Genomic DNA, 144,179 nt, shown 5'->3' with positions numbered 1-144,179 from the left:
CTCACACTGAATAAACAGTGACTCCGTACAGTTACACAGTGAGTGACCTCACCCTGGATAAACAGTGACTTTGTACAGTTACACAGTGAGTGACCCTCACCCTGAATAAACAGTGACTCTGTACAGTTACACAGTGAGTGACCCTCACCCTGAATAAACAGTGACTCCGTACAGTTACACAGTGAGTGACCCTCACCCTGAATAAACTTTGACTCTGTACAGTTACACAGTGAGTGACCCTCACCCTGAATAAACGGACTCTGTACAGTTACACAGTGAGTGACCCTCACCCTGAATAAACAGATACTCTGTACAGTTACACAGTGAGTGACCCTCAACCTGAATAAACAGTGACTCTGTACAGTTACACAGTGATTGACCATCACCCTGAATAAACAGAGACTCTGTCCAGTTACAGTGAGTGGCCCTCACCCTGAATAAACTTTGACTCTGTACAGTTACACAGTGAGTGACCCTCACCCTGAATAAACAGTGACTCCGTACAGTTACACAGTGAGTGACCTCACCCTGGATAAACAGTGACTTTGTACAGTTACACAGTGAGTGACCCTCACCCTGAATAAACAGTGACTCTGTACAGTTACACAGTGAGTGACCCTCACCCTGAATAAACAGTGACTCCGTACAGTTACACAGTGAGTGACCCTCACCCTGGATAAACAGTGACTCTGTACAGTTACACAGTGAGTGACCCTCACCCTGAATAAACAGAGACTCTGTACAGTTACACAGTGAGTGACCCTCACCCTGAATAAACAGAGACTCTGTACAGTTACACAGTGAGTGACCCTCACCCTGAATAAACAGTGACTCTGTACAGTTACACAGTGAGTGACCCTCACCCTGGATAAACAGTGACTCTGTACAGTTACACAATGAGTGACCCTCACCCTGAATAAACGGTGACTCTGTCCAGTTAAGCAGTGAGTGACCCTCACCCTGAATAAACAGTGACTCTGTACAGTTACACAGTGAGTGACCCTCACCTGAATAAACAGTGACTCTGTACAGTTACACAGTGAGTGATCCTCACCCTGAATAAACAGTGACTCTGTACAATTACACTGTGAGTGACCCTCACCCTGAATAAACAGTGACTCTGTCCAGTTACACAGTGAGTGACCCTCACCCTGAATAAACAGTGACTCTGTACACTTACACTGTGAGTGACCCTTACCCTGAATAAACAGTGACTCTGTCCAGTTACACAGTGAGTGACCCTCACCCTGAATAAACAGTGACTGTGTCCACTTACACAGTGAGTGACCCTTACCCTGAATAAACAGTGACTCTGTCCAGTTAAGCAGTGAGTGACCCTCACCCTGAATTAACAGAGACTCTGTCCAGTTACACAGTGAGTGACCCTCACCCTGAATAAACAGTGACTCTGTCCAGTAAAGCAGTGAGTGACCCTCACCCTGAATAAACAGTGACTCTGTCCAGTTACACAGTGAGTGACCCTCACCCTGAATAAACAGTGACTCTGTCCAGTTAAGCAGTGAGTGACCCTCACCCTGAATAAACAGAGACTCTGTACAATTACACAGTGAGTGACCCTCACCCTGAATAAACAGTGACTCTGTCCAGTTAAGCAGTGAGTGACCCTCACCCTGAATAAACAGTGACTCTGTCCAGTTACACAGTGAGTGACCCTCACCCTGAATAAACAGTGACTCTGTCCAGTTAAGCAGTGAGTGACCCTCACCCTGAATAAACAGTGACTCTGTCCAGTTAAGCAGTGAGTGACCCTCACCCTGAATAAACAGAGACACTGTACAATTACACAGTGAGTGACCCTCACCCTGAATAAACAGTGACTCTGTACAGTCACACAGCGAGTGACCCTCACCCTGAATAAACAGTGACTCTGTCCAGTTAAGCAGTGAGTGACCCTCACCCTGAATAAACAGTGAATCTGTACAATTTCACTGTGAGTGACCCTCACCCTGAATAAACGGTGACTCTGCAGTTACACAGCGAGTGACCCTCACCCTGAATAAACGGTGACTCTGCAGTTAGACAGTGAGTGACACTCACCCTGAATAAACAGTGACTCTGTACAGTTACACAGTGAGTGACCCTCACCCTGAATAAACAACTACTCTGTACAATTACACAGTGAGTGACCCTCACCCTGAATAAACAGTGACTCTGTACAATTACACAGTGAGTGACCCTCACCCTGAATAAACAGTGACTCTGTCCAGTTACGCAGTGAGTGACCCTCACCCTGAATAAACAGTGACTCTGTACAGTTACACAGTGAGTGACCATCACCCTGAATAAACAGTGACTCTGTACAGTTACACAGTGAGTGACCATCACCCTGAATAAACAGTGACTCTGTCCAGTTACACAGTGAGTGACCCTCACCCTGAATAAACAGTGACTCTGTCCAGTTACGCAGTGAGTGACCCTCACCCTGAATAAACAGTGACTCTGTACAGTTACACAGTGAGTGACCATCACCCTGAATAAACAGAGACTCTGTCCAGTTACACAGTGAGTGACCCTCACCCTGAATAAACAGAGACTCTGTACAGTTACACAGTGAGTGACCCTCAACCTGAATAAACAGTGACTCTGTACAGTTACACAGTGAGTGACCATCACCCTGAATAAACAGAGACTCTGTCCAGTTACAGTGAGTGGCCCTCACCCTGAATAAACGTTGACTCTGTACAGTTACACAGTGAGTGACCCTCACCCTGAATAAACGGTGACTCTGTACAGTTACACAGTGAGTGACCCTCACCCTGGATAAACAGTGACTCTGTACAGTTACACAGTGAGTGACCCTCACCCTGAATAAACAGTGATGCTGTACAGTTACACAGTGAGTGACCCTCACCCTGAATAAACAGTGACTCCGTACAGTTACACAGAGAGTGACCCTCACCCTGAATAAACAGTGACTCTGTACAGTTACACAGTGAGTGACCCTCACCCTGAATAAACAGTTACTCTGTCCAATTACGCAGTGAGTGACCCTCACCCTGAATAAACAGTTACTCTGTCCAATTACGCAGTGAGTGACCCTCACCCTGAATGAACCGTGACTCTGCAGTAACACAGCGAGTGACCCTCACCCTGAATAAACAGAGACTCTGCGCAGTTACACAGTGAGTGACCTCACCCTTAATAAACAGTGACTCTGTACAGTTACACAGTGAGTGACCCTCACCCTGAATAAACAGTGACACTGCACAGTTACACAGTGAGTGACCCTCACCCTGAATAAACAGTGACTCTGTACAGTTACACAGTGAGTGACCTCACCCTGAATAAACAGTGACTCTGTACAGTTACACAACAGTGAACCTCACCCTGAATAAACAGTGACTCTGTCCACTTACACATTGAGTGACCATTACCCTGAATAAACAGTGACTCTGTACAGTTACACAGTGAGTGACCCTCACCCTGAATAAACAGTGACTCTGTCCAATTACACAGTGAGTGACCCTCACCCTGAATAAACAGTGACGCTGTACAGTTGCACAGTGAGTGACCCTCACCCTGAATAAACAGTGACTCTGCAGTTACAAAGTGAGTGACCCTCACCCTGAATAAACAGTGACGCTGTACAGTTGCACAGTGAGTGACCCTCACCCTGAATAAACAGTGACTCTGCAGTTACACAGTGAGTGACCCTCACCCTGAATAAACAGTGACTCTGTACAGTTACACAGTGAGTGACCTTCACCCTGAATAAACAGTGACTCTGTACAGTTACACAGTGAGTGAACCTCACCCTGAATTAACAGTGACTCTGTACAGTTACACAGTGAGTGACCTCACCCTGAATAAACAGTGACTCTGTACAGTTACACATTGAGTGACCATTACCCTGAATAAACAGTGACTGTGTCCACTTACACAGTGAGTGACCCTTACCCTGAATAAACAGTGACTCTGTCCAGTTAAGCAGTGAGTGACCCTCACCCTGAATAAACAGTGACTCTGTACAGTTAAGCAGTGAGTGACCCTCACCCTGAATAAACAGTGACTCTGTCCAGTTACACTGTGAGTGACCCTCACACTGAATAAACGGTGACTCTGCAGTTACACAGCGAGTGACCCTCACCCTGAATAAACAGTGACTCTGTCCAGTTACACAGTGAGTGACCCTCACCCTGAATAAACAGTGACTCTGTCCAGTTACACAGTGAGTGACCCTCACCCTGAATAAACAGTGACTCTGTACAATTACACAGTGAGTGACCCTCACCCTGAATAAACAGTGACTCTGTACTATTACACAGTGAGTGACCCTCACCCTGAATAAACAGTGACTCTGTCCAGTTACGCAGTGAGTGACCCTCACCCTGAATAAACAGTGACTCTGTACAGTTACACAGTGAGTGACCCTCAACCTGAATAATCAGTGACTCTGTACAGTTACTCAGTGAGTGACCATCACCCTGAATAAACAGAGACTCTGTCCAGTTACAGTGAGTGGCCCTCACCCTGAATAAACAGAGACACTGTACAATTACACAGTGAGTGACCCTCACCCTGAATAAACAGTGACTCTGTACAGTCACACAGCGAGTGACCCTCACCCTGAATAAACAGTGACTCTGTCCAGTTAAGCAGTGAGTGACCCTCACCCTGAATAAACAGTGAATCTGTACAATTTCACTGTGAGTGACCCTCACCCTGAATAAACGGTGACTCTGCAGTTACACAGCGAGTGACCCTCACCCTGAATAAACGGTGACTCTGCAGTTTGACAGTGAGTGACCCTCACCCTGAATAAACAGTGACTCTGTACAGTTACACAGTGAGTGACCCTCAACCTGAATAATCAGTGACTCTGTACAGTTACACAGTGAGTGATCCTCACCCTGAATAAACAGTGACTCTGTACAGTTACACAGTGAGTGGCCCTCACCCTGAATAAACAGAGACACTGTACAATTACACAGTGAGTGACCCTCACCCTGAATAAACAGTGACTCTGTACAGTCACACAGCGAGTGACCCTCACCCTGAATAAACAGTGACTCTGTCCAGTTAAGCAGTGAGTGACCCTCACCCTGAATAAACAGTGAATCTGTACAATTTCACTGTGAGTGACCCTCACCCTGAATAAACGGTGACTCTGCAGTTACACAGCGAGTGACCCTCACCCTGAATAAACGGTGACTCTGCAGTTTGACAGTGAGTGACCCTCACCCTGAATAAACAGTGACTCTGTACAGTTACACAGTGAGTGACCCTCAACCTGAATAATCAGTGACTCTGTACAGTTACACAGTGAGTGACCCTCACCCTGAATAAACAACTACTCTGCACAATTCCACAGTGAGTGACCCTCACCCTGAATAAACAGTGACTCTGTACAATTACACAGTGAGTGACCCTCACCCTGAATAAACAGTGACTCTGTCCAGTTACGCAGTGAGTGACCCTCACCCTGAATAAACAGTGACTCTGTACAGTTACACAGTGAGTGACCCTCAACCTGAATAAACAGTGACTCTGTACAGTTACACAGTGAGTGACCATCACCCTGAATAAACAGTGACTCTGTACAGTTACACAGTGAGTGACCATCACCCTGAATAAACAGAGACTCTGTCCAGTTACAGTGAGTGGCCCTCACCCTGAATAAACGTTGACTCTGGACAGTTACACAGTGAGTGTCCCTCAACCTGAATAAACAGTGACTCTGTACAGTTACACAGTGAGTGACCATCACCCTGAATAAACAGAGACTCTGTCCAGTTACAGTGAGTGACCCTCACCCTGAATAAACGTTGACTCTGTACAGTTACACAGTGAGTGACCCTCACCCTGAATAAACGGTGACTCTGTACAGTTACACAGTGAGTGATCCTCACCCTGGATAAACAGTGTCTCTGTACAGTTACACAGTGAGTGACCCTCACCCTGAATAAACAGTGACTCTGTACAATTACACAGTGAGTGACCCTCACCCTGAATAAACAGTGACTCTGTCCAGTTACGCAGTGAGTGTCCCTCACCCTGAATAAACAGTGACTCTGTACAGTTACACAGTGAGTGACCCTCACCCTGAATAAACAGTGACTCTGTACAGTTACACAGTGAGTGACCCTCAACCTGAATAAAAAGAGACTCTGTCCAGTTACAGTGAGTGGCCCTCACCCTGAATAAACGTTGACTCTGGACAGTTACACAGTGAGTGACCCTCACCCTGAATAAACAGTGACTCTGTCCAGTTACGCAGTGAGTGACCCTCACCCTGAATAAACAGTGACTCTGTACAGTTACACAGTGAGTGACCCTCAACCTGATTAAACAGTGACTCTGTACAGTTACACAGTGAGTGACCCTCACCCTGAATAAACAGAGACTCTGTCCAGTTACAGTGAGTGGCCCTCACCCTGAATAAACAGTGACTCTGTCCAGTTACGCAGTGAGTGACCCTCACCCTGAATAAACAGTGACACTGTACAATTACACAGTGAGTGACCCTCACCCTGAATAAACAGTGACTCTGTACAGTCACACAGCGAGTGACCCTCACCCTGAATAAACAGTGACTCTGTCCAGTTAAGCAGTGAGTGACCCTCACCCTGAATAAACAGTGAATCTGTACAATTTCACTGTGAGTGACCCTCACCCTGAATAAACGGTGACTCTGTACAGTTACACAGCGAGTGACCCTCACCCTGAATAAACGGTGACTCTGCAGTTAGACAGTGAGTGACACTCACCCTGAATAAACAGTGACTCTGTACAGTTACACAGTGAGTGACCCTCACCCTGAATAAACAACTACTCTGCACAATTACACAGTGAGTGACCCTCACCCTGAATAAACAGTGACTCTGTACAATTACACAGTGAGTGACCCTCACCCTGAATAAACAGTGACTCTGTCCAGTTACGCAGTGAGTGACCCTCACCCTGAATAAACAGTGACTCTGTACAGTTACACAGTGAGTGACCCTCACCCTGAATAAACAGTGACTCTGTCCAGTTACACAGTGAGTGACCCTCAACCTGAATAAACAGTGACTCTGTACAGTTACACAGTGAGTGACCATCACCCTGAATAAACAGTGACTCCGTACAGTTACACAGAGAGTGACCCTCACCCTGAATAAACAGTGACTCTGTACAGTTACACAGTGAGTGACCATCACCCTGAATAAACAGAGACTCTGTCCAGTTACAGTGAGTGGCCCTCACCCTGAATAAACGTTGACTCTGTACAGTTACACTGTGAGTGATCCTCACCCTGAATAAACGTTAACTCTGGACAGTTACACAGTGAGTGACCCTCAACCTGAATAAACAGTGACTCTGTACAGTTACACAGTGAGTGACCATCACCCTGAATAAACAGAGACTCTGTCCAGTTACAGTGAGTGGCCCTCACCCTGAATAAACGTTGACTCTGTACAGTTACACAGTGAGTGACCCTCACCCTGAATAAACGGTGACTCTGTACAGTTACACAGTGAGTGATCCTCACCCTGGATAAACAGTGACTCTGTACAGTTACACAGTGAGTGACCCTCACCCTGAATAAACAGTGATGCTGTACAGTTACACAGTGAGTGACCCTCACCCTGAATAAACAGTGACTCCGTACAGTTACACAGAGAGTGACCCTCACCCTGAATAAACAGTGACTCTGTACAGTTACACAGTGAGTGACCCTCACCCTGAATAAACAGTGACTCTGTACAGTTACACAGTGAGTGAACCTCAGCCTGAATAAACAGTTACTCTGTACAGTTACACAGTGAGTGACCCTCACCCTGAATAAACAGAGACTCTGCGCAGTTACGCAGTGAGTGACCCTCACCCTGAATAAACAGTTACTCTGTACAGTTACACAGTGAGTGACCCTCACCCTGAATAAACAGAGACTCTGCGCAGTTACGCAGTGAGTGACCCTCACCCTGAATAAACAGTTACTCTGTCCAATTACGCAGTGAGTGACCCTCACCCTGAATGAACCGTGACTCTGCAGTAACACAGCGAGTGACCCTCACCCTGAATAAACAGTGATGCTGTACAGTTACACAGTGAGTGACCCTCACCCTGAATAAACAGTGACTCCGTACAGTTACACAGAGAGTGACCCTCACCCTGAATAAACAGTGACTCTGTACAGTTACACAGTGAGTGACCCTCACCCTGAATAAACAGTGACTCTGTACAGTTACACAGTGAGTGACCCTCACCCTGAATAAACAGTGACTCTGTACAGTTACACAGTGAGTGACCCTCACCCTGAATAAACAGTTACTCTGTACAGTTACACAGTGAGTGACCCTCACCCTGAATAAACAGAGACTCTGCGCAGTTACGCAGTGAGTGACCCTCACCCTGAATAAACAGTTACTCTGTACAGTTACACAGTGAGTGACCCTCACCCTGAATAAACAGAGACTCTGCGCAGTTACACAGTGAGTGACCTCACCCTTAATAAACAGTGACTCTGTACAGTTACACAGTGAGTGACCTCACCCTGAATAAACAGTGACTCTGTACAGTTACACAATGAGTGACACTCACCCTGAATAAACAGTGACTCTGTCCACTTACACATTGAGTGACCATTACCCTGAATAAACAGTGACTCTGTACAGTTACACAGTGAGTGACCCTCACCCTGAATAAACAGTGACTCTGTCCAATTACACAGTGAGTGACCCTCACCCTGAATAAACAGTGACGCTGTACAGTTGCACAGTGTGTGACCCTCACCCTGAATAAACAGTGACTCTGCAGTTACACAGTGAGTGACCCTCACCCTGAATAAACAGTGACGCTGTACAGTTGCACAGTGAGTGACCCTCACCCTGAATAAACAGTGACTCTGCAGTTACACAGTGAGTGACCCTCACCCTGAATAAACAGTGACTCTGTACAGTTACACAGTGAGTGAACCTCACCCTGAATAAACAGTGACTCTGTACAGTTACACAGTGAGTGACCTTCACCCTGAATAAACAGTGACTCTGTACAGTTACACAGTGAGTGACCTCACCCTGAATAAACAGTGACTCTGTACAGTTACACATTGAGTGACCATTACCCTGAATAAACAGTGACTGTGTCCACTTACACAGTGAGTGACCCTCACACTGAATAAACGGTGACTCTGCAGTTACACAGCGAGTGACCCTCACCCTGAATAAACAGTGACTCTGTCCAGTTACACAGTGAGTGACCCTCACCCTGAATAAACAGTGACTCTGTCCAGTTACACAGTGAGTGACCCTCACCCTGAATAAACAGTGACTCTGTACAATTACACAGTGAGTGACCCTCACCCTGAATAAACAGTGACTCTGTACTATTACACAGTGAGTGACCCTCACCCTGAATAAACAGTGACTCTGTCCAGTTACGCAGTGAGTGACCCTCACCCTGAATAAACAGTGACTCTGTACAGTTACACAGTGAGTGACCCTCAACCTGAATAAACAGTGACTCTGTACAGTTACACAGTGAGTGACCATCACCCTGAATAAACAGTGACTCTGTACAGTTACACAGTGAGTGACCCTCACCCTGAATAAACAGAGACTCTGTCCAGTTACAGTGAGTGACCCTCACCCTGAATAAACAGTGACTCTGTCCAGTTACGCAGTGAGTGACCCTCACCCTGAATAAACAGTGACTCTGTACAGTTACACAGTGAGTGACCCTCAACCTGAATAAACAGTGACTCTGTACAGTTACACAGTGAGTGACCATCACCCTGAATAAAAAGTGACTCTGTACAGTTACACAGCGAGTGACCCTCACCCTGAATAAACGTTGACTCTGGACAGTTACACAGTGAGTTCCCTCACCCTGAATAAACAGAGACTCTGTACAGTTACACAGTGAGTGACCCTCACCCTGAATAAACAGTGACTCTGTACAGTTACACAGTGAGTGACCCTCACCCTGAATAAACAGTGACTCTGTCCAGTTACAGTGAGTGGCCCTCACCCTGAATAAACGTTGACTCTGTACAGTTACACAGCGAGTGACCCTCACCCTGGATAAACAGTGACTCTGTACAGTTACACAGTGAGTGACCCTCACCCTGAATAAACAGTGATGCTGTACAGTTACACAGTGAGTGAACCTCAGCTTGAATAAACGGTGACTCTGTACAGTTACACAGTGAGTGACCCTCACCCTGGATAAACAGTGACTCTGTACAGTTACACAGTGAGTGACCCTCACCCTGAATAAACAGTGATGCTGTACAGTTACACAGTGAGTGAACCTCAGCCTGAATAAACAGTTACTCTGTCCAATTACGCAGTGAGTGAGGCTCACCCTGAATAAATGGTGACTCTGTACAGTTACACAGTGAGTGATCCTCACCCTGAATAAACAGTTACTCTGTACAGTTACACAGCGAGTGACCCTCACCCTGGATAAACAGTGACTCTGTACAGTTACACAGTGAGTGACCCTCACCCTGAATAAACAGTGATGTGTACAGTTACACAGTGAGTGACCCTCACCCTGAATAAACAGTGATGCTGTACAGTTACACAGTGAGTGAACCTCAGCCTGAATAAACAGTTACTCTGTCCAATTACACAGTGAGTGATACTCACCCTGAATAAATGGTGACTGTGTACAGTTACACAGTGAGTGATCCTCACCCTGAATAAACAGTTACTCTGTACAGTTACACAGTGAGTGATCCTCACCCTGAATAAACAGAGACTCTGCGCAGTTACGCAGTGAGTGACCCTCACCCTGAATAAACAGTTACTCTGTCCAATTACGCAGTGAGTGACCCTCACCCTGAATGAACAGAGACTCTGCGCAGTTACACAGTGAGTGACCTCACCCTTAATAAACAGTGACTCTGTACAGTTACACAGTGAGTGACCCTCACCCTGAATAAACAGTGACACTGCACAGTTACACAGTGAGTGACCCTCACCCTGAATAAACAGTGACTCTGTCCACTTACACACTGAGTGACCATTACCCTGAATAAACAGTGACTCTGTACAGTTACACAGTGAGTGACCCTCACCCTGAATAAACAGTGACTCTGCAGTAACACAGCGAGTGACCCTCACCCTTAATAAACAGTGACTCTGTACAGTTACACAGTGAGTGACCCTCACCCTGAATAAACAGTGACACTGCACAGTTACACTTTGAGTGACCCTCACCCTGAATAAACAGTGACTCTGTACAGTTACACAGTGAGTGACCTCACCCTGAATAAACAGTGACTCTGTACAGTTACACAACAGTGACCCTCACCCTGAATAAACAGTGACTCTGTCCACTTACACACTGAGTGACCATTACCCTGAATAAACAGTGACTCTGTCCAATTACACAGTGAGTGACCCTCACCCTGAATAAACAGTGACGCTGTACAGTTGCACAGTGAGTGACCCTCACCCTGAATAAACAGTGACTCTGCAGTTACACAGTGAGTGACCCTCACCCTGAATAAACAGTGACGCTGTACAGTTGCACAGTGAGTGACCCTCACCCTGAATAAACAGTGACTCTGCAGTTACACAGTGAGTGACCCTCACCCTGAATAAACAGTGACTCTGTACAGTTACACAGTGAGTGAACCTCACCCTGAATAAACAGTGACTCTGTACAGTTACACAGTGAGTGACCTTCACCCTGAATAAACAGTGACTCTGTACAGTTACACAGTGAGTGAACCTCACCCTGAATAAACAGTGACTCTGTACAGTTACACAGTGAGTGACCTCACCCTGAATAAACAGTGACTCTGTACAGTTACACATTGAGTGACCATTACCCTGAATAAACAGTGACTCTGTACACTTACACAGTGAGTGACCCTTACCCTGAATAAACAGTGACTCTGTCCAGTTAAGCAGTGAGTGACCCTCACCCTGAATAAACAGTGACTCTGTACAGTTAAGCAGTGAGTGACCCTCACCCTGAATAAACAGTGACTCTGTCCAGTTACACTGTGAGTGACCCTCACACTGAATAAACGGTGACTCTGCAGTTACACAGCGAGTGACCCTCACCCTGAATAAACAGTGACTCTGTCCAGTTACACAGTGAGTGACCCTCACCCTGAATAAACAGTGACTCTGTCCAGTTACACAGTGAGTGACCCTCACCCTGAATAAACAGTGACTCTGTACAATTACACAGTGAGTGACCCTCACCCTGAATAAACAGTGACTCTGTACTATTACACAGTGAGTGACCCTCACCCTGAATAAACAGTGACTCTGTCCAGTTACGCAGTGAGTGACCCTCACCCTGAATAAACAGTGACTCTGTACAGTTACACAGTGAGTGACCCTCACCCTGAATAAACGGTGACTCTGAACAGTTACACAGTGAGTGACCCTCAACCTGAATAAACAGTGACTCTGTACAGTTACTCAGTGAGTGACCATCACCCTGAATAAACAGAGACTCTGTCCAGTTACAGTGAGTGGCCCTCACCCTGAATAAACTTTGACTCTGTACAGTTACACAGTGAGTGACCCTCACCCTGAATAAACGGTGACTCTGTACAGTTACACAGTGAGTGACCCTCACCCTGAATAAACAGTGACTCCGTACAGTTACACAGTGAGTGACCCTCACCCTGGATAAACAGAGACTCTGTCCAGTTACAGTGAGTGGCCCTCACCCTGAATAAACTTTGACTCTGTACAGTTACACAGTGAGTGACCCTCACCCTGAATAAACGGTGACTCTGTACAGTTACACAGTGAGTGACCCTCACCCTGAATAAACAGTGACTCCGTACAGTTACACAGTGAGTGACCCTCACCCTGGATAAACAGTGATGCTGTACAGTTACACAGTGAGTGACCCTCACCCTGAATAAACAGTGACTCTGCACAGTTACACAGTGAGTGACCCTCACCCTGAATAAACAGTGATGCTGTACAGTTACACAGTGAGTGACCCTCACCCTGAATAAACAGTGACTCCGTACAGTTACACAGTGAGTGACCCTCACCCTGGATAAACAGTGCCTCTGTACAGTTACACAGTGAGTGACCCTCACCCTGGATAAACAGTGACTCTGCACAGTTACACAGTGAGTGACCCTCACCCTGAATAAACAGTGATGCTGTACAGTTACACAGTGAGTGACCCTCACCCTGAATAAACAGTGACTCCGTACAGTTACACAGTGAGTGACCCTCACCCTGGATAAACAGTGCCTCTGTACAGTTACACAGTGAGTGACCCTCACCCTGAATAAACGGTGACTCTGTCCAGTTAAGCAGTGAGTGACCCTCACCCTGACTAAACATTGACTCTGTACAGTTACACAGTGAGTGACCCTCACCCTGAATAAACGGTGACTCTGTCCAGTTAAGCAGTGAGTGACCCTCACCTTGAATAAACAATGACTCTGTCCAGTTACACAGTGAGTGACCCTCACCCTGAATAAACAGTGACTCTGTACACTTACACTGTGAGTGACCCTCACCCTGAATAAACAGTGACTGTGTCCACTTACACAGTGAGTGACCCTTACCCTGAATAAACAGTGACTCTGTCCAGTTACACAGTGAGTGACCCTCACCCTGAATAAACAGTGACTGTGTCCACTTACACAGTGAGTGACCCTTACCCTGAATAAACAGTGACTCTGTCCAGTTAAGCAGTGAGTGACCCTCACCCTGAATAAACAGAGACTCTGTACAATTACACAGTGAGTGACCCTCACCCTGAATAAACAGTGACTCTGTCCAGTTAAGCAGTGAGTGACCCTCACCCTGAATAAACAGTGACTCTGTCCAGTTACACAGTGAGTGACCCTCACCCTGAATAAACAGTGACTCTGTCCAGTTAAGCAGTGAGTGACCCTCACCCTGAATAAACAGAGACTCTGTACAATTACACAGTGAGTGACCCTCACCCTGAATAAACAGTGACTCTGTCCAGTTAAGCAGTGAGTGACCCTCACCCTGAATAAACAGTGACTCTGTACAATTACACAGTGAGTGACCCTCACCCTGAATAAACAGTGACTATGTCCAGTTACACAGTGAGTGACCCTCACCCTGAATAAACAGTGACTCTGTCCAGTTAAGCAGTGAGTGTCCCTCACCCTGAATAAACAGAGACTCTGTACAGTTACACAATGAGTGACCCTCACCCTGAATAAACGGTGATTCTGACCAGTTAAGCAGTGAGTGACCCTCACCCTGAATAAACGGTGACTCTGTACAGTTACACTGTGAGTGACCCTCACCCTGAATAAACAGTGACTATGTCCAGTAACACAGTGAGTGACCCTCACCCTGAATAAACAGTGACTCTGTCCAGTTACACAGTGAGTGACCCTCACCCTGAATAAACAGTGACTCTGTACAGTTACACTGTGAGTGACCCTCACCCTGAATAAACAGTGACTCTGTACAGTTACACTGTGAGTGACCCTCACCCTGAATAAACAGTGACTCTGTACAGTTACACAGTGAGTGACCCTCACCCTGAATAAACAGTGACTCTGTCCAGTTACACAGTGAGTGACCCTCACCCTGAATAAACAGTGACTCTGTACAGTCACACAGCGAGTGACCCTCACCCTGAATAAACAGTGACTCTGTCCAGTTAAGCAGTGAGTGACCCTCACCCTGAATAAACAGTGAATCTGTACAATTTCACTGTGAGTGACCCTCACCCTGAATAAACGTTGACTCTGTGCAGTTACACAGTGAGTGACCCTCACCCTGAATAAACGTTGACTCTGTGCAGTTACACAGTGAGTGACCCTCAACCTGAATAAACAGTGACTCTGTCCAGTTACAGTGAGTGGCCCTCACCCTGAATAAACGTTGACTCTGTACAGTTACACAGTGAGTGACCCTCACCCTGAATAAACGGTGACTCTGTACAGTTACACAGTGACTGACCCTCACCCTGAATAAACAGTGACTCTGTACAATTTCACTGTGAGTGACCCTCACCCTGAATAAACAGTGACTCTGCAGTTACACAGCGAGTGACACTCACCCTGAATAAACAGTGACTCTGTACAATTACACTGTGAGTGACCCTCACCCTGAATAAACAGTGACCCTGTACAGTTACACAGTGAGTGATCCTCACCCTGAATAAACAGTGACTCTGTCCAGTTACACAGTGAGTGACCCTCACCCTGAATAAACAGTGACCCTGTACAGTTACACAGTGAGTGACCCTCACCCTGAATAAACAGTGACTCTGTACAGTTACACAGTCAGTGACCATCACCCTGAATAAACAGTGACTCTGTCCAGTTACACAGTGAGTGACCCTCACCCTGAATAAACAGTGACTCTGTACAATTTCACTGTGAGTGACCCTCACCCTGAATAAACGGTGACTCTGCAGTTACACAGCGAGTGACACTCACCCTGAATAAACAGTGACTCTGTCCAGTTAAGCAGTGAGTGACCCTCACCCTGAATAAACAGTGACTCTGTCCAGTAACACAGTGAGTGACCCTCACCCTGGATAAACAGAGACTCTGTCCAGTTACAGTGAGTGACCCTCACCCTGAATAAACAGTGACTCCGTACAGTTACACAGTGAGTGACCCTCACCCTGGATAAACAGTGACTCTGTACAGTTACACAGTGAGTGACCCTCACCCTGAATAAACAGTGACTCTGTCCAGTTAAGCAGTGAGTGACCCTCACCCTGAATAAACAGTGACTCTGTCCAGTAACACAGTGAGTGACCCTCACCCTGAATAAACAGTGACTCTGTCCAGTTAAGCAGTGAGTGACCCTCACCCTGAATAAACAGAGACTCTGTACAGTTACACAATGAGTGACCCTCACCCTGAATAAACGGTGACTCTGTCCAGTAACACAGTGAGTGACCCTCACCCTGAATAAACAGTGACTCTGTCCAGTTAAGCAGTGAGTGACCCTCACCCTGAATAAACAGAGACTCTGTACAGTTACACAATGAGTGACCCTCACCCTGAATAAACGGTGACTCTGTCCAGTGAAGCAGTGAGTGACCCTCACCCTGAATAAACAGTGACTCTGTCCAGTTACGAAGTGAGTGACCCTCACCCTGAATAAACAGTGACTCTGGACAGTTACACAGTGAGTGACCCTCACCCTGAATAAACGGTGACTCTGTACAGTTACACAGTGAGTGACCCTCACCCTGAATAAACAGTGACTCTGTACAATTTCACTGTGAGTGACCCTCACCCTGAATAAACAGTGACTCTGCAGTTACACAGCGAGTGACACTCACCCTGAATAAACAGTGACTCTGTACAGTTACACAGTGAGTGATCCTCACCCTGAATAAACAGTGACTCTGCAGTTACACAGCGAGTGACACTCACCCTGAATATAGAGTGACTCTGTACAATTACACAGTGAGTGATCCTCACCCTGAATAAACAGTGACTCTGTCCAGTTACACAGTGAGTGACCCTCACCCTGAATAAACAGTGACCCTGTACAGTTACACAGTGAGTGACCCTCACCCTGAATAAACAGTGACTCTGTACAGTTACACAGTGAGTGACCCTCACCCTGAATAAACAGTGACTCTGTCCAGTTACACAGTGAGTGACCCTCACCCTGAATAAACAGTGACTCTGTACAATTTCACTGTGAGTGACCCTCACCCTGAATAAACGGTGACTCTGCAGTTACACAGCGAGTGACACTCACCCTGAATAAACAGTGACTCTGTCCAGTTAAGCAGTGAGTGACCCTCACCCTGAATAAACAGTGACTCTGTCCAGTAACACAGTGAGTGACCCTCACCCTGGATAAACAGAGACTCTGTCCAGTTACAGTGAGTGACCCTCACCCTGAATAAACAGTGACTCCGTACAGTTACACAGTGAGTGACCCTCACCCTGGATAAACAGTGACTCTGTACAGTTACACAGTGAGTGACCCTCACCCTGAATAAACGGTGACTCTGTCCAGTTAAGCAGTGAGTGACCCTCACCCTGAATAAACGGTGACTCTGTCCAGTTATGCAGTGAGTGACCCTCACCCTGAATAAACAGTGACTCTGTACAATTACACTGTGAGTGACCCTCACCCTGAATAAACAGTGACTCTGTCCAGTTACGAAGTGAGTGACCCTCACCCTGAATAAACAGTGACTCTGGACAGTTACACAGTGAGTGACCCTCACCCTGAATAAACGGTGACTCTGTACAGTTACACAGTGAGTGACCCTCACCCTGAATAAACAGTGACTCTGTACAGTTACACAGTGAGTGATCATCACCCTGAATAAACAGAGACTCTGTACTGTTACACAGTGAGTGACCCTCACCCTGAATAAACAGAGACTCTGTACAGTTACACGGTGAGTGACCCTCAACCTGAATAAACGGTGACTCTGTACAGTTACACAGTGAGTGACCCTCACCCTGAATAAACAGAGACTCTGTACAGTTACACAGTGAGTGACCATCACCCTGAATAAACAGAGACTCTGTCCAGTTACAGTGAGTGACCCTCACCCTGAATAAACAGTGACTCCGTACAGTTACACAGTGAGTGACCCTCACCCTGGATAAACAGTGACTCTGTACAGTTACACAGTGAGTGACCCTCACCCTGAATAAACAGTGACTCTGTACAGTTACACAGTGAGTGACCCTCACCCTGAATAAACAGTGACTCTGTACAGTTACACAGTGAGTGACCCTCACCCTGAATAAACAGAGACTCTGCGCAGTTACGAAGTGAGTGACGCTCACCCTGAATAAACAGTGACTCTGTACAGTTACACAGTGAGTGACCCTCACCCTGAATAAACAGTGACTCTGTACAGTTACACAGTGAGTGACCCTCACCCTGAATAAAAAGTTACTCTGTCCAATTACGCAGTGAGTGACCCTCACCCTGAATAAACAGTGACTCTGTACAGTTACACAGTGAGTGAACCTCACCCTGAATAAACAGTGACTCTGTACAGTTACACAGTGAGTGACCCTCACCCTGAATAAACAGTGACTCTGTACAGTTACACAGTGAGTGAACCTCACCCTGAATAAACAGTGACTCTGTACAGTTACACAGTGAGTGACCCTCACCCTGAATAAACAGTGACTCTGTACAGTTACACAACAGTGACCCTCACCCTGAATAAACAGTGACTCTGTCCACTTACACATTGAGTGACCATTACCCTGAATAAACAGTGACTGTGTCCACTTACACAGTGAGTGACCCTTACCCTGAATAAACAGTGACTCTGTCCAGTTACACAGTGAGTGACCCTCACCCTGAATAAACAGTGACTCTGTACAGTTACACAACAGTGACCCTCACCCTGAATAAACAGTGACTCTGTCCACTTACACATTGAGTGACCATTACCCTGAATAAACAGTGACTGTGTCCACTTACACAGTGAGTGACCCTCACCCTGAATAAACAGAGACTCTGTCCAGTTACACAGTGAGTGACCCTCACCCTGAATAAACAGTGACTCTGTACAGTTACACAATGAGTGACCCTTACCCTGAATAAACAGTGACTCTGTCCAGTTACACAGTGAGTGACCCTCACCCTGAATAAACAGAGACTCTGTACAATTACACAGTGAGTGACCCTCACCCTGAATAAACAGTGACTCTGTCCAGTTAAGCAGTGAGTGACCCTCACCCTGAATAAACAGTGACTCTGTCCAGTTACACAGTGAGTGACCCTCACCCTGAATAAACAGTGCCTCTGTCCAGTTAAGCAGTGAGTGACCCTCACCCTGAATAAACAGAGACTCTGTACAATTACACAGTGAGTGACCCTCACCCTGAATAAACAGTGACTCTGTCCAGTTAAGCAGTGAGTGACCCTCACCCTGAATAAACAGAGACTCTGTACAATTACACAGTGAGTGACCCTCACCCTGAATAAACAGTGACTCTTTCCAGTTACACAGTGTGTGACCGTCACCCTGAATAAACAGTGAATCTGTCCAGTTAAGCTGTGAGTGACCCTCACCCTGAATAAACGGTGACTCTGTACAGTTACACCGTGAGTGACCCTCACCCTGAATAAACAGTGACTCTGTCCAGTTACACAGTGAGTGACCCTCACCCTGAATAAACAGTGACTCTGTCCAGTTAAGCAGTGAGTGACCCTCACCCTGAATAAACGGTGACTCTGTACAGTTACACTGTGAGTGACCCTCACCCTGAATAAACAGTGACTCTGTCCAGTTACACAGTGAGTGATCCTCACCCTGAATAAACAGTGACTCTGTCCAGTTACACAGTGAGTGACCCTCACCCTGAATAAACAGTGACTCTGTCCAGTTAAGCAGTGAGTGACCCTCACCCTGAATAAACAGTGACTCTGTCCAGTTACACAGTGAGTGACCCTCACCCTGAATAAACAGTGACTCTGTACAATTTCACTGTGAGTGACCCTCACCCTGAATAAACGGTGACTCTGCAGTTACACAGCGAGTGACCCTCACCCTGAATAAACAGTGACTCTGCAGTTACACAGCGAGTGACACTCACCCTGAATAAACAGTGACTCTGTACAATTACACTGTGAGTGACCCTCACCCTGAATAAACAGTGATCCTGTACAGTTACACAGTGAGTGATCCTCACCCTGAATAAACAGTGACTCTGCAGTTACACAGCGAGTGACACTCACCCTGAATAAACAGTGACTCTGTCCAGTTAAGCAGTGAGTGACCCTCACCCTGAATAAACAGTGACTCTGTCCAGTAACACAGTGAGTGACCCTCACCCTGGATAAACAGAGACTCTGTCCAGTTACAGTGAGTGACCCTCACCCTGAATAAACAGTGACTCCGTACAGTTACACAGTGAGTGACCCTCACCCTGGATAAACAGTGACTCTGTACAGTTACACAGTGAGTGACCCTCACCCTGAATAAACAGTGACTCTGTCCAGTTAAGCAGTGAGTGACCCTCACCCTGAATAAACAGTGACTCTGTCCAGTAACACAGTGAGTGACCCTCACCCTGAATAAACAGTGACTCTGTCCAGTTAAGCAGTGAGTGACCCTCACCCTGAATAAACAGAGACTCTGTACAGTTACAAAATGAGTGACCCTCACCCTGAATAAACGGTGACTCTGTCCAGTTAAGCAGTGAGTGACCCTCACCCTGAATAAACGGTGACTCTGTCCAGTTATGCAGTGAGTGACCCTCACCCTGAATAAACAGTGACTCTGTACAATTACACTGTGAGTGACCCTCACCCTGAATAAACAGTGACTCTGTCCAGTTACACAGTGAGTGACCCTCACCCTGAATAAACAGTGACTCTGTACAATTTCACTGTGAGTGACCCTCACCCTGAATAAACGGTGACTCTGCAGTTACACAGCGAGTGACCCTCACCCTGAATAAACAGTGACTCTGTACAATTACACTGTGAGTGACCCTCACCCTGAATAAACAGTGACTCTGTACAGTTACACAGTGAGTGACCCTCACCCTGAATAAACAGTGACTCTGTACAATTACACTGTGAGTGACCCTCACCCTGAATAAACAGTGACTCTGTACAGTTACACAGTGAGTGACCCTCACCCTGAATAAACGGTGACTCTGTACAGTTACACAGTGAGTGACCCTCACCCTGAATAAACAGTGACTCTGTCCAGTTAAGCAGTGAGTGACCCTCACCCTGAATAAACAGTGACTCTGTCCAGTTACACAGTGAGTGACCCTCACCCTGAATAAACAGTGACTCTGTACAATTTCACTGTGAGTGACCCTCACCCTGAAAAAACGGTGACTCTGTACAGTTAAGCAGTGAGTGACCCTCACCCTGAATAAACAGTGACTCTGTACAGTTACACAGTGAGTGACCCTCACCCTGAATAAACAGTGACTCTGTACAGATACACAGTGAGTGATCCTCACCCTGAATAAACAGTTACTCTGTCCAGTTACACAGTGAGTGACCCTCACCCTGAATAAACAGTGACTCTGTCCAGTTAAGCAGTGAGTGACCCTCACCCTGAATAAACAGTGACTCTGTCCAGTTACACAGTGAGTGACCCTCACCCTGAATAAACAGTGACTCTGTACAATTTCACTGTGAGTGACCCTCACCCTGAAAAAACGGTGACTCTGTACAGTTACACAGTGAGTGACCCTCACCCTGAATAAACAGTGACTCTGCAGTTACACAGCGAGTGACACTCACCCTGAATAAACAGTGACTCTGTACAATTACACTGTGAGTGACCCTCACCCTGAATAAACAGTGACTCTGTACAGTTACACAGTGAGTGACCCTCACCCTGAATAAACAGTGACTCTGTACAGTTACACAGTGAGTGACCCTCACCCTGAATAAACAGTGACTCTGTACAGTTACACAGTGAGTGATCCTCACCCTGAATAAACAGTGACTCTGTACAGTTACACAGTGAGTGACACTCACCCTGAATAAACAGTGACTCTGTCCAGTTAAGCAGTGAGTGACCCTCACCCTGAATAAACAGTGACTCTGTCCAGTAACACAGTGAGTGTCCCTCACCCTGGATAAACAGAGACGCTGTCCAGTTAGAGTGAGTGACCCTCACCCTGAATAAACAGTGACTCCGTACAGTTACACAGTGAGTGACCCTCACCCTGGATAAACAGTGACTCTGTACAGTTACACAGTGAGTGACCCTCACCCTGAATAAACAGTGACTCTGTCCAGTTAAGCAGTGAGTGACCCTCACCCTGAATAAACGGTGACTCTGTCCAGTTAAGCAGTGAGTGACCCTCACCCTGAATAAACGGTGACTCTGTCCAGTTATGCAGTGAGTGACCCTCACCCTGAATAAACAGTGACTCTGTACAATTACACTGTGAGTGACCCTCACCCTGAATAAACAGTGACTCTGTCCAGTTACACAGTGAGTGGCCCTCACCCTGAATAAACAGTGACTCTGTACAATTTCACTGTGAGTGACCCTCACCCTGAATAAACGGTGACTCTGCAGTTACACAGCGAGTGACCCTCACGCTGAATAAACAGTGACTCTGTACAATTACACTGTGAGTGACCCTCACCCTGAATAAACAGTGACTCTGTCCAGTTACGAAGTGAGTGACCCTCACCCTGAATAAACAGTGACTCTGGACAGTTACACAGTGAGTGACCCTCACCCTGAATAAACGGTGACTCTGTACAGTTACACAGTGAGTGACCCTCACCCTGAATAAACAGAGACTCTGTACAGTTACACAGTGAGTGACCATCACCCTGAATAAACAGAGACTCTGTACAGTTACACAGTGAGTGACCCTCACCCTGGATAAACAGTGACTCTGTACAGTTACACAGTGAGTGACCATCACCCTGAATAAACAGAGACTCTGTACAGTTACACAGTGAGTGACCCTCACCCTGAATAAACGGTGACTCTGTACAGTTACACAGTGAGTGACCCTCACCCTGAATAAACAGAGACTCTGTACAGTTACACAGTGAGTGACCATCACCCTGAATAAACAGAGACTCTGTACAGTTACACAGTGAGTGACCCTCACCCTGAATAAACGGTGACTCTGTACAGTTACACAGTGAGTGACCCTCACCCTGAATAAACGGTGACTCTGTACAGTTACACAGTGAGTGACCCTCACCCTGAATAAACAGAGACTCTGTACAGTTACACAGTGAGTGACCCTCACCCTGAATAAACGGTGACTCTGTACAGTTACACAGTGAGTGACCCTCACCCTGAATAAACAGAGACTCTGTACAGTTACACAGTGAGTGACCCTCACCCTGAATAAACGGTGACTCTGTACAGTTACACAGTGAGTGACCCTCACCCTGAATAAACAGAGACTCTGTACAGTTACACAGTGAGTGACCCTCACCCTGAATAAACAGAGACTCTGTACAGTTACACAGTGAGTGACCCTCACCCTGAATAAACGGTGACTCTGTACAGTTACACAGTGAGTGACCCTCACCCTGAATAAACAGAGACTCTGTACAGTTACACAGTGAGTGACCATCACCCTGAATAAACAGAGACTCTGTACAGTTACACAGTGAGTGACCCTCACCCTGAATAAACGGTGACTCTGTACAGTTACACAGTGAGTGACCCTCACCCTGAATAAACAGAGACTCTGTACAGTTACACAGTGAGTGACCATCACCCTGAATAAACAGAGACTCTGTCCAGTTACAGTGAGTGACCCTCACCCTGAATAAACAGTGACTCCCTACAGTTACACAGTGAGTGACCCTCACCCTGGATAAACAGTGACTCTGTACAGTTACACAGTGAGTGACCCTCACCCTGAATAAACAGTGATGCTGTACAGTTACACAGTGTGTGACACTCACCCTGAATAAACAGTGACTCCGTACAGTTACACAGTGAGTGACCCTCACCCTGGATAAACAGTGACTCTGTCCAGTTAAGCAGTGAGTGACCCTCACCCTGAATAAACAGTGACTCTGTCCAGTTACACAGTGAGTGACCCTCACCTGGAATAAACAGTGACTCTGTCCAGTTAAGCAGTGAGTGACCCTCACCCTGAATAAACAGTGACTCTGTCCAGTTACGCAGTGAGTGACACTCACCCTGACTAAACAGTGACTCTGTCCAGTTACACAGTGAGTGACCCTCACCTGGAATAAACAGTGACTCTGTCCAGTTAAGCAGTGAGTGACCCTCACCCTGAATAAACAGTGACTCTGTCCAGTTACACAGCGAGTCACCCTCACCCTGAATAGACAGTGACTCGGTACAATTACACAGTGAGTGACCCTCACCCTGAATAAACAGTGACTCTGTACAGTGACACAGTGAGTGACCCTCACCCTGTATAAACAGTGACTCTGTACAGTTACACAGTGAGTGACCCTCACCCTGAATAAACAGTGACTCTGTACAGTGACACAGTGAGTGACCCTCACCCTGAATAAACAGTGACTCTGTACAGTTACACAGTGAGTGACCTCACCCTGAATAAACAGTGACTCTGTACAGTTACGCAGTGAGTGACCCTCACCCTGAATAAACTGTGACTCTGTCCAGTTAAGCAGTGAGTGACCCTCACCCTGAATAAACAGTGACTCTGTCCAGTTACACAGTGAGTGACCCTCATCCTGAAGAAACAGTGACTCTGTCCAGGTACGCAGTGAGTGACCCTCACCCTGAATAAACAGTGACTCTGTCCAGTTACACAGTGAGTGACCCTCATCCTGAAGAAACAGTGACTCTGTACAATTTCACTGTGAGTGACCCTCACCCTGAATAAACAGTGACTCTGTACAATTACACTGTGAGTGACCCTCACCCTGAATAAACAGTGACTCTGGACTGTTAAGCAGTGAGTGACCCTCACCCTGAATAAACAGTGACTCTGTACAATTACACAGTGAGTGACCCTCACCCTGAATAAACTGAGACTCTGTACAGTTACAGTGAGTGACCCTCACCCTGAATAAACAGTGACTCTGTCCAGTTAAGCAGTGAGTGACCCTCACCCTGAATAAACTGAGACTCTGTACAGTTACAGTGAGTGACCCTCACCCTGAATAAACAGTGACTCTGTCCAGTTACGAAGTGAGTGACCCTCATACTGAATAAACAGTGACTCTGTACAATTGCACAGTGAGTGACCCTCACCCTGAATAAACAGTGACTCTGTACAATTACACAGTGAGTGACCCTCACCCTGAATAAACTGAGACTCTGTACAGTTACAGTGAGTGACCCTCACCCTGAATAAACAGTGACTCTGTCCAGTTACGAAGTGAGTGACCCTCATACTGAATAAACAGTGACTCTGTACAATTGCACAGTGAGTGAACCTCACCCTGAATAAACGGTGACTCTGTACAGTTACACAGTGAGTGACCCTCACCCTGAATAAACAGTGACTCCGTACAGGTACACAGTGAGTGACCCTCACCCTGGATAAACAGTGACTCTGTACAGTTACACAGTGATTGACCCTCACCCTGAATAAACAGTGATGCTGTACAGTTACACAGTGAGTGACCCTCACCCTGAATAAACAGTGACTCTGTCCAGTTACACAGTGAGTGACCCTCACCCTGAATAAACAGTGACTCTGTCCAGTTAAGCAGTGAGTGACCATCACCCTGAATAAACGGTGACTCTGTACAGTTACACAGTGAGTGACCCTCACCCTGAATAAACGGTGACTCTGTACAGTTACACAGTGATTGACCCTCACCCTGAATAAACAGTGATGCTGTACAGTTACACAGTGAGTGACCCTTACCCTGAATAAACAGTGACTCTGTACAATTGCACAGTGAGTGACCCTCACCCTGAATAAACGGTGACTCTGTACAGTTACACAGTGAGTGACCCTCACCCTGAATAAACAGTGACTCTGTACAATTGCACAGTGAGTGACCCTCACCCTGAATAAACGGTGACTCTGTACAGTTACACAGTGAGTGACCCTCACCCTGAATAAACAGTGACTCCGTACAGTTACACAGTGAGTGACCCTCACCCTGGATAAACAGTGACTCTGTACAGTTACACAGTGAGTGACCCTTACCCTGAATAAACAGTGATGCTGTACAGTTACACAGTGAGTGAACCTCACCCTGAATAAACAGTGACTCCGTACAGTTACACAGTGAGTGACCCTCACCCTGGATAAACAGTGACTCTGTACAGTTACACAGTGAGTGACCCTCACCCTGAATAAACAGTGACTCCGTACAGTTACACAGTGAGTGACCCTCACCCTGGATAAACAGTGACTCTGTACAGTTACACAGTGAGTGACCCTCACCCTGAATAAACAGTGATTCTGTACAGTTACACAGTGAGTGACCCTCACCCTGAATAGACAGTGACTCTGTACAGTTACACAGTGAGTGACCCTCACCCTGAATAAACAGAGACTCTGCGCAGTTACGCAGTGAGTGACCCTCACCCTGAATAAATGGTGACTCTGTCCAATTACACAGTGAGTGACCCTCACCCTGAATAAACAGTGACTCTGCACAGTTACACAGTGAGTGACCCTCACCCTGAATAAACAGTGACTCTGCACAGTTACACAGTGAGTGACCCTCACCCTGAATAAACAGTGACTCTGTACAGTTACACAGTGAGTGACCCTCACCCTGAATAAACGGTGACTCTGTACAGTTACACAGAGAGTGACCCTCACCCTGAATAAACAGAGACTCTGTCCAGTTACAGTGAGTGGCCCTCACCCTGAATAAACAGTGACTCTGCACAGTTACACAGTGAGTGACCCTCACCCTGAATAAACAGTGACTCTGTCCAGTTACACAGTGAGTGACCCTCACCCTGAATAAACGGTGACTCTGTACAGTTACACAGAGAGTGACCCTCACCCTGAATAAACAGAGACTCTGTCCAGTTACAGTGAGTGGCCCTCACCCTGAATAAACAGTGACTCTGTACAGTTACACAGTGAGTGACCCTCACCCTGAATAAACGTTGACTCTGTACAGTTACACAGTGAGTGACCCTCACCCTGAATAAACAGTGACTCTGTACAATTGCACAGTGAGTGACCCTCACCCTGAATAAACGGTGACTCTGTACAGTTACACAGTGAGTGACCCTCACCCTGAATAAACAGTGACTCTGTACAATTGCACAGTGAGTGACCCTCACCCTGAATAAACGGTGACTCTGTACAGTTACACAGTGAGTGACCCTCACCCTGAATAAACAGTGACTCTGTACAGTTACACAGTGAGTGACCCTCACCCTGAATAAACAGTGACTCCGTACAGTTACACAGTGAGCGACCCTCACCCTGGATAAACAGTGACTCTGTACAGTTACACAGTGAGTGACCCTTACCCTGAATAAACAGTGATGCTGTACAGTTACACAGTGAGTGACCCTCACCCTGAATAAACAGTGACTCCGTACAGTTACACAGTGAGTGACCCTCACCCTGGATAAACAGTGACTCTGTACAGTTACACAGTGAGTGACCCTTACCCTGAATAAACAGTGATGCTGTACAGTTACACAGTGAGTGACCCTCACCCTGAATAAACAGTGACTCCGTACAGTTACACAGTGAGTGACCCTCACCCTGAATAAACAGTGACTCCGTACAGTTACACAGTGAGTGACCCTCACCCTGAATAAACAGTGACTCCGTACAGTTACACAGTGAGTGACCCTCACCCTGAATAAACAGTGACTCCGTACAGTTACACAGTGAGTGACCCTCACCCTGAATAAACAGTGACTCCGTACAGTTACACAGTGAGTGACCCTCACCCTGAATAAACAGTGATTCTGTACAGTTACACAGTGAGTGACCCTCACCCTGAATAGACAGTGACTCTGTACAGTTACACAGTGAGTGACCCTCACCCTGAATAAACAGAGACTCTGCGCAGTTACGCAGTGAGTGACCCTCACCCTGAATAAATGGTGACTCTGTCCAATTACACAGTGAGTGACCCTCACCCTGAATAAACAGTGACTCTGCACAGTTACACAGTGAGTGACCCTCACCCTGAATAAACAGTGACTCTGCACAGTTACACAGTGAGTGAACCTCACCCTGAATAAACAGTGACTCTGCACAATTACACAGTGAGTGACCCTCACCCTGAATAAACAGTGATGCTGTACAGTTGCACAGTGTGTGACCCTGACCCTGAATAAACAGTGACTCTGCAGTTACACAGCGAGTGACCCTCACCCTGAATAAACAGTGACTCTGCACAGTTACACAGTGAGTGACCCTCACCCTGAATAAACAGTGACTCTGTACAGTTACACAGTGAGTGAACCTCACCCTGAATAAACAGTGACTCTGTCCAGTTACACAGTGAGTGAACCTCACCTTGAATAAACAGTGACTCTGTACAGTTACACAGTGAGTGAACCTCACCCTGAATAAACAGTGACTCTGTACAGTTACACAGTGAGTGAACCTCACCCTGAATAAACAGTGACTCTGTCCAGTTACACAGTGAGTGAACCTCACCTTGAATAAACAGTGACTCTGTACAGTTACACAGTGAGTGAACCTCACCCTGAATAAACAGTGACTCTGTACAGTTACACAGCTAGTGACCCTCACCCTGAATAGACAGTGACTCTGTACAGTTACACAGTGAGTGAACCTCACCCTGAATAAACAGTGACTCTGTCCAGTTACACAGTGAGTGAACCTCACCTTGAATAAACAGTGACTCTGTACAGTTACACAGTGAGTGAACCTCACCCTGAATAAACAGTGACTCTGTACAGTTGCACAGTGAGTGAACCTCACCCTGAATAAACAGTGACTCTGTCCAGTTACACAGTGAGTGAACCTCACCCTGAATAAACAGTGACTCTGTACAGTTGCACAGCTAGTGACCCTCACCCTGAATAAACAGTGACTCTGTACAGTTACACAGTGAGTGACCCTCACCCTGAATAAACAGTGACTCTGTACAGTGACACAGTGAGTGTCCCTCACCCTGAATAAACAGTGACTCTGTACAGTTGCACAGTGAGTGATCCTCACCCTGAATAAACAGTGACTCTGTACAGTTACACAGCGAGTGACCCTCACCCTGAATAGACAGTGACTCGGTACAGTTACACAGCGAGTGACCCTCACCCTGAATAGACAGTGACTCGGTACAGTTACACAGTGAGTGACCCTCACCCTGAATAGACAGTGACTCGGTACAGTTACACAGTGAGTGACCCTCACCCTGAATAAACAGTGACTCTGTACAGTGACACAGTGAGTGTCCCTCACCCTGAATAAACAGTGACTCTGTACAGTTACACAGTGAGTGATCCTCACCCTGAATAAACAGTGACTCTGTACAGTTACGCAGTGAGTGACCCTCACCCGGAATAAACAGTGACTCTGTACAGTTACACAGTGAGTGACCCTCACCCTGAATAAACAGTGAATCTGTACAGTTACACAGTGAGTGACCCTCACCCTGAATAAACAGTGACTCTGTACAGTTACACAACAGTGACCCTCACCCTGAATAAACAGTGACTATGTACAGTTACACAGTGAGTGATCCTCACCCTGAATAAACAGTGACTCTGCACAGTTACACAGTGAGTGACCCTCACCCTGAATAAACAGTGACTCTGTCCAGTTACACAGTGAGTGACCCTCACCCTGAATAAACGGTGACTCTGTACAGTTACACAGAGAGTGACCCTCACCCTGAATAAACAGAGACTCTGTCCAGTTACAGTGAGTGGCCCTCACCCTGAATAAACGTTGACTCTGTACAGTTACACAGTGAGTGACCCTCACCCTGAATAAACAGTGACTCTGTACAATTGCACAGTGAGTGACCCTCACCCTGAATAAACGGTGACTCTGTACAGTTACACAGTGAGTGACCCTCACCCTGAATAAACAGTGACTCCGTACAGTTACACAGTGAGTGACCCTCACCCTGGATAAACAGTGACTCTGTACAGTTACACAGTGAGTGACCCTTACCCTGAATAAACAGTGATGCTGTACAGTTACACAGTGAGTGACCCTCACCCTGAATAAACAGTGACTCCGTACAGTTACACAGTGAGTGACCCTCACCCTGGATAAACAGTGACTCTGTACAGTTACACAGTGAGTGACCCTTACCCTGAATAAACAGTGATGCTGTACAGTTACACAGTGAGTGACCCTCACCCTGAATAAACAGTGACTCCGTACAGTTACACAGTGAGTGACCCTCACCCTGAATAAACAGTGACTCCGTACAGTTACACAGTGAGTGACCCTCACCCTGAATAAACAGTGACTCCGTACAGTTACACAGTGAGTGACCCTCACCCTGAATAAACAGTGACTCCGTACAGTTACACAGTGAGTGACCCTCACCCTGAATAAACAGTGACTCCGTACAGTTACACAGTGAGTGACCCTCACCCTGAATAAACAGTGATTCTGTACAGTTACACAGTGAGTGACCCTCACCCTGAATAGACAGTGACTCTGTACAGTTACACAGTGAGTGACCCTCACCCTGAATAAACAGAGACTCTGCGCAGTTACGCAGTGAGTGACCCTCACCCTGAATAAATGGTGACTCTGTCCAATTACACAGTGAGTGACCCTCACCCTGAATAAACAGTGACTCTGCACAGTTACACAGTGAGTGACCCTCACCCTGAATAAACAGTGACTCTGCACAGTTACACAGTGAGTGAACCTCACCCTGAATAAACAGTGACTCTGCACAATTACACAGTGAGTGACCCTCACCCTGAATAAACAGTGATGCTGTACAGTTGCACAGTGTGTGACCCTGACCCTGAATAAACAGTGACTCTGCAGTTACACAGCGAGTGACCCTCACCCTGAATAAACAGTGACTCTGCACAGTTACACAGTGAGTGACCCTCACCCTGAATAAACAGTGACTCTGTACAGTTACACAGTGAGTGAACCTCACCCTGAATAAACAGTGACTCTGTCCAGTTACACAGTGAGTGAACCTCACCTTGAATAAACAGTGACTCTGTACAGTTACACAGTGAGTGAACCTCACCCTGAATAAACAGTGACTCTGTCCAGTTACACAGTGAGTGAACCTCACCTTGAATAAACAGTGACTCTGTACAGTTACACAGTGAGTGAACCTCACCCTGAATAAACAGTGACTCTGTACAGTTACACAGCTAGTGACCCTCACCCTGAATAGACAGTGACTCTGTACAGTTACACAGTGAGTGAACCTCACCCTGAATAAACAGTGACTCTGTCCAGTTACACAGTGAGTGAACCTCACCTTGAATAAACAGTGACTCTGTACAGTTACACAGTGAGTGAACCTCACCCTGAATAAACAGTGACTCTGTACAGTTGCACAGTGAGTGAACCTCACCCTGAATAAACAGTGACTCTGTCCAGTTACACAGTGAGTGACCCTCACCCTGAATAAACAGTGACTCGGTACAGTTACACAGTGAGTGACCCTCACCCTGAATAAACAGTGACTCTGTACAGTGACACAGTGAGTGTCCCTCACCCTGAATAAACAGTGACTCTGTACAGTTGCACAGTGAGTGATCCTCACCCTGAATAAACAGTGACTCTGTACAGTTACACAGCGAGTGACCCTCACCCTGAATAGACAGTGACTCGGTACAGTTACACAGCGAGTGACCCTCACCCTGAATAGACAGTGACTCGGTACAGTTACACAGTGAGTGACCCTCACCCTGAATAGACAGTGACTCGGTACAGTTACACAGTGAGTGACCCTCACCCTGAATAAACAGTGACTCTGTACAGTGACACAGTGAGTGTCCCTCACCCTGAATAAACAGTGACTCTGTACAGTTACACAGTGAGTGATCCTCACCCTGAATAAACAGTGACTCTGTACAGTTACGCAGTGAGTGACCCTCACCCGGAATAAACAGTGACTCTGTACAGTTACACAGTGAGTGACCCTCACCCTGAATAAACAGTGAATCTGTACAGTTACACAGTGAGTGACCCTCACCCTGAATAAACAGTGACTCTGTACAGTTACACAACAGTGACCCTCACCCTGAATAAACAGTGACTATGTACAGTTACACAGTGAGTGATCCTCACCCTGAATAAACAGTGACTCTGTACAGTTACACAGTGAGTGACCCTCACCCTGAATAAACAGTGAATCTGTACAGTTACACAGTGAGTGATCCTCACCCTGAATAAACAGTGACTCTGTACAGTTACACAGTGAGTGACCCTCACCCTGAATAAACAGTGAATCTGTACAGTTACACAGTGAGTGACCCTCACCCTGAATAAACAGTGACTCTGTACAGTTACACAGTGAGTGACCCTCACCCTGAATAAACAGTGACTCCGTACAGTTACACAGTGAGTGACCCTCACCCTGAATAAATAGTGAATCTGTACAGTTACACAGTGAGTGACCCTCACCCTGAATAAACATTGACTCTGTACAATTACACAGTGAGTGACCCTCACCCTGAATAAACAGTGACTCTGTACAGTTACACAGTGAGTGACCCTCACCCTGAATAAACAGTGAATCTGTGCAGTTACACAGTGAGTGACCCTCACCCTGAATAAACAGTGACTCTGTACAGTTACACAGTGAGTGACCCTCACCCTGAATAAACAGTGAATCTGTGCAGTTACACAGTGAGTGACCCTCACCCTGAATAAACAGTGACTCTGTACAGTTACACAGTGAGTGACCCTCACCCTGAATAAACAGTGAATCTGTACAGTTACACAGTGAGTGACCCTCACCCTGAATAAATGGTGACTCTGTACAGTTACACAGTGAGTGACCCTCACCCTGAATAAACAGTGACTCTGCAATTACGCAGCGAGTGACCCTCACCCTGAATAAACAGTGACTCTGCACAGTTACACAGCGAGTGACCCTCACCCTGAATAAACAGTGACTCTGCACAGTTACACAGTGAGTGGCCCTCACCCTGAATAAACAGTGACTCTGTCCAGTTACACAGTGAGTGACCTCACCCTGAATAAACAGTGACTCTGGACAGTTACACAGTGAGTGACCTCACCCTGAATAAAAGTGACTCTGTCCAGTTACACGGTTAGTGACCTCACCCTGAATAAACTGTGACTCTGTACAGTTACACAACAGTGACCCTCACCCTGAATAGACAGTGACTCTGTACAGTTACACAGTGAGTGATCCTCACCCTGAATAAACAGTGACTCTGTACAGTTACACAGTGAGTGACCCTCACCCTGAATAAATAGTGAATCTGTACAGTTACACAGTGAGTGACCCTCACCCTGAATAAACAGTGAATCTGTACAGTTACACAGTGAGTGATCCTCACCCTGAATAAACAGTGACTCTGTACACTTACACAGTGAGTGACCCTCACCCTGAATAAACAGTGACTCTGTACAGTTACACTGTGAGTGACCCTCACCCTGAATAAACAGTGAATCTGTACAGTTACACAGTGAGTGACCCTCACCCTGAATAAACAGTGACTCTGTACAGTTATACAGTGAGTGACCCTCACCCTGAATAAACAGTGAATCTGTACAGTTACACAGTGAGTGACCCTCACCCTGAATAAACAGTGACTCTGTACAGTTACACAGTGAGTGACCCTTACCCTGAATAAACAGTGAATCTGTACAGTTACACAGTGAGTGACCCTCACCCTGAATAAACAGTGACTCTGCACAGTTACACAGTGAGTGACCCTCACCCTGAATAAACAGTGACTCCGTCCACTTACTCAGTGAGTGACCCTCACCCTGAATAAACAGTGAATCTGTACAGTTACACAGTGAGAGACCCTCACCCTGAATAAACAGTGACTCTGTACAGTTACACAGTGAGTGACCCTCACCCTGAATAAACAGAGACTCTGTACAGTTACACAGTGAGTGACCCTCAACCTGAATAAACAGAGACTCTGTACAGTTACACAGTGAGTGACCCTCACCCTGAATAAACAGTGACTCTGTACAGTTACACAGTGAGTGACCCTCACCCTGAATAAACAGTGACTCTGTACAATTACACAGTGAGTGACCCTCACCCTGAATAAACAGTGACTCTGTACAGTTACACAGTGAGTGACCCTCACCCTGAATAAACGGTGACTCTGTACAGTTACACAGTGAGTGACCCTCACCCTGAATAAACAGTGACTCTGTACAGTTACACAGTGAGTGACCCTCACCCTGAATAAACAGTGAATCTGTACAGTTACACAGTGAGTGACCCTCACCCTGAATAAACAGTGACTCTGTACAGTTACACAACAGTGACCCTCACCCTGAATAAACAGTGACTATGTACAGTTACACAGTGAGTGATCCTCACCCTGAATAAACAGTGACTCTGTACAGTTACACAGTGAGTGACCCTCACCCTGAATAAACAGTGAATCTGTACAGTTACACAGTGAGTGATCCTCACCCTGAATAAACAGTGACTCTGTACAGTTACACAGTGAGTGACCCTCACCCTGAATAAACAGTGAATCTGTACAGTTACACAGTGAGTGACCCTCACCCTGAATAAACAGTGACTCTGTACAGTTACACAGTGAGTGACCCTCACCCTGAATAAACAGTGACTCCGTACAGTTACACAGTGAGTGACCCTCACCCTGAATAAATAGTGAATCTGTACAGTTACACAGTGAGTGACCCTCACCCTGAATAAACATTGACTCTGTACAATTACACAGTGAGTGACCCTCACCCTGAATAAACAGTGACTCTGTACAGTTACACAGTGAGTGACCCTCACCCTGAATAAACAGTGAATCTGTGCAGTTACACAGTGAGTGACCCTCACCCTGAATAAACAGTGACTCTGTACAGTTACACAGTGAGTGACCCTCACCCTGAATAAACAGTGAATCTGTGCAGTTACACAGTGAGTGACCCTCACCCTGAATAAACAGTGACTCTGTACAGTTACACAGTGAGTGACCCTCACCCTGAATAAACAGTGAATCTGTACAGTTACACAGTGAGTGACCCTCACCCTGAATAAATGGTGACTCTGTACAGTTACACAGTGAGTGACCCTCACCCTGAATAAACAGTGACTCTGCAATTACGCAGCGAGTGACCCTCACCCTGAATAAACAGTGACTCTGCACAGTTACACAGCGAGTGACCCTCACCCTGAATAAACAGTGACTCTGCACAGTTACACAGTGAGTGGCCCTCACCCTGAATAAACAGTGACTCTGTCCAGTTACACAGTGAGTGACCTCACCCTGAATAAACAGTGACTCTGGACAGTTACACAGTGAGTGACCTCACCCTGAATAAAAGTGACTCTGTCCAGTTACACAGTGAGTGACCTCACCCTGAATAAACAGTGACTCTGTCCAGTTACACGGTTAGTGACCTCACCCTGAATAAACAGTGACTCTGTACAGTTACACAACAGTGACCCTCACCCTGAATAGACAGTGACTCTGTACAGTTACACAACAGTGACCCTCACCCTGAATAGACAGTGACTCTGTACAGTTACACAGTGAGTGATCCTCACCCTGAATAAACAGTGACTCTGTACAGTTACACAGTGAGTGACCCTTACCCTGAATAAACAGTGACTCTGTACAGTTACACAGTGAGTGACCCTCACCCTGAATAAACATTGACTCTGTACAGTTACACAGTGAGTGACCCTCACCCTGAATAAACAGTGACTCTGTGCAGTTACACAGTGAGTGACCTCACCCTGAATAAACAGTGACTCTGTACAGGTACGCAGTGAGTGACCCTCACAGTGAATAAACAGTGACTCTGTACAGATAGGCAGTGAGTGACCCTCACCCTGAATAAATAGTGAATCTGTACAGTTACACAGTGAGTGACCCTCACCCTGAATAAACAGTGAATCTGTACAGTTACACAGTGAGTGATCCTCACCCTGAATAAACAGTGACTCTGTACACTTACACAGTGAGTGACCCTCACCCTGAATAAACAGTGACTCTGTACAGTTACACTGTGAGTGACCCTCACCCTGAATAAACAGTGAATCTGTACAGTTACACAGTGAGTGACCCTCACCCTGAATAAACAGTGACTCTGTACAGTTATACAGTGAGTGACCCTCACCCTGAATAAACAGTGAATCTGTACAGTTACACAGTGAGTGACCCTCACCCTGAATAAACAGTGACTCTGTACAGTTACACAGTGAGTGACCCTTACCCTGAATAAACAGTGAATCTGTACAGTTACACAGTGAGTGACCCTCACCCTGAATAAACAGTGACTCTGCACAGTTGCACAGTGAGTGACCCTCACCCTGAATAAACAGTGACTCCGTCCACTTACTCAGTGAGTGACCCTCACCCTGAATAAACAGTGAATCTGTACAGTTACACAGTGAGAGACCCTCACCCTGAATAAACAGTGACTCTGTACAGTTACGCAGTGAGTGACCCTAACCCTGAATAAACAGAGACTCTGTACAGTTACACAGTGAGTGACCCTCACCCTGAATAAACAGTGAATCTGTACAGTTACACAGTGAGTGACCCTCACCCTGAATAAACAGTGACTCTGTACAGTTACACAGTGAGTGACCCTCACCCTGAATAAACAGTGACTCCGTACAGTTACACAGTGAGTGACCCTCACCCTGAATAAATAGTGAATCTGTACAGTTACACAGTGAGTGACCCTCACCTGAATAAACATTGACTCTGTACAATTACACAGTGAGTGACCCTCACCCTGAATAAACAGTGACTCTGTACAGTTACACAGTGAGTGACCCTCACCCTGAATAAACAGTGAATCTGTGCAGTTACACAGTGAGTGACCCTCACCCTGAATAAACAGTGACTCTGTACAGTTACACAGTGAGTGACCCTCACCCTGAATAAACAGTGAATCTGTGCAGTTACACAGTGAGTGACCCTCACCCTGAATAAACAGTGACTCTGTACAGTTACACAGTGAGTGACCCTCACCCTGAATAAACAGTGAATCTGTACAGTTACACAGTGAGTGACCCTCACCCTGAATAAATGGTGACTCTGTACAGTTACACAGTGAGTGACCCTCACCCTGAATAAACAGTGACTCTGCAATTACGCAGCGAGTGACCCTCACCCTGAATAAACAGTGACTCTGCACAGTTACACAGCGAGTGACCCTCACCCTGAATAAACAGTGACTCTGCACAGTTACACAGTGAGTGGCCCTCACCCTGAATAAACAGTGACTCTGTCCAGTTACACAGTGAGTGACCTCACCCTGAATAAACAGTGACTCTGGACAGTTACACAGTGAGTGACCTCACCCTGAATAAAAGTGACTCTGTCCAGTTACACAGTGAGTGACCTCACCCTGAATAAACAGTGACTCTGTCCAGTTACACGGTTAGTGACCTCACCCTGAATAAACAGTGACTCTGTACAGTTACACAACAGTGACCCTCACCCTGAATAGACAGTGACTCTGTACAGTTACACAACAGTGACCCTCACCCTGAATAGACAGTGACTCTGTACAGTTACACAGTGAGTGATCCTCACCCTGAATAAACAGTGACTCTGTACAGTTACACAGTGAGTGACCCTTACCCTGAATAAACAGTGACTCTGTACAGTTACACAGTGAGTGACCCTCACCCTGAATAAACATTGACTCTGTACAGTTACACAGTGAGTGACCCTCACCCTGAATAAACAGTGACTCTGTGCAGTTACACAGTGAGTGACCTCACCCTGAATAAACAGTGACTCTGTACAGGTACGCAGTGAGTGACCCTCACAGTGAATAAACAGTGACTCTGTACAGATAGGCAGTGAGTGACCCTCACCCTGAATAAATAGTGAATCTGTACAGTTACACAGTGAGTGACCCTCACCCTGAATAAACAGTGAATCTGTACAGTTACACAGTGAGTGATCCTCACCCTGAATAAACAGTGACTCTGTACACTTACACAGTGAGTGACCCTCACCCTGAATAAACAGTGACTCTGTACAGTTACACTGTGAGTGACCCTCACCCTGAATAAACAGTGAATCTGTACAGTTACACAGTGAGTGACCCTCACCCTGAATAAACAGTGACTCTGTACAGTTATACAGTGAGTGACCCTCACCCTGAATAAACAGTGAATCTGTACAGTTACACAGTGAGTGACCCTCACCCTGAATAAACAGTGACTCTGTACAGTTACACAGTGAGTGACCCTTACCCTGAATAAACAGTGAATCTGTACAGTTACACAGTGAGTGACCCTCACCCTGAATAAACAGTGACTCTGCACAGTTACACAGTGAGTGACCCTCACCCTGAATAAACAGTGACTCCGTCCACTTACTCAGTGAGTGACCCTCACCCTGAATAAACAGTGAATCTGTACAGTTACACAGTGAGAGAGCCTCACCCTGAATAAACAGTGACTCTGTACAGTTACGCAGTGAGTGACCCTCACCCTGAATAAACAGAGACTCTGTACAGTTACACAGTGAGTGACCCTCAACCTGAATAAACAGAGACTCTGTACAGTTACACAGTGAGTGACCCTCACCCTGAATAAACAGTGACTCTGTACAGTTACACAGTGAGTGACCCTCACCCTGAATAAACAGTGACTCTGTACAATTACACAGTGAGTGACCCTCACCCTGAATAAACAGTGACTCTGTACAGTTACACAGTGAGTGACCCTCACCCTGAATAAACGGTGACTCTGTACAGTTACACAGTGAGTGACCCTCACCCTGAATAAACAGTGACTCTGTACAGTTACACAGTGAGTGACCCTCACCCTGAATAAACAGTGACTCTGCAATTACGCAGCGAGTGACCCTCACCCTGAATAAACAGAGACTCTGTACAGTTACACAGTGAGTGACCTCACCCTGAATAAACAGTGACTCTGTACAGTTACACAGTGAGTGACCTCACCCTGAATAAACAGTGACTCTGTACAGTTACACAGTGAGTGAACCTCACCCTGAATAAACAGTGACTCTGTACAGTTACACAACAGTGACCCTCACCCTGAATAAACAGTGAATCTGTAAAGTTACACAGTGAGTGACCCTCACCCTGAATAAACAGTGACTCTGTACAGTTACACAGTGAGTGACCCTCACCCTGAATAAACAGTGACTCTGTACAGTTACACAGTGTGTGACCCTCACCCTGAATAAACAGTGACTCTGTACAGTTACACAGTGAGTGACCCTCACGCTGAATAAACAGTGAATCTGTACAGTTACACAGTGAGTGACCCTCACCCTGAATAAACAGTGACTCTGTACAGTTACACAGTGTGTGACCCTCACCCTGAATAAAACGTGACTCTGTACAGTTACACAGTGAGTGACCCTCACCCTGAATAAACAGTGACTCTGTACAGTTACACAGTGAGTGACCCTCACCCTGAATAAACAGTGACTCTGTACAGTTACACAGTGTGTGACCCTCACCCTGAATAAACAGTGACTCTGTACAGTTACACAGAGAGTGACCCTCACCCTGAATAAACAGTGACTCTGTACAGTTACACAGAGAGTGACCCTCACCCTGAATAAACAGTGACTCTGCACAGTTACACAGTGAGTGACCCTCACCCTGAATAAACATTGACTCTGTACAGTTACACAGTGAGTGACCCTCACCCTGAATAAACAGTGACTCTGTACAGTTACACAGTGAGTGACCCTCACCCTGAATAAACAGTGACTCTGTACAGTTACACAGTGAGTGACCCTCATCCTGAATAATCATTGACTCTGTACAATGACACAGTGAGTGACCCTCACCCTGAATAAACAGTGACTCTGTACAGTTACACAGTGAGTGACCCTCACCCTGAATAAACATTGACTCTGTACAGTTACACAGTGAGTGACCCTCACCCTGAATAAACAGTGACTCTGTACAGTTACACAGTGAGTGACCCTCACCCTGAATAAACAGTGACTCCGTCCACTTACTAAGTGAGTGACCCTCACCCTGAATAAACAGTGAATCTGTACAGTTACACTGTGAGTGACCCTCACCCTGAATAAAGAGTGACTCTGTACAGTTACACAGTGAGTGACCCTCACCCTGAATAAAGAGTCACTTTGTACAGTTACACTGTGAGTGACCCTCACCCTGAATAAACAGTGACTCTGTACAGTTACACAGTGAGTGACCCTCACCCTGAATAAAGAGTGACTCTGTACAATTACACTTTGAGTGATCATCACCCTGAATAAACAGTGACTCTGTCCAGTTACACAGTGAGTGACCCTCACCCTGAATAAACAGTGACTCTGTACAATTACACTGTGAGTGACCCTCACCCTGAATAAAGAGTGACTCTGTACAGTTACACAGTGAGTGACCCTCACCCTGAATTAACAGTGACTCAGTCCAGTTACACAGTGAGTGACCCTCACCCTGAATAAACGTTGACTCTGTACAGTTACACAGTGAGTGACCCTCACCCTGAATAACGAGTGACTCTGTACCGTTACACAGTGAGTGACCCTTACCCTGAATAAACAGTGACTCTGTACAGTTACGCAGTGAGTGACCCTCACCCTGAATAAACAGTGACTCTGTACAGTTACACAGTGAGTGACCCTCACCCTGAATATAGAGTGACTCTGTACAGTTACACAGTGAGTGACCCTTACCCTGAATAAGCATTGAATCTGTCCACTTACACAGTGAGTGACCCTTACCCTGAATAAGCATTGAGTCTGTCTACTTACACAGTGAGTGACCCTTACCCTGAATAAACAGTGAATCTGTACAGTTTCACAGTGAGTGACCCTCACCCTGAATAAAGAGTGACTCTGTCCACTTACACAGTGAGTGACCCTTACTCTGAATAAACATTGAATCTGTCCAGTTACACAGTGAGTTACCCTCACCCTGGATAAACAGTTACTCTGTCCAGTTATGCAGTGAGTGACTCTCACCCTGAATAAACAGTGACTCTGTGCAGTTGCACAGTGAGTGACCCTCACCCTGAATAAACAGTGACTCTGTACAGTTACACAGTGAGTGACCCTCACCCTGAATAAACAGTGACTCTGTACAGTTACACAGTGAGTGACCCTCACCCTGAATAAACAGTTACTCTGTCCAGTTAAGCAGTGAGTGACCCTCACCCTGAATAAACTGTGACTCTGTCCAGTTATGCGGTGAGTGACCCTCATCCTGAATAAACAGTGACTCTGTACAATGACACTGTGAGTGACCCTCACCCTGAACAAACAGTGACTCTGTACAGTTACACAGTGAGTGACCCTCACCCTGAATAAACAGTGACTCTGTACAGTTACACAGTGAGTGACCCTCACCCTGAATAAACAGTGACTCTGTACAGTTACACAGTGAGTGACCCTCACCCTGAATAAACAGTGACTCTGTACAGTTACACAGTGAGTGACCCTTACCCTGAATAAACAGTGAATCTGTCCAGTTACACAGTGAGTGACCCTCACCCTGAATAATGAGTGACTCTGTCCACTTACACAGTGAGTGACCCTCACACTGAATAAACAGTGACTCTGCACAGTTACACAGTGAGTGGCCCTCACCCTGAATAATGAGTGACTCTGTCCACTTACACAGTGAGTGACCCTCACCCTGAATAAACAGTGACTCTGCACAGTTACACAGTGAGTGACCCTCATCCTGAATAAACAGTGACTCTGTCCAGTTATGCGGTGAGTGACCCTCACCCTGAATAAACTGTGACTCTGTACTGTTACACAGTGAGTGACCCTCACCCTGAATAAACAGTGACTCTGTACAGTTACACAGTGAGTGACCCTCACCCTGAATAAACAGTGACTCTGTACAGTTACACAGTGAGTGACCCTCACCCTGAATAATGAGTGACTCTGTCCACTTACACAGTGAGTGACCCTTACCCTGAATAAACATTGAATCTGTCCACTTACACAGTGAGTGACCCTTACCCTGAATAAAGAGTGACTCTGTCCACTTACACAGTGAGTGACCCTCACCCTGAATAAACAGTGAATCTGTACAGTTACACATTGAGTGACCCTCACCCTGAATAAACAGTGACTCTGCACAATTACACAGTGAGTGACCCTCACCCTGAATAAACAGTTACTCTGTCCAGTTATGCACTGAGTGACCCTCACCCTGAATAAACAGTGACTCTGTACAGTTACACAGTGAGTGACCCTCACCCTGAATAAACAGTGACTCTGTACAGTTGCACAGTGAGTGACCCTCACCCTGAATAAACATTGACTCTGTACAGTTACACAGTGAGTGACCCTCACCCTGAATAAACATTGACTCTGTACAGTTACACAGTGAGTGACACTCACCATGAATAAACATTGACTCTGTCCAGTTACACAGTGAGTGACCCTCACCCTGAATAAACAGTTACTCTGTCCAGTTAAGCAGTGAGTGACCCTCACCCTGAATAAACAGTGACTCTGTACAGTTATGCGGTGAGTGACCCTCACCCTGAATAAACAGTGACTCTGTACAATTACACTGTGAGTGACCCTCACCCTGAATAAACAGTGACTCTGTACAATTACACTGTGAGTGACCCTCACCCTGAATAAACAGTGACTCTGTACAGTTACACAGTGAGTGACCCTCACCCTGAATAAACAGTGACTCTGTACAGTTACACAGTGAGTGACCCTCACCCTGAATAAACAGTGACTCTGTCCGGTTACGCAGTGAGTGACCCTCACCCTGAATAAACAGTGACTCTGTACAGTTACACAGTGAGTGACCCTCACCCTGAATAAACGGTAACCCTGTCCAGTTCCAAAGTGAGTGACCCTCACCCTGAATAAGGAGTTATTCTGTACAGTTACACAGTGAGTGACCCTCACCCTGAATAAACAGTGACTCTGTACAGTTACACAGTGAGTGACCCTCACCCTGAATAAAGAGTGACTCTGTCCACTTTCACAGTGAGTGACCCTTACCCTGAATAAACATTGACTCTGTCCAGTTACACAGTGAGTGACCCTCACCCTGAATAAACATTGACTCTGTACAGTTACACAGTGAGTGACCCTCACCATGAATAAACATTGACTCTGTGCAGTTACACAGTGAGTGACCCTCACCCTGAATAAACATTGACTCTGTACAGTTACACAGTGAGTGACCCTCACCATGAATAAACATTGACTCTGTCCACTTACACAGTGAGTGACCCTTACCCTGAATAAACATTGACTCTGTCCAGTTACACAGTGAGTGACCCTCACCCTGAATAAATGGTGACTCTGTGCAGTTACACAGTGAGTGACCCTCACCCTGAATAAACAGTTACTCTGTCCAGTTAAGCAGTGAGTGACCCTCACCCTGAATAAACAGTGACTCTGTATAGTTACACAGTGAGTGACCCTCACCCTGAATAAACAGTTACTCTGTCCAGTTAAGTTGTGAGTGACCCTCACCCTGAATAAACAGTGACTCTGTACAGTTACACAGTGAGTGACCCTCACCCTGAATAAACATTGACTCTGTACAGTTACACAGTGAGTGACCCTCACCATGAATAAACATTGACTCTGTCCACTTACACAGTGAGTGACCCTTACCCTGAATAAACATTGACTCTGTCCAGTTACACAGTGAGTGACCCTCACCCTGAATAAATGGTGACTCTGTGCAGTTACACAGTGAGTGACCCTCACCCTGAATAAACAGTTACTCTGTCCAGTTAAGCAGTGAGTGACCCTCACCCTGAATAAACAGTGACTCTGTATAGTTACACAGTGAGTGACCCTCACCCTGAATAAACAGTTACTCTGTCCAGTTAAGTTGTGAGTGACCCTCACCCTGAATAAACAGTGACTTTGTCCAGTTATGCAGTGAGTGACCTCACCCTGAATAAACAGTGACTCTGTACAGTTACACAGTGAGTGACCCTCACCATGAATAAACATTGACTCTGTGCAGTTACACAATGAGTGACCCTCACCCTGAATAAAGAGTGACTCTGTCCACTTTCACAGTGAGTGACCCTTACCATGAATAAACATTGACTCTGTGCAGTTACACAGTGAGTGACCCTCACCCTGAATAAAGAGTGACTCTGTCCACTTACACAGTGAGTGACCCTTACCCTGAATAAACAGTGACTCTGTACAGTTACACAGTGAGTGACCCTCACCCTGAATAAAGAGTGACTCTGTCCACTTTCACAGTGAGTGACCCTTACCCTGAATAAACATTGACTCTGTCCAGTTACACATTGAGTGACCCTCACCCTGAATAAACATTGACTCTGTACAGTTACACAGTGAGTGACCCTCACCATGAATAAACATTGACTCTGTGCAGTTACACAGTGAGTGACCCTCACCCTGAATAAACATTGACTCTGTACAGTTACACAGTGAGTGACCCTCACCATGAATAAACATTGACTCTGTCCACTTACACAGTGAGTGACCCTCACCCTGAATAAACATTGACTCTGTCCAGTTACACAGTGAGTGACCCTCACCCTGAATAAATGGTGACTCTGTGCAGTTACACAGTGAGTGACCCTCACCCTGAATAAACAGTTACTCTGTCCAGTTAAGCAGTGAGTGACCCTCACCCTGAATAAACAGTGACTCTGTATAGTTACACAGTGAGTGACCCTCACCCTGAATAAACAGTTACTCTGTCCAGTTAAGTTGTGAGTGACCCTCACCCTGAATAAACAGTGACTCTGTACATTTACACAGTGAGTGACCCTCACCCTGAATAAACATTGACTCTGTCCAGTTACACAGTGAGTGACCCTCACCCTGAATAAATGGTGACTCTGTGCAGTTACACAGTGAGTGACCCTCACCCTGAATAAACAGTTACTCTGTCCAGTTAAGCAGTGAGTGACCCTCACCCTGAATAAACAGTGACTCTGTATAGTTACACTGTGAGTGACCCTCACCCTGAATAAACAGTGACTTTGTCCAGTTATGCAGTGAGTGACCTCACCCTGAATAAACAGTGACTCTGTACAGTTACACAGTGAGTGACCCTCACCATGAATAAACATTGACTCTGTGCAGTTACACAATGAGTGACCCTCACCCTGAATAAAGAGTGACTCTGTCCACTTTCACAGTGAGTGACCCTTACCATGAATAAACATTGACTCTGTGCAGTTACACAGTGAGTGACCCTCACCCTGAATAAAGAGTGACTCTGTCCACTTACACAGTGAGTGACCCTTACCCTGAATAAACATTGACTCTGTCCAGTTACACAGTGAGTGACCCTCACCCTGAATAAATGGTGACTCTGTGCAGTTACACAGTGAGTGACCCTCACCCTGAATAAACAGTTACTCTGTCCAGTTAAGCAGTGAGTGACCCTCATCCTGAATAAACAGTGACTCTGTCCGGTTACGCTGTGAGTGACCCTCACCCTAAATAAACAGTGACTCTGTACATTTACAAAGTGAGTGACCCTCACCCTGAATAAACAGTGACTCTGTACAGTTACACAGTGAGTGACCCTCACCCTGAATAAACAGTGACTCTGTACAGTTACAAAGTGAGTGACCCTCACCCTGAATAAACAGTGACTCTGTACAGTTACACAGTGAGTGAACCTCACCCTGAATAAACAGTGACTCTGTACAGTTACACAGTGAGTGAACCTCACCCTGAATAAACAGTGACTCTGTACACTTACACAGTGAGTGAACCTCACCCTTAATAAGGAGTTATTCTGTACAGTTACAAAGTGAGTGACCCTCACCCGGAATAAACGGTGAATCTGTACAGTTACACCTTGAGTGACCCTCACCCTGAATAAACGGTGACTCTGTCCAGTTACACAGTGAGTGTCCCTTACCCTGAATAAACAGTGACTTTGTACAGTTACACAGTGAGTGTCCCTATCCCTGAATAGTGACTCTGTCCAGTGAAGCAGGGAGTGACCCTCTCTCTGCTGAATGAACAGAGCAGTATGTATTGCGATCCAGTTTCGATGAAGGGTCACTGACCCGAAACTTTCACTCTCTTTCTCTTTCCACAGATGCTGCCAGCCCTGCTGAGTGATTCCAGCATTTCTTGTTTTTATTTCAGATTTCCAGCATCCGCAGTATTTTGCTTTTATATTATTATGTATTGGGTTTTGTGCTTTGTGCATTATTTCCTGTGTGTGGTGAGTTTGAGGGTGAAATGCAGTTTAGCTTTTGTGGTACTTTCTGCAGCCCAAGATTGTGGCAGCAATTGACCAATAGCAACACTGGATTGCAGGCCTCAGTCTGTCTATTATGAATCTGCTTGAAAGCCTTTCAGGGTCAATCGTGGTTTATGTTTCTCTCTGTTGCCGAACTGCCATGTTTTCCCAGAAAGTATTTTCTTTTTGCACTAGGTTCGTAATCTCCCTGAAACTGCCAATATGTAACTATCTAAAACACTGCCTCTTTCGTCAAAGCCAGTTTCAAACATATGAAATGTCGAAAATTTGGCCTTTTGTACCTCAGGTTCAGACTTTGGGCATCATTATCAGAAACATATCAATTGAAACTATTTGTTGAAGTATCTAGCGATAATTATGTAAATCGCTATTAGCCAAATTTGAGGTAAGTGAAGTGTCCTGTGCAGCTTGTGCACCTCATGTCCTGGTTACTGTGTGAGATGTAACAGGAATGCTCCCTGCCTGTGAATGGGTTAACACCTCCTCGTTGTGTTTCTGGATCCCTCACACTTTCTGGCTTGTAAGCTGAGAACTGTCAGTTCGTACACATGAGTCACAGCATGTGCTCCATGCCAACTGGCACAGTGGTGAGATGGGAAGGGCTGTCACAATGATGAAAAGCTATGGATTCAGCCCAATTGCAGGAACTGTGCGTGTACTGGTGCAAATCAGCAGGGTGTGAAAAATAATTTCAGTTTTGCAGATTCAGACCAGCCTGGTTTGAATACACTGCCGCTATGTTGAATCTGATGGCTGCTCTAGTAAGACTACACAGTGACCAGAAGCAGACCTTTCATTTCCAGCAGAGTCTGTCTGTCTTACTTCCTCACTGACACCTCACCTGTGTTTCCAGCAACATTGGATAAAAAGGAGCAACTCACAGCCCGTGTCACCTCATGCTCATTGGTGTGGAATTGGAGCCACATACAGGACGGCAGGCTTCCTTCCCTAAAGGACATTAGTGAAGGTTTTTACATCATTCCAACACTTTCATGGTCATTTTTAATAATAAAAACTTGTTTGTGTTTCATATGTTTCATAGCAGATTGATCAGGACATGGCTGGGCAGTGAATCAGTAACAAGGAGCACAGGCTGAGGATAATCATTGATTCATGAATCATAGAATCTTACAGTATACAAGAGGGCCACTCGGTCCATTGTGTCTGCTGACTCTTTGAATGAGATATTCATTTAGTCCCAATTTCCATTATTTTCCCCATTGCCCTGAAAAGCTTCTCTTTCATATATTTTTCCAAATCCTTATTGTTGAACCTGCTTCCACCGTCCTTTGTGGCAGCGCATTCCAGATCACAACAACTCATTGCATCAACAATGTTTCCACGTGTCGACTCTGCTTCTTTTGCCAAACACCTAAAATCTATGTCCTCTAGTTACCCACTCTATCTGTGTCCTCTAGTTACCCACTCTATCTGTGCTCCTCTAGTTACCCACTCCATCTGTGTCCTCTAGTTACCCACTCGATCAGTGTCCTCTAGTTACCCACTCTATCTGTGTCCTCTAGTTACCCACTCTATCTGTGTCCTCTGGTTACCCACTCTATCTGTGCCCTCTGGTTACCCACTCTATCCGTTTCCTCTGGTTACCCACTCTATCTGTGCCCTCTAGTTACCCACTCTATCTGTGTCCTCTGGTTACCCACTCGATCTGTGCCCTCTAGTTACCCACTCTATCTGTGTCCTCTAGTTACCCACTCTATCTGTGTCCTCTAGTTACCCACTCTATCTGTGTCCTCTAGTTACCCACTCTATCTGTGTCCTCTGGTTACCCACTCTATCTGTGCCCTCTGGTTACCCACTCTATCCGTTTCCTCTGGTTACCCACTCTATCTGTGCCCTCTAGTTACCCACTCTATCTGTGTCCTCTGGTTACCCACTCTATCTGTGCTCCTCTAGTTACCCACTCTATCTGTGTCCTCTAGTTACCCACTCTATCTGTGTCCTCTAGTTACCCACTCTATCTGTGTCCTCTAGTTACCCACTCTATCTGTGCCCTCTAGTTACCCACTCTATCTGTTTCCTCTAGTTACCCACTCTATCTGTGCCCTCTAGTTACCCACTCTATCTGTTTCCTCCAGTTACCCACTCTATCTGTGTCCTCTAGTTACCCACTCTATCTGTGTCCTCAAGTTACCCACTCTATCTGTGTCCTCTAGTTACCCACTCTATCTGTGTCCGATAGTTACCCACTCTATCTGTGCCCTCCAGTTACCCACTCTATCTGTGTCCTCTAGTTACCCAATCTATCTGTGTCCTCAAGTTACCCACTCTATCTGTGTCCTCTAGTTACCCACTCTATCTGTGTCCTCTAGTTACCCACTCTATCTGTGCCCTCCAGTTACCCACTCTATCTGTGTCCTCTAGTTACCCACTCTATCTGTGTCCTCTAGTTACCCACTCTATCTGTGCCCTCTAGTTACCCACTCTATCTGTGCCCTCTAGTTACCCACTCTATCTGTTTCCTCTAGTTACCCACTCTATCTGTGCCCTCTAGTTACCCACTCTATCTGTGTCCTCTAGTTACCCACTCTATCTGTGTCCTCCGGTTACCCACTCTATCTGTCCTCTAGTTACCCACTCCATCTGTGCCCTCTAGTTACCCACTCTATCTGTGCCCTCTAGTTACCCACTCTATCTGTGTCCTCTAGTTACCCACTCTATCTGTGTCCTCTAGTTACCCACTCTATCTGTGTCCTCTAGTTACCCACTCTATCTGTGTCCTCTGGTTACCCACTATATCTGTGTCCTCTAGTTACCCACTCTATCTGTGTCCTCCAGTTACCCACTCTATCTGTGCCCTCTAGTTACCCACTCTATCTGTTTCCTCTGGTTACCCACTCTATCTGTGTCCTCTAGTTAACCACTCTATCTGTTTCCTCTAGTTACCCACTCTATCTGTGTCCTCTAGTTACCCACTCTATCTGTTTCCTCTGGTTACCCACTCGATCTGTGTCCTCTAGTTACCCACTCTATCTGTTTCCTCTGGTTACCCACTCGATCTGTGTCCTCTAGTTACCCACTCTATCTGTTTCCTCTGGTTACCCACTCTATCTGTGCCCTCCGGTTACCCACTCTATCTGTGTCCTCCGGTTACCCACTCTACCTGTGCCCTCCGGTTACCCACTCTACCTGTGTCCTCCGGTTACCCACTCTATCTGTGTCCTCCGGTTACCCACTCTATCTGTGTCCTCCGGTTACCCACGCTATCTGTTTCCTCTGGTTACCCACTCTATCTGTTTCCTCTGGTTACCCACTCTATCTGTATCCTCTGGTTACCCACTCTATCTGTGCCCTCTAGTTACCCACTCTATCTGTGTCCTCTAGTTACCCACTCTATCTGTGTCCTCTGGTTACCCACTCTATCTGTGCCCTCTGGTTACCCACTCTATCTGTGCCCTCTAGTTACCCACTCTATCTGTGTCCTCTAGTTACCCACTCTATCTGTGTCCTCTGGTTACCCACTCTATCTGTGTCCTCTAGTTACCCACTCTATCTGTGTCCTCCAGTTACCCACTCTATCTGTGCCCTCTAGTTACCCACTCTATCTGTTTCCTCTGGTTACCCACTCTATCTGTGTTCTCTAGTTAACCACTCTATCTGTTTCCTCTAGTTACCCACTCTATCTGTGTCCTCTAGTTACCCACTCTATCTGTTTCCTCTGGTTACCCACTCGATCTGTGTCCTCTAGTTACCCACTCTATCTGTTTCCTCTGGTTACCCACTCGATCTGTGTCCTCTAGTTACCCACTCTATCTGTTTCCTCTGGTTACCCACTCTATCTGTGCCCTCCGGTTACCCACTCTATCTGTGTCCTCCGGTTACCCACTCTACCTGTGCCCTCCGGTTACCCACTCTACCTGTGTCCTCCGGTTACCCACTTTATCTGTGTCCTCCGGTTACCCACTCTATCTGTGTCCTCCGGTTACCCACGCTATCTGTTTCCTCTGGTTACCCACTCTATCTGTTTCCTCTGGTTACCCACTCTATCTGTGTCCTCTAGTTACCCACTCTATCTGTGTCCTCTAGTTACCCACTCTATCTGTGCCCTCTAGTTACCCACTCTATCTGTGTCCTCTAGTTACCCACTCTATCTGTGTCCTCTAGTTACCCACTCTATCTGTGTCCTCTGGTTACCCACTCTATCTGTGCCCTCTGGTTACCCACTCTATCTGTTTCCTCTGGTTACCCACTCTATCTGTGCCCTCTAGTTACCCACTCTATCTGTGTCCTCTGGTTACCCACTCTATCTGTGCCCTCTAGTTACCCACTCTATCTGTGTCCTCTGGTTACCTACTCTATCTGTGCCCTCTAGTTACCCACTCTATCTGTGTCCTCTAGTTACCCACTCTATCTGTGTCCTCTAGTTACCCACTCTATCTGTGCCCTCTAGTTACCCACTCTATCTGTGTCCTCTAGTTACCCACTCTATCTGTGTCCTCTAGTTACCCACTCTATCTGTGTCCTCCGGTTACCCACTCTATCTGTGTCCTCCAGTTACCCACTCTATCTGTGTCCTCCGGTTACCCAATCTATCTGTGTCCTCTAGTTACCCACTCTATCTGTGTCCTCTAGTTACCCACTCTATCTGTGTCCTCTAGTTACCCACTCTATCTGTTTCCTCTGGTTACCCACTCGATCTGTGTCCTCTAGTTACCCACTCTATCTGTTTCCTCTGGTTACCCACTCGATCTGTGTCCTCTAGTTACCCACTCTATCTGTTTCCTCTAGTTACCCACTCTATCTGTGTCCTCTGGTTACCCACTATATCTGTGCCCTCTTGTTACCCACTCAATCTGTGCCCTCTAGTTACCCACTCTATCTGTATCCTCTGGTTACCCACTCTATCTGTGCCCTCTAGTTACCCACTCTATCTGTGTCCTCTAGTTACCCACTCTATCTGTGTCCTCTGGTTACCCACTCTATCTGTGCCCTCTAGTTACCCACTCTATCTGTGTCCTCTAGTTACCCACTCTATCTGTGTCCTCTAGTTACCCACTCTATCTGTGTCCTCTGGTTACCCACTCTATCTGTGTCCTCTAGTTACCCACTCTATCTGTGTCCTCCAGTTACCCACTCTATCTGTGCCCTCTAGTTACCCACTCTATCTGTTTCCTCTGGTTACCCACTCTATCTGTGTCCTCTAGTTAACCACTCTATCTGTTTCCTCTAGTTACCCACTCTATCTGTGTCCTCTAGTTACCCACTCTATCTGTTTCCTCTGGTTACCCACTCGATCTGTGTCCTCTAGTTACCCACTCTATCTGTTTCCTCTGGTTACCCACTCGATCTGTGATCTAGTTACCCACTCTATCTGTTTCCTCTGGTTACCCACTCTATCTGTGCCCTCCGGTTACCCACTCTATCTGTGTCCTCCGGTTACCCACTCTACCTGTGCCCTCCGGTTACCCACTCTACCTGTGTCCTCCGGTTACCCACTCTATCTGTGTCCTCCGGTTACCCACTCTATCTGTGTCCTCCGGTTACCCACGCTATCTGTTTCCTCTGGTTACCCACTCTATCTGTTTCCTCTGGTTACCCACTCTATCTGTATCCTCTGGTTACCCACTCTATCTGTGCCCTCTAGTTACCCACTCTATCTGTGTCCTCTAGTTACCCACTCTATCTGTGTCCTCTGGTTACCCACTCTATCTGTGCCCTCTAGTTACCCACTCTATCTGTGTCCTCTAGTTACCCACTCTATCTGTGTCCTCTAGTTACCCACTCTATCTGTGTCCTCTGGTTACCCACTCTATCTGTGTCCTCTAGTTACCCACTCTATCTGTGTCCTCCAGTTACCCACTCTATCTGTGCCCTCTAGTTACCCACTCTATCTGTTTCCTCTGGTTACCCACTCTATCTGTGTCCTCTAGTTAACCACTCTATCTGTTTCCTCTAGTTACCCACTCTATCTGTGTCCTCTAGTTACCCACTCTATCTGTTTCCTCTGGTTACCCACTCGATCTGTGTCCTCTAGTTACCCACTCTATCTGTTTCCTCTGGTTACCCACTCGATCTGTGTCCTCTCGTTACCCACTCTATCTGTTTCCTCTGGTTACCCACTCTATCTGTGCCCTCCGGTTACCCACTCTATCTGTGTCCTCCGGTTACCCACTCTACCTGTGTCCTCCGGTTACCCAATCTATCTGTGCCCTCTAGTTACCCACTCTATCTGTGTCCTCTGGTTACCCACTCTATCTGTGCCCTCTAGTTACCCACTCTATCTGTGTCCTCTGGTTACCCACTCTATCTGTGCCCTCTAGTTACCCACTCTATCTGTGTCCTCTGGTTACCCACTCTATCTGTGTCCTCTGGTTACCCACTCTATCTGTGCCCTCTAGTTACCCACTCTATCTGTGTCCTCTGGTTACCTACTCTATCTGTGCCCTCTAGTTACCCACTCTATCTGTGTCCTCTAGTTACCCACTCTATCTGTGTCCTCTAGTTACCCACTCTATCTGTGCCCTCTAGTTACCCACTCTATCTGTGTCCTCTAGTTACCCACTCTATCTGTGTCCTCTAGTTACCCACTCTATCTGTGTCCTCCGGTTACCCACACTATCTGGGTCCTCCAGTTACCCACTCTATCTGTGTCCTCCGGTTACCCAATCTATCTGTGTCCTCTAGTTATCCACTCTATCTGTGTCCTCCAGTTACCCACTCTATCTGTGCCCTCCAGTTACCCACTCTATCTGTGCCCTCCAGTTACCCACTCTATCTGTGTCCTCTAGTTACCCACTCTATCTGTGTCCTCTAGTTACCCACTCTATCTGTTTCCTCTGGTTACCCACTCGATCTGTGTCCTCTAGTTACCCACTCTATCTGTTTCCTCTGGTTACCCACTCGATCTGTGTCCTCTAGTTACCCACTCTATCTGTTTCCTCTGGTTACCCACTCTATCTGTGCCCTCTGGTTACCCACTCTATCTGTGTCCTCCGGTTACCCATTCTATCTGTGTCCTCCGGTTACCCACTCTATCTGTGCCCTCTGGTTACCCACTCTATCTGTGTCCTCTGGTTACCCACTCTATCTGTGTCCTCCGGTTACCCACTCTATCTGTTTCCTCTGGTTACCCACTCTATCTGTTTCCTCTGGTTACCCACTCTATCTGTGCCCTCTAGTTACCCACTCTATCTGTTTCCTCTGGTTACCCACTCTATCTGTGCCCTCTAGTTACCCAATCTATCTGTGTCCTCAAGTTACCCACTCTATCTGTGTCCTCTAGTTACCCACTCTATCTGTGTCCTCCGGTTACCCACTCTATCTGTGTCCTCCGGTTACCCACTCTATCTGTGTCCTCTAGTTACCCACTCTATCTGTGCCCTCTAGTTACCCACTCTATCTGTGCCCTCTAGTTACCCACCCTATCTGTGCCCTCTAGTTACCCACTCTATCTGTGCCCTCTAGTTACCCACTCTATCTGTGCCCTTTAGTTACCCACCCTATCTGTGCCCTCTAGTTACCCACTCTATCTGTGCCCTCTAGTTACCCACTCTATCTGTGGCCTCTAGTTACCCACCCTATCTGTGCCCTCTAGTTACCCACTCTATCTGTGCCCTCTAGTTACCCACTCTATCTGTGCCCTCTGGTTACCCACTCTATCTGTGCCCTTTAGTCACCCACCCTATCTGTGCCCTCTGGTTACCCACTCTATCTGTGCCCTTTAGTTACCCACTCTATCTGTGCCCTCTGGTTACCCACTCTATCTGTGCCCTCTAGTTACCCACTCTATCTGTGCCCTCTAGTTACCCACTCTATCTGTGGCCTCTAGTTACCCACTCTATCTGTGCCCTTTAGTTACCCACTCTATCTGTGCCCTCTGGTTACCCACTCTATCTGTGCCCTCTAGTTACCCACTCTATCTGTGCCCTCTAGTTACCCACTCTATCTGTGGCCTCTAGTTACCCACCCTATCTGTGCCCTCTAGTTACCTACTCTATCTGTGCCCTCTAGTTACCCACTCTGTCTGTGCCCTCTGGTTACCCACTCTATCTGTGCCCTCTAGTTACCCACTCTGTCTGTGCCCTCTAGTTACCCACTTTGTCTGTGCCCTCTGGTTACCCACTCTATCTGTGCCCTCTAGTTACCCACTCTGTCTGTGCCCTCTGGTTACCCACTCTATCTGTGCCCTCTAGTTACCCACTCTGTCTGTGCCCTCTAGTTACCCACTCTGTCTGTGCCCTCTAGTTACCCACTCTGTCTGTGCCCTCTGGTTACCCACTCTATCTGTGCCCTCTAGTTACCCACTCTGTCTGTGCCCTCTGGTTACCCACTCTATCTGTGTCCTCTAGTTACCCACTCTATCTGTGCCCTCTGGTTACCCACTCTATCTGTGCCCTCTAGTTACCCACTCTATCTGTGCCCTCTAGTTACCCACTCTGTCTGTGCCCTCTGGTTACCCACTCTATCTGTGTCCTCTAGTTACCCACTCTATCTGTGCCCTCTGGTTACCCACTCTGTCTGTGCCCTCTGGTTACCCACTCTATCTGTGCCCTCTAGTTACCCACTCTATCTGTGCCCTCTAGTTACCCACTCTGTCTGTGCCCTCTGGTTACCCACTCTTCTGCACTGGAAACAGTTTCTCCTTATTTACTCTATCAAAACCCTTTGTAATTTTTAATGCCTCGATTAAATCTCTTCTTAACCTTGTCTACTGTAGGAGATCAATCCCAGCTTCTCCAGTCTCTCCAAGTAACTGAAGTCCCTCATCCCTGGGACCATTCCAACAAATAAAAGGAAAATAAAAGTAAAATACTGCAGGTGCTGGAAATCGGAAATAAAAACAAAAAGTGCTGGAAGTACTCAGCAGGTCCGGCAGCATCTGTGGAGAGGGAAGCAGAGTTAACGTTTCAATTCACTGACCTTTCATCGGAACCATTCCAGTAAATCTCCTTCCTAAAGTGTGGTGGCCAGAATTGGACACAATATTCCAGGTGAGGTCTAACCAGTTTTTTTAAAGGGTTAGCATAACATCCTGGCTTTTGTGTTATATTCCTCTATTTATAAAGCCAAGAATCCATGTGCTTTTTTAACAGTCTTCTCAACTTGTCCTGCCACCTTCAAAGATTTGTGTATGTTTACCCCAGGTGTCTCTGTCTCAACACCCACTTTAAAATTGTACCCTTTAGTTAATGTTGTCTCTCCTCATTCTTCTGACCAAATTACATCAGTAACAAGGGGACAGACGAGGTTTATCAACTGAGAGAATGAAGGCTGAAGTTAGAAGAAATATTTTCACATGGAGGGTTATTAGAATCGAGAATGATTTACCACAAGATGCTGCTGAGGCAGAGGCTGGAATAACAACCACTTGTATTTCTATAGCGTCTTTAATGTAGTGAAATGTTCCAAGGTACTTCACAGACAAAGTTTGATACTGAGCCACAAAACATGATATTAGGTCAGGTGACCAAAAGCTTGGTCAAAGAGGTTGGTTTTAAGAAGCGTCATAAAGGAGAGACAGGTGGAGAGGTGGAGAGATGGAGAGAGGAGGAGAGATGGAGAGGTTTAGGGAGGGAATTCCAGAGCTTAGGGCCCAGGCAGCTGAAGGCACGGCTGCTATTGGTGGAGTGATTAAAATTAGAAATGCACAAGAGACCAGAATTGGATGAGCGCAGAGATCTGTAGAGCTCGAGCAGATGACAGAGATAGGGAGGGTGATGTCTTGTAGTGATTTGCAAACAAGGATGAGAATTTGAAAACTGAGGCATTGTTATGTGAGGAGGCATTGCAGGTCAGTAAGCAGAGGGATGATGGGTGAACAGGACTTGGTGTGAGTTAGGATACAGGCAACAGAGTCTTATATTTGTTCAAGTTCATGATGAGCATCATTTACAGGGATAAAACAGAAAATGCCAGAAATACTCAGCAGATCTGGCAGCATCTGTGGAGAGAGAAACTGAGTTAATGTTTCAGGTCAGTGACCCTTCATTAGAACTGATGTTGCATTGTGTTGGATTATATGCCCTTCTCCTTCTCTTTGGCCTCCTTATCTCGAGAGACAATGGATACGCGCCTGGAGGTGGTCAGTGGTGTGTGGAGCAGTGCCTGGAGTGGCTATAAAGGCCAATTCTAGAGTGACAGGCTCTTCCACAGGTGCTGCAGAGAAATTTGTTTGTCGGGGCTGTTACACAGTTGGCTCTCCCCTTGCGCCTCTGTCTTTTTTCCTGCCAACTACTAAGTCTCTTCGACTCACCACACTTTAGCCCCGTCTCTATTCTGTGTTTAAGTGTGAGAGAATGAGTGTGAGTGTGTTTGTGTGCTTTTTCATTTGTTCATGGGATGTGGGCGTCACTGGCCAGGCCAGCATTTATTGCCCATCCCTAATTGCCATTGAGAAGGTGGTGGTGAGCTGCCTTCTTGAACCACTGCAGTCCATGTGGGGTAGGTACACCCACAGTGCTGTTAGGAAGGGAGTTCCAGGAATTTGACCCAGTGACAGTGAAGGAACGGCGATAGAGTTCCAAGTCAGGATGGTGTGTGACTTGGAGGGGAACTTGCAGGTGGTGGTGTTCTCATGCATCTGCTGCCCTTGTCCTTCTAGTTGGTAGAAGTCGCAGGTTCAGAAGGTGCTGTCTAAGGAGCCTTGGTGAGTTGCTGCAGTGCATCTTGTCGATGGTACACACTGCTGCCACTGTGCATCGGTGGTGGAGGGAGTGAATGTTTGTAGATGGGGTGCCAATCAAGCGGGCTGCTTTGTCCTGGATGGTGTCGAGCTTCTTGAGGCTTTAGGGAGTCAGGAGGTGAGCCTTCAACAACCACAACCATCTTCCTTTATACTCAGTATGACTCCAACTAGTGGAGGGTTTTCTCCCTGATTCCCATTGACTCCAGTTTTGCTCGGGCTCCTTGATGCCATACTCGGTCAAATGCTGCCTTGATATCAAGGGCAGTCACTCTCACCTCACCTCTTGAGTTCAGCTCTTTTGTTCATGTTTGGACCAAGGCTGTAATGAGGTCAGGAGCTGTATGTGTGTGTGTGAAAGTGAATGTGTATGAGTGTGTATATGAGTGAATGAGTGAGTGTTTGTGAGTCAGTGTGTGTGAGAGTGAGAGTGTGTGTGAGTGAGAGAGAGAATGCGAGTGTGAGTGTGTGTGATTGTGTGAGTGTGAGTGCGAGTGCGAGTGCGAGTGCGAGTGTGAGTAAGAGAAAGCATGTGTGTGTGTGAGAGAGAGAGAGAGAATGCGAGTGCGAGAGTGTGTGTGTGATTGTGAGAGTGTGAGTGTGTGTGTGAGTATGAGAGTGAGTGTGTGTGTGTGTGTGAGTCTGTAAGTGTGGTGAGTTTGTGTTTGTAAGTGTGAGAGTGAGACAGTGAGTGTGAGAGTATGAGTGAGAGTGTGAGTGAGTGTGAGAGTGTGTGTGAGAGTGAGTGCGTGAGAGCGAGTGTTTCTGTGAATGCGAATGTGTGACAGTGTGTGTATAAGAGTGAGTATGTGTGTGAGAGTGAGAGTGAGTGCATGTATGAGAGTAAGAGTGTGAGAGCGAGTGTTAGTGTGCGTGAGAGTGAGAGTAAGTGTGATAGTTTTAGTGGGTGCTTGTGTGTGTGTGAGAGCGAGTGTGTGAGTGTGTGTTTGTGCATGTGAGAGTGTGAGTGTGCGCATGTGAGTGAGTGGGTGTGAGAGTGAGTGTGTAAGAGAGAGACAGAGCAAGAGTGTGAGCGTGTGTGAGTGTGAGAAATTGTGAGTGTCTAGGTGAGTGTGAGTGTTAGTGTGAGTGTGTGTATGTGAGAGTGTGTGTGTGTGAGAGAGTGAGTGTGAGTGCGTGAGTGTGAGTGTAAGAGGGAGTGTTTGTGTGATAGTGTAAGAAAGAGTGTGTGTGAGTGTGAATGTGTGTGTGTGTGTGTGTGTGTGAGTGTGAATGTGTGTGTGGGTGTGAGAGTGTGTGGGTGTGAGACAGTGAGTCTGTGTGTGAGAGTGAGTGTGTGTGAGAGTGAGTGTGTGTGTGAGTATGTTTGAGAGTGAGAGTAAGTGCATGAGATTGTGTGTGTAAGAGTGTGAGAGTGCAATTGGGAGTGTATGAGAGTGAGTGAGAGTGAGAGTGTGTATGAGTGTGAGAGTGTGTGTGAGAGAGTGTGAGGGTGGGTGTGTGTGTGAGAGTGAGTGTGTGTGAGAGTGAGTGTGTGTGTATGTTTGAGAGTGAGTGTGAGTGCATGAGATTGTGTGTGTAAGAGTGTGAGAGTGCGATTGGGAGTGTATGAGAATGAGTGAGAGTGTGTATGAGTGTGAGAGTGTGTGTGTTTGAGAGTGTGTGTGTGAGTGTGGATGTGTGTGTTAGTGTGTGAGTGAGTGTGAGAGTGAGTGTGTGTGTGTGAGAGTGTGTGTGTGAGGTGTGAGAGAATACGTGTGTGTGAGAGAGAGTGTGTGAGCATGTGAAAATGTGAGTGAGTGTGTGTGTATGTTTGAGAGTTAGTGTGAGTGCATGAGATTGAGTGTGTAAGAGTGTGAGAGTGCGATTGGGAGTGTATGAGAATGAGTGAGAGTGTGTATGAGTGTGAGAGTGTGTGTGTTTGAGAGTGTGTGTGTGAGAGTGTGAATGTATGTGTTAGTGTGTGAGTGAGTGTGAGAGTGAGTGTGTGTGTGTGTGTGTGAGAGTGTGTGTGTGAGGTATGAGAGAATAAGTGTGCATGAGAGAGAGTGTGTGAGGATGTGAAAATGTGAGTGAGTGTGTGTGTGTGTGAGAGAGTGAATGTGAGTGTGTATGAGAGTGTGAGTGAGTGTGTGTGTGAGAGAGTGAGTGTGAGTGTGTGAGTGTGAGTGTAAGAGGGAGTGTGTGCGCGATAGTGTAAGAAAGCGTGTGTGCGAGTGTGTGAGTGTGTGTGTGTGTGAGAGTGTGTGGGTGTGAGACAGTGAGTCTGTGTGTGAGAGTGAGTGTGTGTGTGAGTATGTGTGAGAGTGAGCGAGTGCATGTCTGAGAGTAAGTGTGAGTGCATGAGATTGTGTGTGTAAGAGTATGAGAGTGTGATTGGGAGTGTATGAGAGTGAGTGAGAGTGAGAGTGTGTATGAGTGTGAGAGTGTGTGTGTGAGAGAGTGTGAGTGTATGTGTAAGTGTGTATGCACATGAGAGTGAGTTGTGAGTGTGAGTGTGCGTGTAAGAGGGAGTGTGTGTGTGATAGTGTAAGAAAGAGTGTGTGTGTGAGTGTGTGTGTGTGAGTGTGAGTGTGTGGGTGTGGGAGTGTGTGGGCATGAGACAGTGAGTCTGTGTGTGAGAGTGAGTGTGTGTGTGAGTATGTGTGAGAGTGAGTGAGTGCGTGTCTGAGAGTGAGTGTGAGTGCATGAGATTGTGTGTGTAAGAGTATGAGAGTGTGATTGGGAGTGTATGAGAGTGAGTGAGAGTGAGAGTGTGTATGAGTGTGAGAGTGTGTGTGTGAGAGAGTGTGAGTGTATGTGTAAGTGTGTATGCACATGAGAGTGAGTTGTGAGTGTGAGTGTGCGTGTAAGAGGGAGAGTGTGTTTGATAGTGTAAGAAAGAGTGTGTGTGATAGTGTAAGAAAGAGTGTGTGTGTGAGTGTGTGTGTGTGAGTGTGAGTGTGTGGGTGTGGGAGTGTGTGGGCATGAGACAGTGAGTCTGTGTGTGAGAGTGAGTGTGTGTGTGAGTATGTGTGAGAGTGAGTGAGTGCGTGTCTGAGAGTGAGTGTGAGTGCATGAGATTGTGTGTGTAAGAGTGTGAGAGTGCAATTGGGAGTGTATGAGAGTGAGCGAGAGTGAGAGTGTGTATGAGTGTGAGTGTGTGTGTGTTTGAGAGTGTGTGTGTGTGTGAGAGTGAGTGTGAGAGTGAGAGTTGTTCATGAGCGTGAGAGTGAGTGTGTGTGTGAGAGTGTGAGTGTGGGAGTAAGAGTGAGTGAGTGTATGTGAGTGTGTGTGTTTGTGAGTGTGTGGCTGAGTGTGAGGGAGTGTGTGTGTGTGGGAGTGAGAGTGAATATGAGTGAATATGTGTGTGAGAGTGAATGTGTGAGTGTGTGTGAGAGTGTGAGTGTGAGTATATGTGAGAATGAATGTGAGAGTGAGAGTTTGTACAAGTCTGAGTGTGAGAGAGTGAGTGTCTGTATGTGAGTTTGGGAGTGTATGTGAGAATGTGTATGTGAGGTGTCAGAGAGTGAGTCTGTGTGTCAGAGTGAGTGAGTGCATTTATGAGAGTGAGTGTGTGAGTGTGAGTGCATGAGAGTGTATGTAAGAGCATGAGACTGCAATTGGGAGTGCGTGAGAATGAGTGTGAGAGTGACTGTGTGTGTCAGAGTGTGTGTGAGATTGAAAGTTGTTCATGAGTGTGAGAGTGAGTGTGTGTGTGAGAGTGTGAGTGTGAAAGTAAGAGTGAGTGAGTGTATGTGAGTGTGTGTATTTGTGAGTGTGTGGCTGAGTGTGAGGGAGTGTGTGTGTGTGGGAGTGAGAGTGTGTGTGTGTGAGAGAGTGAATGTGAGTTAATATGTGTGTGAGAGTGAATGTGTGAGTGTGTGTGAGAGATTGAGTGTGTGTGAGTGTGAGAGAGTGTGTGTGGCTGTAAGTGTGAGTGTGAGTGTGTGTGTGTGAGAGTGAGTGTGAGAGTGAGTGTGTATATGTGAGAGTGTATATGTGAGTTGTGAGAGAGTGAGTCTGTGTGTCAGAGTGTGAGTGGGTGTGAGTGTGTTAAAATGTGTGAGAGTGTGTGTGTGAGAGAGAGTGAATGTGAGTGTGTGAGAGTGTGAGTATGAGAGTGTGTGTGAGAGAGTGTGAGTGTATGTGTAAGTGTGTGTGAGTGCATATGCATGTGAGAGTGAGTGTGTGAGTGTGTGTGTGTGTGTTAGTGTGTGAGAGTGAGTGTGAGTGTGAGAGTGTGTGTGTGTGTATGTGAGTGTGTGAGTGTGAGAGTGCAAGAGTGTGTGGGTGTGTGTGAGTGTGAGAGTGTGTGTGTGAGAGTGTGCGTGAGTGTGTATGTGAGAAAGTGTGAGTGTGTGCGAGAGAGTGAGTGTGTGTGAGGTGTGAGAGAATAAGTGTGTGTGAGAGAGAGAGTGTGTGAGGGTGTGAAAATGTGAGTGAGTGTGTGTGTGAGAGAGAGTGAATGTGAGTGTGTTTGAGAGTGTAAGTGAGTGTGTGTGTGAGAGAGTGAGTGTGAGTGTGTGAGTGTGAGTGTAAGAGGGAGTGTGTATGTGATAGTGTAAGAAAGAGTGAGAGTGTGAGTGTGTGTGTGTGTGTGTGAGTGTCAGTGTGTGAGTGTGTGTTGGTGTGAGAGTGTGTTGGTGTGAGAGTGTGTGGGCGTGAGACAGTGAGTGTGTGTGTGAGTATGTGTGAGAGTGAGTGAGTGCGTGTCTGAGAGTGAGTGTGAGTGCATGAGATTGTGTGTGTAAGAGTGTGAGAGTGCAATTGGGAGTGTATGAGAGTGAGCGAGAGAGAGTGTGTATGAGTGTGAGAGTGTGTGTGTGTGTGAGAGTGTGTTTGTGCGTGAGAGTGAGTGTGAGAGTGAGAGTTGTTCATGAGTGTGTGAGTGAGTGTGTGTGTGAGAGTGTGAGTGTGGGAGTAAGAGTGAGTGAGTGTATTTGTGAGTGTGTGGCTGAGTGTGAGGGAGTGTGTGTGTGTGGGAGTGAGAGAGTGTGTGTGTGAGAGAGAGTGAATGTGAGTAAATATGTGTGTGAGAGTGAATGTGTGAGTGTGTGTGAGAATGTGAGTGTGCGTCTGTGTGAGTGTGTGAGTGTGGGAGTGTGTGAGAGAGTGTGTGTGTGAGTGTTTGTGTGTGTGAGAGAGAGTGAGTCTGTGTGTGAGAGTGAGTGTGTGTGCGAGTGTGAGAGTGACTGTGTGTGAGAGTGTGTGTGAATGTGACTGTGAGTGAGTGTGAGAGTGAGTGTGAGAGAGAGGTGTGTGTATGTGAGTGTGGGAGTGTGTGAGAGAGTGTGAGTGTGAGTGTGTGTGTGTGAGAGAGAGTGTTTATGTGAGGTGTGAGAGAGTGAGTCTGTGTGTGAGAGTGAGTGTGTGTGAGAGTGAGTGAGTGCGTCTCTGAGAGTGAGTGTGTGAGTGCATGAGAGTGTGTGTGTAAGAGCGTGAGAGTGCGATTGGGAATGTGTGAGAATGAGTGTGAGTGAGAGTGTGTACAAGTGTGTGAGTGACTGTGTGTGAGAGTGTGTGTGTGTGATCATGTTAAAATGTGAGTAAGTGAGTGTATGTGAGAAAGTGAATGTGAGAGTGTGTGTGAGTGTGAGAGAGTGTGTGTGTCTAACTAATAAGTAGAGTAACTAAACCAGAGGGAGGAGATTACTATATTTAGACAGCATTTAATATTTATAGTAGGAATCTAGCAGTAGGGACCATATAGTTATAACAATTTAGTAAGGATTTAATAAGTATTTATTTTTATTTATTAATTAGTGCTAGAAATGTCAGTTAGAGGGGTGAAGTGCTTCACCTGTGAGATGTGGGAAGTCCGTGAAGCTTCCAGCGTTCCGGACGACTACATCTGCAGGAAGTGTACCCAGTTGCAGCTCCTCACAGACCGCATGGATCGGTTGGAGCGGCAACTGGATGCACTTAGGAGCATGCAGGTGGCAGAAAGCGTCATAGACAGGAGTTTTAGAGAAGTGGTTACACCCAAGGTGCAGGCAGATAGATGGGTGACCGCTAGAAGGGGAAGGCAGTCAGTGCAGGAATCCCCTGTGGCTCTCCCTCTCTCTCACAAGTATACCGTTTTGGATACTGTTGGGGGGGGATGGCCTATCGGGAAAACAGCAGCAGCCAGAGCAGTGGCACCACGGCTGGCACTGTTGTTCAGCAGGGAGGGACAAAGCGCAGAAGAGCAATAGTTATAGGGGACTCTATAGTCAGGGGCACAGATAGGTGCTTCTGTGGATGTGAAAGAGACTCCAGGATGGTATGTTGCCTCCCTGGTGCCAGGGTCAAGGATGTCTCTGAACGGACAGGGGGCATTCTGAAGGGGGAGGGTGAACAGCCAGAGGTTGTGGTACATTTCGGTACCAACGACATAGGCAGGAAGAGTGATGAGGTCCTGCAGGGGGGGTTCAGGGAGTTAGGTAGAAAGTTAAAAGACAGGACCTCTAGGGTTGTAATCTCGGGATTACTCCCTGTGCCACATGCCAGTGAGGCTAGAAACAGGAAGATAGTGCAGCTAAACACGTGGCTGAACAGCTGGTGTAGAAGGGAGGGTTTCAGATATCTGGACCATTGGGATCTCTTCAGGGACAGATGGGACCTGTGCAAGGATGGGTTGCATCTAAACTGGAGGGGCACAAATATCCTGGCTGCGAGGTTTGCAAGTGTCACTCAGGAGGGTTTAAACTAGTGTGGCAGGGGGATGGGAACCAGAGCAGTAGGACAGCTAGTGAAATAAATGAGGAGGAACCAGCAAATAAGGCCAGTAAGACTAAGAGGAAGAGCAGGCAGGGAGATGTTGCTGAGCACAGCGGGACTGGTGGTCTGAAGTGCATTTGTTTCAATGCGAGAAGTATAACAGGTAAGGCAGATGAACTTAGAGCTTGGATTAGTACTTGGAAATATGATGTTGTTGCTATTACAGAGACTTGGTTGAGGTAAGGACAGGATTGGCAGCTAAATGTTGCAGGATTTAGAAGCTTCAGGCGGGATAGAGGGGGATGTAAAAGGGGTGGGGGAGTTGCATTACTTGTTAAGGAGAATATCACAGCTGTACTGCGGGAGGACACCTCAGAGGGGTCGTGCAGCGAGGCAATATGGGTGGAGCTCAGGAATAGGAAGGGTGCAGTCACGATGTTGGGGGTTGACAACAGGCCTCCCAACAGCCAGCGGGAGGTAGAGGAGCAGATATGTAGACAGATTTTGGAAAGATGTAAAGGTAACAGGGTTGTAGTGGTGGGTGATTTTAACTTCCCCAATATTGAGTGGGACTCACTTAGTGCTAGGGTCTTGGATGGGGCAGAATTTGTGAGGAGCATCCAGGAGGGCTTCTTGAAACAGTATGTAGATAGTCCAACTAGGGATGGGGCCATTCTGGACCTGGTATTGGGGAATGGGCCCGGCCAGGTGGTGGAAGTTTCAGTGGGGGAGCATTTCGGGAACAGTGACCATAATTCCATAAGTTTTAAGGTACTTGTGGATAAGGATAAGAGTATTCTTTGGGTGAAGGTGCTAAATTGGGGGAAGGCTAATTATAACAATATTAGGCAGGAACTGAAGAATTTAGATTGGGGGCGGCTGTTTGAGGGTAAATCAACATCTGACATGTGGGAGTCTTTCAAACGTCAGTTGATTAGAATCCAGGACCAGCATGTTCCTGTGAGGAAGAAGGATAAGTTTGGCAAGTTTCGGGAACCTTGGATAACGCGGGATATTGTGAGCCTCGTCAAAAAGAAAAAGGAAGCATTCGTAAGGGCTGGAAGGCTAGGAACAGACGAATCCCTTGAGGAATATAACGACAGTAGAAAGGAATTTAAGCAAGGAGTCAGGAGGGCTAAAAGGTGTCATGAAAAGTCATTGGCAAACAGGATTAAGGAAAATCCCAAGGCTTTTTATATGTATATAAAGAGCAAAAGGTTAACTAGGGACAGGGTTGGCCCACTCAAGGACAGAGAAGGGAATCTATGTGTGCAGCCAGAGGAAATGGGCGAGGTACTAAATGAGTACTTTGCATCAGTATTCACCAAGGAGAAGGACTTGGTGGATGATGAGCCTAGGGAAGGGAGTGCAGATAGTCTCAGTCATCTCATTATCAAAAAGGAGGAGGTGTTGGGTGTCTTGCAAAGCATTAAGGTAGATAAGTCCCCAGGGCCTGATGGGATCTACCCCAGAATACTGAGGGAGGCAAGGGAAGAAATTGCTGGGGCCTTGACAGAAATCTTTGCATCCTCATTGGCTACAGATGAGGTTCCAGAGGACTGGAGAATAGCCAATGTTGTTCCTTTGTTTAAGAAGGGTAGCAAGGATAATCCAGGAAATTATAGGCCAGTGAGCCTTACGTCAGTGGTAGGGAAATTATTAGAGAGGATTCGTTGGGACAGGATTTACTCCTATTTGGAAACAAAGGGACTTATTAGCGAGAGGCAGCATGGTTTTGTGAAGGGGAGTTCGTGTCTCACTAATTTGATTGAGTTTTTTGAGGAAGTGACGAAGATGATTGATGAAGGAAGGGCAGTGGATGTTATCTATATGGACTTCAGTAAAGCCTTTGACAAGGTCCCTCATGGCAGACTGGTACAAAAGGTGAAGTCACGCGGGATCAGAGGTGAGCTGGCAAGATGGATACAGAACTGGCTCGGTCATAGAAGACAGAGGTTAGCAGTGGAAGGGAGCTTTTCTGAATGGAGGGATGTGACTAGTGGTGTTCCGCAGGGATCAGTGCTGGGACCTTTGCACTTTGTAGTATATATAAATGATTTGGAGGAAAATGTAGCTGGTCTGATTAGTAAGTTTGCGGATGACACAAAGGTTGTTGGAGTTGTGGATAGTGATGAGGATTGTCAGAGGATACAGCAGGATATAGATCGGTTGGAGACTTGGGCGGAGAAATGGCAGATGGAGTTTAATCCGGACAAATGTGAGGTCATGCATTTTGGAAGGTCTAATGCAGGTGGGAAGTATACAGTAAATGGCAGAACCCTTAGGAGTATTGACAGGCAGAGAGATCTGGGCGTACAGGTCCACAGGTCACTGAAAGTGGTAACGCAGGTGGGTAAGGTAGTCAAGATGGCATACGGCATGCTTGCCTTCATTGGTCGGGGCATAGAGTATAAAAATTGGCAAGTCATGCTGCAGCTGTACAGAACTTTAGTTAGGCCACACTTAGAATATTGCGTGCAATTCTGGTCGCCACACTACCAGAAGGACGTGGAGGCTTTGGAGAGGGTACAGAGGAGGTTTACCAGGATGTTGCCTGGTCTGGAGGGCATTAGCTATGAGGAGAGGTTGGAAAAACTCGGATTGCTTTCACTGGAACGACGGAGGTGGAGGGGCGACATGATAAAGGTTTACAAAGTTATAAGCGGCATGGACAGAGTGGATAGTCAGAAGCTTTTTCCCAGGGTGGAAGAATCAGTTACTAGGGGACATAGGTTTAAGGTGAGAGGGGCAAAGTTTAGAGGGATGTGCGAGGCAAGTTCTTTACACAGAGGGTGGTGAGTGCCTGGAACTTGTTGTCGGGGGAGGTGGTGGAAGCAGATACGATAGAGACGTTTAAGAGACATCTTGACAAATACATGAATAGGATGGGAATAGAGGGATACGGACCCCGGAAGTGCAGAAGGTTTTAGTTTAGACAGGCATCAAGATCAGCGCAGGCTTGGAGGGCCAAATGGCCTGTTCCTGTGCTGTACTTTGTTCCTTGTATGTGAGAGTGAGTGTGTGTGAGTATGTACGTGTGTGAGAGTGAGTGTGAGAGTGAGTGTGAGTGAGTTATGTGAGAGTGAGTCTCTATGTGAGATTGTGAGTGTATGTGACAATGTGAAAATGGAGTGAGTGTGAGAATTTCTTTTATTCATTCATGGGATGTGGGCGTCACTGGCCAGGCCAGCATTTATTGCCCATCCCTAATTGCCCTTGAGAAGGTGGTGGTGAGCTGCCTTCTTGAACCACTGCAGTCCATGAGGGGTAGGTACATCCACAGTGCTGTTAGGAAGGGAGTTCCAGGAATTTGACCCAGCGACAGTGAAGAAACGGCGATATAGTTCCAAGTCAGGATGGTGTGTGACTTGGAGGGGAACTTACAGGTGTTGGTGTTCCCATGCATTTGCTGCCCTTGTCCTTCTAGTTGGTAGAGGTCGCGGGTTTGGAAGGTGCTGTCTAAGGAGCCTTGGTGCATTGCTGCAGTGCATCTTGTAGATGGTACACACTGCTGCCACTGTGCGTCGGTGGTGGAGGGAGTGAATGTTTGTAGATGGGGTGCCAATCAAGCAGGCTGCTTTGTCCTGGATGGTGTCGAGCTTCTTGAGTGTTGTTGGAGCTGCACCCATCCAGGCAAGTGGAGAGTATTCCATCACCCTCCTGACTTGTGCCTTGTAGATGGTGGACAGGCTTTGGGGAGTCAGGAGGTGAGTTACTCGCTGCAGGATTCCTAGCCTCTGTCCTGCTCTTGTAGCCATGGTATTTATATGGCTACTCTAGTTCAGTTTCTGGTCAATGGTAACCCCTAGGATATTGATAGTGGGGGATTCAGCGATGGTAATGCCATTGAATGTCAAGGGAGGTGGTTCGATTCTCCCTTGTTGGAGATGATCATTGTCTGGCACTTGTGTGGCGCGAATGTTACTTGCCACTTATCAGCCCAAGCCTTGATATTGTCCAGGTCTTGCTGCATTTCTACACGGATTGCTTCAGTATCTGAGGAGTCACGAATGGTGCTGAACATTGTGCAATCATCCGCGAACATCCCCACTTCTGACCTTATGATTGAAGGAAGGTCATTGATGAAGCAGCTGAAGATGGTTGGGCCGAGGACACTACCCTGAGGAACTCCTGTAGTGATGTCCTGGAGCTCAGATGATTGACCTCCAACAACCACAACCATCTTCCTTTGCACTAGGTATTACTCCAGCCAGCGGAGGGTTTTCCCCCTGATTAACATTGACCTCAGTTTTGCTGGGGCTCCTTGATGCCATACTCGGTCAAATGCTGCCTTGATGTCAAGGGCAGTCACTCTCACCTCACCTCTTGAGTTCAGCTCTGAGTGTGTTAGAGTGTGAGTGTGAGAATGTGAGTGAGAGTGTGTGTGAGAATGTGTGTGTGAGTGTGTGAGAGTGTGAGTGTGTGAGTGTGAGAGAGTGCGTGTGAGAGTATGTGTGAGAGTGTGAGTGTGAGAGAGTGAGTGTGAAAGAGAGTGTGTGAGAGTGTGAGTGTGAGAGAGTGAGTTTGAAAGAGAGAGTGTGAGTAAGTGAGAGCGAGAGTGTGTGAGAGTGTGAGTGTGAGAGAGTGTGAGTGTTTGAGTGTGAGAGTGAGAGTGTGTGTGAGAGTGAGTGTGAGAGTGAGAGTGTGAGTGTGAGAGTGAGAGTGTGTGTGAGAGTGTGAGTGTGAGAGAGTGAGTGTAAGTGAGAGTGTGTGAAAGTGTGAGAGTGTGTGTGTGAGTGTGTGTGAGAGTGTGTGTGAGAGTGAGTGTGAGTGCGAGAGGGTGTAAGTGTGAGAGAGTGAGTATGAGTGTGAGTGTGTGAGTGTGAGAATGAGAGTGTGTATGAGAGTGTGAGTGTGAGAGAGTGAGTGTGAGTGTGAGTGTGTGAGAGTGTGAGAGAGTGTGTGAGAGTGTGTGTGAGAATGTGTGTGAGTGTGTGAGTGTGTGTGTGAGTGTGTGTGTGAGTGTGTGTGAGAGTGTGTGTGAGAGTGAGTGTGAGTGTGAGAGGGTGAGTGGGAGTGTGTTTGTGTGAGAGTGAGAGTGTGTGTGAAAGTGTGTGAGTGTGTGAGAGTGTGTGAGAGTGTGTGAGTGTGTGAGAGTGAGAGTGAGTGTGTGTGTGAGAGAGTGAGTGTGTGTGTGAGTGTGAGTGAGTGAGTGGGAGTGTGTGAGAGTGTGTGAGAGTGTGTGAGTGAGTGAGTGTGAGTGTGTGAGAGTGAGTGTGTGTGTGAGTGTGAGAGGGTGAGTGGGAGAGTGTGAGCATGAGAGTGTGTGTGTGAGTGAGTGTGTGTGTGTGTGAGATAGTGTGTTAGTATGAGTATGAGAGTGAGTGTGTGCATGTGAGTGTGTGAGAGTGTGAGTGTGTGTGTGAGTGTGAGTGTGAGAGTGTGTGTGTGAGGTGTGAGAGAGTGAGTCTTTGTGTGAGTGTGTGTGAGCGTGTTCAAATGTAAGTGAATGTGTGTGAGAGAGTGAATGTGAGTGTGTGAGCGTGTGAGTGTGAGAGAGTGTGTGTGAAAGTGTGCGTGAGTGTGAGTTAGTGTGTGAGTGAGTGTGAGAGTGAGTGTATGTGTGAGGTGTGAGAGAGTGAGTCTCTATGTGAGAGTGTGAGTGCATGTGAGCATGTGAAAATGTGCGTGAGTGTGTGTATGAGAGAGAGTGAGTGTGAGAGTGTGTGATTGAGTGTGTGAGTGAGAGTGTGAGTGTGTGTGAGAGGGTGAGTGTGTGTGAGAGTGTGTGAGGGTGTGAGTGTGAGAGAGAGAGTGTGAGTAAGTGAGAGTGAGAGTGAGAGTGTGTGTGAGAGTGTGAGAGATTGTGAGTGTTTGAGTGTGAGAGTGAGAGTGTGTGTGAGAGTGTGTGTGAGAGTGAGAGTGTGTGTGAGAGTGTGAGTGTGAGAGTGTGTGTGAGAGTGAGTGTGTGTGTGAGAGTGAGTATGAGTGAGAGTGTGTGAAAGTGTGAGAGTGTGTGTGTGAGTGTGAGTGTGTGAGAGTGGGAGTGTGTGAGTGTGAGTGTGTGTGAGAGTGTGAGTGTGAGAGAGTGAGTGTGAGTGAGAGTGTTGTTGAGAGTGTGAGTGTGTGTGAGAGTGTGTGTGAGAGTGTGTGTGAGAGAGTGTGTGAGAGAGTGGGAGTGTGTGAGAGTGCGAGAGAGTGAGTGTGTGCGTGAGTGTGAGAGGGTGAGTGGGAGTGTGTGAGCATGAGAGTGTGTGTGTGAGTGAGAGTGTGTGTGTGAGATAGTGTGTTAGTGTGAGTATGAGAGTGAGTGTGTGCATGTGAGTGTGTGAGAGTGTGAGTGTGTGTGTGAGTGTGAGAGAGTGAGAGTGTGTGTGAGGTGTGAGAGAGTGAGTCTTTGTGTGAGTGTGTTCAAATGTGAGTAAGTGAATGTGTGTGAGAGAGTGAATGTGAGTGTGTGAGCGTGTGAGTGTGAGAGAGTGTGTGTGAAAGTGTGTGTGAGTGTGAGTTAGTGTGTGAGTGAGTGTGAGAGTGAGTGTATGTGTGAGGTGTGAGAGAGTGGGTCTCTATGTGAGAGTGTGAGTGCATGTGAGCATGTGAAAATGTGCGTGAGTGTGTGTATGAGAGAGAGTGAGTGTGTGTATGAGAGAGAGTGAGTGTGTGAGTGTGAGAGTGTGTGATTGAGTGTGTGTGTGAGAGTGTGAGTGTGTGTGAGAGAGTGTGTGAGAGAGTGGGAGTGTGTGCTTGTGTCTGAATGTGAGTGAGTATGTGAGAGTGAGTGTGAGTGTGAGTGAGAGCGTGAGTGTATGTGAGAGTGTGAATGTGAGTGAGAGAGTAAGTGTGTGTGTGAGTGTGTCTGAGTGTGAGTGTAAGACTGTGAGTGAGAGTGTGTGAGAGTGAGCGTGAGAGTGAGAGTTGCATGTGAGTGTGTGTGTGAGAGTGTGAGCGTGAGAGTGAGTGTGTGTGAGTGTGAGATTGAGTTTGTGTGTGAGTGTGAGTGTGAGAGTGAGTGTGAATGTGAGTCTGTGCGAATGTGTGTATGAGAGTGTGTGCGTGTGTGTGAGTGAAAGTGAGTGAGAGTGAAAGTGAGTGTGAGGCAGGGTGTATGAGTGTGTGTGAGGGTGCGTGTGCGAGAGTGAGTGTGTGTGTGTGTGAGTGTGAGAATGTGTGTGAGAGTGTGTGAGTGTGTGAGTGTGTGAGAGTGAGAGAGTGAGAGTGAGAGAGTAAGTGTGAGAGTGTAAGTGTGTGAGAGTGCATGTGAGTAAGTGTGTGAGAGTGAGTGTGTATGAGTTGCCTCACTCTGAGATGATGGTGCAGGGAGGGGATTAACATCTCTCTCTCTCTCTCTCTGTCTGTCTTTCTCTCTCTGGGTTTAACGTTACCTAGAGACAGGCGCTGGCTCTCACCCAGCTTTTCCCGCAGTTCTGTGCTGCCCAACCTCTGATAGGAAATTTATAGTATGTAAATGTTGCAGTCTTAAAGCAACAGCGTCTTTGTTCTACTACAAGTGGTGTCTTGGACACGTTTTAAATTCCTAAACAATTTACCTGGATTATATGATGAAGAAATCTTCAAAGCTGTGATCATTTTTTATTCCAATGTTGTAACTGGTTCACACGGTCACTCTGAAACTGCCTGTATCTGAGTGCCAGGGCTGATCATATATGAGCAGGAGCAAACCCTCATATCCACAGCTTCCTCTCTGAGGTCCATGCACAGCACCTGCTGTTACTGCTGGGGGTGATCGACTGCAAAATAAAACAGCTGGAGCCTGGACCAGAGCCCTACACGGATTGGCCAGTTGTGTCTGCTTAATTTAATTGCACACATTAAGCAGACACAACAGAATGGCTGGGAAATTAAAGTCTGCTGTGGGGTCTGTTGTTGTAGAGGAATGTTTGGCTCAATGGGTAAATGCACCACCCAGTGTGAGAGCCTTGTACATTCTATTGGAAGACTGTTTATATCACTGCATTACTTCCTACAGTACTGTGTGCAATGATGGCCATTACGCTGCACAAACACCTCAAAAGCGACTACAAACGGCAGTGGTAAAAGGAAACGGTTCACTTCTGTCTGGAGCCATACAGTTCATGTGTGTCTCAGTGTCAGCTCTTGTATGTGTACAGTATGCAGCAGGAAAAGAAGGAAAAAGATTATGTTTTGGTTGTACAGCTCAGGTGCAGTAGGATTTATGTTTAAGTATGTTGTGTTACCTGTGTCACATGACCTGCTGGATGTGTCTGTTTCAGGAAGTTTCCACTCGAGTCTATAAATCAGAGGGAGCCGACTGAAGAAGGCAGAGAGAGGTTCATTCATTGCTGGGTTGATGGAAACCTGCACAGGAAAATCTCACCTCCAAGAAATGGAAATTCATCTAAAAATTGAATTGGAGTTTGGGATTGATGCTCCTCCACATTGACTGACACTGGTGTGCATGAACACTGCAAACTGCTGGCCTCGGGCTGTTGATGATGGTAAGTGTACAGAAGGTAATAGGTGTGAAATTCAGCCATTCCTGGACAATCTGTTCCATCTCTACTGCCCACAGGTTCCCATGAACGTTTGTGCCGGTTGTTCTATGTTGGTTTTCCGAGCACCGACTGGCACCGATGGGTTTCCCAGTGGGAACCCTCCTTTCTGACCAATGAAAGGGGATCAGGAAGGCAAGTTCTGCTTCACAAGAGATGCCCTGTGATCAGCAGCTGGTCCTGCACACCCACATGTGCAGACAGAGGTTTGTTTGGCAGATGGTTAGGTGGGGGAAATCCTCTTCCCAAAGGATGCTGGGATAATCCTGACAGTAGCTGTAGGATATGGGAATATCAAGCTAAGCGTAAATGTGGATGTTCCCTTGGCAGCACCACAATCCCCAATGTGTCAGACTTTCAGTGTTGCTGTATATATGAAGGCAATGGCACGGTGACCAGCAGCCTGTGAGTCCTGATTGGCCACAGCTACCTACCTGTGATCAACTGTATCTGCGAACACTGTTGCACCTACCGAGTGTTGGCTGTGGGAATTGTTTCCACTGGGTATAGAACATCAGAGAGGCAGGTACAGAGCTGCACCATCTGCTGCTAGGACACCTGCAGCTCCTGTGCAACATCAGGCTGGGAGTGACAGTGACACTGATAGTGATTCTGCCAGTGCCACTGCTAGTGGTAGTGCCAGTGACAGTGCCAATTAGCTGCAGCCTCCACCTCCACCCAGGAATATTGCAGAGCTGACCTATGGGATTGGCAATCAGGAATACCCTCAGACAGGGCTTGGGTGCTGGGCTGCTCCATCTTTGACTCAGACTTGTTCCTGCACCTTAGATTCTCATTGCAGTCTTTGCTCAGGCTGCTAATGGTCTGAGATGTCTTCTGAGCTTTTCCAAAGTTTCCCAATTTTTACCCCCCAAATCTTACCCTTCTCTTTAATTGTCCTCTTTCTTTTAAATTCCACACACTCAGCATTCTGTTTCCAGTGTGCTCTTTGCATCTCTCCAAATCCGGATCAGAAGATATGCAAATAAGCTGGTCACAGAGATTTTGCTCCCATATCAGTCAGTCTAACTCCTGCCAGGAGCCAACCAGGTCCAAACCTACAAGAAAACAAGAAATAGAAGTAGGACTGGACATTGTCCCCATCGAGCCTGCTCTGCCATTCAATACGATCGTGGCTGATCTTAAGTTTCAATTCCACTTTCCTACTCGTTCCCTATATCCCTTGATTCCCTGAGAGACCAAAAATCTATCTATTCCAGCCTTAAATGTATTCAGTCATGGAGCATCCACAACCCTCTGGGGTAGAGAATTCCAAAGATTCACAACCCTCAGAGTGAAGTAATTTCTCCTCATCTCAGTCCAGAATGATTGACCCCTTATCCGAGACTGTGTCTCTGTGTTCTAGATTCCCTGACCAGTGGGAACAATCTCTCAGCTTCTACCCTATCAAGCCCTTTCAGAATCTTGTATGTCTCAATTAGATTGCCTCTCATTCTTCTACACTCCAGAGAATATAGGCCCAATTTACTCAGCCTCTCATCATAGGACAACCCCCTCATCCCAGGGACCAATTTAGTAAATCTTCTCTGCACTGCCTCCAGTGCAAGTATATCCTTTCTTAAATGTGGAGACCAAAACTGCACACAGTATTCCAGGTGCGGTCTCACCAAAGCCCTGTACAATTTTAGTAAGACTTCTTTATTCCTGTACTCCAATCCCCTTACAATAAAGGCCAACAGGCTATTTGCCTTCCTAATTGCTTGCTGTACCCGCGTGTTAACTTGCTGCATTCCTTGAACAAACGCACCCAAGTCTTTTTAAACATCAACACTTACAAATTTCACACCTTTAAAAAAATATTCTGCTTTTCTATTCTTACAACCAAAGGGAATAACTTCACACTTCCCTAAATTATACTCCATCTGTCATCTTGTTGCCCACTCACTTAACCTGTCTATATCTCTTTGCAGCCTCTCTACATCCTCCCACAGCTTATCTTTCCACCTTGCTTTGTATCATCAACAAATGTAAATACATTACTCTCTCTCTTCATCTAAGTCACTGATACAGATTGTAAATAGCTGAGGCCCCAGCACTGATCCTTGTGGATCTCCACTATTCACTGCCTGCCAACTTGAAAATGCTCTGTTTATGCCTACTCTCTGCGTCCTGTCCATTAACCAATCCTCTATCAATGCTAATATATTACCCCCAACTTCATGAGCCCTTATCTTGCCTATTAATCTTTTGTGTGGCATCTTATCGAATGCCTTTTGTAAATCCAGGTATATTACATCTACTGGTTCCCCTTTATCTACCCTACTAGTTACATCCTCAAAAAACTCTAATAAATTTGTCAAACAGGATTTCCCTTTAGTAAAACCATGTTGACTTGTTCTAATCATAATCCAGGACAATATCTGTATTCTTGGTCTTAGACAGACAATCAGCATTGAAAATCAAGCCTTCAACACACAGAATGAATTTCTAGAATTCAGTTATTTCTGGAAATAATTACATTAGAGCAACAGACCAGTGGGAAGGACAAGGGTGTGATATTAATAAACAAAGATTTGTAGCTGCATTGTGTATCGATTATTTCTACAGTTGTGGTGTCTGAGCTTGCAGTGTAATGTTAGCAATGATGGGGAATGCTCACATCCTCTTTCAAAACGTAATTAATTTTTCACAACCTTTAGGGGAAATAAGCAGTGAGTTGATGTTCTGTTCCTTTAGGCAAAGTAATCTTCATTAAGGATGCTGTAAGGCCTAAATACCACAACATCAAACAGTATCAGTTAACTGAAGATGTGCTCATGCAATAGGTACTTATGAAATATTCTGCAGTTTTCTCTGCTTAACCTTATTATTCTGACAATATTCAACTCCAACTGAGGCAGTTGGATCATGGAATGTGGTCCCACCTGATCCTCAGATTTGCTACCTATTCCCACATGGTCCCTCCCAATCTCCTGCTCATTTCCCCCAATCTACTGCCCAAGACCCCATGCCCACAGATCTAGCCTCCTTTCTACATTCCACTTGATAATGTAGTCTGTGACATGTGGTCCTAAGACCCTCCATCAGCGTCTTAAGGCTCAGCTCCTGAGAGGTGGGTGTTAGTGTGTTAGTTCCATGATGATTTATAACAGAGAGTTGGCAGATGCCTGAGTTGAATAGAGGCTCTGATTCCAAGGAGGACAGAGCAGCCTTTGCTGGGTGTAGTGTCTCTCTGATGTTGGCTGGGTCAGGAGTCAGCTCTATATCCACTTCTCAGTTACCTGCCAGGCCATTTGCTGACAGCTCCTGGCTAATAAGGATCTGCGTCCAATAGCAAATTGATTCATGGCATCTGATGAAAGGTGTGTCCTGAAGGGGCTAAACTGCTGCATGTTTCCAGCAGTTTCTGTTTTTTTATATTTTAACTTCCCTTTTATCTGCCGGAATCCCACTCCTTGACTAAGTGGGGGACGGAGCCTTAGTCAGTGGCCTGCTGTGCTACGTATCATGTGCTTTCACTGTCTTGCCCATATCAACCGCACTGTCTATTTAATATAATCAAACTAAAATTTCAATTACAACATACTGCAACGCAAAACACTTAAAGCACAAAATGTGAAGACTATTTATTGAATCCTTTTAAGTCAAATGTCAGGCAGGCATTGACCCCAATTCATGGATTTAATTGGCTGATGCTGAACTATCTAAATGCTTTCCTCATACATCAATATGTCTAAATGCATTTGGGCAGGAAAGGTAAACAATGCAGTTTTAATACAAGAATTGGAGCTGATTGGGGAAAAAGCAGAATCATTGGCAACAACTGCCTTCAAAAAAATGAGGGCCGAGGTTATGATCTGAAATTGTTGAACTCAATGTTGAGCCTCCAATTCAATTTAAACAATGATTTCTTCAGTGGAGAATTTCTGAACTAAATGCAGAATATCTGATCCCGCTGAAAAATTTTACAGGTTGGTTAAATGATTAAAAGTGTATATTCAGTTTTAAGCTATGTAATTAAATAGTCTTCACATTTTGTGCTTTAAGTGTTTTGCGTTGCAGTATGTTGTAATTGAAATTTTAGTTTGATTATATTAAATAGACAGTGCGGTTGATATGGGCAAGACAGTGAAAGCACATGATACGTAGCACAGCAGGCCACTGACTAAGGCTCCGTCCCCCACTTAGTCAAGGAGTGGGATTCCGGCAGATAAAAGGACACACCTTTCATCAGACGCCATGAATCAATTTGTACTCAAAGCAATAAGCTGCCTTTTCTCTCGGGCATAGATGGACCTGCTGGAGCTTTCTAGCATTCACTGCTTTTCTAGTTATTTCTAGTGAACTTGACATCAGTGAATTGTGTAAAATATTCTGTGCACGATGTTCTGTACACGGCTGAAGAAATGCTTTGCTAAATGGTTGTAAACCGGTTTCTTGTGGAGTCAGCCTGTGCCGATCCTTCATGGTCAGGATCACATTATCAAACTGTAGATCATTAGGATCCTCCATCAACTGATGAGCTCATGCCAGGCACAGGATGAGTCGCTGCCAGCAGTCAGCTAGATCAGTAAACTGCACTGGGTTGGACTTTCACCCGTCATCTCCGGGGAACAAATAGTGGGGGTGAATGTTGCCTCTACTTCCTATAAGGGTTCTACATGAAAACTCTTAGGCAGCTTTAATTTGATTGCTCGTGTCCATATCCTTTAAATCCCACAATCTGAGGTCAGGTGAGATGCGGTTAGTTACCAATTGATGGTGAGAGAAGTAGGAGCCAAGAGAGATTATTGGGCAACTAAAACATAAATCTCTAGCAATTTTGCCTCTCACCTCCATCATCAGAAAGTCTAACAACTGACTGACCATCATGGTTGTAACGTGGACAATAATCAAAAAATGTCCTCCATTACACTGATTGAATGTAACAAATAGGAAATAACCTACGGTACTAGATAAATAATGCAGTTCAAGGGTGTAATTAGGTGTTAACTGTACAAAGAACAAATATAATGAAAGCTTCAGTGTGTGCATATACTTGTAAACTTCTCTAGCTAGCTCTGTAACTCCCCTTTGCCTTTCTCATTCCCTCTCCTTGTGCCTTCCCTCCCTCTCTCTCTTCCTTTGTCTTTTTCTCTCCCCTCTTATTGTGTCCTTCTTTCCATCTCCATCTTCCTCTCTCTCTCTCCTTACCCTTGTATTTCTCTTTCTCTCTATCTCTAGCACTCTCACTAATCTCTATCTTATTCCCCTCACTGCTGTATGTACAGAAGTTTCCTGCCTTCTCACTCTAGCAAGTTTCATGTGGTTACAAGCGTCACATGGCAATTAGAGCTCCACTCGTTTGCTCAGGTACAATTAATTGGCTACAGCAATTAATTAATGTGTTGGAAAGTCAGAGCAAGAAAAGAACCTTCCTCCCACTTTTCCTAACAGAGATTCACTCCTGATTATTTGAACAGTACTGAAAAAATCCAGCCACAAAAACTTTGGAACTTTTCCGATCAAAAATCAAAACTTTTGTTCCTCTCACAACTAATGCCGAGCTCATTTCAGATAATAGATAGCATGACTAATGGCTGAAGCATGTAGAAATCATTGGGAAAATGTCCTTGGAAGACAAATGCATTTCAGCAGAATAATTAACTTAATTAACAAATTCACATGCATATTCATCAGGCTATTAATGTCTTCTCAGCTCAGCTTGATGAACATTGGTGTAATAACCATCTCATTTACATAGTGCATTCTACTGCATTCAAAAAGAAACATGCCTCTAGTTTGCATGCTTGTCTCAGAGCTCAACCCAGCTCCAAGTACACAACAGCCAGTCATTAACCTATCTATTAATTGCCCTGTTCCCCAGACTTGAATTGCAGATTCTGTTCTCTGTGACCATGCAGGTCTTTAGTCTCCTCTCCCTCTCATTCTGTCTCTTCATCTCCGTTTGCCTATCTCTCTTTCTCTCTCTCTCTCTCTCTCTCTCTCTCTCTCTCTCTCTCTCTTTCTTGCTCTCTGGGGAATATCTTGGCACCAGTTCTAACTTTCTGTTCCCAAATGCTGCCAGCCTGCATCTTGTGAAATTGCCATTTCCCTGGCTCTCTGTGGAGCAATCTTTAAAGGCAGTAAGGTGTGACGCCAAGGACTGGCAGCTTGGCAGCACAGCCTGCGGTTAGCAGAATGCAGGAGATTAGAGAGTGGGGGCTGCCTACCATGGACAAGTAGAATGGTATAAAAAACAGCAGCTGTTGGTATAATTCCTCTAACACTCTGCTTGTGTTCATATTAGAAAAACAGATTAAGCCCCACGCGATACTCATTTATTCCTGACATACGTTAATATTGTATATCTTAATCTGAAATAGCATCAGTATGGCATTGTGCTCCCGTTCCCGAATTGAGGAGGTGTGAAAATATAATCGCATTTTAAGAACAGAATCTGCACTACAAATCAAAGAGAAAGAAACTATGGAATCAAGAATCATCTCGGGCACATGCAGCAAGTATTAAAATATAAAAATAAAGAGCTTCACTTTCAGATAATGTGGGGACTGAAGTCAGCGTGCTCACAAATCAGTGATACTGAGCAGGGTGAGGGAAAAAAGTGCAGCTTGAAACAAGATGAAAAAAGGAGAAAGCACCTGTAAATGGGAACTTTCAAAATCACACAGTCACTGCAGCTGGGAGTTTAATGTCTCAATTGGTTCCAGAGCTGGACGCACAATGATCTCCAGATGACAGTGACATTCATTGAGAAATTAGTTAAAAAGTCATTACCCCTTTTTCCCAGGTCCATTTCAAAACTATCACAAACTAAATATACACAACATATCTCACCCCCTCCCCTGCACATACCATCCCCTCCCCTGCACATATCTCACCCCCTCCCCTGCACATACCATCCCCCTCCCTGCACATATCTCACCCCCTCCCCTGCACATACCATCCCCCTCTCCCCTGCACATACCACCCCCTCCCTGCACATACCATCCCCCTCCCCTGCACATATCTCACCCCCTCCTCTGCACATACCATCCCCCTCCCTGCACATACCATCCCCCTCCCCTGCACATATCTCACCCCCTCCCCTGCACATACCATCCCCCTCCCCTGCACATATCTCACCCCCTCCCTGCACATATCTCACCCCCTCTCCTGCACATACCATCCCCCTCCCCTGCACATATCTCACCCCCTCCCCTGCACATACCATCCCCCTCCCCTGCACATATCTCACCCCCTCCCTGCACATATCTCACCCTCTCCCCTGCACATACCATCCCCCTCCCCTGCACATATCTCACCCCCTCACCTGCATATACCACCCCCTCCCTGCACATATCTCACCCCCTCACCTGCATATACCATCCCCCTCCCCTGCACATATCTCACCCTCTCCCCTGCACATACCATCCCCCTCCCCTGCACATATCTCACCCTCTCCCCTGCACATACCATCCCCCTCCCCTGCACATATCTCACCCCCTCCCCTGCACATACCATCCCCCTCCCTGCACATATCTCACCCCCTCACCTGCATATACCACCCCCTCCCTGCACATATCTCACCCCCTCACCTGCATATACCATCCCCCTCCCCTGCACATATCTCACCCTCTCCCCTGCACATACCATCCCCCTCCCCTGCACATATCTCACCCTCTCCCCTGCACATACCATCCCCCTCCCCTGCACATACCATCCCCCTCCCTGCACATATCTCACCCCCTCCCCTGCACATACCATCCCCCTCCCCTGCACATATCTCACCCCCTCCCTGCACATATCTCACCCTCTCCCCTGCACATACCATCCCCCTCCCCTGCACATATCTCACCCCCTCACCTGCATATACCACCCCCTCCCTGCACATATCTCACCCCCTCACCTGCATATACCATCCCCCTCCCCTGCACATATCTCACCCTCTCCCCTGCACATACCATCCCCCTCCCCTGCACATATCTCACCCTCTCCCCTGCACATACCATCCCCCTCCCCTGCACATATCTCACCCCCTCCCCTGCACATACCATCCCCCTCCCTGCACATATCTCACCCCCTCACCTGCATATACCACCCCCTCCCTGCACATATCTCACCCCCTCCCCTGCACATACCATCCCCCTCCCCTGCACATATCTCACCCCCTCCCCTGCACATACCATCCCCCTCCCTGCACATACCATCCCCCTCCCCTGCACATATCTCACCCCCTCCCTGCACATATCTCACCCCCTCTCCTGCACATATCTCACCCCCCTCCCCTGCAGCTATCTCACCCCCCTCCCCTGCACATATCTCACCCCTCCCCTGCACATATCTCACCCTCTCCCCTGCACATACCATCCCCCTCCCCTGCACATATCTCACCCCCTCCCCTGCACATACCATCCCCCTCCCCTGCACATATCTCACCCCTCCCTGCACATATCTCACCCTCTCCCCTGCACATACCATCCCCCTCCCCTGCACATATCTCACCCCCTCACCTGCATATACCACCCCCTCCCTGCACATATCTCACCCCCTCACCTGCATATACCATCCCCCTCCCTTGCACATATCTCACCCTCTCCCCTGCACATACCATCCCCCTCCCCTGCACATATCTCACCCTCTCCCCTGCACATATCTCACCCCCTCACCTGCATATACCATCCCCCTCCCCTGCACATATCTCACCCTCTCCCCTGCACATACCATCCCCCTCCCCTGCACATATCTCACCCTCTCCCCTGCACATACCATCCCCCTCCCCTGCACATATCTCACCCTCTCCCCTGCACATATCTCACCCCCTCCCCTGCATATACCACCCCCTCCCTGCACATATCTCACCCCCTCACCTGCATATACCACCCCCTCCCCTGCACATATCTCACCCTCTCCCCTGCAAATACCACCCCCTCCCCTGCACATATCTCACCCCCTTCCTGCACATATACCACCCCCTCCCTGCACATATCTCACCCCCTCACCTGCATATACCATCCCCTCCCTGCACATATCTCACCCTCTCCCCTGCACATATCTCACCCTCTCCACTGCACATATCTCACCCCTCCCCTGCACATACCATCCCCCTCCCCTGCACATATCGCACCCTCTCCCCTGCACATATCTCACCCCTCCCTGCACATATCTCACCCCCTCTCCTGCACATATCTCACCCTCTCCCCTGCACATATCTCACCCCCTCCCCTGCATATACCACCCCCTCCCTGCACATATCTCACCCCCTCCCCTGCACATATCTCACCCCCTCCCCTGCACATATATCACCCCTCCCCAGCACATATCTCACCCCTCCCCTGCACATATCTCACCCCTCCCCTGCACATACCATCCCCCTCCCCTGCACATATCTCACCCCCTCCCCTGCACATACCACCCCCCTCCCTGCACCTATCTCACCTTCTCCCCTGCACATATCTCACCCCTCCCCTGCACATACCATCCCCCTCCCCTGCACATATCTCACCCCTCCCCTGCACATACCACCCCCTCCCTGCACATACCATCCCCCTCCCCTGCACCTATCTCACCCCCCTCCCCTGCACCTATCTCACCCCCCTCCCCTGCACATATCTCACCCCCCTCCCCTGCAGCTATCTCACCCCCCTCCCCTGCACATATCTCACCCCTCCCCTGCACATATCTCACCCCTCCCTTGCAGCTATCTCACCCCCCTCCCCTGCACATATCTCACCCCCTCCCTGCACATATCTCACTCCCTCTCCTGCACATACCTCCTCCCCTGCACATACCACCCATTCCCTGCACATATCTCACTCCCTCCCCTGCACCTACCACCCCCTCCCCTGCACATACCATCCCCCTCCCCTGCACATACCATCCCCCTCCCCTGCATATACCACCAACTCCCTGCACATATCTCACCCCCTCTCCTGCACATATCTCACCTCCTCCCCTGCACATACCACCCCCTCCCTGCACATATCTCACTCCCTCCCCTGCACATACCATCCCCCGCCCCTGCCCATATCTCATCCCCTCCCTGCATATATCCCATCCCCTTCCCCATGTCCATATTCCCTTCTCTCCCCGCTGCTCACATGTCACTCCTTCCCCTGCCTGTATCTCAACCCCTCCCCCTGCTTGTACCTCTTCCCTTCCCTGTGCCCCACATTTATCACTGCTTATTTTAATACCCCATTTCCAGAATGATTTCCTTCCGATGTCTGGATCTTTCTCTGCTCTACAGAAATGCCTGGTGGAGTGAGTGAGCTGTCCTGTCAGCACCCTGCTCTCAGAGAGGGGCACTAGGTGCCTTACTAAACACTGGCACACCAAGACACAGCCACATTATGGGGAGGCGGTGGCATACTGGTATTGTCACTGGACTAGTAACCCAGAGACCCAGGGTATTTCTCTGGGGACATGGCGTCGAATCCCACCACAGCAGAAGGTGGAATTTGAATTCAATTAATAAAAAATTCTGGAATTAAAGCTAGTCTAATGATGGCCATGAAACCATTGTCGATTGTTGTAAAAAACCATCTGGTTCACTAATGTCCTTCAGAGAAGGAAATCTGCTGTCCTTACCTGGTCTGGCCTACATGTGACTCCAGACCCACAGCAATGTGGTTAACTCTTACATGCCCTCTGAATTGACCTAGCAAGCCACTCAGTTCAAGGGCAATTAGGGAAGGTCAATAAATGCTGGCCTGGCCAGCGACGCCCACATCCCATGAATGAATTAAACAAAAGTCAGGGGATCTGAGAGAAGAGCTCGTGGATCCAAACTCACTGCCACAAATAGATAAGAAAATCAAACAGCGGATAACAGCACAAATTCTCAGCACTTATCACTGAATCCCTAACTGCCCAGAGCTGCCTTTAATTCAGCAGGATAAGGATTACACATTGTAAACGTACAGCATTTTTCAAGTTCACTGGCTACTCCAGGTTTACATAGACATACATTAACACTGTACAAAGCCTCAGGAAGACCAGCAGAGGCTCTGCCAATGGATCCAACATTATCTTCATCACCACACAGCTGACAGGTGGCCCACCAATCAGAGGGATCATTTACCATGACAGAGTCACTGTTTATTCAGGGTGAGGGTCACTCAATGTGTAACCATACAGAGTCACTGTTTATTCAGGGTGAGGGTCACTCACTGTGTAACTGTACAGAGTCACTGTTTATTCAGGGTGAGGGTCACTCACTGTGTAACTGTACAGAGTCACTGTTTATTCAGGGTCACTCACTGTGTAACTGTACAGAGTCACTGTTTATTCAGGGTGAGGGTCACTCACTGTGTAACTGTACAGAGTCACTGTTTATTCAGGGTGAGGGTCACTCACTGTGTAACTGTACAGAGTCACTGTTTATTCAGGGTGAGGGTCACTCATGGTGTAACTGTACAGAGTCACTGTTTATTCAGGGTGACGGTCACTCACTGTGTAACTGTACAGAGTCAATGTTTATTCAGGCTGAGTGTCACTCTCTGTGTAACTGTACAGAGTCACTGTTTATTCAGGGTAAGGGTCACTCACTGTGTAAGTGGACAGAGTCACTGTTTATTCAGCGTGTGGATCACTCACAGTGTAAGTGTACAGAGTCACTGTTTATTCAGGGTAAGGGTCACTCACTGTGTAAGTGGACAGAGTCACTGTTTATTCAGGGTGAGGGTCACTCACTGTGTAACTGGACAGAGTCACTGTTTATTCAGGGTGAGGGTCACTCACTGTGTAACAGTACAAAGTCACGGTTTATTAAGGGTGAGGGTCACTCACTGTGTAACAGTACAAAGTCACGGTTTATTAAGGGTGAGGGTCACTCACTGTGTAACTGTACAGAGTCACTGCTCATTCAGTGTGAGGATCACTCACTGTGTGACTGTACAGAGTCACTGTTTGTTCAGGGTGAGGGCAACTCACTGTGTAATTGTGCAGAGCCACTGATATTCAGGGTGAGGGTCACTCACTGTGCAACTGTAAAGTCACTGTTTATTCAGGGTGAGGGTCACTCACTGTGAAACTGTACAGAGTCACTCTTTATTCAGGGTGAGGGTCACTCACAGTGTAACTGGACAGAGTCACTGTTTATTCAGGGTAAGGGTCACTCACTGTGTAACTGTACCGAGTCACTCTTTATTCAGGGTGAGGGTAACTCACAGTGTAACTGGACAGAGTCACTGTTTGTTCAGGGTGAGGGTCACTCACTGTGCAACTGTTCAGAGTCACTGTTTATTCAGGGGAAGGGAAGGGTCTCTCACTGTGTAACTGGACAGAGTCACTGTTTATTCAGGGTTTGAATCACTCACTGTGTAACTGTACAGAGTCACTGTTTATTCAGGGAGAGGGTCACTCACTGTGTAACTGTACAGAGTCACTGTTTATTCAGGGTGAGGGTCACTCACTGTGTAACAGTACAGAGTCACTGCTTATTCAGTGTGAGGATCACTCACTGTGTGACTGTACAGAGTCACTGTTTGTTCAGGGTGAGGGTAACTCACTGTGTAATTGTGCAGAGTCACTGATATTCAGGGTGAGGGTCACTCACTGTGCAACTGTACAGAGTCACTGTTTATTCAGGGTGAGGGTCACTCACTGTGTAACTGTAAAGTCACTGTTTATTCAGGGTGAGGGTCACTCACTGTGAAACTGTACAGAGTCACTGTTTATTCAGGGTGAGGGTCACTCACGGTGTAACTGTACAGAGTCACTGTTTGTTCAGGGTGAGGGTCACTCACTGTGCAACTGTTCAGAGTCACTGTTTATTCAGGGGAAGGGATGGGTCTCTCACTGTGTAACTGTACAGAGTCACTGTTTATTCAGGGAGAGATTCACTCACTGCGTAACTGTACAGAGTCACTGTTTATTCAGGGTGAAGGTCACTCACTGTGTAACTGTACAGAGTCAATGTTTATTCAGGGTGAGGGTCACTCACAGTGTAACTGGACAGAGTCACTGTTTATTCAGGGTTTGAGTCACTCACTGTGTAACTGTACAGAGTCAATGTTTATTCAGGGTGAGGGTCACTCACAGTGTAACTGGACAGAGTCACTGTTTATTCAGGGTTTGAGTCACTCACTGTGAAACTGGACAGAGTCACTGTTTATTCAGGGTAAGGGTCACTCACAGTGTAACTGGACAGAGTCACTGTTTATTCAGGGTAAGGGTCACTCACAGTGTAACTGGACAGAGTCACTGTTTATTAAGGGTAAGGGTCACTCACTGTGTATCTGTACAGAGTCACTCTTTATTCAGGGTGAGGGTCACTCACTGTGTAACTGTACAGAGTCACTCTTTATTCAGGGTGAGGGTCACTCACAGTGTAACTGGACAGAGTCACTGTTTATTCAGGGTAAGGGTCACTCACTGTGTAACTGTACCGAGTCACTCTTTATTCAGGGTGAGGGTCACTCACAGTGTAACTGGACAGAGTCACTGTTTGTTCAGGGTGAGGGTCACTCACTGTGTAAATGGACAGAGTCACTGTTTATTCAGGGTGAGGGTCACTCACTGTGAAACTGTACAGAATCACTGTTTATTCAGGGTGAGGGTCACTCAATGTGTAACCATACAGAGTCACTGTTTATTCAGGGTGAGGGTCACTCACTGTGTAACTGTACATAGTCACTGTTTATTCAGGGTGAGGGTCACTCAATGTGTAACCATACAGAGTCACTGTTTATTCAGGGTGAGGGTCACTCACTGTGTAACTGTACAGAGTCACTGTTTATTCAGGGTGAGGGTCACTCACTGTGTAACTGTACATAGTCACTGTTTATTCAGGGTGAGGGTCACTCAATGTGTAACTGTACAGAGTCACTGTTTATTCAGGGTGAGGGTCACTCACTGTGTAACTGTACAGAGTCACTGTTTATTCAGGGTGAGGGTCACTCACTGTGTAACTGTACAGAGTCACTGTTTATTCAGGGTGAGGGTCACTCATGGTGTAACTGTACAGAGTCACTGTTTATTCAGGGTGACGGTCACTCACTGTGTAACTGTACAGAGTCACTGTTTATTCAGGGTGAGGGTCACTCACTGTGTAACTGTACAGAGTCAATGTTTATTCAGGCTGAGTGTCACTCTCTGTGTAACTGTACAGAGTCACTGTTTATTCAGGGTAAGGGTCACTCACTGTGTAAGTGGACAGAGTCACTGTTTATTCAGCGTGTGGATCACTCACAGTGTAAGTGTACAGAGTCACTGTTTATTCAGGGTAAGGGTCACTCACTGTGTAAGTGGACAGAGTCACTGTTTATTCAGGGTGAGGGTCACTCACTGTGTAACTGGACAGAGTCACTGTTTATTCAGGGTGAGGGTCACTCACTGTGTAACAGTACAAAGTCACGGTTTATTAAGGGTGAGGGTCACTCACTGTGTAACAGTACAAAGTCACGGTTTATTAAGGGTGAGGGTCACTCACTGTGTAACTGTACAGAGTCACTGCTCATTCAGTGTGAGGATCACTCACTGTGTGACTGTACAGAGTCACTGTTTGTTCAGGGTGAGGGCAACTCACTGTGTAATTGTGCAGAGCCACTGATATTCAGGGTGAGGGTCACTCACTGTGCAACTGTAAAGTCACTGTTTATTCAGGGTGAGGGTCACTCACTGTGAAACTGTACAGAGTCACTCTTTATTCAGGGTGAGGGTCACTCACAGTGTAACTGGACAGAGTCACTGTTTATTCAAGGTAAGGGTCACTCACTGTGTAACTGTACCGAGTCACTCTTTATTCAGGGTGAGGGTAACTCACAGTGTAACTGGACAGAGTCATTGTTTGTTCAGGGTGAGGGTCACTCACTGTGCAACTGTTCAGAGTCACTGTTTATTCAGGGGAAGGGAAGGGTCTCTCACTGTGTAACTGGACAGAGTCACTGTTTATTCAGGGTTTGAATCACTCACTGTGTAACTGTACAGAGTCACTGTTTATTCAGGGTGAGGGTCACTCACTGTGTAACAGTACAGAGTCACTGCTTATTCAGTGTGAGGATCACTCACTGTGTGACTGTACAGAGTCACTGTTTGTTCAGGGTGAGGGTAACTCACTGTGTAATTGTGCAGAGTCACTGATATTCAGGGTGAGGGTCACTCACTGTGCAACTGTACAGAGTCACTGTTTATTCAGGGTGAGGGTCACTCACTGTGTAACTGTAAAGTCACTGTTTATTCAGGGTGAGGGTCACTCACTGTGAAACTGTACAGAGTCACTGTTTATTCAGGGTGAGGGTCACTCACGGTGTAACTGTACAGAGTCACTGTTTGTTCAGGGTGAGGGTCACTCACTGTGCAACTGTTCAGAGTCACTGTTTATTCAGGGGAAGGGATGGGTCTCTCACTGTGTAACTGTACAGAGTCACTGTTTATTCAGGGAGAGATTCACTCACTGCGTAACTGTACAGAGTCACTGTTTATTCAGGGTGAAGGTCACTCACTGTGTAACTGTACAGAGTCAATGTTTATTCAGGGTGAGGGTCACTCACAGTGTAACTGGACAGAGTCACTGTTTATTCAGGGTTTGAGTCACTCACTGTGTAACTGTACAGAGTCAATGTTTATTCAGGGTGAGGGTCACTCACAGTGTAACTGGACAGAGTCACTGTTTATTCAGGGTTTGAGTCACTCACTGTGAAACTGGACAGAGTCACTGTTTATTCAGGGTAAGGGTCACTCACAGTGTAACTGGACAGACTCACTGTTTATTCAGGGTAAGGGTCACTCACAGTGTAACTGGACAGAGTCACTGTTTATTAAGGGTAAGGGTCACTCACTGTGTATCTGTACAGAGTCACTCTTTATTCAGGGTGAGGGTCACTCACTGTGTAACTGTACAGAGTCACTCTTTATTCAGGGTGAGGGTCACTCACAGTGTAACTGGACAGAGTCACTGTTTATTCAGGGTAAGGGTCACTCACTGTGTAACTGTACCGAGTCACTCTTTATTCAGGGTGAGGGTCACTCACAGTGTAACTGGACAGAGTCACTGTTTGTTCAGGGTGAGGGTCACTCACTGTGTAAATGGACAGAGTCACTGTTTATTCAGGGTGAGGGTCACTCACTGTGAAACTGTACAGAATCACTGTTTATTCAGGGTGAGGTCACTCACTGTGTAACTGGACAGAGTCACTGTTTATTCAGGGTGAGAGTCACTCGCTGTGTAACTGTACAGAGTCACTGTTTATTCAGGGTGAGGTTCACTCACTGTGTAACTGTTCAGAGTCACTGTTTATTCAGGGTGAGGGTCACTCACTGTGTAACTGTACAGAATCACTGTTGATTCAGGGTGAGGTCACTCACTGTGTAACTGTACAGAGTCACTGTTTATTCAGGGTGAGGCTCACTCACTGTGTAACTGTACAGAGTCACTGTTTATTCAGGGTGAGGGTCACTCACTGTGTAACTGTACAGAGTCACTGTTTATTCAGGGTGAGGGTCACTCACTGTGTAACTGTACAGAGTCACTGTTTATTCAAGGTAAGGGTCACTCACTGTTTAAGTGGACAGAGTCAGTGTTTATTCAGGGTGAGGGTCACTCACGGTGTAACTGTACAGAGTCACTGTTACTCAGGGTGAGGGTCACTCACTGTGAAACTGTACAGAATCACTGTTGATTCAGGGTGAGGTCACTCACTGTGTAACTGTACAGAGTCACTGTTTATTCAGGGTGAGGCTCACTCACTGTGTAACTGTACAGAGTCACTGTTTATTCAGGGTGAGGGTCACTCACTGTGTAACTGTACAGAGTCACTGTTTATTCAGGGTGAGGGTCACTCACAGTGTAATTGTGCAGAGTCACTGATATTCAGGGTGAGGGTCACTCACTGTGCAACTGTACAGAGTCACTGTTTATTCAGGGTGAGGGTCACTCACTGTGTAACTGTACAGAGTCACTGTTTATTCAGGGTGAGGGTCACTCACTGTGTAACTGTACAGAGTCACTGTTTATTCAGGGTGAGGGTCACTCACTGTGTAACTGTACAGAGTCACTGTTTATTCAGGGTGAGGGTCACTCACTGTGTAACTGTACAGAGTCACTGTTTATTCAGGGTGAGGGTCACTCACAGTGTAATTGTGCAGAGTCACTGTTATTCAGGGTGAGGGTCACTCACTGTGCAACTGTACAGAGTCACTGTTTATTCAGGGTGAGGGTCACTCACTGTGTAACTGTAAAGTCACTGTTTATTCAGGGTGAGGGTCACTCACTGTGAAACTGTACAGAGTCACTGTTTATTCAGGGTGAGGGTCACTCACTGTGTAACTGTACAGAGTCACTGTTTGTTCAGGGTGAGGGTCACTCACTGTGCAACTGTTCAGAGTCACTGTTTATTCAGGGGAAGGGATGGGTCTCTCACTGTGTAACTGTACAGAGTCACTGTTTATTCAGGGAGAGGGTCAATCACTGTGTAACTGTTCAGAGTCACTGTTTATTCAGGGTGAGGGTCACTCACTGTGTAACTGTACAGAGTCACTGTTTACTCAGGGTGAAGGTCACTCACTGTGTAACTGCACAGAGTCAATGTTTATTCAGGGTGAGGGTCACTCACAGTGTAACTGGACAGAGTCACTGTTTATTCAGGGTTTGAGTCAATCACTGTGAAACTGGACAGAGTCACTGTTTATTCAGGGTAAGGGTCACTCACTGTGTAACTGTACAGAGTCACTGTTTATTCAGGGTGAGGGTCACTCACTTTGTAACTGTACAGAGTCACTGTTTATTCACGGTGAGGATCACTCACTGTGTAACTGTACAGAGTCACTGATTATTCAGGGTGAGGATCACTCACTGTGTAAGTGGACAGAGTCACTGTTTATTCAGGGTGAGGGTCACTCATTGCTTAACTGTACAGTGTCACTGTTTATTCAGGGTGAGGATCACTCACTGTGTAACCGTACAGAGTCACTGTTTATTCAGGGGAAGGGTCACTCACTGTGTAACTGTACAGAGTCACTGTTACTCAGGGTGAGGGTCACTCACTGTGCAACTGTACAGAGTCACTGTTTATTCAGGGGAAGGGTCACTCACTGTGTAACTGTACAGATTCACTGTTACTCAGGGTGAGGTCACTCACTGTGAAACTGTAAAGAGTGACTGTTAATTAAGGGTGAGGGTCACTCACTGTGTAACTGTACAGAGTCACTGTTTATTCAGGGTAAGGGTCACTCACTGTGTAACTGCACAGAGTCACTGTTTATTCAGGGTGAGGGTCACTCACTGCAGAACTGGACTGAGTCACTGTTTATTCAGGGTAAGGGTCACTCATTGTAAAATTGTACAGAGTCACTGTTAATTCCGGGTGAGGGTCACTCACTGTGTAACTGGACAGAGTCACTTTTTATTCGGGGTGAGGATCACTCACTGTGTAACTGTACAGAGTCACTCTTTATTCAGGGTGAGGGTCACTCACTGTGTAACTGTACAGAGTCACTCTTTATTCAGGGTGAAGGTCACTCACTGTGTAACTGTACAGAGTCACTGTTTATTCAGGTTGAGGGTCACTCAATGTGTAACTGTACAGAGTCAATGTTTATTCAGGGTGAGGGTCACTCACTGTGTAACTGTACAGAGTCACTGTTTATTCAGGGTGAGGGTCACTCACTGTGTAACTGTACAGAGTCACTGTTTATTCAGGGTGAGGGTCACTCACTGTGTAACTGTTCAGAGTCACTGTTTATTCAGGGTGAGGATCACTCACTGTGTAACTGTACAGAGTCCCTCTTTATTCAGGGTGAGGGTCACTCACTGTGTAACTGTACAGAGTCACTGATTATGCAGGGTTTGAATCACTCACTGCGAAACTGGAACTAAGTCACTCTTTATTCAGGGTGAGGGTCACTCATGTGTAACTGTACAGAGTCACTGTTTATTCAGGGTGAGGGTCACTCACTGTGTAACTGTACAGAGTCACTGTTTATTCTGGGTAAGGGTCATTCACTGTGTAACTGTACAGAGTCACTGTTTATTCAGGGTGAGGGTCACTCACTGTGTAACTGTACAGAGTCACTGTATATTCAGGGTGAAGGTCACTCACTGTGTAACTGTACAGAGTCACTGTTTATTCTGGGTAAGGGTCACTCACTGTGTAACTGTACATAGTCACTGTTTATTCAGGGTGCGGGTCACTCATTGTGTAACTGTGCAGAGTCACTGTATATTCAGGGTGAGGATCACTCACTGTGTAACTGTACAGAGTCAATGATTATTCAGGGTGAGGATCACTCACTGTGTAAATGTACAGAGTCACTGTTTATTCTGGGTAAGGGTCACTCACTGTGTAACTGTACATAGTCACTGTTTATTCAGGGTGCGGGTCACTCATTGTGTAACTGTGCAGAGTCACTGTATATTCAGGGTGAGGATCACTCACTGTGTAACTGTACAGAGTCACTGTTTATTCAGGGTGAGGGTCACTCATGTGGAACTGTACAGAGTCACTGTTTATTCTGGGTAAGGGTCATTCACTGTGTAACTGTACAGAGTCACTGTTTATTCAGGGTGAGGATCACTCACTGTGTAACTGTACAGAGTCAATGTTTATTCTGGGTAAGGATCATTCACTGTGTAACTCTACAGAGTCACTGTTTATTCAGGGTGAGGGTCACTCACTGTGTAACTGTACAGAGTCACTGTTTATTCTGGGTAAGGGTCACTCACTGTGTAACTGTACATAGTCACTGTTTATTCAGGGTGAGGGTCACTCATTGTGTAACTGTGCAGAGTCAATGTATATTCAGGGTGAGGATCACTCACTGTGTAACTGTACAGAGTCACTGTTTATTCAGGGTAAGGGTCACTCACTGTGTAACTGTACAGAGTCACTGTTTATTCAGGGTGAGGGTCACTGTTGTGTAACTGTACAGAGTCACTGTTTATTCAGGGTGAGGGTCACTCATTGTGTAACTGTACAGAGTCACTGTTTATTCAGAGTGAGGGTCACTCACTATGTAACTGTACAGGGTCACTGTTTATTCAGGGTGAGGGTCACTCACAGCGTAAATTGACAGAGTCACTGTTTATTCAGGGTGAGGGTCACTCATTGTGTAACTGTAAAGAGTCACTCTTTATTCAGGGTGAGGGTCACTCACTGTGTAACTGTACAGAGTCACTGTTTATTCAGGGTGAGGGTCACTCATTGTGTAACTGTACAGAGTCACTGTTTATTCAGGGTGAGGGTCACTCATTGTGTAACTGTACAGAGTCACTGTTTATTCAGGGTAAGGGTCACTCTCTGTGTAACTGTACAGAGTCAATGTTTATTTAGGGTGTGGGTCACTCGCTGTGTAACTGTACAGAGTCACTGTTTATTCAGGGTGAGGGTCACTCATTGTGTAACTGTACAGAGTCACTGTTTATTCAGGGTGAGGGTCACTCACTGTGTAACTGTACAGAGTCACTGTTGGTTCAGGGTGAGCGTCACTCACTGTGTAACTGCACAGACTCACTGTTTATTCAGGGTGAGGGTCACTCAATGTGTAACTGGACAGAGTCACTGTTTATTCAGGGTGAGGATCACTCACTGTGTAACTGTCCAGAGTCACTCTTTATTCAGGGTCAGTGTCACTCACTGTGTAACTGTACAGAGTCACTCTTTATTCAGGGTGAGGGTCACTCACTGTCTAACTGTACAGAGTCACTGTTAATTCCGTGTGAGGGTCACTCACTGTGTAACTGGACAGAGTCACTTTTTATTCGGGGTGAGGATCACTCACTGTGTAACTGTACCGAGTCACTCTTTATTCAGGGTGAGGGTCACTCACTGTGTAACTGTACAGAGTCACTCTTTATTCAGGGTGAAGGTCACTCACTGTGTAACTGTACAGAGTCACTGTTTATTCAGGGTGAGGGTCACTCACTGTGTAACTGTACAGAGTCACTGTTTATTCAGGGTGAGGGTCACTCACTGTGTAACTGTACAGAGTCACTGTTTATTCAGGGTGAGGGTCACTCAATGTGTAACTGTACAGAGTCACTGTTTATTCAGGGTGAGGGTCACTCACTGTGTAACTGTTCAGAGTCACTGTTTATTCAGGAGGAGGATCACTCACTGTGTAACTGGACAGAGTCACTGTTTATTCAGGGTGAGGATCACTCACTGTGTAACTGTACAGAGTCCCTCTTTATTCAGGGTGAGGGTCACTCACTGTGTAACTGTACAGAGTCACTGTTTATTCAGGGTAAGGGTCATTCACTGTGTAACTGTACAGAGTCACTGTTTATTCAGGGTGAGGGTCACTCACTGTGTAACTGTACAAAGTCACTGTTTATTCTGGGTAAGGGTCACTCACTGTGTAACTGTACATAGTCACTGTTTATTCAGGGTGCGGGTCACTCATTGTGTAACTGTGCAGAGTCACTGTATATTCAGGGTGAGGATCACTCACTGTGTAACTGTACAGAGTCACTGTTTATTCAGGGTGCGGGTCACTCATTGTGTAACTGTGCAGAGTCACTGTATATTCAGGGTGAGGATCACTCACTGTGTAACTGTACAGAGTCACTCTTTATTCAGGGTGAGGGTCACACACTGTGTAACTGTACAGAGTCACTGATTATGCAGGGTTTGAATCACTCACTGCGAAACTGGAACTAAGTCACTCTTTATTCAGGGTGAGGGTCACACATGTGTAACTGTACAGAGTCACTCTTTATTCACGGTCAGGGTCACTCATGTGTAACTGTACAGAGTCACTGTTTATTCTGGGTAAGGGTCATTCACTGTGTAACTGTACAGAGTCACTGTTTATTCAGGGTGAGGGTCACACAATTGTAACTGTACAGAGTCACTCTTTATTCACGGTCAGGGTCACTCATGTGTAACTGTACAGAGTCACTGTTTATTCTGGGTAAGGGTCATTCACTGTGTAACTGTACAGAGTCACTGTTTATTCTGGGTAAGGATCATTCACTGTGTAACTGTACAGAGTCACTGTTTATTCAGGGTGAGGGTCACTCACTGTGTAACTGTACATAGTCACTGTTTATTCAGGGTGCGGGTCACTCATTGTGTAACTGTGCAGAGTCAATGTATATTCAGGGTGAGGATCACTCACTGTGTAACTGTACAGAGTCACTGTTTATTCAGGGTAAGGGTCACTCACTGTGTAACTGTACAGAGTCACTGTTTATTCAGGGTGAGGGTCACTGTTGTGTAACTGTACAGAGTCACTGTTTATTCAGGGTGAGGGTCACTCATTGTGTAACTGTACAGAGTCACTGTTTATTCAGGGTGAGGGTCACTCACCATGTAACTGTACAGGGTCACTGTTTATTCAGGGTGAGGGTCACTCACAGCGTAAATTGACAGAGTCACTGTTTATTCAGGGTGAGGGTCACTCATTGTGTAACTGTACAGAGTCACTCTTTATTCAGGGTGAGGGTCACTCACTGTGTAACTGTACAGAGTCACTGTTTATTCAGGGTGAGGGTCACTCATTGTGTAACTGTACAGAGTCACTGTTTATTCAGGGTGAGGGTCACTCATTGTGTAACTGTACAGAGTCACTGTTTATTCAGGGTAAGGGTCACTCACTGTGTAACTGTACAGAGTCACTGTTTATTTAGGGTGAGGGTCACTCGCTGTGTAACTGTACAGAGTCACTGTTTATTCAGGGTGAGGGTCACTCATTGTGTCACTGTACAGAGTCACTGTTTATTCAGGGTGAGGGTCACTCACTGTGTAACTGTACAGAGTCACTGTTGGTTCAGGGTGAGCGTCACTCACTGTGTAACTGCACAGACTCACTGTTTATCAGGGTGAGGGTCACTCAATGTGTAACTGGACAGAGTCACTGTTTATTCAGGGTGAGGATCACTCACTGTGTAACTGTCCAGAGTCACTCTTTATTCAGGGTCAGTGTCACTCACTGTGTAACTGTACAGAGTCACTCTTTATTCAGGGTGAGGGTCACTCACTGTGTAACTGTACAGAGTCACTGTTTATTCAGGGTGAGGATCACTCACTGTGTAACTGTACAGAGTCACTCTTTATTCAGGGTGAGGGTCACTCACTTTGTAAAAGGACAGTGTCACTGTTTATTCAGGGTGAGGGTCACTCCCTGTGTAACTGGACAGAGTCACTGTTTTTTCAGGGTGAGGGTCATTCACGTTGTAACTGTACAGATTCACTGTTTATTCAGGGTGAGGATCACTCACTGTGTAACTGTTCAGAGTCACTGTTTATTCAGGGTAAGGGTCATTCACGGTGTAACTGTACAGAGTCACTGTTTGTTCAGGGTGAGGATCACTCCCTGTGTAACTGGACAGAGTCACTGTTTTTTCAGGGTGAGGGTCATTCACGTTGTAACTGTACAGATTCACTGTTTATTCAGGGTGAGGGTCACTCACGGTGCAACTGTCAAGAGTCACTGTTTATTCAGGGTGAGGATCACCCACTGGGTAACTGTTCAGAGTCACTGTTTATTCAGGGTAAGGGTCATTCACGGTGTAACTGTACAGAGTCACTGTTTATTCCGGGTGAAAATAACTCACTGTGAAACTGGACAGAGTCACTGTTTATTCCGGGTGAAAATAACTCACTGTGAAAATGAACAGAGTCACTGTTTATTCAGGGTGAGGGTCACTCACTGTGTAACTGTACAGAGTCACTGTTTATTCTGGGTAAGGGTCATTCACTGTGTAACTGTACAGAGTCACTGTTTATTCAGGGTGAGGATCACTCACTGTGTAACTGTACAGAGTCACTGTTTATTCAGGGTGAGGGTCACTCACTGTGTAACTGTACAGAGTCACTGTTTATTCTGGGTAAGGGTCACTCACTGTGTAACTGTACATAGTCACTGTTTATTCAGGGTGCGGGTCACTCATTGTGTAACTGTGCAGAGTCAATGTATATTCAGGGTGAGGGTCACTCACTGTGTAACTGTACAGAGTCACTGTTTATTCAGGGTAAGGGTCACTCACTGTGTAACTGTACAGAGTCACTGTTTATTCAGGGTGAGGGTCACTGTTGTGTAACTGTACAGAGTCACTGTTTATTCAGGGTGAGGGTCACTCATTGTGTAACTGTACAGAGTCACTGTTTATTCAGGGTGAGGGTCACTCACTATGTAACTGTACAGAGTCACTGTTTATTCAGGGTGAGGGTCACTGTTGTGTAACTGTACAGAGTCACTGTTTATTCAGGGTGAGGGTCACTCATTGTGTAACTGTACAGAGTCACTGTTTATTCAGGGTGAGGGTCACTCACAGCGTAAATTGACAGAGTCACTGTTTATTCAGGGTGAGGGTCACTCATTGTGTAACTGTACAGAGTCACTCTTTATTCAGGGTGAGGGTCACTCACTGTGTAACTGTACAGAGTCACTGTTTATTCAGGGTGAGGGTCACTCATTGTGTAACTGTACAGAGTCACTGTTTATTCAGGGTGAGGGTCACTCATTGTGTAACTGTACAGAGTCACTGTTTATTCAGGGTAAGGGTCACTCTCTGTGTAACTGTACAGAGTCAATGTTTATTTAGGGTGAGGGTCACTCACTGTGTAACTGTACAGAGTCACTGTTTATTCAGGGTGAGGGTCACTCATTGTGTAACTGTACAGAGTCACTGTTTATTCAGGGTGAGGGTCACTCATTGTGTAACTGTACAGAGTCACTGTTTATTCAGGGTAAGGGTCACTCTCTGTGTAACTGTACAGAGTCAATGTTTATTTAGGGTGAGGGTCACTCGCTGTGTAACTGTACAGAGTCACTGTTTATTCAGGGTGAGGGTCACTCATTGTGTAACTGTACAGAGTCACTGTTTATTCAGGGTGAGGGTCACTCACTGTGTAACTGTACAGAGTCACTGTTGGTACAGGGTGAGGGTCACTCACTGTGCAATTGTACAGAGTCACTGTTTATTCAGGGTGAGTGTCACTCACTGTGTAACTGCACAGACTCACTGTTTATTCAGGGTGAGGGTCACTCAATGTGTAACTGGACAGAGTCACTGTTTATTCAGGGTGAGGATCACTCACTGTGTAACTGTCCAGAGTCACTCTTTATTCAGGGTCAGTGTCACTCACTGTGTAACTGTACAGAGTCACTGTTAATTCCGGGTGAGGGTCACTCACTGTGTAACTGGACAGAGTCACTTTTTATTCGGGATGAGGATCACTCACTGTGTAACTGTACAGAGTCACTCTTTATTCATGTTGAGGGTCACTCACTGTGTAACTGTACAGAGTCACTCTTTATTCAGGGTGAAGGTCACTCACTGTGTAACTGTACAGAGTCACTGTTTATTCAGGGTGAGGGTCACTCACTGTGTAACTGTACAGAGTCACTGTTTATTCAGGGTGAGGGTCACTCACTGTGTAACTGTACAGAGTCACTGTTTATTCAGGGTGAGGGTCACTCACTGTGTAACTGTACAGAGTCACTGTTTATTCAGGGTGAGGGTCACTCACTGTGTAACTGTTCAGAGTCACTGTTTATTCAGGAGGAGGATCACTCACTGTGTAACTGGACAGAGTCACTGTTTATTCAGGGTGAGGATCACTCACTGTGTAACTGTACAGAGTCCCTCTTTATTCAGGGTGAGGGTCACTCACTGTGTAACTGTACAGAGTCACTGTTTATTCTGGGTAAGGGTCATTCACTGTGTAACTGTACAGAGTCACTGTTTATTCAGGGTGAGGGTCACTCACTGTGTAACTGTACAAAGTCACTGTTTATTCTGGGTAAGGGTCACTCACTGTGTAACTGTACAAAGTCACTGTTTATTCAGGGTGCGGGTCACTCATTGTGTAACTGTGCAGAGTCACTGTATATTCAGGGTTTGAATCACTCACTGCAAAACTGGAACTAAGTCACTCTTTATTCAGGGTGAGGGTCACACACTGTGTAACTGTACAGAGTCACTGATTATGCAGGGTTTGAATCACTCACTGCGAAACTGGAACTAAGTCACTCTTTATTCAGGGTGAGGGTCACTCATGTGTAACTGTACAGAGTCACTGTTTATTCAGGGTGAGGGTCACTCACGGTGTAACTGGACAGAGTCACTCTTTATTCACGGTCAGGGTCACTCATGTGTAACTGTACAGAGTCACTGTTTATTCTGGGTAAGGGTCATTCACTGTGTAACTGTACAGAGTCACTGTTTATTCAGGGTGAGGATCACTCACTGTGTAACTGTACAGAGTCACTGTTTATTCAGGGTGCGGGTCACTCATTGTGTAACTGTGCAGAGTCACTGTTTATTCAGGGTGAGGGTCACTGTTGTGTAACTGTACAGAGTCACTGTTTATTCAGGGTGAGGGTCACTCATTGTGTAACTGTACAGAGTCACTGTTTATTCAGGGTGAGGGTCACTCACTGTGTAACTGTACAGAGTCACTGTTTATTCAGGGTGAGGGTCACTCATTGTGTAACTGTACAGAGTCACTGCTTATTCAGGGTAAGGGTCACTCACTGTGTAACTGTACAGAGTCACTGTTTATTCAGGGTGAGGGTCACTGTTGTGTAACTGTACAGAGTCACTGTTTATTCAGGGTGAGGCTCACTCATTGTGTAACTGTACAGAGTCACTGTTTATTCAGGGTGAGGGTCACTCACTGTGTAACTGTACAGAGGCACTGTTTATTCAGGGTGAGGGTCACTCATTGTGTAACTGTACAGAGTCACTGTTTATTCATGGTAAGGGTCACTCACTGTGTAACTGTACAGAGTCACTGTTTATTCAGGGTGAGGGTCACTGATGTGTAACTGTACAGTTTCACTGTTTATTCAGGGTGAGGGTCACTCATTGTGTAACTGTACAGAGTCACTGTTTATTCAGGGTGAGGGTCACTCACTGTGTAACTGTACAGAGTCACTGTTTATTCAGGGTGAGGGTCACTCATTGTGTAACTGTACAGAGTCACTGTTTATTCAGGGTGAGGGTCACTCACAGCGTAAATTGACAGAGTCACTGTTTATTCAGGGTGAGGATCACTCACTGTGTAACTGTACAGAGTCACTCTTTATTCAGGGTGAGGGTCACTCACTGTGTAACTGTACAGAGTCACTCTTTATTCAGGGTGAAGGTCACTCACTGTGTAACTGTACAGAGTCACTGTTTATTCAGGGTGAGGGTCACTCACTGTGTAACTGTACAGAGTCACTGTTTATTCAGGGTGAGGGTCACTCACTGTGTAACTGTACAGAGTCACTGTTTATTCAGGGTGAGGGTCACTCACTGTGTAACTGTTCAGAGTCACTGTTTATTCAGGAGGAGGATCACTCACTGTGTAACTGTACAGAGTCACTGTTTATTCTGGGTAAGGGTCATTCACTGTGTAACTGTACAGAGTCACTGTTTATTCAGGGTGAGGGTCAATCACTGTGTAACTGTACAAAGTCACTGTTTATTCTGGGTAAGGGTCACTCACTGTGTAACTGTACATAGTCACTGTTTATTCAGGGTGCGGGTCACTCATTGTGTAACTGTGCAGAGTCACTGTATATTCAGGGTTTGAATCACTCACTGCAAAACTGGAACTAAGTCACTCTTTATTCAGGGTGAGGGTCACACACTGTGTAACTGTACAGAGTCACTGATTATGCAGGGTTTGAATCACTCACTGCGAAACTGGAACTAAGTCACTCTTTATTCAGGGTGAGGGTCACTCATGTGTAACTGTACAGAGTCACTGTTTATTCAGGGTGAGGGTCACTCACTGTGTAACTGTACAGAGTCACTGTTTATTCAGGGTGAGGGTCACTCATTGTGTAACTGTACAGAGTCACTGTTTATTCATGGTAAGGGTCACTCACTGTGTAACTGTACAGAGTCACTGTTTATTCAGGGTGAGGGTCACTGTTGTGTAACTGTACAGAGTCACTGTTTATTCAGGGTGAGGGTCACTCATTGTGTAACTGTACAGAGTCACTGTTTATTCAGGGTGAGGGTCACTCACTGTGTAACTGTACAGAGTCACTGTTTATTCAGGGTGAGGGTCACTCATTGTGTAACTGTACAGAGTCACTGTTTATTCAGGGTGAGGGTCACTCACAGCGTAAATTGACAGAGTCACTGTTTATTCAGGGTGAGGGTCACTCATTGTGTAACTGTACAGAGTCACTCTTTATTCAGGGTGAGGGTCACTCACTGTGTAACTGTACAGAGTCACTGTTTATTCAGGGTGAGGGTCACTCATTGTGTAACTGTACAGAGTCACTGTTTATTCAGGGTGAGGGTCACTCATTGTGTAACTGTACAGAGTCACTGTTTATTCAGGGTAAGGGTCACTCACTGTGTAACTGTACAGAGTCACTGTTTATTTAGGGTGAGGGTCACTCGCTGTGTAACTGTACAGAGTCACTGTTTATTCAGGGTGAGGGTCACTCATTGTGTCAGTGTACAGAGTCACTGTTTATTCAGGGTGAGGGTCACTCACTGTGTAACTGTACAGAGTCACTGTTTATTCAGGGTGAGGATCACTCACTGTGTAACTGTACAGAGTCACTCTTTATTCAGGGTGAGGGTCACTCACTTTGTAAAAGGACAGTGTCACTGTTTATTCAGGGTGAGGGTCACTCCCTGTGTAACTGGACAGAGTCACTGTTTTTTCAGGGTGAGGGTCATTCACGTTGTAACTGTACAGATTCACTGTTTATTCAGGGTGAGGATCACTCACTGTGTAACTGTACAGATTCACTGTTTATTCAGGGTGAGGATCACTCACTGTGTAACTGTTCAGAGTCACTGTTTATTCAGGGTAAGGGTCATTCACGGTGTAACTGTACAGAGTCACTGTTTATTCCGGGTGAAAATAACTCACTGTGAAACTGGACAGAGTCACTGTTTATTCCGGGTGAAAATAACTCACTGTGAAAATGAACAGAGTCACTGTTTATTCCGGGTGAAAATAACTCACTGTGAAACTGGACAGAGTCACTGTTTATTCAGGGTGAGGATCACTCACTGTGTAACTGTGCAGAGTCACTGTTTATTCAGGGTGAGGGTCACTCACTGTGTAACTGGACAGAGTCACTGTTTATTCAGGGTAAGGGTCACTCACGGTGTAACTGGACAGAGTCACTGTTTATTCAGGGTGAGGATCACTCACTGTGTAACTGTGCAGAGTCACTGTTTATTCAGGGTGAGGGTCACTCACTGTGTAACTGGACAGAGTCACTGTTTATTCAGGGTAAGGGTCACTCACGGTGTAACTGGACAGAGTCACTGTTTATTCAGGGTGAGGGTCACTCACGGTGTAACTGGACAGAGTCACTGTTTATTCAGGGTGATGGTCACTCACTGTGTAACTGCACAGAGTCACTGTTTATTCAGGGTGAGGGTCACTCACTGTGTAACTGGACAGAGTCACTGTTTATTCAGGGTGAGGCTCACTCACGGTGTAACTGTAAAGAGTCACTGTTTATTCAGGGTGAGGGTCACTCACTGTGTAAGTGGACAGAATCACTGTTTATTCAGGGTGAGGATCCCTCACTTTGTAAGTGTTCAGAGTCACTGTTTATTCAGGGTGAGGATCCCTCACTTTGTAACTGTACAGAGTCACTGTTTATTCAGGGTGAGGATCCCTCACTTTGTAAGTGTACAGAGTCACTGTTTATTCAGGGTGAGGATCCCTCACTTTGTAAGTGTACAGAGTCACTGTTTATTCAGGGTGAGGATCCCTCACTTTGTAACTGTACAGAGTCATTGTTTATTCAGGGTGAGGATCACTCACTGTGTAACTGGACAGAGTCACTGTTTATTCAGGGTGAGGATCACTCACTGTGTAACTGTACAGAGTCACTGTTTATTCAGGGTGAGGATCACTCACTTTGTAACTGTACAGAGTCACTGATTATTCAGGGTGAGGATCCCTCACTTTGTAAGTGTTCAGAGTCACTGTTTATTCAGGGTGAGGGTCACTCACTGTGTAACTGTACAGAGTCATTGTTTATTCAGGGTGAGGATCACTCACTGTGTAACTGGACAGAGTCACTGTTTATTCAGGGTGAGGATCACTCACTGTGTAACTGTACAGAGTCACTGTTTATTCAGGGTGAGGGTCACACACTGTGTATCTGGACAGAGTCACTGTTTATTCAGGGTGAGGATCACTCACTGTGTAACTGTACAGAGTCACTGTTTATTCTGGGTAAGGGTCACTCACTGTGTAACTGTACATAGTCACTGTTTATTCAGGGTGCGGGTCACTCATTGTGTAACTGTGCAGAGTCACGGATTATTCAGGGTGAGGATCACTCACTGTGTAACTGTACAGAGTCACTGTTTATTCAGGGTGAGGGTCACTCACTGTGTAACTGGACAGAGTCACTGTTTATTCAGGGTGAGGATCACTCACTGTGTAACTGTACAGAGTCACTGTTTATTCAGGGTGAGGGTCACTCACTGTGTAACTGGACAGAGTCACTGTTTATTCAGGGTGAGGATCACTCACTGTGTAACTGGACAGAGTCACTGTTTATTCAGGGTGAGGATCACTCACTGTGTAACTGTACAGAGTCACTGTTTATTCAGGGTGAGGATCACTCACTGTGTAACTGTACAGAGTCACTGTTTATTCAGGGTGAGGGTCACTCACTGTGTAACTGTACATAGTCACTGTTTATTCAGGGTGCGGGTCACTCATTGTGTAACTGTGCAGAGTCACGGATTATTCAGGGTGAGGATCACTCACTGTGTAACTGTACATAGTCACTGTTTATTCAGGGTGAGGATCACTCACTGTGTAACTGTACAGAGTCACTGTTTATTCAGGGTGAGGATCACTCACTTTGTAACTGTACAGAGTCACTGTTTATTCAGTTTGAGGATCACTCACTGTGTAACTGTACAGAGTCACTGTTTATTCAGTTTGAGGATCACTCACTATGTAACTGGACAGAGTCACTGTTTATTCAGTTTGAGGATCACTCACTATGTAACTGGACAGAGTCACTGTTTATTCAGGGTGAGGATCACTCACTGTGTAACTGTACATAGTCACTGTTTATTCAGGGTGAGGATCACTCACTGTGTAACTGTACAGAGTCACTGTTTATTCAGTTTGAGGATCACTCACTATGTAACTGGACAGAGTCACTGTTTATTCAGGGTGAGGATCACTCACTGTGTAACTGTACAGAGTCACTGTTTATTCAGGGTGAGGATCACTCACTGTGTAACTGTACAGAGTCACTGTTTATTCAGTTTGAGGATCACTCACTTTGTAACTGTACAGAGTCACTGTTTATTCAGGGTGAGGATCACTCACTGTGTAACTGTACAGAGTCACTGTTTATTCAGGGTGAGGATCACTCACTTTGTAACTGTACAGGGTCACTGTTTATTCAGGGTAAGGGTCACTCACTGTGTAACTATACAGAGTCACTGTTTATTCTGGGTAAGGGTCACTCACTGTGTAACTGTACAGAGTCACTGTTTATTCAGGGTGAGGGTCACTCACTGTGTAACTGGACAGAGTCACTGTTTATTCAGGGTGAGGATCACTCACTGTGTAACTGTACAGAGTCACTGTTTATTCTGGGTAAGGGTCACTCACTGTGTAACTGTACAGAGTCACTGTTTATTCAGGGTGAGGATCACTCACTTTGTAACTGTACAGAGTCACTGTTTATTCAGGGTGAGGATCACTCACTGTGTAACTGTACAGAGTCACTGTTTATTCAGGGTGAGGATCACTCACTTTGTAACTGTACAGAGTCACTGTTTATTCAGGGTGAGGGTCACTCACTGTGTAACTGTACAGAGTCACTGTTTATTCAGGGTGAGGGTCACTCACTGTGTAACTGTACAGAGTCACTGTTTATTCAGGGTGAGGGTCACTCATTGTGTAACTGTACAGAGTCACTGTTTATTCTGGGTGCGGGTCACTCATTGTGTAACTGTGCAGAGTCAATGTATATTCAGGGTGAGGATCACTCACTGTGTAACTGTACAGAGTCACTGTTTATTCAGGGTAAGGGTCACTCACTGTGTAACTGTACAGAGTCACTGTTTATTCAGGGTGAGGGTCACACAATTGTAACTGTACAGAGTCACTCTTTATTCACGGTCAGGGTCACTCATGTATAACTGTACAGACTCACTGTTTATTCTGGGTGAGGGTCATTCACTGTGTAACTGTACAGAGTCACTGTTTATTCAGGGTGAGGATCACTCACTGTGTAACTGTACAGAGTCACTGTTTATTCTGGGTAAGGATCATTCACTGTGTAACTGTACAGAGTCACTGTTTATTCAGGGTGAGGGTCACTCACTGTGTAACTGTACAGAGTCACTGTTTATTCTGGGTAAGGGTCACTCACTGTGTAACTGTACATAGTCACTGTTTATTCAGGGTGCGGGTCACTCATTGTGTAACTGTGCAGAGTCAATGTATATTCAGGGTGAGGATCACTCACTGTGTAACTGTACAGAGTCACTGTTTATTCAGGGTGAGGGTCACTGTTGTGTAACTGTACAGAGTCACTGTTTATTCAGGGTGAGGGTCACTGTTGTGTAACTGTACAGAGTCACTGTTTATTCAGGGTGAGGGTCACTCACTGTGTAACTGTACAGAGTCACTGTTTATTCAGGGTGAGGGTCACTCATTGTGTAACTGTACAGAGTCACTGTTTATTCAGGGTGAGGGTCACTCACTATGTAACTGTACAGGGTCACTGTTTATTCAGGGTGAGGGTCACTCACAGCGTAAATTGACAGAGTCACTGTTTATTCAGGGTGAGGGTCACTCATTGTGTAACTGTACAGAGTCACTCTTTATTCAGGGTGAGGGTCACTCACTGTGTAACTGTACAGAGTCACTGTTTATTCAGGGTGAGGGTCACTCATTGTGTGACTGTACAGAGTCACTGTTTATTCAGGGTGAGGGTCACTCATTGTGTAACTGTACAGAGTCACTGTTTATTCAGGGTAAGGGTCACTCACTGTGTAACTGTACAGAGTCACTGTTTATTTAGGGTGAGGGTCACTCGCTGTGTAACTGTACAGAGTCACTGTTTATTCAGGGTGAGGGTCACTCATTGTGTCACTGTACAGAGTCACTGTTTATTCAGGGTGAGGGTCACTCACTGTGTAACTGTACAGAGTCACTGTTGGTTCAGGGTGAGCGTCACTCACTGTGTAACTGCACAGACTCACTGTTTATCAGGGTGAGGGTCACTCAATGTGTAACTGGACAGAGTCACTGTTTATTCAGGGTGAGGATCACTCACTGTGTAACTGTCCAGAGTCACTCTTTATTCAGGGTGAGGGTCACTCACTGTGTAACTGTACAGAGTCACTGTTTATTCAGGGTGAGGGTCACTCATTGTGTAACTGTACAGAGTCACTGTTTATTCAGGGTGAGGGTCACTCACTGTGTAACTGTACAGAGTCACTGTTTATTCAGGGTGAGGGTCACTCATTGTGTAACTGTACAGAGTCACTGTTTATTCAGGGTAAGGGTCACTCACTGTGTAACTGTACAGAGTCACTGTTTATTCAGGGTGAGGGTCACTGTTGTGTAACTGTACAGAGTCACTGTTTATTCAGGGTGAGGGTCACTCATTGTGTAACTGTACAGAGTCACTGTTTATTCAGGGTGAGGGTCACTCACTGTGTAACTGTACAGAGTCACTGTTTATTCAGGGTGAGGGTCACTCATTGTGTAACTGTACAGTTTCACTGTTTATTCATGGTAAGGGTCACTCACTGTGTAACTGTACAGAGTCACTGTTTATTCAGGGTGAGGGTCACTGTTGTGTAACTGTTCAGAGTCACTGTTTATTCAGGGTGAGGGTCACTCATTGTGTAACTGTACAGAGTCACTGTTTATTCAGGGTGAGGGTCACTCACTGTGTAACTGTACAGAGTCACTGTTTATTCAGGGTGAGGGTCACTCATTGTGTAACTGTACAGAGTCACTGTTTATTCAGGGTGAGGGTCACTCACAGCGTAAATTGACAGAGTCACTGTTTATTCAGGGTGAGGGTCACTCATTGTGTAACTGTACAGAGTCACTCTTTATTCAGGGTGAGGGTCACTCACTGTGTAACTGTACAGAGTCACTGTTTATTCAGGGTGAGGGTCACTCATTGTGTAACTGTACAGAGTCACTGTTTATTCAGGGTGAGGGTCACTCATTGTGTAACTGTACAGAGTCACTGTTTATTCAGGGTAAGGGTCACTCACTGTGTAACTGTACAGAGTCACTGTTTATTTAGGGTGAGGGTCACTCGCTGTGTAACTGTACAGAGTCACTGTTTATTCAGGGTGATGGTCACTCATTGTGTCACTGTACAGAGTCACTGTTTATTCAGGGTGAGGGTCACTCACTGTGTAACTGTACAGAGTCACTGTTTATTCAGGGTGAGGATCACTCACTGTGTAACTGTACAGAGTCACTCTTTATTCAGGGTGAGGGTCACTCACTTTGTAAAAGGACAGTGTCACTGTTTATTCAGGGTGAGGGTCACTCCCTGTGTAACTGGACAGAGTCACTGTTTTTTCAGGGTGAGGGTCATTCACGTTGTAACTGTTCAGAGTCACTGTTTATTCAGGGTAAGGGTCATTCACGGTGTAACTGTACAGAGTCACTGTTTATTCAGGGTGAGGGTCACTCACTGTGTAACTGTACAGAGTCACTGTTTATTCAGGGTGAGGATCACTCACTGTGTAACTGGACAGAGTCACTGTTTATTCAGGGTGAGGATCACTCACTGTGTAACTGTACAGATTCACTGTTTATTCAGGGTGAGGATCACTCACTGTGTAACTGTACAGAGTCATTGTTTATTCAGGGTGAGGGTCACTCACTTTGTAACTGTACAGAGTCACTGTTTATTCAGGGTGAGGATCACTCACTGTGTAACTGTACAGAGTCATTGTTTATTCAGGGTGAGGGTCACTCACTGTGTAACTGGACAGAGTCACTGTTTATTCAGGGTGAGGGTCACTCACTTTGTAACTGTACAGAGTCACTGTTTATTCAGGGTGAGGGTCGCTCACTGTGTAACTGTACAGAGTCACTGTTTATTCAGGGTGAGGGTCACTCACTGTGTAACTGTCCAGAGTCACTGTTTATTCAGGGTGAGGATCACTCACTGTGTAACTGTGCAGAGTCAATGTATATTCAGGGTGAGGATCACTCACTGTGTAACTGTACAGAGTCACTGTTTATTCAGGGTAAGGGTCACTCACTGTGTAACTGTACAGAGTCACTGTTTATTCAGGGTGAGGGTCACACAATTGTAACTGTACAGAGTCACTCTTTATTCACGGTCAGGGTCACTCATGTATAACTGTACAGACTCACTGTTTATTCTGGGTAAGGGTCATTCACTGTGTAACTGTACAGAGTCACTGTTTATTCAGGGTGAGGATCACTCACTGTGTAACTGTACAGAGTCACTGTTTATTCTGGGTAAGGATCATTCACTGTGTAACTGTACAGAGTCACTGTTTATTCTGGGTAAGGGTCACTCACTGTGTAACTGTACATAGTCACTGTTTATTCAGGGTGCGGGTCACTCATTGTGTAACTGTGCAGAGTCAATGTATATTCAGGGTGAGGATCACTCACTGTGTAACTGTACAGAGTCACTGTTTATTCAGGGTGCGGGTCACTCATTGTGTAACTGTGCAGAGTCAATGTATATTCAGGGTGAGGATCACTCAATGTGTAACTGGACAGAGTCACTGTTTATTCAGGGTGAGGATCACTCACTGTGTAACTGTCCAGAGTCACTCTTTATTCAGGGTGAGGGTCACTCACTGTGTAACTGTACAGAGTCACTGTTTATTCAGGGTGAGGGTCACTCATTGTGTAACTGTACAGAGTCACTGTTTATTCAGGGTGAGGGTCACTCACTGTGTAACTGTACAGAGTCACTGTTTATTCAGGGTGATGGTCACTCATTGTGTAACTGTACAGAGTCACTGTTTATTCAGGGTAAGGGTCACTCACTGTGTAACTGTACAGAGTCACTGTTTATTCAGGGTGAGGGTCACTGTTGTGTAACTGTACAGAGTCACTGTTTATTCAGGGTGAGGGTCACTCATTGTGTAACTGTACAGAGTCACTGTTTATTCAGGGTGAGGGTCACTCACTGTGTAACTGTACAGAGTCACTGTTTATTCAGGGTGAGGGTCACTCATTGTGTAACTGTACAGAGTCACTGTTTATTCATGGTAAGGGTCACTCACTGTGTAACTGTACAGAGTCACTGTTTATTCAGGGTGAGGGTCACTGTTGTGTAACTGTTCAGAGTCACTGTTTATTCAGGGTGAGGGTCACTCATTGTGTAACTGTACAGAGTCACTGTTTATTCAGGGTGAGGGTCACTCACTGTGTAACTGTACAGAGTCACTGTTTATTCAGGGTGAGGGTCACTCATTGTGTAACTGTACAGAGTCACTGTTTATTCAGGGTGAGGGTCACTCACAGCGTAAATTGACAGAGTCACTGTTTATTCAGGGTGAGGGTCACTCATTGTGTAAATGTACAGAGTCACTCTTTATTCAGGGTGAGGGTCACTCACTGTGTAACTGTACAGAGTCACTGTTTATTCAGGGTGAGGGTCACTCATTGTGTAACTGTACAGAGTCACTGTTTATTCAGGGTGAGGGTCACTCATTGTGTAACTGTACAGAGTCACTGTTTATTCAGGGTAAGGGTCACTCACTGTGTAACTGTACAGAGTCACTGTTTATTTAGGGTGAGGGTCACTCGCTGTGTAACTGTACAGAGTCACTGTTTATTCAGGGTGAGGGTCACTCATTGTGTAACTGTACAGAGTCACTGTTTATTCAGGGTGAGGGTCACTCACTGTGTAACTGTACAGAGTCACTGTTTATTCAGGGTGAGGATCACTCACTGTGTAACTGTACAGAGTCACTCTTTATTCAGGGTGAGGGTCACTCACTTTGTAAAAGGACAGTGTCACTGTTTATTCAGGGTGAGGGTCACTCCCTGTGTAACTGGACAGAGTCACTGTTTTTTCAGGGTGAGGGTCACTCACGTTGTAACTGTTCAGAGTCACTGTTTATTCAGGGTAAGGGTCATTCACGGTGTAACTGTACAGAGTCACTGTTTATTCAGGGTGAGGGTCACTCACTGTGTAACTGTACAGATTCACTGTTTATTCAGGGTGAGGATCACTCACTGTGTAACTGTTCAGAGTCACTGTTTATTCAGGGTAAGGGTCATTCACGGTGTAACTGTACAGAGTCACTGTTTGTTCAGGGTGAGGGTCATTCACGTTGTAACTGTACAGATTCACTGTTTATTCAGGGTGAGGATCACTCACGGTGTAACTGTCAAGAGTCACTGTTTATTCAGGGTGAGGATCACTCACTGTGTAACTGTTCAGAGTCACTGTTTATTCAGGGTAAGCGTCATTCACGGTGTAACTGTACAGAGTCACTGTTTATTCAGGGTGAGGGTCACTCACTTTGTAAAAGGACAGTGTCACTGTTTATTCAGGGTGAGGGTCACTCCCTGTGTAACTGGACAGAGTCACTGTTTTTTCAGGGTGAGGGTCATTCACGTTGTAACTGTTCAGAGTCACTGTTTATTCAGGGTAAGGGTCATTCACGGTGTAACTGTACAGAGTCACTGTTTATTCAGGGTGAGGGTCACTCACTGTGTAACTGTACAGATTCACTGTTTATTCAGGGTGAGGATCACTCACTGTGTAACTGTTCAGAGTCACTGTTTATTCAGGGTAAGGGTCATTCACGGTGTAACTGTACAGAGTCACTGTTTGTTCAGGGTGAGGGTCATTCACGTTGTAACTGTACAGATTCACTGTTTATTCAGGGTGAGGATCACTCACGGTGTAACTGTCAAGAGTCACTGTTTATTCAGGGTGAGGATCACTCACTGTGTAACTGTTCAGAGTCACTGTTTATTCAGGGTAAGGGTCATTCACGGTGTAACTGTACAGAGTCACTGTTTATTCCGGGTGAAAATAACTCACTGTGAAACTGGACAGAGTCACTGTTTATTCCGGGTGAAAATAACTCACTGTGAAAATGAACAGAGTCACTGTTTATTCAGGGTGAGGATCACTCACTGTGTAACTGTGCAGAGTCACTGTTTATTCAGGGTGAGGGTCACTCACTGTGTAACTGGACAGAGTCACTGTTTATTCAGGGTAAGGGTCACTCACGGTGTAACTGGACAGAGTCACTGTTTATTCAGGGTGAGGATCACTCACTGTGTAACTGTGCAGAGTCACTGTTTATTCAGGGTGAGGGTCACTCACTGTGTAACTGGACAGAGTCACTGTTTATTCAGGGTGCGGGTCACTCATTGTGTAACTGTGCAGAGTCACTGTATATTCAGGGTTTGAATCACTCACTGCGAAACTGGAACTAAGTCACTCTTTATTCAGGGTGAGGGTCACTCATGTGTAACTGTACAGAGTCACTGTTTATTCAGGGTGAGGGTCACTCACTGTGTAACTGTACAGAGTCACTGTTTATTCAGGGTGAGGGTCACTCATTGTGTAACTGTACAGAGTCACTGTTTATTCATGGTAAGGGTCACTCACTGTGTAACTGTACAGAGTCACTGTTTATTCAGGGTGAGGGTCACTGTTGTGTAACTGTACAGAGTCACTGTTTATTCAGGGTGAGGGTCACTCATTGTGTAACTGTACAGAGTCACTGTTTATTCAGGGTGAGGGTCACTCACTGTGTAACTGTACAGAGTCACTGTTTATTCAGGGTGAGGGTCACTCATTGTGTAACTGTACAGAGTCACTGTTTATTCAGGGTGAGGGTCACTCACAGCGTAAATTGACAGAGTCACTGTTTATTCAGGGTGAGGGTCACTCATTGTGTAACTGTACAGAGTCACTCTTTATTCAGGGTGAGGGTCACTCACTGTGTAACTGTACAGAGTCACTGTTTATTCAGGGTGAGGGTCACTCATTGTGTAACTGTACAGAGTCACTGTTTATTCAGGGTGAGGGTCACTCATTGTGTAACTGTACAGAGTCACTGTTTATTCAGGGTAAGGGTCTCTCACTGTGTAACTGTACAGAGTCACTGTTTATTTAGGGTGAGGGTCACTCGCTGTGTAACTGTACAGAGTCACTGTTTATTCAGGGTGAGGGTCACACATTGTGTCAGTGTACAGAGTCACTGTTTATTCAGGGTGAGGGTCACTCACTGTGTAACTGTACAGAGTCACTGTTTATTCAGGGTGAGGATCACTCACTGTGTAACTGTACAGAGTCACTCTTTATTCAGGGTGAGGGTCACTCACTGTGTAACTGTACAGAGTCACTGTTTATTCAGGGTGAGGATCACTCACTGTGTAACTGTACAGAGTCACTGTTTATTCAGGGTGAGGGTCACTCATTGTGTAACTGTACAGAGTCACTGTTTATTCAGGGTGAGGGTCACTCATTGTGTAACTGTACAGAGTCACTGTTTATTCAGGGTAAGGGTCTCTCACTGTGTAACTGTACAGAGTCACTGTTTATTTAGGGTGAGGGTCACTCGCTGTGTAACTGTACAGAGTCACTGTTTATTCAGGGTGAGGGTCACACATTGTGTCAGTGTACAGAGTCACTGTTTATTCAGGGTGAGGGTCACTCACTGTGTAACTGTACAGAGTCACTGTTTATTCAGGGTGAGGGTCACTCCCTGTGTAACTGGACAGAGTCACTGTTTTTTCAGGGTGAGGGTCATTCACGTTGTAACTGTACAGATTCACTGTTTATTCAGGGTGAGGATCACTCACTGTGTAACTGTTCAGAATCACTGTTTATTCAGGGTAAGGGTCATTCACGGTGTAACTGTACAGAGTCACTGTTTATTCCGGGTGAAAATAACTCACTGTGAAACTGGACAGAGTCACTGTTTATTCCGGGTGAAAATAACTCACTGTGAAAATGAACAGAGTCACTGTTTATTCCGGGTGAAAATAACTCACTGTGAAACTGGACAGAGTCACTGTTTATTCAGGGTGAGGATCACTCACTGTGTAACTGTGCAGAGTCACTGTTTATTCAGGGTAAGGGTCACTCACGGTGTAACTGGACAGAGTCACTGTTTATTCAGGGTGAGGATCACTCACTGTGTAACTGTTCAGAGTCACTGTTTATTCAGGGTGAGGGTCACTCACTGTGTAACTGGACAGAGTCACTGTTTATTCAGGGTAAGGGTCACTCACGGTGTAACTGGACAGAGTCACTGTTTATTCAGGGTGAGGATCACTCACTGTGTAACTGTTCAGAGTCACTGTTTATTCAGGGTAAGGGTCACTCACTGTGTAACTGTACAGATTCACTGTTTATTCAGGGTGAGGATCACTCACTGTGTAACTGTACAGAGTCACTGTTTATTCAGGGTGAGGATCACTCACTTTGTAACTGTACAGAGTCATTGTTTATTCAGGGTGAGGGTCACTCACTTTGTAACTGTACAGAGTCACTGTTTATTCAGGGTGAGGGTCACTCACTGTGTAACTGTACAGAGTCACTGTTTATTCAGGGTGAGGATCACTCACTGTGTAACTGTACAGAGTCACTGTTTATTCAGGGTGCGGGTCACTCATTGTGTAACTGTGCAGAGTCAATGTATATTCAGGGTGAGGATCACTCACTGTGTAACTGTACAGAGTCACTGTTTATTCAGGGTGCGGGTCACTCATTGTGTAACTGTGCAGAGTCAATGTATATTCAGGGTGAGGATCACTCACTGTGTAACTGTACAGAGTCACTGTTTATTCAGGGTAAGGGTCACTCACTGTGTAACTGTACAGAGTCACTGTTTATTCAGGGTGAGGGTCACACAATTGTAACTGTACAGAGTCACTCTTTATTCACGGTCAGGGTCATTCACTGTGTAACTGTACAGAGTCACTGTTTATTCAGGGTGAGGGTCACTCACTGTGTAACTGTACAGAGTCACTGTTTATTCTGGGTAAGGGTCACTCACTGTGTAACTGTACATAGTCACTGTTTATTCAGGGTGCGGGTCACTCATTGTGTAACTGTACAGAGTCACTGTTTATTCAGGGTGAGGGTCACTCACAGCGTAACTGTACAGAGTCACTGTTTATTCAGGGTGAGGGTCACTGTTGTGTAACTGTACAGAGTCACTGTTTATTCAGGGTGAGGGTCACTCATTGTGTAACTGTACAGAGTCACTGTTTATTCAGGGTGAGGGTCACTCACTATGTAACTGTACAGGGTCACTGTTTATTCAGGGTGAGGGTCACTCACAGCGTAAATTGACAGAGTCACTGTTTATTCAGGGTGAGGGTCACTCATTGTGTAACTGTACAGAGTCACTCTTTATTCAGGGTGAGGGTCACTCACTGTGTAACTGTACAGAGTCACTGTTTATTCAGGGTGAGGGTCACTCATTGTGTGACTGTACAGAGTCACTGTTTATTCAGGGTGAGGGTCACTCATTGTGTAACTGTACAGAGTCACTGTTTATTCAGGGTAAGGGTCACTCACTGTGTAACTGTACAGAGTCACTGTTTATTTAGGGTGAGGGTCACTCGCTGTGTAACTGTACAGAGTCACTGTTTATTCAGGGTGAGGGTCACTCATTGTGTCACTGTACAGCGTCACTGTTTATTCAGGGTGAGGGTCACTCACTGTGTAACTGTACAGAGTCACTGTTGGTTCAGGGTGAGCGTCACTCACTGTGTAACTGCACAGACTCACTGTTTATCAGGGTGAGGGTCACTCAATGTGTAACTGGACAGAGTCACTGTTTATTCAGGGTGAGGATCACTCACTGTGTAACTGTCCAGAGTCACTCTTTATTCAGGGTGAGGGTCACTCACTGTGTAACTGTACAGAGTCACTGTTTATTCAGGGTGAGGGTCACTCATTGTGTAACTGTACAGAGTCACTGTTTATTCAGGGTGAGGGTCACTCACTGTGTAACTGTACAGAGTCACTGTTTATTCAGGGTGAGGGTCACTCATTGTGTAACTGTACAGAGTCACTGTTTATTCAGGGTAAGGGTCACTCACTGTGTAACTGTACAGAGTCACTGTTTATTCAGGGTGAGGGTCACTGTTGTGTAACTGTACAGAGTCACTGTTTATTCAGGGTGAGGGTCACTCATTGTGTAACTGTACAGAGTCACTGTTTATTCATTGTGAGGGTCACTCACTGTGTAACTGTACAGAGTCACTGTTTATTCAGGGTGAGGGTCACTCATTGTGTAACTGTACAGAGTCACTGTTTATTCATGGTAAGGGTCACTCACTGTGTAACTGTACAGAGTCACTGTTTATTCAGGGTGAGGGTCACTGTTGTGTAACTGTTCAGAGTCACTGTTTATTCAGGGTGAGGGTCACTCATTGTGTAACTGTACAGAGTCACTGTTTATTCAGGGTGAGGGTCACTCACTGTGTAACTGTACAGAGTCACTGTTTATTCAGGGTGAGGGTCACTCATTGTGTAACTGTACAGAGTCACTGTTTATTCAGGGTGAGGGTCACTCACAGCGTAAATTGACAGAGTCACTGTTTATTCAGGGTGAGGGTCACTCATTGTGTAACTGTACAGAGTCACTCTTTATTCAGGGTGAGGGTCACTCACTGTGTAACTGTACAGAGTCACTGTTTATTCAGGGTGAGGGTCACTCATTGTGTAACTGTACAGAGTCACTGTTTATTCAGGGTGAGGGTCACTCATTGTGTAACTGTACAGAGTCACTGTTTATTCAGGGTAAGGGTCACTCACTGTGTAACTGTACAGAGTCACTGTTTATTTAGGGTGAGGGTCACTCGCTGTGTAACTGTACAGAGTCACTGTTTATTCAGGGTGAGGGTCACTCATTGTGTCACTGTACAGAGTCACTGTTTATTCAGGGTGAGGGTCACTAACTGTGTAACTGTACAGAGTCACTGTTTATTCAGGGTGAGGATCACTCACTGTGTAACTGTACAGAGTCACTCTTTATTCAGGGTGAGGGTCACTCACTTTGTAAAAGGACAGGGTCACTGTTTATTCAGGGTGAGGGTCACTCCCTGTGTAACTGGACAGAGTCACTGTTTTTTCAGGGTGAGGGTCATTCACGTTGTAACTGTTCAGAGTCACTGTTTATTCAGGGTAAGGGTCATTCACGGTGTAACTGTACAGAGTCACTGTTTATTCAGGGTGAGGGTCACTCACTGTGTAACTGTACAGATTCACTGTTTATTCAGGGTGAGGATCACTCACTGTGTAACTGTTCAGAGTCACTGTTTATTCAGGGTAAGGGTCATTCACGGTGTAACTGTACAGAGTCACTGTTTGTTCAGGGTGAGGGTCATTCACGTTGTAACTGTACAGATTCACTGTTTATTCAGGGTGAGGATCACTCACGGTGTAACTGTCAAGAGTCACTGTTTATTCAGGGTGAGGATCACTCACTGTGTAACTGTTCAGAGTCACTGTTTATTCAGGGTAAGCGTCATTCACGGTGTAACTGTACAGAGTCACTGTTTATTCAGGGTGAGGGTCACTCACTTTGTAAAAGGACAGTGTCACTGTTTATTCAGGGTGAGGGTCACTCCCTGTGTAACTGGACAGAGTCACTGTTTTTTCAGGGTGAGGGTCATTCACGTTGTAACTGTTCAGAGTCACTGTTTATTCAGGGTAAGGGTCATTCACGGTGTAACTGTACAGAGTCACTGTTTATTCAGGGTGAGGGTCACTCACTGTGTAACTGTACAGATTCACTGTTTATTCAGGGTGAGGATCACTCACTGTGTAACTGTTCAGAGTCACTGTTTATTCAGGGTAAGGGTCATTCACGGTGTAACTGTACAGAGTCACTGTTTGTTCAGGGTGAGGGTCATTCACGTTGTAACTGTACAGATTCACTGTTTATTCAGGGTGAGGATCACTCACGGTGTAACTGTCAAGAGTCACTGTTTATTCAGGGTGAGGATCACTCACTGTGTAACTGTTCAGAGTCACTGTTTATTCAGGGTAAGGGTCATTCACGGTGTAACTGTACAGAGTCACTGTTTATTCCGGGTGAAAATAACTCACTGTGAAACTGGACAGAGTCACTGTTTATTCCGGGTGAAAATAACTCACTGTGAAAATGAACAGAGTCACTGTTTATTCAGGGTGAGGATCACTCACTGTGTAACTGTGCAGAGTCACTGTTTATTCAGGGTGAGGGTCACTCACTGTGTAACTGGACAGAGTCACTGTTTATTCAGGGTAAGGGTCACTCACGGTGTAACTGGACAGAGTCACTGTTTATTCAGGGTGAGGATCACTCACTGTGTAACTGTGCAGAGTCACTGTTTATTCAGGGTGAGGGTCACTCACTGTGTAACTGGACAGAGTCACTGTTTATTCAGGGTGCGGGTCACTCATTGTGTAACTGTGCAGAGTCACTGTATATTCAGGGTTTGAATCACTCACTGCAAAACTGGAACTAAGTCACTCCTTATTCAGGGTGAGGGTCACACACTGTGTAACTGTACAGAGTCACTGATTATGCAGGGTTTGAATCACTCACTGCGAAACTGGAACTAAGTCACTCTTTATTCAGGGTGAGGGTCACTCATGTGTAACTGTACAGAGTCACTGTTTATTCAGGGTGAGGGTCACTCACTGTGTAACTGTACAGAGTCACTGTTTATTCAGGGTGAGGGTCACTCATTGTGTAACTGTACAGAGTCACTGTTTATTCATGGTAAGGGTCACTCACTGTGTAACTGTACAGAGTCACTGTTTATTCAGGGTGAGGGTCACTGTTGTGTAACTGTACAGAGTCACTGTTTATTCAGGGTGAGGGTCACTCATTGTGTAACTGTACAGAGTCACTGTTTATTCAGGGTGAGGGTCACTCACTGTGTAACTGTACAGAGTCACTGTTTATTCAGGGTGAGGGTCACTCATTGTGTAACTGTACAGAGTCACTGTTTATTCAGGGTGAGGGTCACTCACAGCGTAAATTGACAGAGTCACTGTTTATTCAGGGTGAGGGTCACTCATTGTGTAACTGTACAGAGTCACTCTTTATTCAGGGTGAGGGTCACTCACTGTGTAACTGTACAGAGTCACTGTTTATTCAGGGTGAGGGTCACTCATTGTGTAACTGTACAGAGTCACTGTTTATTCAGGGTGAGGGTCACTCATTGTGTAACTGTACAGAGTCACTGTTTATTCAGGGTAAGGGTCTCTCACTGTGTAACTGTACAGAGTCACTGTTTATTTAGGGTGAGGGTCACTCGCTGTGTAACTGTACAGAGTCACTGTTTATTCAGGGTGAGGGTCACACATTGTGTCAGTGTACAGAGTCACTGTTTATTCAGGGTGAGGGTCACTCACTGTGTAACTGTACAGAGTCACTGTTTATTCAGGGTGAGGATCACTCACTGTGTAACTGTACAGAGTCACTCTTTATTCAGGGTGAGGGTCACTCACTTTGTAAAAGGACAGTGTCACTGTTTATTCAGGGTGAGGGTCACTCCCTGTGTAACTGGACAGAGTCACTGTTTTTTCAGGGTGAGGGTCATTCACGTTGTAACTGTACAGATTCACTGTTTATTCAGGGTGAGGATCACTCACTGTGTAACTGTTCAGAATCACTGTTTATTCAGGGTAAGGGTCATTCACGGTGTAACTGTACAGAGTCACTGTTTATTCCGGGTGAAAATAACTCACTGTGAAACTGGACAGAGTCACTGTTTATTCCGGGTGAAAATAACTCACTGTGAAAATGAACAGAGTCACTGTTTATTCCGGGTGAAAATAACTCACTGTGAAACTGGACAGAGTCACTGTTTATTCAGGGTGAGGATCACTCACTGTGTAACTGTGCAGAGTCACTGTTTATTCAGGGTGAGGGTCACTCACTGTGTAACTGGACAGAGTCACTGTTTATTCAGGGTAAGGGTCACTCACGGTGTAACTGGACAGAGTCACTGTTTATTCAGGGTGAGGATCACTCACTGTGTAACTGTTCAGAGTCACTGTTTATTCAGGGTAAGGGTCATTCACGGTGTAACTGTACAGAGTCACTGTTTATTCAGGGTGAGGGTCACTCACTGTGTAACTGTACAGATTCACTGTTTATTCAGGGTGAGGATCACTCACTGTGTAACTGTTCAGAGTCACTGTTTATTCAGGGTAAGGGTCATTCACGGTGTAACTGTACAGAGTCACTGTTTGTTCAGGGTGAGGGTCATTCACGTTGTAACTGTACAGATTCACTGTTTATTCAGGGTGAGGATCACTCACGGTGTAACTGTCAAGAGTCACTGTTTATTCAGGGTGAGGATCACTCACTGTGTAACTGTTCAGAGTCACTGTTTATTCAGGGTAAGGGTCATTCACGGTGTAACTGTACAGAGTCACTGTTTATTCAGGGTGAGGGTCACTCACTTTGTAAAAGGACAGTGTCACTGTTTATTCAGGGTGAGGGTCACTCCCTGTGTAACTGGACAGAGTCACTGTTTTTTCAGGGTGAGGGTCATTCACGTTGTAACTGTTCAGAGTCACTGTTTATTCAGGGTAAGGGTCATTCACGGTGTAACTGTACAGAGTCACCGTTTATTCAGGGTGAGGGTCACTCACTGTGTAACTGTACAGATTCACTGTTTATTCAGGGTGAGGATCACTCACTGTGTAACTGTTCAGAGTCACTGTTTATTCAGGGTAAGGGTCATTCACGGTGTAACTGTACAGAGTCACTGTTTGTTCAGGGTGAGGGTCATTCACGTTGTAACTGTACAGATTCACTGTTTATTCAGGGTGAGGATCACTCACGGTGTAACTGTCAAGAGTCACTGTTTATTCAGGGTGAGGATCACTCACTGTGTAACTGTTCAGAGTCACTGTTTATTCAGGGTAAGGGTCATTCACGGTGTAACTGTACAGAGTCACTGTTTATTCCGGGTGAAAATAACTCACTGTGAAACTGGACAGAGTCACTGTTTATTCCGGGTGAAAATAACTCACTGTGAAAATGAACAGAGTCACTGTTTATTCAGGGTGAGGATCACTCACTGTGTAACTGTGCAGAGTCACTGTTTATTCAGGGTGAGGGTCACTCACTGTGTAACTGGACAGAGTCACTGTTTATTCAGGGTAAGGGTCACTCACGGTGTAACTGGACAGAGTCACTGTTTATTCAGGGTGAGGGTCACTCACGGTGTAACTGGACAGAGTCACTGTTTATTCAGGGTGATGGTCACTCACTGTGTAACTGCACAGAGTCACTGTTTATTCAGGGTGAGGGTCACTCACTGTGTAACTGGACAGAGTCACTGTTTATTCAGGGTGAGGGTCACTCACGGTGTAACTGTAAAGAGTCACTGTTTATTCAGGGTGAGGGTCACTCACTGTGTAAGTGGACAGAATCACTGTTTATTCAGGGTGAGGATCCCTCACTTTGTAAGTGTTCAGAGTCACTGATTATTCAGGGTGAGGATCCCTCACTTTGTAAGTGTTCAGAGTCACTGTTTATTCAGTTTGAGGATCACTCACTATGTAACTGTACAGAGTCATTGTTTATTCAGGGTGAGGATCACTCACTGTGTAACTGGACAGAGTCACTGTTTATTCAGGGTGAGGATCACTCACTGTGTAACTGTACAGAGTCAATGTTTATTCAGGGTGAGGGTCACTCACTGTGTAACTGGACAGAGTCACTGTTTATTCAGGGTGAGGATCACTCACTGTGTAACTGTACAGAGTCACTGTTTATTCTGGGTAAGGGTCACTCACTGTGTAACTGTACATAGTCACTGTTTATTCAGGGTGCGGGTCACTCATTGTGTAACTGTGCAGAGTCACTGATTATTCAGGGTGAGGATCACTCACTGTGTAACTGTACAGAGTCACTGTTTATTCAGGGTGAGGGTCACTCACTGTGTAACTGTACAGAGTCACTGTTTATTCAGGGTGCGGGTCACTCATTGTGTAACTGTGCAGAGTCACTGATTATTCAGGGTGAGGATCACTCACTGTGTAACTGTACAGAGTCACTGTTTATTCAGGGTGCGGGTCACTCATTGTGTAACTGTGCAGAGTCACTGATTATTCAGGGTGAGGATCACTCACTTTGTAACTGTACAGAGTCACTGTTTATTCAGGGTGAGGATCACTCACTTTGTAACTGTACAGAGTCACTGTTTATTCAGGGTGAGGGTCACTCACTGTGTAACTGTACAGAGTCACTGTTTATTCAGGGTGCGGGTCACTCACTTTGTAACTGTACAGAGTCACTGTTTATTCAGGGTGCGGGTCACTCATTGTGTAACTGTGCAGAGTCACTGTTTATTCAGGGTGAGGATCACTCACTGTGTAACTGTACAGAGTCACTGTTTATTCAGGGTAAGGGTCACTCATTGTGTAACTGTACAGAGTCATTGTTTATTCAGGGTGAGGATCACTCACTGTGTAACTGTACAGAGTCACTGTTTATTCAGGGTAAGGGTCACTCACTGTGTAACTGTACATAGTCACTGTTTATTCAGGGTGAGGGTCACTCACTTTGTAACTGTACAGAGTCACTGTTTATTCAGGGTGCGGGTCACTCACTTTGTAACTGTACAGAGTCACTGTTTATTCAGGGTGCGGGTCACTCACTTTGTAACTGTACAGAGTCACTGTTTATTCAGGGTGCGGGTCACTCACTTTGTAACTGTACAGAGTCACTGTTTATTCAGGGTGCGGGTCACTCATTGTGTAACTGTGCAGAGTCACTGTTTATTCAGGGTGAGGATCACTCACTGTGTAACTGTACAGAGTCACTGTTTATTCAGGGTAAGGGTCACTCATTGTGTAACTGTACAGAGTCATTGTTTATTCAGGGTGAGGATCACTCACTGTGTAACTGTACAGAGTCACTGTTTATTCAGGGTAAGGGTCACTCACTGTGTAACTGTACATAGTCACTGTTTATTCAGGGTGAGGGTCACTCATTGTGTAACTGTACAGAGTCATTGTTTATTCAGGGTGAGGATCACTCACTTTGTAACTGTACAGAGTCACTGTTTATTCAGGGTGAGGATCACTCACTGTGTAACTGTACAGAGTCACTGTTTATTCAGGGCGAGGATCACTCACTGTGTAACTGTACAGAGTCACTGTTTATTCAGGGCGAGGATCACTCACTGTGTAACTGTACAGAGTCACTGTTTATTCAGGGTGAGGGTCACTCACTTTGTAACTGTACAGAGTCACTGTTTATTCAGGGTGAGGATCACTCACTGTGTAACTGTACAGAGTCACTGTTTATTCAGGGCGAGGATCACTCACTGTGTAACTGTACAGAGTCACTGTTTATTCAGGGTGAGGATCACTCACTGTGTAACTGTACAGAGTCACTGTTTATTCAGGGTGAGGATCACTCACTGTGTAACTGTACAGAGTCACTGTTTATTCAGGGTGAGGATCACTCACTTTGTAACTGTACGGAGTCACTGTTTATTCAGGGTGAGGGTCACTCACTGTGTAACTGTACAGAGTCACTGTTTATTCAGGGTGAGGGTCACTCACTTTGTAACTGTACAGAGTCACTGTTTATTCAGGGTGAGGGTCACTCACTGTGTAACTGTACAGAGTCACTGTTTATTCAGGGTGAGGGTCACTCACTGTGTAACTGTACAGAGTCACTGTTTATTCAGGGTGAGGATCACTCACTTTGTAACTGTACAGAGTCACTGTTTATTCAGGGTGAGGATCACTCACTTTGTAACTGTACAGAGTCACTGTTTATTCAGGGTGAGGGTCACTCACTGTGTAACTGTACAGAGTCACTGTTTATTCAGGGTGAGGGTCACTCACTGTGTAACTGGACAGAGTCACTGTTTATTCAGGGTGAGGATCACTCACTGTGTAACTGTACAGAGTCACTGTTTATTCTGGGTAAGGGTCACTCACTGTGTAACTGTACATAGTCACTGTTTATTCAGGGTGCGGGTCACTCATTGTGTAACTGTGCAGAGTCAATGTATATTCAGGGTGAGGATCACTCACTGTGTAACTGTACAGAGTCACTGTTTATTCAGGGTAAGGGTCACTCACTGTGTAACTGTACAGAGTCACTGTTTATTCAGGGTGAGGGTCACACAATTGTAACTGTACAGAGTCACTCTTTATTCACGGTCAGGGTCACTCATGTATAACTGTACAGACTCACTGTTTATTCTGGGTAAGGGTCATTCACTGTGTAACTGTACAGAGTCACTGTTTATTCAGGGTGAGGATCACTCACTGTGTAACTGTACAGAGTCACTGTTTATTCTGGGTAAGGATCATTCACTGTGTAACTGTACAGAGTCACTGTTTATTCAGGGTGAGGGTCACTCACTGTGTAACTGTACAGAGTCACTGTTTATTCTGGGTAAGGGTCACTCACTGTGTAACTGTACATAGTCACTGTTTATTCAGGGTGCGGGTCACTCATTGTGTAACTGTGCAGAGTCAATGTATATTCAGGGTGAGGATCACTCACTGTGTAACTGTACAGAGTCACTGTTTATTCAGGGTGAGGGTCACTGTTGTGTAACTGTACAGAGTCACTGTTTATTCAGGGTGAGGGTCACTGTTGTGTAACTGTACAGAGTCACTGTTTATTCAGGGTGAGGGTCACTCACTATGTAACTGTACAGGGTCACTGTTTATTCAGGGTGAGGGTCACTCACAGCGTAAATTGACAGAGTCACTGTTTATTCAGGGTGAGGGTCACTCATTGTGTAACTGTACAGAGTCACTCTTTATTCAGGGTGAGGGTCACTCACTGTGTAACTGTACAGAGTCACTGTTTATTCAGGGTGAGGGTCACTCATTGTGTGACTGTACAGAGTCACTGTTTATTCAGGGTGAGGGTCACTCATTGTGTAACTGTACAGAGTCACTGTTTATTCAGGGTAAGGGTCACTCACTGTGTAACTGTACAGAGTCACTGTTTATTTAGGGTGAGGGTCACTCGCTGTGTAACTGTACAGACTCACTGTTTATCAGGGTGAGGGTCACTCAATGTGTAATTGGACAGAGTCACTGTTTATTCAGGGTGAGGATCACTCACTGTGTAACTGTCCAGAGTCACTCTTTATTCAGGGTCAGTGTCACTCACTGTGTAACTGTACAGAGTCACTCTTTATTCAGGGTGAGGGTCACTCACTGTGTAACTGTACAGAGTCACTGTTTATTCAGGGTGAGGATCACTCACTGTGTAACTGTACAGAGTCACTCTTTATTCAGGGTGAGGGTCACTCACTTTGTAAAAGGACAGTGTCACTCTTTATTCAGGGTCAGTGTCACTCACTGTGTAACTGTACAGATTCACTGTTTATTCAGGGTGAGGATCACTCACTGTGTAACTGTTCAGAGTCACTGTTTATTCAGGGTAAGGGTCATTCACGGTGTAACTGTCAAGAGTCACTGTTTATTCAGGGTGAGGATCACTCACTGTGTAACTGTACAGATGCACTGTTTATTCAGGGTGAGGATCACTCACGGTGTAACTGTCTAGAGTCACTGTTTATTCAGGGTGAGGGTCACTCACAGTGTAACTGTACTGAGTCACTGTTTATTCAGGGTGAGGATCACTCACTGTGTAACTGTACAGAGTCACTCTTTATTCAGGGTGAGGGTCACTCACTTTGTAAAAGGACAGTGTCACTCTTTATTCAGGGTCAGTGTCACTCACTGTGTAACTGTACAGATTCACTGTTTATTCAGGGTGAGGATCACTCACGGTGTAACTGTCAAGTGTCACTGTTTATTCAGGGTGAGGATCACTCACTGTGTAACTGTACAGAGTCACTGTTTATACAAGGTGAGGATCACTCACTGTGTAACTGTACAGAGTCATTGTTTATTCAGGGTGAGGGTCACTCACTGTGTAACTGGACAGAGTCACTGTTTATACAAGGTGAGGATCACTCACTGTGTAACTGTACAGAGTCATTGTTTATTCAGGGTGAGGGTCACTCACTGTGTAACTGGACAGAGTCACTGTTTATTCAGGGTGAGGATCACTCACTGTGTAACTGTACAGAGTCACTGTTTATTCAGGGTGAGGGTCACTCACTGTGTAACTGGACAGAGTCACTGTTTATTCAGGGTAAGGGTCACTCACGGTGTAACTGGACAGAGTCACTGTTTATTCAGGGTGAGGGTCACTCACGGTGTAACTGGACAGAGTCACTGTTTATTCAGGGTGATGGTCACTCACTGTGTAACTGTACAGAGTCATTGTTTATTCAGGGTGAGGGTCACTCACTGTGTAACTGGACAGAGTCACTGTTTATTCAGGGTGAGGATCACTCACTGTGTAACTGTACAGAGTCACTGTTTATTCAGGGTGAGGGTCACTCACTGTGTAACTGGACAGAGTCACTGTTTATTCAGGGTGAGGATCACTCACTGTGTAACTGTACAGAGTCACTGTTTATTCAGGGTGAGGGTCACTCACTGTGTAACTGGACAGAGTCATTGTTTATTCAGGGTGAGGGTCACTCACTGTGTAACTGGACAGAGTCACTGTTTATTCAGGGTGAGGGTCACTCACTGTGTAACTGGACAGAGTCGCTGTTTATACAAGGTGAGGATCACTCACTGTGTAACTGTACAGAGTCATTGTTTATTCAGGGTGAGGGTCACTCACTGTGTAACTGGACAGAGTCACTGTTTATTCAGGGTGAGGATCACTCACTGTGTAACTGTACAGAGTCACTGTTTATTCAGGGTGAGGGTCACTCACTGTGTAACTGGACAGAGTCACTGTTTATTCAGGGTAAGGGTCACTCACGGTGTAACTGGACAGAGTCACTGTTTATTCAGGGTGAGGGTCACTCACGGTGTAACTGGACAGAGTCACTGTTTATTCAGGGTGATGGTCACTCACTGTGTAACTGCACAGAGTCACTGTTTATTCAGGGTGAGGGTCACTCACTGTGTAACTGGACAGAGTCACTGTTTATTCAGGGTGAGGGTCACTCACTGTGTAAGTGGACAGAATCACTGTTTATTCAGGGTGAGGATCCCTCACTTTGTAAGTGTTCAGAGTCACTGTTTATTCAGGGTGAGGGTCACTCGCTGTGTAACTGTACAGAGTCACTGTTTATTCAGGGTGAGAACCACTCGCTGTGTAACTGTACAGAGTCACTGTTTATTCAGGGTGAGGGTCACTCACTGTGTAACTGTACAGAGTCACTGTTTATTCAGGGTGAGGATCACTCACTTTGTAACTGTACAGAGTCACTGATTATTCAGGGTGAGGATCACTCATTTTGTAAGTGTTCAGAGTCACTGTTTATTCAGGGTGAGGATCACTCACTGTGTAACTGTACAGAGTCATTGTTTATTCAGGGTGAGGATCACTCACTGTGCAACTGTACAGAGTCACTGTTTATTCAGTTTGAGGATCACTCACTATGTAAGTGTTCAGAGTAACTGTTTATTCAGGGTGAGGATCACTCACTGTGTAACTGTACAGAGTCATTGTTTATTCAGGGTGAGGATCACTCACTGTGTAACTGTACAGAGTCATTGTTTATTCAGGGTGAGGATCACTCACTGTGTAACTGTACAGAGTCACTGTTTATTCAGGTTGAGGGTCACTCACTGTGTAACTGTACAGTCACCGTTTATTCAGGGTGAGGATCACTCACTGTGTAACTGTACAGAGTCACTGTTTATTCAGGGTGAGGGTCACTCACTGTGTAACTGGACAGAGTCACTGTTTATTCAGGGTGAGGGTCACTCACTGTGTAACTGTACAGAGTCATTGTTTATTCAGGGTGAGGATCACTCACTGTGTAACTGGACAGAGTCACTGTTTATTCAGGGTGAGGATCACTCAAAGTGTAACTGTACAGAGTCAATGATTATTCAGGGTGAGGATCACTCACTTTGTAAGTGTTCAGAGTCACTGTTTATTCAGGGTGAGGATCACTCACTGTGTAACTGTACAGAGTCAATGATTATTCAGGGTGAGGATCACTCACTGTGTAACTGTACAGAGTCATTGTTTATTCAGGGTGAGGATCACTCACTGTGTAACTGGACAGAGTCACTGTTTATTCAGGGTGAGGATCACTCACTGTGTAACTGTACAGAGTCACTTTTTATTCAGGGTGAGGATCACTCACTGTGTAACTGGACAGAGTCACTGTTTATTCAGGGTGAGGATCACTCACTGTGTAACTGTACAGAGTCACTGTTTATTCAGGGTGAGGATCACTCCCTGTGTAACTGGACAGAGTCACTGTTTTTTCAGGGTGAGGATCACACACGGTGTAACTGTCAAGAGTCACTGTTTATTCAGGGTGAGGGTCACTCGCTGTGTATCTGTACAGATTCACTGTTTATTCAGGGTAAGGGTCATTCACGGTGTAATTGTACAGAGTCACTGTTTGTTCAGGGTGAGGACCACTCACGGTGTAACTGTACAGAGTCACTGTTTATTCAGGGAGAGGATCACTCACTGTGTAACTGGGCAGAGTCACTGTTTATTCAGGGTGAGGATCACTCACTGTGTAACTGTACAGAGTCACTGTTTATTCAGGGTGAGGGTCACTCACTGTGTAACTGGACAGAGTCACTGTTTATTCAGGGTAAGGGTCACTCACGGTGTAACTGGACAGAGTCACTGTTTATTCAGGGTGAGGGTCACTCACTGTGTAACTGCACAGAGTCACTGTTTATTCAGGGTGAGGGTCACTCACTGTGTAACTGTAAAGAGTCACTGTTTCTTCAGGGTGAGGGTCACTCACTGTGAAACTGTACAGAGTCACTGTTTATTCAGGGTGAGGGTCACTCACTGTGTAAGTGGACAGAATCACTGTTTATTCAGGGTGAGGATCCCTCACTTTGTAAGTGTTCAGAGTCACTGTTTATTCAGGGTGAGGATCACTCACTTTGTAAGTGGACAGAATCACTGTTTATTCAGGGTGAGGATCCCTCACTTTGTAAGTGGACAGAATCACTGTTTATTCAGGGTGAGGATCCCTCACTTTGTAAGTGGACAGAATCACTGTTTATTCAGGGTGAGGATCCCTCACTTTGTAAGTGTTCAGAGTCACTGATTATTCAGGGTGAGGGTCACTCACTTTGTAAGTGGACAGAATCACTGTTTATTCAGGGTGAGGATCCCTCACTTTGTAAGTGGACAGAATCACTGTTTATTCAGGGTGAGGATCCCTCACTTTGTAAGTGGACAGAATCACTGTTTATTCAGGGTGAGGATCCCTCACTTTGTAAGTGGACAGAATCACTGTTTATTCAGGGTGAGGATCCCTCACTTTGTAAGTGGACAGAATCACTGTTTATTCAGGGTGAGGATCCCTCACTTTGTAAGTGGACAGAATCACTGTTTATTCAGGGTGAGGATCCCTCACTTTGTAAGTGGACAGAGTCACTGTTTATTCAGGGTGAGGATCACTCACTTTGTAAGTGTTCAGAGTCACTGATTATTCAGGGTGAGGATCCCTCACTTTGTAAGTGGACAGAGTCACTGTTTATTCAGGGTGAGGATCACTCACTTTGTAAGTGTTCAGAGTCACTGATTATTCAGGGTGAGGATCACTCACTGTGTAACTGTACAGAGTCACTGTTTATTCAGGGTGAGGGTCACTCACTTTGTAAGTGTTCAGAGTCACTGATTATTCAGGGTGAGGATCACTCACTTTGTAAGTGTTCAGAGTCACTGATTATTCAGGGTGAGGATCACTCACTTTGTAAGTGTTCAGAGTCACTGATTATTCAGGGTGAGGATCACTCACTTTGTAAGTGTTCAGAGTCACTGTTTATTCAGGGTGAGGATCCCTCACTTTGTAAGTGTTCAGAGTCACTGATTATTCAGGGTGAGGATCCCTCACTTTGTAAGTGTTCAGAGTCACTGTTTATTCAGGGTGAGGATCACTCACTTTGTAAGTGTTCAGAGTCACTGATTATTCAGGGTGAGGGTCACTCACTGTGTAACTGTACAGAGTCACTGTTTATTCAGGGTGAGGATCCCTCACTTTGTAAGTGTTCAGAGTCACTGATTATTCAGGGTGAGGGTCACTCACTTTGTAAGTGGACAGAATCACTGTTTATTCAGGGTGAGGATCACTCACTGTGTAAGTGGACAGAATCACTGTTTATTCAGGGTGAGGATCACTCACTGTGTAAGTGGACAGAATCACTGTTTATTCAGGGTGAGGATCCCTCACTTTGTAAGTGTTCAGAGTCACTGTTTATTCAGGGTGAGGATCACTCACTGTGTAAGTGGACAGAATCACTGTTTATTCAGGGTGAGGATCCCTCACTTTGTAAGTGTTCAGAGTCACTGATTATTCAGGGTGAGGGTCACTCACTTTGTAAGTGGACAGAATCACTGTTTATTCAGGGTGAGGATCACTCACTGTGTAAGTGGACAGAATCACTGTTTATTCAGGGTGAGGATCACTCACTGTGTAAGTGGACAGAATCACTGTTTATTCAGGGTGAGGATCCCTCACTTTGTAAGTGTTCAGAGTCACTGTTTATTCAGGGTGAGGATCACTCACTTTGTAAGTGGACAGAATCACTGTTTATTCAGGGTGAGGATCACTCACTGTGTAAGTGGACAGAATCACTGTTTATTCAGGGTGAGGATCACTCACTGTGTAAGTGGACAGAATCACTGTTTATTCAGGGTGAGGATCCCTCACTTTGTAAGTGTTCAGAGTCACTGATTATTCAGGGTGAGGGTCACTCACTTTGTAAGTGGACAGAATCACTGTTTATTCAGGGTGAGGATCCCTCACTTTGTAAGTGTTCAGAGTCACTGTTTATTCAGGGTGAGGATCACTCACTTTGTAAGTGGACAGAATCACTGTTTATTCAGGGTGAGGATCCCTCACTTTGTAAGTGTTCAGAGTCACTGTTTATTCAGGGTGAGGATCACTCACTTTGTAAGTGGACAGAATCACTGTTTATTCAGGGTGAGGATCACTCACTGTGTAAGTGGACAGAATCACTGTTTATTCAGGGTGAGGATCACTCACTTTGTAAGTGGACAGAATCACTGTTTATTCAGGGTGAGGATCACTCACTTTGTAAGTGGACAGAATCACTGTTTATTCAGGGTGAGGATCACTCACTGTGTAAGTGGACAGAATCACTGTTTATTCAGGGTGAGGATCACTCACTGTGTAAGTGGACAGAATCACTGTTTATTCAGGGTGAGGATCCCTCACTTTGTAAGTGTTCAGAGTCACTGATTATTCAGGGTGAGGGTCACTCACTTTGTAAGTGGACAGAATCACTGTTTATTCAGGGTGAGGATCCCTCACTTTGTAAGTGTTCAGAGTCACTGTTTATTCAGGGTGAGGATCACTCACTTTGTAAGTGGACAGAATCACTGTTTATTCAGGGTGAGGATCACTCACTGTGTAAGTGGACAGAATCACTGTTTATTCAGGGTGAGGATCCCTCACTTTGTAAGTGTTCAGAGTCACTGTTTATTCAGGGAGAGGATCACTCATTTTGTAAGTGTTCAGAGTCACTGATTATTCAGGGTGAGGATCACTCACTTTGTAAGTGGACAGAATCACTGTTTATTCAGGGTGAGGATCCCTCACTTTGTAAGTGTTCAGAGTCACTGTTTATTCAGGGAGAGGATCACTCATTTTGTAAGTGTTCAGAGTCACTGTTTATTCAGTTTGAGGATCACTCACTATGTAACTGTACAGAGTCATTGTTTATTCAGGGTGAGGATCACTCACTGTGTAACTGTACAGATTCACTGATTATTCAGGGTGAGGATCACTCACTGTGTAACTGGACAGAGTCACTGTTTATTCAGGGTGAGGGTCACTCACTGTGTAACTGTACAGATTCACTGATTATTCAGGGTGAGGATCACTCACTGTGTAACTGGACAGAGTCACTGTTTATTCAGGGTGAGGGTCACTCACAGTGTAACTGTACAGAGTCGCTGTTTATTCAGGGTGAGGGTCACTCACTGTGTAACTGAACAGAGTCACTGTTTATTCAGGGTGAGGGTCACTCACAGTGTAACTGTACAGAGTCACTGTTTATTCAGGGTGAGGGTCACTCACAGTGTAACTGTACAGAGTCGCTGTTTATTCAGGGTGAGGGTCACTCACAGTGTAACTGTACAGAGTCACTGTTTATTCAGGGTGAGGGTCACTCACTGTGTAAGTGTTCAGAGTCACTGATTATTCAGGGTGAGGATCACTCACTTTGTAAGTGTTCAGAGTCACTGTTTATTCAGGGTGAGGATCACTCACTGTGTAACTGTACAGAGTCACTGTTTATTCAGGGAGATGATCACTCATTTTGTAACTGTACAGAGTCACTGTTTATTCAGGGTGAGGATCACTCACTGTGTAACTGGACAGAGTCACTGTTTATTCAGGGTGAGGATCACTCACTGTGTAACTGGACACAGTCACTGTTTATTCAGGGTGAGGATCACTCACTGTGTAACTGTACAGAGTCACTGTTTATTCAGGGAGATGATCACTCATTTTGTAACTGTACAGAGTCACTGTTTATTCAGGGAGATGATCACTCATTTTGTAACTGTACAGAGTCACTGTTTATTCAGGGTGAGGATCACTCACTGTGTAACTGGACAGAGTCACTGTTTATTCAGGGTGAGGATCACTCACTTTGTAAGTGTTCAGAGTCACTGATTATTCAGGGTGAGGATCACTCACTTTGTAAGTGTTCAGAGTCACTGTTTATTCAGGGTGAGGATCACTCACTGTGTAACTGTACAGAGTCACTGTTTATTCAGGGAGATGATCACTCATTTTGTAACTGTACAGAGTCACTGTTTATTCAGGGTGAGGATCACTCACTGTGTAACTGGACAGAGTCACTGTTTATTCAGGGTGAGGATCACTCACTGTGTAACTGGACACAGTCACTGTTTATTCAGGGTGAGGATCACTCACTGTGTAACTGTACAGAGTCACTGTTTATTCAGGGAGATGATCACTCATTTTGTAACTGTACAGAGTCACTGTTTATTCAGGGAGATGATCACTCATTTTGTAACTGTACAGAGTCACTGTTTATTCAGGGTGAGGATCACTCACTGTGTAACTGGACAGAGTCACTGTTTATTCAGGGTGAGGATCACTCGCTGTGAAAATGAACAGAGTCACTGTTTATTCAGGGTGAGGGTCACTCACTGTGTAACTGTACAGAGTCACTGTTTATTCAGGGTGAGAATCACTCACGGTGTAACTGTACAGAGTCACTGTTCATTCATGGTGAGGGTCACTCACTGTGTAACTGGACAGATTCACTGTTTATTTAGGGTGAGGGTCACTCACTGTGAAAATGAACAGAGTCACTGTTTATTCAGGGTGAGGGTCACTCACTGTGTAATTGAACAGAGTCACTGTTTATTCAGGGTGAAAATATCTCACTGTGAAAATGAACAGAGTCACTGTTTATTCAGGGTGAGGGTCACTCACTGTGTAAGTGGACAGAATCACTGTTTATTCAGGGTGAGGATCCCTCACTTTGTAAGTGTTCAGAGTCACTGTTTATTCAGGGTGAGGATCACTCACTTTGTAAGTGTTCAGAGTCACTGATTATTCAGGGTGAGGATCCCTCACTTTGTAAGTGTTCAGAGTCACTGATTATTCAGGGTGAGGGTCACTCACTTTGTAAGTGTTCAGAGTCACTGATTATTCAGGGTGAGGATCACTCACTTTGTAAGTGTTCAGAGTCACTGATTATTCAGGGTGAGGATCCCTCACTTTGTAAGTGTTCAGAGTCACGGTTTATTCAGGGTGAGGGTCACTCACTTTGTAAGTGTTCAGAGTCACTGATTATTCAGGGTGAGGATCCCTCACTTTGTAAGTGTTCAGAGTCACTGATTATTCAGGGTGAGGGTCACTCACTGTGTAAGTGGACAGAATCACTGTTTATTCAGGGTGAGGATCCCTCACTTTGTAAGTGTTCAGAGTCACTGATTATTCAGGGTGAGGATCACTCACTTTGTAAGTGGACAGAATCACTGTTTATTCAGGGTGAGGATCCCTCACTTTGTAAGTGTTCAGAGTCACTGTTTATTCAGGGTGAGGATCCCTCACTTTGTAAGTGTTCAGAGTCACTGTTTATTCAGGGAGAGGATCACTCACTGTGTAACTGGACAGAGTCACTGTTTATTCAGGGTGAGGATCACTCATTTTGTAAGTGATCAGAGTCACTGTTTATTCAGGGAGAGGATCACTCACTTTGTTACTGTGCAGAGTCACTGTTTATTCAGGGTGAGGATCACTCACTGTGTAACTGTACAGAGTCACTGTTTATTCAGGGAGATGATCACTCATTTTGTAACTGTACAGAGTCACTGTTTATTCAGGGTGAGGATCACTCACTGTGTAACTGGACAGAGTCACTGTTTATTCAGGGTGAGGATCACTCGCTGTGAAAATGAACAGAGTCACTGTTTATTCAGGGTGAGGGTCACTCACTGTGTAACTGTACAGAGTCACTGTTTATTCAGGGTGAGAATCACTCACGGTGTAACTGTACAGAGTCACTGTTCATTCATGGTGAGGGTCACTCACTGTGCAACTGGACAGATTCACTGTTTATTTAGGGTGAGGGTCACTCACTGTGAAAATGAACAGAGTCACTGTTTATTCAGGGTGAGGGTCACTCACTGTGTAATTGAACAGAGTCACTGTTTATTCAGGGTGAAAATATCTCACTGTGAAAATGAACAGAGTCACTGTTTATTCAGGGTGAGGGTCACTCACTGTGTAACTGTACAGAGTCACTGTTTATTCAGGGTGAGAATCACTCGCTGTGAAAATGAACAGAGTCACTGTTTATTCAGGGTGAGGGTCACTCACTGTGTAACTGTACAGAGTCACTGTTTATTCAGGGTGAGAATCACTCACGGTGTAACTGGACAGAGTCACTGTTTATTCAGGGTGAGGTCACTCTCTGTGAAAATGAACAGAGTCACTGTTTATTCAGGGTGAGGGTCACTCACTGTGTAACTGTACAGAGTCACTGTTTATTCAGGGTGAGAATCACTCGCTGTGAAAATGAACAGAGTCACTGTTTATTCAGGGTGAGGGTCACTCACTGTGTAACTGTACAGAGTCACTGTTTATTCAGGGTGAGAATCACTCACGGTGTAACTGGACAGAGTCACTGTTTATTCAGGGTGAGGTCACTCTCTGTGAAAATGAACAGAGTCACTGTTTATTCAGGGTGAGGGTCACTCACTGTGAAAATGAACAGAGTCACTGTTTATTCAGGGTGAGGGTCACTCACTGTGTAACTGGACAGAGTCACTGTTTATTCAGGGTGAGGGTCACTCACTTTGTAAAAGGACAGTGTCACTGTTTATTCAGGGTGAGGGTCACTCACTGTGTAACTGGACAGAGTCACTGTTTATTCAGGGTGAGGGTCACTCACTTTGTAAAAGGACAGTGTCACTGTTTATTCAGGGTGAGGGTCACTCACTTTGTAAAAGGACAGTGTCACTGTTTATTCAGGGTGAGCGTTACTCCCTGTGTAACTGTCCAGAGTCACTGATTATTCAGGGTGAAGGTCACTCACGGTGTAACTGTACAGAGTCACTGTTTATTCAGGGTGAGAATCACTCACGGTGTAACTGGACAGAGTCACTGTTTATTCAGGGTGAGGTCACTCTCTGTGAAAATGAACAGAGTCACTGTTTATTCAGGGTGAGGGTCACTCACTGTGTAACTGTACAGAGTCACTGTTTATTCAGGGTGAGAATCACTCGCTGTGAAAATGAACAGAGTCACTGTTTATTCAGGGTGAGGGTCACTCACTGTGTAACTGTACAGAGTCACTGTTTATTCAGGGTGAGAATCACTCACGGTGTAACTGGACAGAGTCACTGTTTATTCAGGGTGAGGTCACTCTCTGTGAAAATGAACAGAGTCACTGTTTATTCAGGGTGAGGGTCACTCACTGTGAAAATGAACAGAGTCACTGTTTATTCAGGGTGAGGGTCACTCACTGTGTAACTGGACAGAGTCACTGTTTATTCAGGGTGAGGGTCACTCACTTTGTAAAAGGACAGTGTCACTGTTTATTCAGGGTGAGGGTCACTCACTGTGTAACTGGACAGAGTCACTGTTTATTCAGGGTGAGGGTCACTCACTTTGTAAAAGGACAGTGTCACTGTTTATTCAGGGTGAGGGTCACTCACTTTGTAAAAGGACAGTGTCACTGTTTATTCAGGGTGAGGGTTACTCCCTGTGTAACTGTCCAGAGTCACTGATTATTCAGGGTGAAGGTCACTCACGGTGTAACTGTACAGAGTCACTGTTTATTCAGGGTGAGGGTCACTCCCTGTGTAACTGGACAGAGTCACTGTTTATTCAGGGTGAAGGTCAGTCACGGTGTAACTGTCCAGAGTCACTGATTATTCTGGGTGAAGGTCACTCACTGTGTAACTGTACAGAGTCACTGTTTATTCAGGGTGAGAATCACTCACGGTGTAACTGTACAGAGTCACTGTTTATTCAGGGTGAGAATCACTCACGGTGTAACTGTACAGAGTCACTGTTCATTCATGGTGAGGGTCACTCACTGTGTAACTGGACAGATTCACTGTTTATTTAGGGTGAGGGTCACTCACTGTGAAAATGAACAGAGTCACTGTTTATTCAGGGTGAGGGTCACTCACTGTGTAATTGAACAGAGTCACTGTTTATTCAGGGTGAAAATATCTCACTGTGAAAATGAACAGAGTCACTGTTTATTCAGGGTGAGGGTCACTCACTGTGTAACTGTACAGAGTCACTGTTTATTCAGGGTGAGAATCACTCGCTGTGAAAATGAACAGAGTCACTGTTTATTCAGGGTGAGGGTCACTCACTGTGTAACTGTACAGAGTCACTGTTTATTCAGGGTGAGAATCACTCACGGTGTAACTGGACAGAGTCACTGTTTATTCAGGGTGAGGTCACTCTCTGTGAAAATGAACAGAGTCACTGTTTATTCAGGGTGAGGGTCACTCACTGTGTAACTGTACAGAGTCACTGTTTATTCAGGGTGAGAATCACTCGCTGTGAAAATGAACAGAGTCACTGTTTATTCAGGGTGAGGGTCACTCACTGTGTAACTGTACAGAGTCACTGTTTATTCAGGGTGAGAATCACTCACGGTGTAACTGGACAGAGTCACTGTTTATTCAGGGTGAGGTCACTCTCTGTGAAAATGAACAGAGTCACTGTTTATTCAGGGTGAGGGTCACTCACTGTGAAAATGAACAGAGTCACTGTTTATTCAGGGTGAGGGTCACTCACTGTGTAACTGGACAGAGTCACTGTTTATTCAGGGTGAGGGTCACTCACTTTGTAAAAGGACAGTGTCACTGTTTATTCAGGGTGAGGGTCACTCACTGTGTAACTGGACAGAGTCACTGTTTATTCAGGGTGAGGGTCACTCACTTTGTAAAAGGACAGTGTCACTGTTTATTCAGGGTGAGGGTCACTCACTTTGTAAAAGGACAGTGTCACTGTTTATTCAGGGTGAGGGTTACTCCCTGTGTAACTGTCCAGAGTCACTGATTATTCAGGGTGAAGGTCACTCACGGTGTAACTGTACAGAGTCACTGTTTATTCAGGGTGAGGGTCACTCCCTGTGTAACTGGACAGAGTCACTGTTTATTCAGGGTGAAGGTCAGTCACGGTGTAACTGTCCAGAGTCACTGATTATTCTGGGTGAAGGTCACTCACTGTGTAACTGTACAGAGTCACTGTTTATTCAGGGTGAGAATCACTCACGGTGTAACTGTACAGAGTCACTGTTTATTCAGGGTGAGGGTCACTCACTGTGTAACTGGACAGAGTCACTGTTTATTCAGGATGAGGATCACTCACTGTGTAATTGTCCAGAGTCACTCTTTATTCAGGGTCAGTGTCACTCACTGTGTAACTGTACAGAGTCACTCTTTATTCAGGGTGAGGGTCACTCACTGTGTAACTGTACAGAGTCACCGTTTATTCAGGGTGAGGATCACTCACTGTGTAACTGTACAGAGTCACTCTTTATTCATGGTGAGGGTCTTTCACTTTGTAAAAGGACAGTGTCACTGTTTATTCAGGGTGAGGGTCACTCCCTGTGTAACTGGACAGAGTCACTGTTTATTCAGGGTGAGGGTCACTCCCTGTGTAACTGTACAGATTCACTGTTTATTCAGGGTGAGGATCACTCACGGTGTAACTGTACAGAGTCACTGTTTATTCAGGGTAAGGGCCATTCACGGTGTAACTGTACAGAGTCACTGTTTGTTCAGGGTGAGGATCACTCACGTTGTAGCTGTACAGAGTCACTGTTTATTCAGGGTAAGGGTCATTCACTGTGAAACTGGACAGAGTCACTGTTTATTCCAGGTGAAAATAACTCACTGTGAAAATGAACAGACTCACTGTTTATTCAGGGTGAGGGTCACTCACTGTGTAACTGGACAGAGTCACTGTTTATTCAGGGTGAGGTTCACTCACAGTGTAACTGGACAGAGTCACTGTTTATTCAGGGTGAGGGTCACTCACTGTGTAACTGGACAGAGTCACTGTTTATTCAGGGAAAGGGTCACTCACGGTGTAGCTGGACAGAGTCACTGTTTATTCAGGGTGAGGGTCACTCACGGTGTAACTGGACAGAGTCACTGTTTATTCAGGGTGATGGTCACTCACTGTGTAACTGCACAGAGTCACTGTTTATTCAGGGTGAGGATCACTCACTGTGTAAGTGGACAGAATCACTGTTTATTCAGGGAGAGGATCACTCATTTTGTAAGTGTTCAGAGTCACTGTTTATTCAGGGTGAGGATCACTCACTTTGTAAGTGTTCAGAGTCACTGTTTATTCAGGGAGAGGATCACTCATTTTGTAAGTGTTCAGAGTCACTATTTATTCAGGGTGAGGCTCACTCACTGTGTAACTGGACAGAGTCACTGTTTATTCAGGGTGAGGATCACTCACTGTGTAACTGTACAGAGTCAATGATTATTCAGGGTGAGGATCACTCACTTTGTAAGTGTTCAGAGTCATTGTTTATTCAGGGTGAGGATCACTCACTGTGTAACTGTACAGAGTCACTGTTTATTCAGGGTGAGAATCACTCACGGTGTAACTGGACAGAGTCACTGTTTATTCAGGGTGAGGGTCACTCAGTGTGTTACTGTACAGAGTCACTGTTTATTCAGGGTGTGGGTCACTCATTGTGTAACTGTACAGATTCACTGTTTATTCAGAGTGAGGGTCACTCACTGTGTAACTGTACAGAGTCACTGATTATTCTGGGTAAGGGTCACTCACTGTGTAACTGTACAGAGTCACTGTTTATTCTGGGTAAGGGTCACTCACTGTGTTACTGTACAGAGTCACTGTTAATTCAGGGTGTGGGTCACTCAGTGTGTAACTGTACAGAGTCACTGTTTATTCAGGGTGAGGGTCACTCACTGTGTAACTGTACCGAGTCACTGTTTATTCTGGGTGAGGGTCACTCACTGTGTAACTGTACAGAGTCACTGTTTATTCAGGGTGTGGGTCACTCATTGTGTAACTGTACAGATTCACTGTTTATTCAGAGTGAGGGTCACTCACTGTGTAACTGTACATAGTCACTGTTTATTCAGAGTGAGGGTCACTCACTGTGTAACTGGACAGAGTCACTCTTTATTCAGGGTGAGGATCACTCACTGTGTAACTGTACAGACTCACTCTTTATTCAGGGTCAGTGTCACTCACTGTGTAACTGTACAGAGTCACTGTTTATTCAGGGTGAGGGTCACTCATGTGTAACTGTACAGAGTCACTGTTTATTCAGGGTGAGGCTCACTCTCTGTGTAACTGTTCAGAGTCACTGTTTATTCAGGGTGAGGGTCACTCACTGTGTAACTGTACAGAGTCACTCTTTATTCAGGGTGAGGGTCACTCACTGTGAAACTGTTCAGAGTCACTGTTTATTCAGGATGAGGATCACTCACTGTGTAACTTTACAGAGTCACTGTTTATTCAGGGTAAGTGTCACTCACTGTGTATGTGGACAGAGTCACTGTTTATTCAGGGTGAGGATCACTCACTGTGTAACTGTACAGAGTCACTGTTTATTCAGGGTAAGGGTCACTCACTGTCTAAATTGAAAGAGTCACTGTTTATTCAGGGGGAGGGTCACTCATGTGTAACTGTACAGAGTCACTGTTTATTCAGGGAGAGGATCACTCACTGTGTAACTGTACAGAGTCACTGTTTATTCAGGGTGAGGATCACTAAATGTGTAACTGTACAGAGTCACTGTTTATTCAGGCTGAGCGTCACTCACTGTGTAACTGTACAGAGTCACTGATTATTCTGGGTAAGGGTCACTCACTGTGTAACTGTACAGAGTCACTGTTTATTCAGGCTGAGGATCACTCACTGTGTAACTGTACAGGGTCACTGTTTATTCAGGGTGAGCGTCACTCACTGTGTAACTGTACAGAGTCACTGTTTATTCAGAGTGAGGGTCACGCACTGTGTAACTGTACATAGTCACTGTTTATTCAGAGTGAGGGTCACTCACTGTGTAACTGGACAGAGTCACTCTTTATTCAGGGTGAGGGTCACTCACTGTGTAACTGTACAGAGTCACTGTTTATTCAGGGTGAGGTTCACTCACAGTGTAACTGGACAGAGTCACTGTTTATTCAGGGTGAGGGTCACTCACTGTGTAACTGGACAGAGTCACTGTTTATTCAGGGTAAGGGTCACTCACGGTGTAGCTGGACAGAGTCACTGTTTATTCAGGGTGAGGGTCACTCACGGTGTAACTGGACAGAGTCACTGTTTATTCAGGGTGATGGTCACTCACTGTGTAACTGCACAGAGTCACTGTTTATTCAGGGTGAGGGTCACTCACTGTGTAAGTGGACAGAATCACTGTTTATTCAGGGAGAGGATCACTCATTTTGTAAGTGTTCAGAGTCACTGTTTATTCAGGGTGAGGATCACTCACTTTGTAAGTGTTCAGAGTCACTGTTTATTCAGGGAGAGGATCACTCATTTTGTAAGTGTTCAGAGTCACTATTTATTCAGGGTGAGGCTCACTCACTGTGTAACTGGACAGAGTCACTGTTTATTCAGGGTGAGGATCACTCACTGTGTAACTGTACAGAGTCAATGATTATTCAGGGTGAGGATCACTCACTTTGTAAGTGTTCAGAGTCATTGTTTATTCAGGGTGAGGATCACTCACTGTGTAACTGTACAGAGTCACTGTTTATTCAGGGTGAGAATCACTCACGGTGTAACTGGACAGAGTCACTGTTTATTCAGGGTGAGGGTCACTCAGTGTGTTACTGTACAGAGTCACTGTTTATTCAGGGTGTGGGTCACTCATTGTGTAACTGTACAGATTCACTGTTTATTCAGAGTGAGGGTCACTCACTGTGTAACTGTACAGAGTCACTGATTATTCTGGGTAAGGGTCACTCACTGTGTAACTGTACAGAGTCACTGTTTATTCAGGGTGAGGGTCACTCAGTGTGTTACTGTACAGAGTCACTGTTTATTCAGGGTGTGGGTCACTCATTGTGTTACTGTACAGAGTCACTGTTAATTCAGGGTGTGGGTCACTCAGTGTGTAACTGTACAGAGTCACTGTTTATTCAGGGTGAGGGTCACTCACTGTGTAACTGTACAGATTCACTGTTTATTCAGAGTGAGGGTCACTCACTGTGTAACTGTACAGAGTCACTGTTTATTCAGGGTGTGGGTCACTCATTGTGTAACTGTACAGATTCACTGTTTATTCAGAGTGAGGGTCACTCACTGTGTAACTGTACATAGTCACTGTTTATTCAGAGTGAGGGTCACTCACTGTGTAACTGGACAGAGTCACTCTTTATTCAGGGTGAGGATCACTCACTGTGTAACTGTGCAGACTCACTCTTTATTCAGGGTCAGTGTCACTCACTGTGTAACTGTACAGAGTCACTGTTTATTCAGGGTGAGGGTCACTCATGTGTAACTGTACAGAGTCACTGTTTATTCAGGGTGAGGCTCACTCTCTGTGTAACTGTTCAGAGTCACTGTTTATTCAGGGTGAGGGTCACTCACTGTGTAACTGTACAGAGTCACTCTTTATTCAGGGTGAGGGTCACTCACTGTGAAACTGTTCAGAGTCACTGTTTATTCAGGATGAGGATCACTCACTGTGTAACTTTACAGAGTCACTGTTTATTCAGGGTAAGTGTCACTCACTGTGTATGTGGACAGAGTCACTGTTTATTCAGGGTGAGGATCACTCATTGTGTAACTGTACAGAGTCACTGTTTATTCAGGGTAAGGGTCACTCACTGTCTAAATTGAAAGAGTCACTGTTTATTCAGGGGGAGGGTCACTCATGTGTAACTGTACAGAGTCACTGTTTATTCAGGGAGAGGATCACTCACTGTGTAACTGTACAGAGTCACTGTTTATTCAGGGTGAGGATCACTAAATGTGTAACTGTACAGAGTCACTGTTTATTCAGGCTGAGCGTCACTCACTGTGTAACTGTACAGAGTCACTGATTATTCTGGGTAAGGGTCACTCACTGTGTAACTGTACAGAGTCACTGTTTATTCAGGCTGAGGATCACTCACTGTGTAACTGTACAGGGTCACTGTTTATTCAGGGTGAGCGTCACTCACTGTGTAACTGTACAGAGTCACTGTTTATTCAGAGTGAGGGTCACGCACTGTGTAACTGTACAGAGTCACTGTTTATTCAGGGTAAGAGTCCCTCACTGTGTAACTGTACAGAGTCTCTTTTTATTCAGGGTGAGGGTCACTCACTGTGTAACTGTACAGAGTCACTGTTTATTCAGGGTAAGGGTCACTCACTGCGTAAATTGACAGAGTCACTGTTTATTTAGGGTGAGGGTCACTCGCTGTGTAACTGTACAGAGTCACTGTTTATTCAGCATGAGGGTCACTGTTGTGTAACTGTACAGAGTCACTGTTTATTTAGGGTGAGGGTCACTCGCTGTGTAACTGTACAGGGTCACTGTTTATTCAGGGTGAGGGTCACTCACAGCGTAAATTGACAGAGTCACTTTTTATTCAGGGTGAGGGTCACTCACTGTGTAACTGTACAGAGTGACTGTCTATTCAGGGTGAGGGTCACTCACAGCGTAAATTGACACAGTCACTGTTTATTCAGGGTGAGGGTCACTCATTGTGTAACTGTACAGAGTCACTGTTTATTCAGGGTGAGGGTCACTCACTGTGTAACTGTACAGGGTCACTGTTTATTCAGGGTGAGGGTCACTCACTGTGTAACTGTACAGAGTCACTGTTTATTCAGGGTGAGGGTCACTCACTGTGTAACTGTACAGAGTCACTGTTTATTCAGGGTGAGGGTCACTCACTGTGTATCTGAACAGAGTCACTGTTTATTCATGGGAAGGGTCACTCACTGTGTAACTGTACAGAGTCACTTTTTATTCAGGGTGAGGGTCACTCACTGTTTAACTGTACAGGGTCACTGTTTATTCAGGGTAAGGGTCACTCACTGTGTAACTGTACAGTGTCACTGTTTATTCAGGGTGAGGGTCACTCACTGCGTAAATTGACATAGTCACTGTTTATTCAGGGTGAGGGTCACTCACTGTGTAACTGTACAGAGTCACTGTTTATTCAGGGTGAGGGTCACTCACTGTGTAACTGTACAGAGTCACTGTTTATTCAGGGTGAGGGTCACTCACTGTGTAACTGTACAGAGTCACTGTTTATTCAGGGTGAGGGTCACTCACTGTGTAACTGTACAGAGTCACTGTTTATTCAGGGTGAGGGTCACTCACTGTGTAACTGTACAGAGTCACTGTTTATTCAGGGTGAGGGTCACTCACTGTGTAACTGTACAGAGTCACTGTTTATTCAGGGTGATGGTCACTCACTGTGTAACTGTACAGAGTCACTGTTTATTCAGGGTGAGGGTAACTCACTGTGTAACTGTACAGGGTCACTGTTTATTCAGGGTAAGGGTCACTCACTGTGTAACTGTACAGTGTCACTGTTTATTCAGGGTAAGGGTCACTCACTGCGTAAATTGACATAGTCACTGTTTATTCAGGGTGAGGGTCACTCACTGTGTAACTGTACAGAGTCACTGTTTATTCAGGGTGAGGATCACTCACTTTGTAACTGTACAGAGTCACTGTTTATTCAGGGTGAGGGTCACTCACTGTGTAACTGTACAGAGTCACTGTTTATTCAGGGTAAGGGTCACTCACTGTGTAACTGTACAGAGTCACTGTTTATTCAGGGTAAGGGTCACTCACTGTGTAACTGTACAGAGTCACTGTTTATTCAGGGTAAGGGTCACTCACTGTGTAACTGTACAGAGTCACTGTTTATTCAGGGTAAGGGTCACTCACTGTGTAACTGTACAGAGTCACTGTTTATTCAGGGTGAGGATCACTCACTGTGTAACTGTACAGAGTGACTGTCTATTCAGGGTGAGGATCACTCACTGTGTAACTGTACAGAGTGACTGTCTATTCAGGGTGAGGGTCACTCACAGCGTAAATTGACACAGTCACTGTTTATTCAGGGTGAGGGTCACTCATTGTGTAACTGTACAGAGTCACTGTTTATTCAGGGTGAGGGTCACTCACTGTGTAACTGTACAGGGTCACTGTTTATTCAGGGTGAGGGTCACTCACAGTGTAACTGTACAGAGTCACTGTTTATTCAGGGTGAGGGTCACTCACTGTGTAACTGTACAGAGTGACTGTCTATTCAGGGTGAGGGTCACTCACAGCGTAAATTGACACAGTCACTGTTTATTCAGGGTGAGGGTCACTCATTGTGTAACTGTACAGAGTGACTGTCTATTCAGGGTGAGGGTCACTCACAGCGTAAATTGACACAGTCACTGTTTATTCAGGGTGAGGGTCACTCATTGTGTAACTGTACAGAGTCACTGTTTATTCAGGGTGAGGGTCACTCACTGTGTAACTGTACAGGGTCACTGTTTATTCAGGGTGAGGGTCACTCACTGTGTAACTGTACAGAGTCACTGTTTATTCAGGGTGAGGGTCACTCACTGTGTAACTGTACAGAGTCACTGTTTATTCAGGGTGAGGGTCACTCACTGTGTAACTGTACAGAGTGACTGTCTATTCAGGGTGAGGGTCACTCACAGCGTAAATTGACACAGTCACTGTTTATTCAGGGTGAGGGTCACTCATTGTGTAACTGTACAGAGTCACTGTTTATTCAGGGTGAGGGTCACTCACTGTGTAACTGTACAGGGTCACTGTTTATTCAGGGTGAGGGTCACTCACTGTGTAACTGTACAGAGTCACTGTTTATTCAGGGTGAGGGTCACTCACTGTGTAACTGTACAGAGTCACTGTTTATTCAGGGTGAGGGTCACTCACTGTGTAACTGTACAGAGTCACTGTTTATTCAGGGTGAGGGTCACTCACTGTGTAACTGTACAGAGTCACTGTTTATTCAGGGTGAGGATCACTCACTGTGTAACTGTACAGAGTCACTGTTTATTCAGGGTGAGGGTCACTCACTGTGTAACTGTACAGAGTCACTGTTTATTCAGGGTGAGGGTCACTCACTGTGTATCTGTACAGAGTCACTGTTTATTCATGGTAAGGGTCACTCACTGTGTAACTGTACAGGGTCACTGTTTATTCAGGGTGAGGGTCACTCACAGCGTAAATTGACACAGTCACTTTTTATTCAGGGTGAGGGTCACTCACTGTGTAACTGTACAGAGTGACTGTCTATTCAGGGTGAGGGTCACTCACAGCGTAAATTGACACAGTCACTGTTTATTCAGGGTGAGGGTCACTCATTGTGTAACTGTACAGAGTCACTGTTTATTCAGGGTGAGGGTCACTCACTGTGTAACTGTACAGGGTCACTGTTTATTCAGGGTGAGGGTCACTCATTGTGTAACTGTACAGAGTCACTGTTTATTCAGGGTGAGGGTCACTCACTGTGTAACTGTACAGGGTCACTGTTTATTCAGGGTGAGGGTCACTCACAGCGTAAATTGACACAGTCACTTTTTATTCAGGGTGAGGGTCACTCATTGTGTAACCATACAGAGTCACTGTTTATTCAGGGTGAGGGTCACTCACTGTGTAACTGTACAGAGTCACTGTTTATTCAGGGTGAGGGTCACTCACTGTGTAACTGTACAGAGTCACTGTTTATTCAGGGTGAGGGTCACTCACTGTGTAACTGTACAGAGTCACTGTTTATTCAGGGTGAGGGTCACTCACTGTGTAACTGTACAGAGTCACTGTTTATTCAGGGTGAGGGTCACTCACTGTGTAACTGTACAGAGTCACTGTTTATTCAGGGTGAGGATCACTCACTGTGTAACTGTACAGAGTCACTGTTTATTCAGGGTGAGGGTCACTCACTGTGTAACTGTACAGAGTCACTGTTTATTCAGGGTGAGGGTCACTCACTGTGTATCTGTACAGAGTCACTGTTTATTCATGGTAAGGGTCACTCACTGTGTAACTGTACAGAGTCACTTTTTATTCAGGGTGAGGGTCACTCACTGTTTAACTGTACAGAGTCACTGTTTATTCAGGGTGAGGGTCACTCACTGCGTAAATTGACATAGTCACTGTTTATTTAGGGTGAGGGTCACTCGCTGTGTAACTGTACAGAGTCACTGTTTATTCAGCATGAGGGTCACTGTTGTGTAACTGTACAGAGTCACTGTTTATTTAGGGTGAGGGTCACTCGTTGTGTAACTGTACAGGGTCACTCTTTATTCAGGGTGAGGGTCACTCACAGCGTAAATTGACAGAGTCACTTTTTATTCAGGGTGAGGGTCACTCACTGTGTAACTGTACAAAGTGACTGTCTATTCAGGGTGAGGGTCACTCATTGTGTAACTGTACAGAGTCACTGTTTATTCAGGGTGAGGGTCACTCACTG

This window comes from Heterodontus francisci, chromosome 33 (genome assembly GCF_036365525.1).
Source record: "Heterodontus francisci isolate sHetFra1 chromosome 33, sHetFra1.hap1, whole genome shotgun sequence".
Taxonomy (NCBI): domain Eukaryota; kingdom Metazoa; phylum Chordata; class Chondrichthyes; order Heterodontiformes; family Heterodontidae; genus Heterodontus; species Heterodontus francisci.
Note: the sequence above shows the minus strand (reverse complement) of the source record.